The sequence below is a fragment of the Marmota monax genome, unplaced genomic scaffold, assembly GCF_021218885.2.
Source record: "Marmota monax isolate L192 unplaced genomic scaffold, Marmota_monax_Labrador192_F-V1.1 WCK01_AAM20220418_F8-fsc00057, whole genome shotgun sequence".
Lineage (NCBI taxonomy): Eukaryota > Metazoa > Chordata > Mammalia > Rodentia > Sciuridae > Marmota > Marmota monax.
This window is the reverse complement of record NW_026693933.1, coordinates 5,769,897-5,891,792: the sequence shown is the minus strand read 5'-3', so window position 1 is coordinate 5,891,792 and position 121,896 is coordinate 5,769,897. Positions and strand designations below refer to the sequence as shown.

Sequence of the window (121,896 nt, the reverse complement as noted above, 5' to 3'; positions counted from 1 at the left end):
ATGGTGGGCAGACTAAGCCAGTTTGGCTACAACTACAAAGATGATTCCACTGAGGTTTGAGTGTGTTGAAAATCCAAGAAAATACTGGCTATTTAGAGATACAAGCATTTTGAACTAAGAGGAGATAAGAGAAAGGGCCAAGTGATCCAGTTTTAAACTTCCTTTTGTATTATTACAAAAAAAAATAAAGTACTGAGTTATGTTCACTTAAATATACATATATATTTTATTGAGGAACAATTAGGCATATATATATGACAAAATGATTTAGTATTATCATTGTATATATCATATATATACCTCAATTCTTAATTCTTAATTGAGGTATATATGATATATATATAATGATAATAATAAATCATTTTGATACCATATTATCTCATTGGTATGGGATATATATGTATGTGTGTATGTGTGTGTATATGTATGTATGTATTAAAGTAGACATATAGATCTTCAAAATGTATATGGAGCACTTCAAAACTTCAAGTGGTTTGAAATAATTTTGTGATTTTTCTTTTCCTTGTTTTTTACTACATTGGCTATTCAGTCCAGTGCACATGGTGATCATCAGTTTTTGTTTATAACTAAAGCTTAGATTCTGTAAATCAGAGCATGATGATCATAATTATGAAAAGTAATCATTTAAAATCTGAGGGTTTCTCAAAAACTAACTCTACAATAATGAGTACAGTGGTCTTTTTGTCAGTGTCCTTTGTTACATTAAAACAGGATGTGTATTAATCAGCTTCCTGTTACTATAAGAATATATGTGAAATAATATATTTGAAAGAAAGAAAGGTTTATTTGGGCTCACAATTTTACGTATTCCAATTCATGACTGGTTGGCCCTATCACTTTTGAACCTGTGGTAAGCCAACAGTACATCATGGCAGGAACCACATGGGGGAAAAAGATTCTCAACTCATGGCAGCCAGAAATCAAGGAGAAAGAAGAGGGATGGAGTCCTCCTCAAAAGCTTGTCCTCCCAGTGATCCAATTACCTTACACTTGGCCCCACCTCTTAAAGGTCTACAATCTTTGAATAGCATTACAGGTTGTCGAGCAAACTTTTAATATACCTGCCTTCAGTGGACTCTTCTTCAGATCATAGCAGGGGATATTTGTTTTCTAATTCCTAGATATTTCTTTATACAAATAAATATCTATTAACATAATTTATGTAAATGTGTATATGAATACCTCAAAAATCTTGAATACTTACTAGCAAAACTTGGTTCATTAAAGAAAACAACAATGGAGAATTTTTTATTAGAGATGGAGCTTTATAAGAATTAATTTGCGGCTACTCACATCTACTTGTGTCACATTCAAGCCAGCAGGTGGCAAGCTTGAGATTTTTGTTGTTGTTGTTTTTATGTTGTTGTTTTTATTGAAGAGGTAGAAATATTGAACCAAGTTTCAATGGATCTCATGAGTAACACTTTTGATACACCATGACATAAGAAAACTAAATTTTCAAATTGTGGAGGCACTAGAGTTTGAATAGCAATGTAGTTTGTGTAGTTTTTTCTCTATTTAAGGTTAAATTCTATAATTTTTTTCTAACAAATAATTTTTAGGGATAATGATAATAATAAATCATTTTGTCAGTTTTAACCCATTTTTTGTTCTTAGTTTCTGCAATTATGAAGTTTTAGATGCATTTGTGTTTATTTTGGGAGAATATTTAACACCAATTTATCAGGTATGCAAAATATATTCTGTGCCAGAAAAAGTAATGTAAGAATCTATTGAAAATTCTTACATTGACAGACATGATTTTAAACACATAATAACATGTAATTTCATTTGTGGATAGTGATTGTTTTAACTTTAGTCCTGAGAATAATTCTCGTGTATTGTGACTTATTGGTAGTTACTCAAAAGTAAAGAGAAGATTAATTTGTTCTATGTAAATTTTCATTTTCAAAGTTCTGGATTCTGTACCAGTGTCCCAGAATCAATCAAGATTGGTTATATTTGGACATCTGATTAGGTTTTAAAGTATTTAAGTAAGCTTATTTCTTGCCATCACATTTGTCAGTGATAGAAATTCAGCCATAAGACAATATTTGTTCATTTCTCTTTGAAATTCATTTATTGCTTATGCCAACGATATGTTCTCTACAAATATTAAGTTCTCTTCTAATAAACTATTCTCTTTTCTCCATGTCTGCATTAATTACTTTATTTTAATAAATACTAATTAAACAACTAATTATTCTTTTATGAAAGAGGAAGAAGAAAATACAAAAAGAACCATGATGACTAAATTCAAACCAAAGATTAGACAACACAGATCCTTCATTATTTCTATGTATAGATTGGATCATTTAGATGACATTTACAATATTTAAATACAGTAAACTATGGTTCACTAGGCAAAAATTGTTTGAGGGATTTTAGCAAATGGCTATGTGATGGGCCAAGTTTAAGAAGTAGCAAGTGAACTCACTAATTATCATTCAATATAAATGTTTAAGTTGTTCTCTAACTTTACAATAACTGACAACTCTTTGAGACCAAATAACATGTAATTGTTTTCTTTTTATTTTTAAGGAAAGACTCAAGTTTTAAAATTGCAGAATAAATATGCCATAAAGAAATAAGTTATTCTGTAGAATTAAATTTAAACTGTGAAACAAGCCCCAAATCAAATTTAAGAACACTGGCAGTAACACTTAGGCTACAGAATTTAGGCAATGGGTCACTCAGATTTTGTGTTCTCAATATTGTGGCTTTAAAAAGAGAAGCCTCCAGTAACCGAGGTGCCTGCACTGTGCACAAACTTGTCTGCACGTATTTAGAGGTCAGGATGCCTTAACCTTATGTTATTGTACCCCTACTCAATTCTCCTTTACTCTGTTTTCCTTCAGTCCATCTCTACCTGCAGAATCCAGTTTTTGAGAAAGATGATCCACAGCTGAAAACCTTTTCTCCCATTCCCCTACTCTCTGGATATCCTTAATAACATACCTTGAGATTTTTCATGGGGTAAGACCAGAGAAATGGAAACAAGATTCAAATATAGCGATTCCCACACTTCTGGAGATCCATATGCGTCAAAGATGACAAAACAAAAATACCCAGGCCAAGCTTGGTCTGTGCCCTGATGTTTCTGGCTAAGGTTGACAGTCAAAAACGGTTGTGCTTTGAACCCCACAATTTTTTTTTTAAATGTCTGTTTCAATGTAGTCCTTGAATTTCAGTGGTAACACAGGGTTACCAGCTGGGCCAAGTCTGGCTACACATCCCAGGACTCGCAGTGCGCCTAGGGGAAAGCAGAGATCTGTGGGCTAGAGAGAATTGTTGCCACATCTTCACGGAAGTGAGGCTCCAGCCAACTGCTGCTTCTCCCTCGGATATGGAACTTGACAGGTCCTGATACCCTGGAGTGGACGTTCTTTATAAGCAGGCTTGAGTCTAGCCCATCTGGACAGAGGAGTTCCTCCGTGAAGGTCCTTCGGAGTCTAGTGAAATTAGTGTTTGGCTTTTCTCCAGCCCCTGCTCTCTCTGCCTTTCCTGGCTCACTGCTCCCCCGCCCCTTCCCCCGCCACCACCACCCCGCGTATACGCAGAAGAAGAAAGTTTTACACAGAATGAGCCCCGCGTTGACGTAGGCATCGCCTCTTCTCCCTGCTGGATGGAAGCCCAGAAGGGAGTAAATGGGGGAGATGCGGAGGTCGGCATCTCTTGGATTCCTGCGGTCAGGGTCCCCGGGCGGGGCAGATCAAGGGCTAGCCAAGAGAACTGGTCCTAGACCCACAAATACATCAGGCTTTTCCCTCCTCCGTCAACCTCCTAAATTCCAATGAGGTCATAGCAATGAGAGAGAATCGGATCAAGAGAGAGGGGGAGGAAGAGGACGACGACGAGGGAGAAGAAACCCAGATGGAAAGAGGCCATCAGACAAGGTCGCATTTTCTGGCGACACGGAGACTGCGAGGAGCGTGGTGCTGAATACCATTCGCCGACTCCGCCAGGGGACCTAGAGACTTGCAGAAGCACTTTGCATTACCACGAAAACAAAGGAGAGGAGGCAAGAGGAAGAGGCAGAGAGAAGCTCTGAGCAGTCCCCCTAGGCTCTCCGGGAAGCTAAGCTCATTCTCCTCCTCAAGGAAAGAAAAGGGACCCTGAAAGGTCCCGGAGGCTGAGAAAGGAATAGGGTTTCCCTGCGGAGATTGGGACACGGCAGAACTCTGGACAGCGCCTCTTGAGCACGGCTCTGGCTCCCAGATCTCCCCCGGTCTCAGGCTCTTTGAAAGCCCTGCTACCGCTGTGATCTCTTCCGGACTCTTATCAAGCCCAGGAAGATCTGTCCACGATCCCTGTCTGAGCGTGCCAGTGGGTGGAGCAGCTCTTTGCCTCTGACCGGGCCAGGGAGGAGGGTCTCCAGTCTGGAAATCCAGTCCTTGTGGATAATGTTTCGCTGCTGAAGAAAGAAAAGTTGTAGGATCTGGTAGGGGGTGGAAGGGGTGAGGAGGATCGTGGAAGAAAGAAGGTGGATGGTTGGTTTTCCTCTGTGATCTGAAAGGAATGATGACCCAGGAAGGATGTGCACCAGCGGCCAGATTATTGGGAGCCTCTTGGTGCTTTCCGTGCTGGAGATAGGGTTGGGGGTATCCAGCGTGGCCGTGGGGGCGGTCAGCTTCAGCCTGGCCCTCCGAGAGCACAAGCCGCAGCTCGGAGACTCGTCCCCGGTATGGAGCGGGGTGTGTGTACGTTGAGCCATTTCACTCTCTCTTTACCTCTTTACGGTGATGGTCAGTGTGTGTGCGTTAGTCACCCCCTCCCCGGAAAACAAAATCATAAATCTCCTCTGGCTTGCATGTAGGTTTGAATCGGCAAACTATGCTTCTTTATGTTGTCCTTTTATTTATTTGGGCTTTTTTTTTTCTTTTACCAAGACCAAATTAAATGGCTTTGTTTAAAGTTGGGGGGACTGTGTTCAATTCCACTGGCTGATTCTACAAAAGGGCTGGCCAGTGTTAATGATTTGGGAGTCACATCTGTCAAGGGTAGACTCAGTCTTTTGTTCCTTTTATAAGGAAGATAAAAATGAGAGTGTTACATCATTTTCTTGTGTCAGAAACAAGCAGGGATAGTTATGCATTTATCTCTGGGCAACAATGCCCAGGGTATACAAAAGTCAACAACAATATGACAATGACAAAAAGAAAGAAAGAAAAAACAATTGTGGTGTGCTTGTGAAAGGAGCATATGAGTGCATTTCGTCCCAGAAAACACCACTCTTAATTTTTCTTTGCTATCTTTCTAATACTTTACCTTTGAAAACTCTTTTGTAAGTTGGAGGCAATAAGTTTAGTAAGAATGGTAAGTTTATCAATAATGGTAAGGAATGCAACAGAGTTCAAATTGGAGAATAACCCATCTCTCATAGAAAAATGTCATAATTTTTCTAGGTAAGGTGGCAGACCCTACAAGCTTCTTGGTTAGTTACTTGAGTGAATCTTAAAGAAAGCTTTAGAGGCCCATTTCTTCCAACAAGAATAAATAAAATAATTTAGCACTATTCTTAGTGTGAACCTAATTGTTAAAAAAAAAAAAAAAAAAAAAAAACCCTCTCCTTTAAATTATATGGCTGTCAGGCCCTCTGAGTCTCCAGCTTGTTCCCACTATTCTATATAATCTATTAAATAAGTATTCTGTCACTGATAATCCATAATGTATTTAACAACCATGGCTTCATTATTTAAGCTTTAAGACACTAGGAGAAAATGACCATTTAGGAGTCCATGAAAAATCATTCCAAAGTAATTCATTTTTAAAAAATGCTCTGGCATGCTTAAAACTGATAAAATTGTGCTTTGGGTAATTAGTTTTTGTATTTAATTTTTTCCAGGTGAGATAAATATACTTATATTACAGAACTTGAAAGAAAAATGGTATTGAAATCTCCTAAGAATACTTGTTCTGAAATCAATTATTATCTACTATTAACCTCCAAATAGCTATCTTGTTCTTAATTATGTAATTTTTGTGAAGGTATATATTAAATTTGAGTTTGAACAGATAAAAGGCACATCTTAAATCTGATAATTCTACATCTTATATGTGGTTATAAATATTTTTGAGAGTTGTGGTTATTGTTGTTATTATATAAACAGAAATAAGACTTTGAAACTTCTGTTGTACAACTGTCAAAGTGTAATGCCAATATGTAGAGAAAGGGGGAGAAAATGCCATCTTTTTATGGCTTAAGAATGATAAGACTCAAATACTCTTCAAGTCATTTCCTACTCCCCTAAAATTCAAGAAATTGAATGAATAAGCATAAGTGTCTCTAAATATTAACATATCCACTTTATATTCAAAAATTTTAAATGACTACATTAGCTTGGTATTGTGTAAAATATAACACTCATATCCATAAAGTCACTATTACAAAGAATTTCTTCCATTTTTAATTTGTTGTTCAGAGTGAGCCAAATTCACCTAGATTCCGGGAACAATAATTTTTAATTATATAGTCTAGTTCAGTAAAATCAAATAATACATTTGACTGAATGAATGTGTTTGAAACTAAAGAACCCAATACCATTGCTCACTGACATAAACCCAACTTAGAAAATTCAAATTTGTGAAGAAGTAAATACTCAATTAGGATCTTTATGCTTATCATTTTATTGGCTGGCTATGCAGACTATTTAAATTATTTGTGGTAAGTCATTTGTGAAACAATCTGAACTGCCTCTTAATTCCTTCACTGGTGAATTCATATAACAAGTAAGAATACAAAGTTGAGCATGTGAAAACCACTTTACTATTTACTACAGAAGGTAGCAAAATGAATCAGAGCATCATCCTCAAAAGGCTACTGCTGGCAAAGAAAACAATATGTTCACATCACTAACTTGGTTAGTGGTAAAAAGTTAGTGTGACCTCAGAGGGATACAAGGACAAAAAGGAAGAGAAAGGTTGGCATGGTCAATGAAATATCCATGGAAGAAATATTATTTTATTCTTGAACTTGAAAATTTATTGAGACATGGAATCAAGTTATCACAGTGTTCATGTATCACTGTGTAAGGATCTGCAGTCAGACTACTTGGTTAAAAAATCTCAGATCTGTCACTTCTAGATGGGTGATGAGGCAAAGTTTCCTCATGTGTAAAACAGGACTGGTACAAGGCACAGATTAAATAATGCTCTAAGTAAAGAGCCTGGCATGCAGTGAGCATTGAATTAATAGAAACAGCAAACACTGGACACACAAACTTGCAGTATAGGGGGTGAGAAGTGAGATCCTTTCAGGCAGCATGGATGAAGGCAAAGAACAGGGATAGGGAAGGTTGTGTTCCAGGAATTGGCTCTTCATATTTTTCTAGGGTTTAGTTGTGGGAGAGGAAGATAAGGATAGACAGAGGGTTTGTGGCCAGATCATAAGAGGCTGTGTGCCCATTTGAGGCAATAGATTTATTCCCTTATACTTTTAATAATATTAACACCAATTCTTAATTCCCAAAGAGATTTGAGGAAGGTGCAAAGGGAAACTAGATTTAAAAACTATTCATCTCTTTGGTAATTTATGAATTAAAAACTGTATCATTTATGAATATCAAATGAGATCTTTCAATAATTAACCTGTCAGAATATACACAGTATAAAGCTGACTGTGTTTTGATTGATGTCATGGAGCTTTTTTCAAAACATTAACATCATTATTACAAGGTTTTTGAATTAAATTTAAAGTTAGTGGAAATAAAAGCTACACTATAAAGGATTACTGAAATCATAATCTTTAGTCTAGGACAAGGTTATTAAGATTTTAGGCAGTTAGTTTGGTTATTTGACCCCAAACGTGAATTATTTTTAAAAATGGCTTAAAAATAAAGTAGTATCTAGATTAAGGATCTAAAATAAATGAGAGGGATGCTTACAAAGACAGTTACAGTCACTGTTTCACAATCAGACAAGGTACTTCCTGTGATTAGCCTAAAAAAAATGTGGGTAGTTAGAAGGAAAACAAATCATCTAACTATAATTTTATAGATGCCTTTATAGCATTTTTGTTTTTTCTTGATTCTTTGTTATGGTCACTTAAAATGAAACTACAAAATCAGAAAGTATATCCTTTAAGTGACAGTGAATGGACCATTGAGTTGACTGCTTTGGAAAAGCATCCCTAATCAACTCTAGTTTGACTCTTTCTTCTTGTTGTTATTCAAGAAGAATATGTATTTAGCTAGCTTTTGGTTTAATTCAGGCATATAGACTTTAGCAACTTTGAAAATGTACCAAATATCTGCAATTTAGAGATCATGAAAATATTTACCCTATAACCGAATGAGGAAATAGTGATATCTACAAAGCACCTCACCCTTTGTTTTCCTTTTTGTTGTTGTTGTTGGTGGTGGTGGTGGTGATGCTTCCTTTATGGAGATAGATTCTCATTATTGTTTCCAAGCCTGGACTCAAATTCTCATGCTCAAGTGAATCCTCCTGCCTCAGCTTCCTGAGTACCTGAAACTATACTATAGGCACACACCACCATTGCCAGGCTCCTTTGTTTTCCTGTTGGAGTGAGAGATGGCAGCAAATCTTTATCATAAGATATTAATTAAACAATTATATAAATTAGGCTACACATGGGGAGAGATGGTGACTCCTATTTATGCTATAAAACAGCACTCAAATATACATTTAGAACTATTTCAAGTATTTCTCAGAAAGTCAAAAGAAAAGTACTAGTTATTATCTCTGACAAAAAATACTTAATATTTTGGACAATTATAGTTTTCCTTGGACTGCCCAAGTAGCTCTTGAAGCAATGCTTATTACTCTTTGTATAATTCACAGAAGCATCAATTAAATATCTAGATTTTAAATATAACCATTATAATCTTAATTAATGCCCCTGATGTTTTAGCACCAGCATTAAGACTCCTGAGAAGCTGAGAAGCAGTTCTAAGTTCCATTAGTTTATGATCCATTGTTAAATAATAGACAAAATTTTGTGGCCCATGCAAAAGAAAAATATTAACGGTTAAATAAATAACCTTAGCAGTCACAGTGCCTTGATCTTTTCATCTTGTAGAAATAATACTATTATTGATTTATTGTTATTAATTATCAACTAATTCCAAGATGCCATCATGTACTTTATTATTTCTAATATTAATAGCTTTGTAAAGAATGTGTTATTTTATAAAGTTTAAGTGAAAATGTAACTTACCTAGAGTCTGCAGTTATTTAATCAGAGAGGCAGTAGATGAGTTAGGCAGTATTTAAAGCCAGAGCAGTCAGTCTTATTTCAAAATCTGTACTTTTTCCATCACATTGTGTGGAACATTGGAAATTTTCATTAAAAATGTTATTGAGGCTTGACCTCATTATTTGCTCCTCAGCACCTGAATATATATGAGTCAGGGAGGATGGCTTAAGGCCAGGTTCTGATCTTTCTCTCTTTCTAACTTTCCAGAAGATACTGGCAGAGTCAGTCAATCAACAAGCACAACCCACATGTTATCAGAATTGATATTGACTTATGTTTTTCCTGCTCTTAAAGCTTAAACCTTAGCTTTGAATAAAAGCTAAACCAAATTATTCATTTCAAATGATTCTTAAATATTATGAGGGAAAGTCAGAAAAATGAAAGACCACAAATTTAAAGTGTTCAAAATAAGAAACAACAGTTAAGGGTCAAAATGGTTTTCTCATGCAAGAGGAACTTCATCTGGGTTTGGAAGTGAAGCAGATTTCCCATGGGCTAAGGAGAGAAGATTTGCTAAGCAAAGCTGTGCATGTTTAAATTCATGGAGGTGTGGAACACAATGGAGTGTTCTGGGGGTATTGAGGAGACTAGTCTAGCGTGTTCATGGTCTGAACTGCTAAATGAAGATCTACCTCATCTAATTAAGATGGGAGTAGCTTTAAAAAGAGTTCTGAAAGAACGACAAGACTACTTGGCAGTAGTCTTGGTTCCCAGCTAGGCTTGAGGAGCTAGAACTTGATTATCACAAGACCAAGTTGGTGTGTTCAGGAATTACTGCCTACTTTCAAGTCAAACAAGAAACCCAGGTCCCAAGATGTGCATCTTGGTTTGAAGGAAAATTTGAGGGAAGTGTAAATTCATCTCCACAAATCTAATCACATATTTTAGTATATTTCTTTTAATGGTGGATTTGTAAGCACATAAGTTCCTTGTGTTCAATATTCTCATAGCTGCCTGGCATACAAAAATAGGAATTTGTACATTTGAGGATATCAGTATAATACTAAGAAAGGATAAAAGACCTGGAAGCTATTAAGTTTGAGTTCAAATTCTAGCTTATCATTTTCTGATTAAACTTTAAGTGAGTTATATTATCTTGCTGGTCAATCAGCTAACTGATCTCAAAAATAGCAATACAGCTTATTGCAAACTTATCCTGAAAATTGAATGTAATATTTATATAAAAGCATTCCATATACCTGTTGGCTATTCAATAACCAATGCAAACCCACAACAATGACTGCTTGTTTTGCCATTTTTCTGCAAAAATACATATTCTCTATGGGTTTCTGTGTATTATAGAGACATTTTATCATTTTACATTTCTGAAAAGGATCTTATTGTAAGACCATTGATGAAGTTGATCTTGGTTGGACTTTAGGTTTTCTAACATTTAAGTTGCATATCCCCTCTTAGATAAATGTGTTATCTTTATAACCAATTTTAGACATCGGTAAAAATTAGTTGTGATTTAGTGAGCATATTCCAGGTTCCCAGAAATAATTATGTTAGGTAAATATTGTGCAAAGTAGGCATGCATTTACTTATTTTACCAAATAGTGATGTTTTTATTTTCTCATTATTTTTGACTAGGTTGTTGGAATTCGTTTTATTCTCAACTTGTTTTTTGCCAATTATTTTCCTATGTGGATTATTCTGAGGCATTAAAATAAAGATGACATTAATGACATTTTCAATGGCAGTCTATGCTTGTAATACATTACATTGTCTAAGAATTCCAATGGCTTCATTATGCTTTTTTAAAAAAATATTTTTAGTTGAAATTGTCAATCAACCTTTATTTTGTTTATTTATTTTTTAATGCAGTGCTGAGGATTGAACCCAGTATCTCACACATGCTAGACAAGTGCTTTACCACTGAACTATATCTCTGACCCTTCATTATCTTTTGTCTCAACAAATTCTTTAACTTAAGGGATGAGAAATTAAAGGATTTAGAATTTAGTGATTAATACCAAAAAGTGAAATCAGTAACAAGAGTAAGATATAATCTAAAATTTAAGTCACATAAAGAAAAAAAAAAACAATGTGTAGATGTAGATGTGCACACTCTGGTACAGGGCAGGTGGAAAGATGAATGATTATAGGAAAAATTGATAACTCTCACTGATATGCAGTATATTCTGCTTTTAGGCCTTTAATGCCTCTGATTTGGGGACAAATTCATAATGTTGGGACCCTCTTTGAAGCTGCAGTTAATTTCTATAACTAACTGGCTTTCAGAAACTGCCACACATATTGCATGGCTGTTGTGTTGAAGATTCTTGGGAAGAGCAAAATTTCAATGCTTTAATCCCCTAGAGTCCCTGGCTATTTTCAACTGTAAGAACAGATCATAAATCAGACTCAAAGCTGGCACATCCCCAGGGGAGTAATTTTTATTCTCTCTCCATCAATACATCTATCATTTTAACATTTTAAGCTGTTATAGTTTCCATATGTATCAAGTTGTGAGCATTATATATGTATGTTCTTCTACTATATTAAAAAAAAATCTAAGCTCATCTTATATTCAATAAAATAAATCTTAAATATAGAAATATAGGCCAAAATCATCCAAATTAGGATAGCCTACATGACTAATTAAATTACATGTAAATATAATTATTAAAGTATTATGAATTACATAATACAAGTTTATGTAATTACATATACAAGTTCTATATAATATATATCTAAATTTTAAATTACCTTAGTAAAAAGAATGTTATTGGTAACAATACCTATACCCAATATTTAATATTGACCATTTTCCCCTTTAATTCCCTCCAGAAATATTCATTATCTTAAATATTTATGTAGATTTAATTTTAAAGTCTATATTATATTTGACTAACATAAAAAAATTTGAATTCAGGAGATAAATTCCTCTGGTTTTGTTATTGCTATCTATAAGATTGTTGTTTTTTTTTTTGTTTTGTTTTGTTTTTTTAATTTTTTTTATTGGTTGTTCAAAACATTATAAAGCTCTTGACATATCATATTTCATACATTAGATTCAAGTTGGTTATGAACTCCCAATTTTACCCCAAATACAGATTGCAGAATCACATCGGTTACACATCCACATTTTTACATAATGCCCTATTAGTAACTGTTGTATTCTGCTACCTTTCCTATCCTCTACCATCCCCCCTCCCTCCCCTCCCATCTTCTCTCTCTACCCCATCCACTGTAATTCATATCTCTCCTTGTTTATTTTCCCATTCCCCTCACAGCCTCTTATATGTAATTTTGTATAACAATGAGGGTCTCCCTCCATTACCATGCAATTTCCCTTTTCTCTCCCTTTCCATCCCACCTCATGTATCTGTTTAATGTTAATAAGATTGGTTTTGTATTGTTCTGTTATCAGGACTAATGTGAATAGTGACCATAAAGATTTATTTGAACAATTGATATTTAAGATACTGCAAAATTTAAATTCCCTCTCACACAAAATTAATAAATTTATAACTAAGTTTCTGAATTTAGTTATAATTTTCCTTGCTACAGCTACAGAAGAAACAGCTCTAAGATCAAAAACCTCATTTATTTAGAATGATCAAAATATTTAATAGATTATTTTTTAAATGAGAAAAGCTACCCCAAAACAGTTAGAACATAACAATGCATAGTGCATTAAAATCAAGAAAGATCACATTACGTGAGCACTGAGGGGGAGATATGGAAAATGACATTCTGAGAATCAAGCCTGATTTGTTCTTTGCACTGAAAAAATTTTTAAAACATATTTTTTAGATGTTGATGGACCTTTAGTTTATTCATTTATTTATATGTGGTGCTGAGAATCGAACCTATTGCCTCTCACATGCCAGGCAAGTGTCCCACCACTGAGCCACAACTCCCTGCACTGAAAGATTTGAATCCCAGGCCAGTGGGAAGTTTCTGAGATAGTTTTTGGACTTGGATTTATTTAGAAGTGTTTGGCATGCCTATTAGCTATATGCTATGTCTGATAATTTCTTTGGAAATTCATTCTTGTGTTCGCTATTCACTCAGTTACTCTGTAGTCTCTGAAGAGGTTTTCCCCACTACCTGCTGTGCATCTTCATGTAACGCTGAGAGGTCATTCTTTCCATTTCTCCCTTGAGTGGTTTGTGTTTTCTTTTTCTTTTTAAAATTTCTCCATTTGCTATAATTGCCTCCTATCTCACCTGGTCTGCCAAATCACCAAGATGGCTTGGCAGTACTTGAAGACAGCTTATCACATGAATATATTTGTTGTACATTTTGTCCTCTAGGTATTTTATTATTCTGCATAGTTAATTATATTTATGAGAGGTCATGTCTTTGTTGATAAAGATGTTCATTCACCTTTTTCTGGTAAAACTGATTGTGCATGTCAGTGGTTAGCAGAAGAAAACTGATATATGCAACTGTCAGCACATCATTCAGTGATGGAAAATACGAAATTAGTTTAAGCTTTAGGGGGAGAAAGAACACTGCATAATTAGCAAGGTTTTCCATGGACTAAGAAAAGAAAGGAATATAAATAGGAAAGCAGAAAAGTGGCTTCTTTTGAAGATGAACAATATGTTTAAAATGTTGAAGAACTGGAAGAGGGGAAGGCCAAGGCCATCTAAGACAGGCAGAGAAACCCCAGAAAACTGGATTGTGAGATAGCATGACTCAGGGACTGGAACCTTCCAGGGTTAGGTTTAAAGAGATGGGGCCAAATCAGTGCTGAGTTTGGTGGCAAGGAGACTCAGTGGGCCTGCACTCCATAGTCTGCACTGGGTTGGAATGAATCATGGAGAGAAATAACAGTGGTGTGTGGAGGAAGAGCTCTGTTGGGAGCCAGGAAGGGTGGGCTACTGTTCTGACTCTCACAATACAGCTGCTCACTCTATCAGTTCTTTCTCCTATTAGATTTAGTCAACAAATATTGATGCCAGAGCTACCAAATTCAATATTTTGAATTAGGTCATCAGGATCTAGTAGTGAATAAAATAAGCATGATCCCTGAACTTCTGAAGAATAATTTAAAAATGAAGGTAGACAATGAATAAATAATGCATAAATTAAAATTATAGATTGTGCTTTGTGGACAGGAAAGGATACAGCTTTCTGGAAAATACAAATGAATTTTCTTAGCAATGGAGGAACCAGTAAAACCATCTCTAAAGAATCAGTATTTTCTGTGTGTGTGTGTGTGTGTGTATGTGTGTGTGTGAATGACTCTATTCATGTTTTTTCTAATTCTGAAATCTGCTGTCTAGAATGTAACTACTATAACTTTCTATTGATTAGTTTTACCATAATGTAACTTTCTTCTGAAGGATAATAAGGCATTACTCAGAGAAGATGGTGATTAACATTTTTTTAAGTTGACAACAGTGTGGGTAAAGACCCTGACATAGAAAAACGTTGATCTCTTTCAGAAATTGAATAAAGACCTGGGTGACTGGGCTGTGGAAATTGAGAATGAGGAGGTAGAAGGCACTGAGTGAGGTATAGAGGCAAACAGAGGTGATAATCATTTAAGGTTTCATTTATTCATTTATTCATGTGTGTGTGGTGGTGGGAATTGAACCCAGGGCCTCCTGCATGCTGTGCTCTACCACTGAGCCACATCCCCAGCCCATTTTTGAAACTTTGTCAAAATGATACAGATTTGATTTCCTACTAATTTTTACGAGGAACCAACAAAAAACTTTTAAGCAGAAAAAGGGCAAATTTATACTTGTATTGAAAGAAGCTCATTCTGGGCTATAGTTTAGAAAACATTATTGGAATCAGATAAATACTAGGATGTATGATATGATTCCTAGGATCATAGTGGAGGTGGTAAAGATAGAGGAAACATATTTAAAATATAGAATGACAAGATGTGTTTAATTATATACCATCATAGAGAAAAATATTAAGAATGATTCCCAGATGTTGAGATCAAACAACTAATTGGATAGAGTTTCCATTTACTGTTCTGAGAAGTAGATGATTAGAAGAGGGAAATACTCTGTGTCGGAGGTAAGTGGGGAGAGATCAAGAATCTATTTGAAGAAAGGAGATAATAGAGCAAGTGGATTGGGAGAGAGAGGAAGGTAGGGAAAGGGAAGGTTCTGGGAAATGAAATTGATCCAATTATGTGCATATATGAATATGGCATAATGAATTCAACTATTAGGTATAATTATAATGCACAAATTAAAAAAAAGAATTTATTTACCGCCTGTTACATTAGAGTTATATGTGACATACCAAAATGAAGAGAGCCTGTAAATTGTTAAATGGGGAATTAATCTGAAAATACAAGGTATTCAAAGCCATGTAATTTGTTGCAAGCCCTTAAACAAAGTCTTCTATTACTATAAAATTCAGCAGTGTGATAGTTGCGAGGAGCAAGGAAAAAGAGACTGAGAGTCGTGGCCAGACAATACGCTGAAGACCAGAACAGTGTGGTGTCATAAAATCCCCAAAGGAGAGGCCTTCCTTGGGAAAGGAGGACTGAGATGTGGTGATCATTGTTACTTAGCAAAAGTAGTTGAAGTAAAGTAATAGGAATATAAGTCAGTGCAAAGTGTGCAGAAGGGAGAATATGGAAATAGTAAGTATAGAACCCTAGGAAGGGAGATGGGCCGTGTGTAGAGAGGGAAAGAAATAGTTATAAAGGATCTGGAGTCAAGGACTTTTTTATTTTTTATTTATTTTTAAAGGAGATTTTGGAAGACCTTTGCATGCCAATGTGAATAATGAAATAGAAAAGAAAATATAAGTATATAGAAAAAGTATTTGAGTAAGTAAAGGATGATTGGGTTTAGAGCTGAAGTGCGAAGGTTTTTATTAAGTTTTATTTTTGTATATTACAAAAACAGAGAAAACAACGTGAGTCTGAGTGAAGACACAGAGAGTTTGGTACATTTAATGGCCAATAGTGAAGGAAGTCTTAGATGCCTTCTGTTGTGTTGTTGTTGTTTTAATCTAGTCTGAGACATAAACATTTAATAACTGAGGGTAAAGAAAGGATAGGATTATAGTTTGAAGTAGACTAAAAATATCATGAATGTTTTCTATCCCTCATGGTGAGATTTATAATTAAGTCACACAATGTAAACTGCATAGAGACTTAGAAATAAATTATTCTAAATTCATCATATTACACATAAGTAAACTAGTGCCCAGAAAATTAGTTTAGCTGGCTAGCTACAGAACTTGGAAAAGAATGCAAGACACCTAATTCTTAGTCTAACATTATTTCCACAGTTGCCTCAGTATATTAAGAATCCTTAAAATATGTTCTCTACCAAAAGGAAAATGTTGGCTGAACAGGAATGATCTCAAATTATTGCAACAGCTAAACTATCATGAAAATATAATAAGTATTTCAACAGATTTCAGGGATTTCCATCCACTTCAGGCTCCAAAGAAACAGCTTTCTGCAGAATCTTTGGCAAGTACTCCATGGTGGTTTTCCACACCAACTGGAATGGAAGCTAATTTTTAGAACTTAGCTAATAATTTCAAACCCACAAGAGCTATAGATCAGTTTAGATAAGTAAAATGAATTGCTTTCAAGAGGCTTTAAAAGCAGATTCTAAAGTTCATTTATCAAACCCTGGACATTCAAAGAAGTTGGACTGGAAGTCAAAGTCCTATAGCTATGAATACTGGAAGTCAAAGTATAGCAATGAATATTTGCTGTGTGTTTTCTTTTTAATTCAAATATATAGAAATCAAGAAGAAAAAATCTATATGATTCACTTGAGGTGTTTAGGGGCAAATATGTATATGAATATTATGTCTTTACATAGTTTTAAAAATATTTTATACAAACAAACGTCTTACTTTTAATAGTAACACATTGAGAAAGGTGTCCTTTTAATTAAATTTATTTTTCATAGCTTTTTTTCTGGTACTAGGGGTAAAACCCAAGGGTACTCTATCATCCATTGACTAAACCCCAGTCTCCTTCTTTTTTATTTTATTTTATTTTTTTGAGACAGGTCTCTTGCTAAGTTGCTGAGGCTGGTGTTGAACTTGTGATCCTTCTGCCTCAGCCTCCCAAGTAGCTTACATTACTAATTTGCAAGCAGTCTGTATGGCTTAATTAAATTTATTTTTGATCATGGCCATAGTAGTATAGTAGCATACTTACTATTGACAGGGTCAGCTGAGTTTTCTTGTATAAAGCTAAGAAATTAAAATATCATTATGAAAAGCATTTTACACCAACTTGACATGGAAATTACTTATAATTAGAGCAAAAAATAATTTCTCCAAGAAATAGTTACATTGTAGAAAGAATGATCTTCTGAAGTCTAGACAAAATCCATCAACCATCTTGGGTTCTCAGACCTTCAGAACGTTTATTAAATAGTAAGATGAAAGTATCTTCTCTGTTAAAATATGCAAGTTTGGAGACATTATATTAACAAGATGTCAGGAAACTTGGCAGAAAGAGAGCATGGCCTCTAAAACTCTCACATAAAAGTTAAATTAGGGAAAGCACTATATCTCCTTGGGTGATAAGATATTTGGAGAAAACATGTTCTCCTTTGACTTGTGATCATTAATAGAAGTTGATGTCATCCATATTTTCATAGTCGAAGAGAGCTGCCACTAGCCACATGTGGCTATTAAGCACTTTAAATGTGGCTAGTCTAAATTAAGATGTGCTATAAATATAAATAATACACACTGGATTTCAAAGATTAAGTATTAAAAAAAGTAAAATGTCCCATGTTTTTATGTTGATTTCATAAATTTTCTATGTTATTTTATATTATTATATATTATATTATATATTATATGTATTCTATATTATTAGAATTAATTCCACCTTTTTCTTTTAATGTGAGTATGAGAAAATATATGTCATTTGTATTTGTGGGTTATATTCTATTTCTATTGCACAGCTCTTGTCTGGATACATTTTTGATGAAAAGAAGTGATTATCTTGTCAGAAAACTTTTCTGTATTGCTTTGCTAAGATATGAACAAAGATGAGGAAATCCTTGAAGACAATTTGAGGTATTAATTAGTTCACTGGGAAAGCAAAATTAGTTGGTTGGTATAGACACCAGAGACAGCTGAGTGTTACAGCATACAATTCCCCCAAATGGGCATCTAAGTTGCTTACTCCCATGATGCAGGCCTTTCAACCTTTACTTTGATGTTGCAATCAAAGTTTCTGTGTGTCATTTTATTAAAGGGATTTCAAATATTATCTGGCAAGTATCAAAAGTGTGAGGTAAGAAGAGGTTATTTTCCACTTCTCCCACAAACCTGAAATCCATTTACTTACCATTTACCAACAAATATTCATTGAAATTTTTGTGTGTGCCAAATCTTATGATAATGTTAAAGTTTTAAAGATTAAAAAAATTACCTGATTATAAAGCATTTCAAACCTTTTAGAATGACATATATAATAAATAATTTCCATAAAATATGATCTGCACATCAGTGTTATCATAGGCATCAATATAATACATTTTATTAGGTTTTGATTAGGACTGTCTACAGGGTTTGAAGAAGACTTGACAAATACATTTAATATTTATACTGATTCTGATATTTAAGAAGGAATTTCCCATATAGAGAAAATAAACCTTTATTGACATCTGCCGTGTCCCATAGACAAGGTTAAGTACTCTCACAAGAATTTTCCTTTTAAATTCCATAATCATATGTTATTATAACAGCAGTCTCCTCATTCTTATTAAAAGAATGGAGAATATAATTTCATTATAAATAATATGTTTAATTTCAGAGAGCTATGACTTATGTCATGGTGAATACTAGACAAATATCTGCTAAAAATAAGGCAACATAGATGACACATATACTGGCCCCTGGATTCAAGTTGGTGGGAGAAATAAACCTGAAAACACTAAGATATTGAGTAGTTGAATTCTTCTAAGTGATTTAGATTCATGATTTTATTTAATATTTTCAGTTTTCCATGAGGTATGCATGATTACACATCTAGCTAAAGAAGAAACTCAAAAAAAAATAATTTAAGTAGTTTTTGCAATGCCACATTACTGGAAAATGGCAGAGCCAGGATTCAACACATTGAATTTTACTCAAAAGCATTCACTCTTAATCACTAAGCTTGATTGCCTTCTATTAAATCCAATAACTATACTTCAGTAAAGAATGAGGTGCATGCAATTCCTGTGGATGCACAAAGGAAGGTGAAGAAGGAGACATATAACTTCATGAAGGATATGCCTTTGGTGGCAAGTAGGGAGAGGTGGAGGAGAAGGAAGAGAGGACACATCAGGCTGGTGAGGCCTGGCCTGTGAAAGCTTAAAAATTGCTTAAGAAATGGTTGATTTCAGAGCACAGAAAGGAGAGGTCCCCAAAGAAGTAGGCTTGGCCTAGCTGTAAGAAACTACAGTACTATACAATGGGATTTTAATTATATATTTTGTTGGAAATGATCATGTACCAAAAGTGTTTTAAAGGTCTTGAGATTAAGAATGACAGTAGTCAGTCAGAATAATCATCCAGGAAACAATGTGAAGAATTAAAGTCAAAGAGATTATGCACATCTTTAACATTAAAATTGTCAGAAAAAAGGGCTTTCCAGTGGAAAGTGTAAAACAACAACAACAAAGTTCATGTGAGAAACCTTATGGAGGCAGATTCAATAAGAAGTAAAGGGACACAGGCTATGAAAAATGCAGCTAACAAAAATAGAGCCATGTTGGGGGGAGCAAAAAAATGAATTAATTTTAAACAACTTGTGCCTCTTTTTTTTCCCATAAAATATCCATGCATTAGCCGGGTGCTGTGGTGCATACCTGTAATCCCAGCAGCTCAGGAGGCTGAGATGATAGGATCACAAGTTCAAAGCTAGACTCAGCAAAAGTGAGGTGCTAAGCAATTCAGTGAGACCCTGTCTCTAAATAAAATACAAAACAGGACTGAGTACGTGGCTCAGTAGCCGAGTGCCCCTGAGTTCAATCCCTGGTATCTACCACAAAAAATATCCTACATTATATGAGTATCTGACACTCTGACATGCCTTATTGGTCTAGGGATGCAATAAAGAACAAGAATATAAAGTCCCTACCTTTTCCTGACATTCATATTCTATGGAGAGCAGAACATTAAACAAATAATTGTGCAAATAACTATTAAGTTACAACATCTCAAAGGAAAAATCTAGGGCGCCATAAAAATTTAACCTGGGGACTCAATTCAGAAAGTTAACAAGGTCTTCCAGGAAGAAACAACACTTAGGCAAAGAGTTTAATCCTGAATAGGAATTAGCCAGGTAGAAAAGGATAGAAACATTTCAAGAAAAAGAAATAGCATAGGCCAAGTCCTTGAGGTAGAAAGAATTTAATGAGCTTCAAGAAGTTAAGGGAGAAGTCAGGGAAGGCTGAGTCTAGAGAAGAAGACACATCATGGAACACTTCATAGGTCAGGTAAACATTTGGGATAATACTGGGAAAGATTTTTAAACATGGAAGAAACAAATTCAGAAGAAAGTGGCTTTCAAAAAGGCAACGGTGGAAAGAACAACTTGAAAGCTTTTGCTGTGAAACTGAGGAGACATGATAGTGGCAGGGAATAAGCTGAAGTAGTGGAAGCAAAGAGATACAGATATGTTTCAGAAACATTCTGGAGACCAAAAGAACAATAGCGTGTGGTTCACTGAATCTAGTATGCGAGGGTATGAAGGGGATGTCAATGTGTCCAAGATGTCAAGCATGAGAGCAGAATGGATAGTTGTTCTATTTCCAGAAATGAGAAATATTGGAGGAGGAAACTGTTTTCAGGAGAAGATAACAGTGATTAGTACACCCTGAGTATAAAAGATCTTTTTGAGGCATCTTGGTGCCTGATTCTTGTGGTTGGCTTTGTTCTTAGTCTTCTCGCTGTTCCCTTACCATCTTGTCATGTCATCGCCATACCTACAACCAGCAGAAGAGAGAAGCTGCTTCCCTGACTGATAAAACAAAATTTCTATAATTTGTTCTCTTTTCCTCAGACCTTATTTTGTCATGCTGAAGCAATTACTGAGATCTGTGGTTGAAAGATTCTAATGCATTTGACCTCATCTAGATAAGAAGCCTACAACTGAGAGTGAAGGATAGACTGTTTCCTCAGCAGAAAAATGAAGCCGAAGTGCAAAGAGATGGATAAATAAATTCTGAGAAGCAAAATTACAGCTTTCTACAACCACACATAGTAATTGATATAATCAAAGTAGTTTTTCAAAATGAGAAATGTATCATTTGAAGCATAGGCATTGTTGTAGAAAAGACGGTTAGAAGGCTGAGTTCAGATTGAGGTCCATACTCAATGTGTGGATGCGAAAAGTCGTTGGGAGAGAAGTAACAGCTAAAGACATAAAGTGCATGAGTGAGAAGAGGAAAACTTAAATTTTATGAATACCTGCTTAAAGGATAAGTAAGGGGAAAGAATCCATAACAGAGAAGGGGAGTGATGGGAAGAAATTCAGAGTTTAGTCAGGAGAGCACCATTGAAGCTAGCAAGGAGAATATTTGAAAAATAAGGGAATGTTATTGATAATTTTTTAAATTAAATTTTATTTTTTTAGTTGTAGCTGGATGCGATACCTTGATTTTATTTACTTATTTTTATGTGGTACTGAGGATCAAACCCAGGGCCTTGCACGTTCTAGGTGAGCGCTCCAACACTGAACCACAACCCCAGCCCTCACTGATAATTTTTGAAAGGATGATTTAGTGGAATGTGGGAATTAAAACTACTATTTTATTTATTCAACGTGTATTGTGAATCCATTGATTGTTAAGCACTATAACCACAGAGCTTACCTTTCCATTACAGCATTTTAGCAAGTGCCTGTTCAAAGCCAGGGACCCTGCTAAGTATTTCTAGTGGGAATAGTGTGAAGCAATTACTGAGATAAGTGGTAGTTATAAAGATGAATAAAGAATGCTTTCCTTCTTTAAAGAGCTTAACTTCTACTGATATAAGTAATAAGAACATAAATAATAATAGTAAAAAATGTAAGATGACCCATAAAGAGTACTATGAGGATTAAGAAAAATAGATGGCATCATATCTGATCAGAGAATTTGAAATGGACACTGGAGAATAGGTAATAATAAGAATAAAACTTTTTAAGTGGAGAAGTAGGATGAGAAAAAATGATAAATTTAGGGTACATGGAATTACATAAATCACTCTGGCCATAGAAGATTAGCAGGGGACCAGTTGTCAAGCTGGGTTGGAACTGTCCATATGGGTTCTGATGCCAGGCCAAGAAGTTTGGAGAGGGTTGAAAAAAGATTGGACAAAGAGATTAGGTGCTAAAAAATCATGCTTAGGTAAACTTAAATGCTATTATAGAAACACAAGGGAGGAAGATTTTCTTGAAGGCTCTTAGATAATTGTGGGGAGGGTTGGTGAGCCCTTGAATGAAGTAAGAAGATCATTGTTGGCATACAGTAATTGATTTGATGGAAATTATGAGAAGAGGAGGAAAAACTCATTAGGGTCTCTTAATTTGGGGAGAATGGTAGAAAGATTGATAGGCACAAAAGGGATGGAATAGAAACAGGATTAAGATTCATTTTGTGAGTTTTTGAAGCTGTGAACATCCCTGATGGATTGCTTTCATTGACTGTTTTACATCTGGATGCACACACACTGAATTGCAAAATGATTGCAAACTGAGCTAAAAATAGGCAAAGCTGTCAAGATGACCAGCATCCTGTGCTATTCTCTGGTCTCCTGGAGCATAGACACACTTTAGACCTGGCATTTACTTTGAAATATCACATTCAGAGGCAGGTATTCTTGGCTACTTTTAGAAAAATACTCTTGCATTAAACAGAAATTAATAATTTGATAATTATTTTCTAGAAGGTAGTCTACTTACAAGGCACAAAGTCTTCCTAATTGCAGCTCATCATATTAGAGTCAGAGGTTGGAGAAAATGATGGTGCTTAGATCCCAAGTCCACATGATGTGATATAGGAAAACTTATCTTCAAAGAGGAAAGAAAAAGAATACTTTGAAGCAAATTTACACACATGTTTGATATTAGGCAAGACTGTACAAATAAGAAAAAAAAGGAGTGTATAAATTATATCAGGAATTCAAGCACTGGTCTGACTTATCAGATATTCAAAAATATTATACAATTTTAATGATTATTATTAAATAACTCCATTATTTTGTGATTTATTATAAACTAGAAATATACCCAAAACATAATAAACATTATCTCAGTAATTCTTTTAGTGGAGATGTAAGATGAATGTTTGCATACTTGTATTCATTTTAATGATAGAGAAATTGGGATTGTGAGAGTTTAGGTAGCTTCTCTAAGTCCTACTGCTATGTGGTACAGTCAAATTTAAGACCCATGTCTCCTTGACTTCAAAGAATGTTCTCTTAAGCTCTCCAATTAATTTTTTAAAGTTCTTTCTCTAAGAGCAGTGTTAATTCTACATCCCTGACCTTTCTGAATACCACCCCAAAATTAACATTTTCTCAGAATGAAAAGTGTTCTGAAGCATCAATATAGCTCCTCTAGTGCTTCAGAAACCAGCAGCTCTACCTGAAAAGTCTTTATAGACACCTTCCTTTCACCTGTGAGCCCTTCCTTCTAGCCAATGCACAGCCAACACACCACTTATCTTGTCAAGGGAATGGGATTATTTTCCTTTCCAAACTTTTTATTTCTTCTTCGAATGGTCTAGCAGAAAAACCATGCCAGCCCACGTCTTCTTAGTTCTATCCTAAAAAATAATAATAACTATAATATCATTTTCCTCAAATCAGATACTCTCCCTGCTTTCTCCCTTGGAGACAAGAAGAAAACTTCAAATTGCATTAAATCTTTATCCATTCCTCTTACCTTGATTTAAGTATTACAATTAGTCTTCTCAGACACCTTTGGAAACAAAACACTGTTCAAGGAAATGAGCATTGGGAAATTGAAAACTTTAAAGCAGATACTTAAAAGGCATGTGATTGTCCTCCAGTTCAGAGATTTTGAAGCTGTATTTTTGGTGTAAATTGAATACAATTCTGTTTATAGGAGGATGATACTATTTTGATTGAGTTGTGTAAAGTATAGGAGTTCCTCTAGAGGAAAAGAATTGGATAGTGTTTGCTTATACAATTCTAAACAATGGAAATCCATATATTTTAACCTCCATGGTTCTGTTTAAGGAGTAGAAAATGGCCTGGAATAGACAAAGAACACCAGAGATCCACTGCTTTAAAGTAATCACAGCCCTAAAGCAATTTTCTAACAGTTTAAAACTGATACATATTAGGAGGTGTTTCTGAGATACAGAGCTGTCAGGAGAATGTGGACCAGACAAAAGGATGATTAGAGACACCAGCTATTCGAAAATTTGCTAGAAAAAAAAATCCTGTCCTAACTAAAAGAAGAAACTTTGTCAGTGTATTGATTTGCTTTCCAAGCAATTTCATGGCTGACACTTTTTAATTTTTCTTTTATTTTTGACTGACAAATAATAATTGTGTTTATTTATAGAGTTCAATATGGTGTTTATATATATTTATATTCTGAAGTGATTAAATCAAGCTAAATAACATTGATCACCTCACAGTCTTATGTTTTTGTGGTGTAAACATTTAAATCTGTACTTTTTGGAGCATGGAAAGAGGCTGCTGATAAGTTTCTTAAAGAGAGAGAAATAAAAACAACTCAGGAAAGAGTGATTGCAAAAATGGCCAGGAAACTAGAGTGTGTTTCTTCTAGAGAAGATACAGGATTAATGGTGGACTCACCTTAACTTGTGGCGAAGGATAAATGTTTTAGGCTTAATGAAAGGAAGCTTATTGACAATCAGAGTTACGCAGGGATTTTTTATAAATGCTTTTGTTCATGGAGGTGGTTGATCTTAAACTGTAAAAACTTGTCAAGCGAGGCATCCCAGAAATATAGTGATGTTGGAAAAGTAGCAGGTCTGATTCACTAACACCCTAGTTTCCACTGCATCAGATTGAGCCGAGTCCAAGTAAGTAGGAGAATTGTTGATTGTTGCTTATGCAGAGGTAGCAAGAGAAGTAGGGAAAAGGAAGGAAGACAAATAGAAGAGAAAAATCTAGAGGAACTCTTAATCAGTACAAGACTAACTCAAAGACTTGACCTTCCTTTCATTGAAAGATGGTGAATACATTAACTTGCTTTGCTGAAGTAACTATTTATCTATCTATCTATCTATCTATCTATGTTATATAATATCATATTATATACTTTAAATATGTAAAATAAAATTCATTTAAAAAAGAAAACAAAACTCTCCCAGACATTTAGCACAATTCTCGATTATTACGAAGGGTTGCTGACACAGTAATAAACAAGATGGTGTTTTTACCATGTGGTTTCTAATTTTGCATGTGCAAATCTAACCCAAGTTATGGATCAGATTTTAAATAGATATCCTTTGAGGATTGTGATATATTACCTTAGCTTCATAAGTATGAAAATAATAACAATTTTCATATTATAAGAACAAAGTCGCATAAATTTCATGTCCTTACATTGACAATAGTCTTAAATTTTTCTGATATATAAAACATAAAAATTATATATGCGTATTACCTTGTGATATTTACATACCTTTATGTGTTGCATAATATTTAAATCAGGATAAATATATCTGTCTCATTTATCCTTTCTTTATGGAAAAACATTAAGAAGTAATTTCTTCTAGTTTTTTTGAAATACACAATTGCTATATATAGTCACCTCACTGAGCAATAGCACACCAGAACTTCTTTTTTCCTGCCTAACTGTAATTTAATAACATTGATTAGCATCTCTGGAGCCACTGGTAACCAAAAACTTTCAACTTCTATAAGATCAACCTTTTCATATTCCACATGAGCATGCCTGGTTTATTTCACTTAACAAAACAATCTGCAGTTCCAGGATGTTGTCACAAATGACAGGATTTCATTCTTTGTGTGGCTGAATAATATTCCATTGTTATGTTTAGCACATTTTCTTCATTCATTGGTTAATGGATACTTAGGTTGTTTTCCCTTCTTGGCCTTTGTGAATAGTGCTGAAATGAAAGTGGGACTGAAGATGTCTCTTCAAATGCTGATTTTATTTCCTTTGGCTATTTAGCCAAGAGTGAGATTGTTGTATTATTTGATGGTTCTTGTGATTAAGGGATTTGTTCTAATAGTGTTTTGATGCCTTGCTTATGTTTTTTGGTTTGTCTATTATTGATTTTTCCTTTTTGATTATCATAAAACTTACAAAAAACATCTTTTGACTGTAAGCTATTTGGGAATGATAACAATATAACATGTTCATAAAGGAAAATAGAAAATGTACTAATAAAAACTCCAACTTGTACTCAATTCCTCCCCACATTTGAATTTTTATGTCCCATTTTACATCTTTCTATGTTGCCTATCTCTTAATATATTATTGGAATCTTTTTATTTTCAGTTGTTTTTAATCCTCCATAATAGCAATATGAATGGTTTCCATACCATGCTTACAATATTACAGCATACTTGAATTTGTATAATTATACTTACCAGTGGATTTTATATGTTCCCATATTTTCCTTATTCATTTTTTTTGTATTTCTTTCACTTTGAAGAAATCACTTTAGCATTTCTTGTAGGACAGGTGTGGTGGAAATATATTCTTTTAGCTCTGGTTTGGGACTGTTTAACTCTCCTTCATTTCTGAGTACTACATTGACAATAGGCTGCTGAGTAGAATATCCTCGGTTGACAAGGTTTTTTTTTTTTTTTTTTCCTTCAGTACAATGAAAAATTCATGCCACTATCTCCTGGCCTGTAAGCTTTCTGCTGTCAGATTAATTGGAATAGCCTTATATGTTATTTTTTTCTTTTCTCTTGAAGCCTTGAGAAAATCCACTTTACTGTTCTCCTTGGAGAGCTTGATTATATATGTGTGTGTGTTGAAGAAGACTTAGTTGATTCAAATCTTAATGATGACTATTATGATTTGGATATGAGACATGCCCCCAAACTCCTGTTAATATAATCAGAGGTAAAGTGATTAAATTAAGAGAGATTTACCTAATAGGTCCATCCTAGCTTGTATGGACTGACTGGGTGGTAACTTTAGGCAGGTGGAGCATGGTTGGAGGAGGTGGGTCACTGGGAGCGTGCCCTGGAAGGGTGCTTCTGTCCTGTGGTCCTTTCCCCCCACCCTTCTCCTTCCTGGGCCCACCATGTGCTGAGCTGCTTTGCTGTGCTGGACCCTTTCCCCCATGATGGGCTGCCTCACCTTGCACTCACAGTAGTGGATTTGTACACCTATGGACTGAGACCTCTGAAACCATGAATTCAAATAAACAATCCCTCCTTTAAATTGTTCTTGTTGGGTATTTTGGACATAGCAACATTTAATCTTCCTGTACCTGAATATTTGTATCCTTCTCAAGCTGTGGGAACATTTTGTTATTATCTCTTTGCATAAGCTTTCTAAATCTTTGTCACTATCAAGTTCCTCTTGGACCCAAATAACCTGATTGTTTTCTCTTTTAATGCTGTCCCAAAGTTCCCCAAAGCTTTCTTCATTCCTCTTCATTATTTTTTTTTCTTTTTCTCCTCCATCTATGTATTTTCCAGCAGCCTGTTTTCTACCTGCTAATTCTTTCATCTGTTTGATCTACTCTGCTATTGATTTCTTCTATCATGTTTTTTAAATTCACTTACTGTATTTTCACTCAAAAATCTGTTCAATTTTCTAATAATCTTCCATCTAAGAGTTCATCCATATTGTTTATTCTGTGTTTAATTTCTAGTACCTTATTTGGACTGTTACAGAGGTCATGGCTCCTCCCAGATTCTTGATACTTGTTGATATGCAATGTCATCTGAGCATCAAAGAAATAGTTCTTTATTTCAGTTTTTGTGATCTAGGTTCATGACTATCTTTTTAGAAATTATAAGCAACCTGTTTAGTTTCCCGGAGTATGTAGTCACTAGCATTATTTGAGCACTAGATGGGGCCTTAAGTGCAGGTTTGCCACAAGTGTGCTTTTAGGATGTTGTCACTCTCTCAGCACTAGAAAATGAACCAAGCAAGGCCAGGTCTGTCCCACATCTACATTTAGTGTGTTGTTAAGTTTGAACTGAGAGAGTACCTAAAAAGAGCAGTCTGACCCTGTGAGTCTGTCCCTGGGGCTAAGGTAGGTCCAGTTGCCTCATCCACAGTTACCAACATGTGTTTGTGCACAACAGGATTTTGCCTGACTGTGGGAAGAGTCATCACAGAGGGAGATGCCCCAGGTTCCTATGCCACACTTGTGGCCACCAATGCTATAGTGCTATGTTACATCCTGAGCTCATAGCCTACTGAAATCAGCATAGCACTGTGACGGGAACAAAGCCCACACTGCCATGAGCTTCCTACTACAGAGGGATTTGTTCCTTGGGGCCCAAGACTGCTGCAGCCAGTCAGAGATGATGCTGGCAGGAATAGGAGTTCAATCAATATACTGTGGCTCCATGTGTCCACCTTGCACTGGGATTTTACCAGTTTCAGAGGTTCTATCTATGGTCACAGGTCTGGGAATGGGGGCCATTAGGATATTCCCAGTGCTGAGTTTCATTGGGTTCTACAGCAATGTCCTATTCTCACCATCTTGTCCTAACCTTAGCAAATAGAGTCTTACTCCATACTGAATGTTGGAATAGTAGGGAAGTTAGTCTTAGCTACCAAAGCTGACAACCAGATGGGTAACATCTGAAGCTGATGGTCTCAAAAACCTGCACAGTCTTAGGGTTACACTCAGAACCACTGCAGCTCCACCAGGGCAGATGTCTCTGTATGGACCCAGAGAAGATCTAAAGAATCTTTCTGTGAGCTCTGGCCTGAGTATAAGGATGTTTGGTTTCTTCCTGGTGCTGGATCTTACCATAATGGGACTGTCATTGAGCTTTCAGGCAAAGTTCTGTGCTAGCTTTCATTCTCTATTGCCCTCTTCCTCTGGCTGCCCAAAGTAGGGGAAAGGGTGGTGGAGGCAGTCACTTAGCTACCAATACAGTTCTTGTACCTCAGTCTGCTGGTGCCAGTCTGGAGGCATGGTTTTAGAGCTCTTCCCAACATTGAGTTTCACCATGGAGGGCCTGGTAACTGGGTTTCATGTCTAAGGCCTGAAATTAATATCTTTGCCCTCGACCAAGTAGGAGGCATCTCTCTATGCTGCTTGGAGTTGAGAGAGGGATATGTGGGAATCTCCTTTCCACCTTCTTCAATACATCTTTTATTAATATGATACTATAACCAAACACTGTGTTTTCTCACCTGGTTTCCTTAGCTATAGTGAAGGTAGTTTGATGCATGGGTAACTGTTCAAGTTGGTGTATATATGAGGAGACAATCATCGGAGACTCTTACTCAACTGTCATCTTTAAATTGTCTCTGGGTATTAAATTTTGACCTAACAGAGTTCGAGAAAGCCTCATTGTTAGGACCAAATTTTAGTGATTCAATAGTCTTCTACTTTCAGATAGTTCCACATAATTATTTAAGATAGATTATTTATAGCTCCCCCAAAATATTTTTACTTAGCTAATTTTAGTAGACCACTCCAAAATTCCATCTATCTTTAAAGCTAACCAAAATATAGTCTTTCTATACTCTTTATAAATGTATTTCTACTACCTCTCTCTACATTGGAGAATTTAGATCCTTGACAATTTTATATCCCTGTTTGAAATTGAAAATTAGAAGTCTTGCTTAATTGTGTCTTTCCTTAGGCATGGCAATACCATCATCACAGAGACAGCATGGAGATGTTGGAGAGGGTACATGCTTTAAGTCATACAGTTGTGGATGACTATTTACTAGCTATTTACTAGCTGTGTACATTGTCCAAGTATATCTTAGACAAAAATCCCTGAAGTTGTTCTGAATTTTTTCCTCTTCTGTAAAATGGACTGGTCACATGGATTGAGACAATGTGCTTGAAGTTCCTTGATTAGGTGAAAACCCATAATAATAATAAGTTATTTCTTATTATTATAAGTTGTTTTCCAGTTCTGATTTCATAAGCCCTCATTCTTCCAAGCTACGTCATCACTCTATTTTGGTCAGCTTATACCTCTGAAGATATAAGATTGAGTGAAGGAAACTATTCTGTTGTCATTGTTTATGGCTTTTATTATAAAGCGAAACACAGAATCTTAACTTAGGAAAGGCAGGAAGACATTGCTGAATGATGTCCAAGATAATCATCATGATCATCATCATTATCATTATCATCATCATGGGAGAAACCCATGGAAATAAATTGATCACATTGAAAGTTTAATTAATTGAGAGGATAGATTTTTATTTTTTAAAAAAAATACTTCATCCACTTTACCTAGAGATAAAGACAATATTTTTAGCTATAAATTGGAAAACAGACCTGTTAATGAATTGGTAGCTGCTGCCACCAAGTGGTGGTAAAATACTTCCTTGGAAAAGAGAATGCAGTAACTTTTAGGAGCAAAAGCCCCCATTATACTTGGACCCAAATACCGGTTCTTTTGCATCAATAACCATGCAGGATTTGGTCTTCATAAAATGGTAAGATGGATTTGCTTTCTATATGCACACTATCAAATATTATCCTGTCCAGGAGCCAGGGCTGTGGCTGGTAGAGTGGTAGAGCACTTGCCTAGCATGCGTGAGGCACTGGGTTTGATCCCTGGCACCACATACAATAAACAAATAAAATAAAGGTACTGTGTCCATCTACAACTACAAAAATATTTTTAAAAAAATATTATCCTGTCCAAATATAAAATTTATGGGTTTATTTTAACCTCTTCCTCCGGAGCTTCTTCAAATAACAGAAAATTGTACCAAAACTGAGATGAATGCTAAAAGAGTTAATTTAAAATCATTCTCAGGAAATTATAAACTAGTTCAGCCTCTAGAGATAGAAATTCTGGTGTTCAGATACCAGTTCTACCACTTATCTGCTCTAGAATGTGAACAAAATGTTATCTAGGATATTTTCTCTGCTGAGATATGGGGACAAATTTAGGTGATATGTGCAAGAGGTTTAGCCCAGAGTCTGGTGCTTGCTCTGTAAATGTTACACAGTCTTTTTTATTATGATGACTATTTTCCCTTCCCCAAACCTAAATATTTCATGTCATTACAATTATTACTGATATATCAACTCAACCCTAAAAATGTGCAAGCTAAGAAGGTGAAACCACCATAACAATACATGGATAACCATTATAGGATGTTTTGTGATTTCCTTGGTTCTGAAGAGAGTGTAAAGATAGAAATGAAGAAACCCTCTAAGCTCTTCATATAGATCAGGCACTCATGGCTTCTCCTTGCTAAGGTGCTGGGCAAGGCAATTAAGCTTATTTTTAGTTCTCCCAACTCCCACAGTATTATAAAGAATATGAATCAATGAGTGCTTATGATAAGTGGCCTAAAATGTAAAATTTATATGTGGATGCCAGTTATAATTTCATACAATAATAAATATAAAAAGTCATCTATTATTAATCTTAAGTAAAAGTAAGGGTAAAAATAGTGTGATGATTTCTTCAGTTACACTGAACTATTATCTGATATCCTATAGTCAGTAGTCTCAATGAACCAGCACATTTTTACATTTGTAAACTGACTAATATATTTTCACAATAATAAATAGCTCAGGACACTGAAGGAGCCTAAAATGTCTTTTTTTCTCATCAGATAAATCCACAATATCACATGTATGTCACTAAAATTTAATTCTTTGAGCATTTAGCCATGTGTTATATTGCTGTCAAATAGAATATCAGTATATTTCATAGGAAATATTCTTCTGCCCCTTGTTAGAATTATTTCAACTCCATCCTATGCACTCCTAACAGGTAGCTATTCATCTACTCCCCAAACATTTCCAGTTAAAGGATCCTCATTGATGTTATGAGGAGGATCAAGCTACTTTATGGACAAATCTATTTGTTATAAAATTTTTCCTAGTAATGAGTTGAAATCTTCTTCCTCGTAACTCCTTTCCATTCTTGTTGAAAGTGAGAAAATAGTTGACTATATTTTAGACACCTCAGTTCTTAGACCAAAGAACTGAATTTTGGATCATAGCAGCTTAAACCTATGAATATGCCCATCCTGCAGCACAAAGATAAATGTACCTGTTCTGCATAGCTTATCTTTAAGCAATCATGTAATTTCATACACAGGTATTTTTATGGCTTCAGCACATAAATAAATAAAACATAGGTCCTCTGAGTTGTTTGATTAAAAAACATCTGAATAGAATCAGAATGAAATACACCAAAAAATCCTCTTTTTTATAAAAATGAACCACAGAATGCACCAAAGGATAATTTCTATTGTAAGCAGATGAACACAGAAGTGGCCTCTGACCCTTCATCTCCTAAGGTTTGTTATCTTTTCTGGACCCTCAGAAGGTCCCTTAGATGGGATGTGAGATGGAGCAGGTCCTGCGAATTAGATGGATTATGTCCCAAGAAGGAGACTCATCTTACAGTTTCTTAGCTCTTTTTCTTTTTGAACTCACTTTGTTTTCCAGTTACATTGAAAATATCAGCTTATTTTGTTTATGTTATGGGATAAATGGAAAGGGATTTATTTTTTATGTTAAGTTTTACTCTTAACTGGGCAAGAGATACAGCAGAAACCTAAGGTTAAATATGATTGTGAGTATGGAGGAAAAAAATAAAAACTCAATGGGAAGGTCAACACTGAGGTGACAGGCTACTTCCATAGCTGCCTTTCTGGAGAAAGAGAGATTTCCCTCAAAAAAAAGGATATCAATGAACAGATCAGTGTTTGGTATTTTCCTCAAAGCCCATAACTCAAGTGTTTTTTCTTTTAATGACCCCAAAGTTTTTTTTTTTTTTGTACCACATTGCTATTTTCTTCTATAACTTTTGTGGGCTTCTCAGTAAACACACACCTTAACTCTAGGAAATAGAAAATCTGTCAGGCTTAATGTTCTTGCTTGTCTATGAGCCAGAACCATTGTCTGGCTCTGTGGGATTGCAAGTTAGTTTTGCTTCACTGTACCATCAAGTTATAATATGATAAGTGTAAAGTCGTCTGCTCATCTTTGCTGGAGTAGTAGATTGCTGAGTCATGAAGAAATGAACTAGTGAAAGTCTAGAAGAAGGGTTTAAAATGATTTTATGACATTCTTCTTTATCCAGAGGAAGCTGGAAGCTATAAGATTAATAACATAAATCAATGAGGCACAGAAACCACCATTCAGAGCTATTCTTAAACAGCTCAGAAATTCAGCGTCTTCTCTGGGTCCTTAAGTTCATAAATCATTTGCACTGTTTTTACACTTCAATTACAATGCTTCCTTCCAAAAATCCAGTTCTTAAAAACGTCACCCTCCAGATTCACTTCCCAGAATCTGATAGTTTTAACAGCCTAATTCATGTTCCTGTAAAGTCTTATTTTAGATTATTTGAGGCAATGAGAAATGTATAATCTCTTTCCAATTGTGTAATTCTCTAACGACTCCTTTTGAGATTAGATTTTCAAGTCTCCTTATTAACCTTATGAGGGTTTTGGATCTTTCTGGAAGACAAATTGAACTAAGTACTGGAAAGATGCCACACATGTTTGCTGCCCTTTAAAACCAGTTTGAAATTAACTGGATAGTTGTGTGGAGAGAGGAGATGCTCTCCTCTCAGGGAATTTCAAGTGAATTGTAAATAGTTCTCTTCAACTCATTGGTTTTTAATGGAGTTTGGAAATACTTCATTCTAGTTTACTTTTTCCAATCCCTTAATTTTCACAGTCCGAGTATGTTTACCGATGAGCTCTGGCATAAATAAATTCAAGAAGAAAATCATAATTTTATGCCTGACACAAAATATGCATTATAGAATTGTAGCAGAGTGATAATAAAAATTCTTCTCTGTGTTTCTTTCACAGACCTCTGATCAACTGCTCCAGACTCCTTTAAAAGAGAGAGGGAGGCAGAGAAAGATAGGGACATAAGTAGTGTAAGAAAACTTTCACTTTGTTAATGCCCCTTAAAAAGGCAATTCCAAGCCAGGCACAAGTGGTTCACTCCTGTAATGCCAGCTACTTGGGAGGGTGAGGTAGGAGGTTCACAAGTTCAAGACCATTCTTGTCAATTTAGATACCTTGTCTCAAAAATAAGATTAAAAATTGCTGTGGATGTAGTTCAGTAGTAGGGCACTTGCCTAGCATGCACCAGGTTGTGGGTTCAATTCCCAGTATAGGAGGAAGAACAAAGCAATTCTCTCATTCCTTCAAGGCACAGTGTGGAATATTGATAGCCCCACCTTCCTTTCAATATAGGTGTTCTGATTTCCAGAAATGATTCCTCATTATGGGAAACAGAGAAGCAAGTAAAGCTTAAAAGAACTTCAAATTTCAACCATATCACCAATTCCCTCTCCCTAGAATTGGGGATTGAACCAAGGGTAGTTTATTACTGAGATACTTTCCCAACTTTTTTGCTAAGGCAGGCCTCAGAGTTGCAATCCTCCTGCCTCAGCCTCTGAAATCTCTGGGATTACTGGTATGCACCACCACACCCAACCCAACAATTCTTTGATGGTGTATCAGCCAATAAAAAATAAACCACATAAAACTTGAATCATTTAGAAAACTGCTTAACGCCTAGGAATGGAGAGATGAAGTTTCTACAAAAAGTATAGACCCTTAAAAAAGGACTCATTGGTTCATGATATAAGCCTAGGGAGTCTTTGTGACTTAATATTTGATTACCATTGCTACTCCCTTCCGTGCTGCAGGCTGGTTATCTTCTTTGTAAAGAACATTTCTCAAACAGGTATTCCTTCACTTTGAATGAGATCTTATACAAAAGTTCAAGTTGGGTATGTAAAGTCAAAAGTGTTATTAATATAACAGAAGCCCTAAGATTTGATGAAGTTGTTCTTAGCCCTAAACACTCTGTAAAGGAATTGTCTTTTTTTTCCCAGAAATATACCCAATAAAGATGGCAAAGGCTTAGATTTAGTCATAGTGCTTTTAAGATGAGCCATTGATCATAATCAGAAAATGTGGTGTACCTCTTTCTGCCTTTAAAAGTCTGCTTTTAGACAGGCATGGCTTGCCAGGAATAATATCTGATGGATTAAAAGAACCACAAAGTGGCAAAAGAGTTGAACCTATTTTTTTTTATTCTGACATTTTCATGTACTGAAGCTTTTTCTGATATCTTTTGATTGCTTTTAAATTATTTGATCTCAAGTAAATGAAAAGTATCTGATTTCTTCCTGAAGCAAATTTTGCAATGGAATTGGGATTGCTTGTGTATTAAGGTTAGAGGAGGGAGTACAGAGGGAGTTGAACTCACAGAAGTGTGCCAGATTATAGTAGATGATAGCAGTCAGATGAGAGTGCTGTGATATTGCCCAGCATTTTAGTTTCATCAGAGGAGAAAACATATCCTATGTCAAACTTATTCCAAGAGAAAGTGAATCAACAACACTGGGACATATGCTCGTAGGTAGCTTTCCTGAATCATTTTCTGTCTTATGAGAATACAATCTTTTCCAGTTTGGGAAGTCATTTGCACCACTAAATAAGAATCTTCTTCAATCATCACTCAGTGCCAAGGTAGAATTCTTTCCATTGACTTTGACCTGGAAATGTCTTTGTGTTGACATCTTAACAGCATCTGAGGATTGAGAGGGAACCTTCTGGAACCCATAAAACAAAACCAGGATACTTAAAAAGTCAATACCATCCAAATTATTTTCAACTACTTTCATCGCGAAGAGAATAAATCAATCTAATTGTGGATATTTCAAAAAAATGAGTTTAATTAAATTTTATTCCACGAAAAAAGGATTGCACCCATTTATAGGTTTTAGAATTGGCTGAAATTGATTAAATTTTGCCTGTCCCCCTGCATACTATAAATACAATCATCCAGTCATGTGCTGTTTCATCCATTCAGTCTAAAGTTACATTATGCCACCTAGAAATTTTATTCCAATATTACACCTTCATAGGAGAAGCTGTGGCAGAGCTAGGTATTACAAATAAAACCTGTCATCTGAACAATACCAGCAATGGCAAATGAAATGATACACTGAATTCCATTTTTATATATGAGGTTCCTATAACTTCAAGACTGTTTCTTTGCTCCCTAATTTATTTTTATCAACTTACCCATGATGGAGCAAAACTGCCTTTTCAACCCAATTTTTTCCCTAGAGGATTGAGAGACAATCAGAATATTTTTCAAAATAAAAACTATTTCAACTTCTATTGTGAGTAGGTAGAACTAAAAAAAAACCTTTCTAAATAAAGATGAAATACAGTGGTCATTGAAGGTGAAGTCAGTCCTACTATAATATGTAGTCATTTATGTTTCACTAACTAAAGAAGAAAACCTCACTCAGCCTTCCACCTCTGTTCTCCATGATAGGCTTCATTTTATTTTAAGGACTGTGCTCACTTCTTGTAACTACTCTGTGGCACTTTTGGGTTTGTGCCTGAAAGGTCTTACCCTAGGAAATTCTTACCTCAGTTTAATTCAACATGGAAAATCAGCCTTGCAAATAGGAAGGCAAAACGGTGACCTTCAAGTTATGACTGAAGACACAATAGCAGAGCTCTTTGACCCTCAATATTTCTGGCAATTCCTCTTCCTAAATATACATTCTGATAATGTACAGATTGGGAGGGTTTTATTGGTTTTTTCTAAATACCCAGAGGAAGCATGAATCTCAGGTGAGTCATTCACTTGTAAGGATGAATCTTAATGGGCTATTTTTTTTTCTGATAGCAACATAATAATTTTGACTTGAGCAAATAGGAGGTTACTTATATAACTTTCCAAATAGGCAACACCTACAAATGGCTCAGTAATAAATAAAACCAAAAATATTCAATGAAAAATCCATCCCCCTTTGCAAGTTTCCCATCACTCCTCTCCCCTCACCCCTGCTGGTAACCACAGCCATTTGTTTTTTCTGTGTTTTTGATAGAATTACTTTATATATGTATGTGAAAATTGTATCCATAGTAGTATGGATTTCTTGCCTATCTACACAAAAAGTAATGTATTATATAATACATGATCCTGAGCTCTGCTTTTTTCATTATATTTAGGAGAACTTTCCATATCAATGTGTAGTGTTTTCTCATATTTTTTAATAGTCGCAGAGAACTCCATTGAATTTAGCCAATTCCCTACTGACTGACATTTGGGATTGCCCTTCTTGTGGCACATAAATCACTTTGTATACTTACAGTTACATGATGTTGGCTAAATTCTCAAAACTGGGACTGGTGAGTGTAAATACATGTATTATATAACTTTGCTAATTACTGCCAAATTCCTCTTGGTAGGGATTGTATCAATTAATTTTTCTAAAAACTATATATGGCTATCTGGTTATCTTTGCCAAGACTGGCAAACTTCTTATTAAACTTTAAGGCTTCTGCCAATCAGATAGTTGGAAAAAGCATCACCAAGTTAATTTGAAATTGCATTTCTCTCATTACGAATGAAGTTAAGCTTATTCGTGTTTGAAAGTCATTTGTATTTCAAAGAAGTATCTGTTCATATCTTTTGTCTATATTTTTATTGGATTGTTAGTCTTTATTGACTCCTAGGAGTTCATTTTACATTGGGAAGATTAGACTTTTTAATAATTGCAAATACTGTCACCAGTATGTTATTTTAAACTTACTCATAGTTGTTGTTGTTTTGGGCCAGTTTTTGTTTAATTTTTTAGCTCTTAGTTTTTTAATATGCCTGTCTTTTTTTGATTATTAGTCATAGATGGAAAGATTCTTGCCACTTCAAAGTAATAAAGAACTTCTATTTTCTTCCAGTACTTTCATGGTTTTGTTTGCAAGTGAAATCTTTAGTCCATTGGGCTATTACCTTGAGATGATATAAATTATAGATGTAATTTCATTTTATCCTCCAGATGGATACAGAGATGCTCAAATATCATTTGTGAAAGCTATCTTTTTATAACTGCTTAAAAATACCATTTTATTATAAGATGAATTTCATATACATTTGGCTATTTCTAGACTTTATAATTCTATTACTTCGTTCAATTTTCTTTTCATTTTCAAATGCCATCTTTTTAAATTACTGAGGTTTTACAATATGTTTTGATATCTGATATTAACATGTAACAACTTCATAGCTCATCTTTACCAGTTTTCCTCTGGTATTTCTCCTGAAAGATATTTATGCTTTCATATTAATTTTAAAATCAGCCTTCTAATTTAAAAGAATAAATCTTTTTGGTGTTTTATTGAATTGTGTTAAATTAGCAAATTAAATTGAAACTATTAGCATTCTTTACTATTAAACCTTTCTATCTAAGATCACTGTATTAGTCATTTTAGGTTGCTATAACAGAATGCCTTAGACTGAATAATTGATAAAAAGCATAAATGTATTGCCCACAGCTCTGGAGGCTGGGAAGTACAAGATAGGTCACCATTGGAGTTAGCATCTGGGGAGAACTCACTCTCCTTTAAAGATTGCACCTTCTAGTGTACCACACAGCTAAAGGGATGGACAAGTTTCCTCAAGTCTCATTTAGAGCACTAATCCCATTCAGAAACTTAACATAGATAGCCATCATGTTATATATTTTTCGATTGTACAAATCTATGATTATTTTGGTCATTCATGTTTTCAAGTTTTCTACTTATTGATTTACACATAAATTATAAAATAAATTTTTAGTAAATCCATCCTTTTGTGTTAAAAATGGTATTTCTCCCATTGCACTTTCTAAGAGAATGCTTTATACATAAATATTATTAATCTCCATATATTAATTTGTGCCTTGCTACCTTACTAAATTACTTTACTTTTTGTAGCAAATTCTGGAGTTTATTCTTTTGGGAATTTCACGAATTAATCTTTTGTCTGCAAACAATGATAGTTTGCCTCTACCTTTCCAATTTTAATGTATCAATTTCTTTCTGTTGTCTAATTCAAACGTTAAGCACTTCCATTTCAATGTTTAACATAATTGATTATAGTAGACATCCTTACCGTTTTTGTCATATCATATCAAGTACATGTAAGATCAACATGTCATCACTCTTGGTATTGACCTTTGTCCCCTGACTTGAGGTAGCTTTTGTTCCATTTCTCTACCTTAAGTTTATTCTTTTTCCCCTTTATACATGATACTTTTAGAAGTAAATCATTATGTGTGACCAACACTTAGGGAGAAGGATTTATGCTTTGTCAACTTAAGAGCAAAGTATCTACATAAGTTATTCAGAATTTTTTGCAAAGGATATTTTTTTCTTTTTCCCATTTATTGATTTTTTTGGTCATTTGTTTTTATTTTTATGATCTCATGGATATTTATTCTGTATAGAGGGTCACAATCCAATTTATATTGCTCAAGTTGTTCCACTTTTGGTCATTGGAAGCTTTTTCAATTGGTTCCTTTTTCCTTTTGACAAACTTCATCACTGTGTTCTGTTTGTTTATTTGTTTTTTAGGTATCTAATTACTTTCTGGTACTATAATATACTCTAAGCTCACCTTGTGTATTTCCTGCCCTAATCTAGAATCAGCCATTTCTTCAGGGAGACACAGCTCCTTTTATGGAGAATGATATTAAAAACCAAGATCTGGGTGACAGGTATGCTCAATGCTACTGAGATTTTGTTGTATATAGGCCTTATCAGCTGACAAAGCAATGGAATATGAATGAATACTAATGTGAATATGGTCATATCTATAAATTTTTCTATATTTAACCATCTGTATCTATGTTAATTATACAATTAGTTAATACTGATATCTTTCATTCTAATTACTTACCATATAGATTATTCTAACCTCTTCCCCTTGATTATCTATAAATTCATATTCCAACAGTAAGAAATCTGGCTTCCCCCACCACCATATATTAACTGAATTGTTCAGTTCCAAGGTACATCTATATTTCTATCAGAACTGCTAACCAATTACCCTGCAGGAAACGATTTTGTCAAATACAGTGCATAGGTACAGATTTTCTTTTTTTTTCCTTTAATTTTCTGTTCTACTGTTTCCAAAATTACCTATGTCAGAGTCTTTCTTTGGCCACTTTCAGTAAAATCATCTTACACATTTGTAATAGTTATATTATTTGGTAACATTCTGTATTCTATTCTTTTGAGTCCTGGCTGATTTTTCATTTTTTTTTAAATTCTGCATACACTGAGGTTTTTTGTGCTGTAAAGTTTTAACAAATTCTGGGCTGTGGTTGTGGCTCATTGGTAGAGTGCTTGCCTAGCATGCATGAAGATCTGGGTTCAATCTTCAGCACCATATAAAAATAAAGATATTATGTCCACCTAAAACTAAAAAATAAATATTAGGAAAAAAAACTCCCCAGGTAATTCTGTGGTTAAAAAATTTTTAACAAATTCAAATAGCATATATCCACTATTACAATATCACACCGAGTAATTTTACTGCTTTGAAAATATCTGTTTCACATAATCTACCCCCTCTCTCTCACCTAAATGCCAACTACTCATTTTATTGTTGTTGTTGGCTATCTCTTTTGTTCACTTTTTTCAAAATGCCCTATAATCAGACTTGTACTGTACACAAACTAGCTTTTTCCATTTGTCAACATGCATTTAAATTCTATCTGTGTCTTTGAGTTATTTGACATCACATTTTTTAATCATTGAATTATATTGTTTTGCAAGGTTGTACCACACTTTATCCATTACCTAGTAAAGAACAACTTCACTTCTTCCAATTTTTTGTCAATGATAAATAAAGCCATAACATTTTAGATTTGTTGGACAGATACCTAAAGCACAATCAGGGCATAAGGGAAGACTACATTTAGCGTTATAAGAAACTGCCACACTGTTTCCAAAACAGCTGTTTCCTTTTCCATTTATATAAGCAATGAATGAAAATTCCTGTTGCTCCACATCACAATAATTAGTATCATCAGGCTTGTGTTTTGCATTTTACCCATTTTAATAGATGTGTATTGGTGTTTAGTTGTAGTTTAAATATAAATTTCTTAATGACAAATAATGTTGACTATCTTTTCAAATGCTTAGTTGCCAAGTATGTCTTTTTTTGTTCAGGTGTCTGTTCAAATATTTTGCCCGTATTTTAATTCAATTGCTTGTTTTATTACTGTTTCTCTCACTTAATTTTAATCTATTCCTTTTCAATACTTTTCTTACAATGATGATTATTTGTATAGTTTTTTTTTTCTTATACCCATTTTCTCAACAAACATACTGTGATTCTTCCTGATAATAGTGTACCATAGTTAGCTCTAGATCTAGTAAAGGAAAGCAAAATAGAAAACTTGAAGAAAGTTTAGAAAAGATCAGAAGGTCGGGGGGAAAAACATATTAGCAATGATGAAAGGCACTAGGTAGAATAAAACTAAACACTGATGATATAACGTCTCAATTTCTAAGAACCATTAGGACTAAACAGCTCTGACTCTCTGACCTTATATTATAAACATAGACTTGGTGCTTCTCCCTAAAGTACACTTTTCGGGTCTTCATGTTTGTCCATAATTCACTAAGGGAATTAAGAACAGTATCAGTGCTTCTGTGGAAAACCCTGAACTGAGAGTCTGCAGGTAAGATAATGTTGAGCATGTGTGTGATTCTTATGGTCTGTGGCTCTTGGACCCTGATTACACAATGTAATCACCTGGGAAGATTTAAATTTACAGACACTTTCTTGGAGATTCTAACTGCTTCAAGGCATCAGGAATTTTAAACTGATAAGCAGCCAAATTTGAGACCCAAAGCCTACAGGCAAATTTTCCAAATTGATAAACTTTCCCATCTTACAAAAATAATTTTTACAGGAATCACTAGGGAAATGGAATCAGAAATGAAAGGAAGCCCATGAAAGTGGTGGCATACTTTGAGTCCCCCCCCCCAGTGTTGATGTAAAATAGTCATAATTACATCAGCGCAATATCAAGAAAAATGTGAATTGCTTTTTATATGCATTTTTCATGCTACACTCCAAAATAATTCATTTGAGAGATTCCATAGTTGTCATTTTTAACTAAGAAGTGATTGAAGCAGAATAAAAAATATTCAAGAACTTCTAGTAGCAAAACAAATTATACAACTTTTAATCCAACTACAGAATATATTATTTAAGTTAAATAGATAATATTAGATCAATTTTACATGTAATGTTTGTGTGTTTTCCTGATAATTTTTCAATACATTTTAAAACTAACTAATTTTCATAAAAGTATGTAAATCGTGAGTGGTCTTAAAGTATTTTATTCCATTTGTGGTTCAGCTCATGATCTTAAGGGGAAAACAACTAGCACTGTTTCTATCTCTAATGAATGCATCTTCTGTAACAGTTACAGAATTTCTGAGAAAAGCATTTCATCTGAAGTAGTTAAATGTAAGGTGGGAAAAAATGTTACTATGCTGTCTTGAAACAAGATTGACTCATCATCTTTCATAGTCCCATCATTCCAGTCTCACATGCTCTAGGCTGGTTGAAGAACCACTGCTTTTATCTGCTTCCACAGTAATCATCATTCCAGATCCTTTATTACACAACACAAACCGGGAAATTCCACAATAGCCTGTCTTAGTATGTTTTATTCTTAGAGATAGACAGAAGAGGGAGAACCCACAAGAAAAGGACAGGTTTTCATTCATGTTAACAAAATCCTTTGTTAGGAAAATTGAACACATTCATAGTTAGTCCAATTGCTTTCATTATGAGAATTATTCATGTGCATACTTGTCTTATAGTTTCACTTTCTTTTCACTGTTTTTTTTTAACTTTCCTGAAATCCATTGATTTTTTTTTTTGACTTTCCTGAAATCTTTGTGATGATTACTTTGTTTTTCCTTTTTATTTTTCTGGTTCTCTATAATTAAATGCACAAATTTAAAGTTCTTCTTTGCTATCAATATTTACAATGAGTTAGGATCTCTATTATTCTGCTAAATGATACAAGAACAAACAAAACTTTGCTTACAGCTTATCTCATGCCACTATCACCTGGGATATCTATTCTAAATATGTACTAACTTTTTGAATCAATATTTTCCTACTTAAAAGATTTGCTATTTTGTTTTATTCTGTGCTTCCCCACCCCATATATATATGACAGCAGAAAGCATTACAATTCATATTACACATATAGAGTGCCATTTTTCATAATCTCTGGTTATATACAAAATATATTCACAGCAATTTGTATCTTCATACATGTACTTTGGATAATGATGTCTATCACATTCCATCATCATTTCTAACCACCTGCCCCCTCCCCTCCCCTCCCACCCCTCTGCCCTATCTAGACTTCCTCTATTCCTCCCATATTCCCTCTCCCAACCCCACTATGAATCAGTCTCCTTATATCAAAGAAAGCATTCAGCATTTGTTTTTGTTTTGTTGTTGTTGTCTTGTTTTGTTTTGGCTAACTTCACTTAGCATTTTCTTCTCCAACTCCATCCATTTACCTGAAAATGCCATGATTTTATTCTCTTTTATTGCTGAGTAATATTCCATTGTATATATATATATATATATATATATATATATATATATATATATATATATATATATATATATGCCACATTGTTTTTTATCCATGTATCTACTGAAGGGCATCTAGGTTGGTTCCACGGTTTAGCTATTGTGAATTGTGTTGCCATAAACGTTGATTTGGCTGTGTCCCTGTAGTATACTGTTTTTAAGTCCTTTGGGTATAAACCAAGGAGAGGGATAGCTGAGTCAAATGGTGGCTCCATTCCCAGTTTCCCAAGGAATCTCCATACTTCTTTCCATATGGGCTGTACCAATTTGCAGTCTCACCAGGAATGTATGAGTGTACATTTTCCCCCCGCATCCTCACCAACACTTATTGTTGTTTATCTTCATAATAGCTGCCATTCTGACGGGAGTGAGATGAAATCTTACAGAAGTTTTGATTTGCATTCTTTCTAATTGCTAGAGATGATGAACATTTTTTTTCATATATTTGTTGATTGATTGTATATCCTCTTCTGAGAAGTATCTGTTCAAGTCCTTGGCCCATTTATTGATTGGATTATTTGTTTTTTGTGGTGTTTAGCTTTTTGAGTTCTTTATATACCCTAGAGATTATTGTTGAGATATGTTTCTGTTATCCCTAATTTTTCTAGTATTTTGAACATGAAGAGGTGCTGTATTTTGTCAAATGCTTTCTCTGCATCTATTAAGATGATCATATGATTCTTATCTTTGAGTTTATTGACATGATAAATTATTTTATTAATTTTCATATGTTGAACCAACCTTGCATCCCTGGGATGAATCCCACTTGATCAAGGTGCACTATCTTTTTGATATGTTTTTTTAATTCAATTTGCCAGAATTTTATTGAGAATTTTTGCATCTATGTTCATTAGAGACATTGGTCTGAAGTTTTCTTTCTTTGAGTGTCTTTGCCTGGTTTTGGAATCAGGGTGATACTGGCCTCATAGAATGAGTTTGGAAGTGCTCTTTTTCTATTTCCTGAAATAAATTGAAGAGTATTGGTATTAGTTCTTCTTTAAATGTCTTGTAGAACTTGGCTGTGGATCCATCTGGTCCTGGGCTTTTCTTGGTTGGTAGGCTTCTGATGGCATCTTCTATTTCATAGCTTGATATTGGTCTGTTTAAATTGTGTATATCATCCTGACTCAATTTGGGTAAGTCATATGACTTAAGAAATTTGTCAGTTTCAGTATCTTCTATTTTATTGGAGTGCAAGTTTTCAAAATAATTTCTAATTATCCTCTGTATTTCTGTACTGTCTGTTGTGATATTACCTTTTTCATCACGTATGTTAGTAATTTGAGTTTTCTGTCTCCTTCTCTTTGTTAGAATAGCTAAGGATCTGTCAATTTTATTTATTTTTTCAAAGAACCAACTTTTTGTTTTGTCAATTTTTTCAATTCTTTCTTTTGTTTCAATTTTATTGATTTCACCTCAAATTTTAATTATTTCCTGCCTTTTACTACTTTTGGTGTTGATTTGTTCTTCTTTTTCTAGGGGTTTGAGATGTAATGTTAGGTCATTTATTTGCTGACTTTTTCTTCTTTGAAGGAATGAACTCCATGCAATGAACTTTCCTCTTAGTACTGCTTTGGTAGTGTCCCAGAGATTTCGAAATTTTTTGTGGATGTTCTCATTTACCTCTAAGAATGTCCTCATTGATGTCTTTTGCAACTCGTTGTTCATTCAGTAGCATATTGTTTAGTCTCCAGGTGTTGGAGTAATTTTTATTTTTTATTTTGTCATTGATTTCTAATTTCATTCCATTATGATCTGATAAAATATGGGGTAGTATCTCTTTTGTATTTGCTAAGAGTTGCTTTGTGGCATATTATATGGTCTATTTTAGAGAAGGATCCATGTGCTGCTGAGAAAAAAGTTATTTGCTTGTTAAAGAATGAAATATTCTATATATATATATATATCAGTTAAGTCTAAGTTATTGATTATATTATTGAGTTCTATAGTTTTTTTATTCAACTTTTGTTTGGGAGATCTATCCAGTGGAGAAAGAGGTGTGTTAAAGTCACCCAAGATTATTGTGCTGTTGTCAATTTGACTCTTGAACTTGAGGAGGATTTGTTTGATGAACACTGATGCTCCATTGTTTGGGGTATATGTATTTATAGTTGTTATGTCTTGTTGGTGTATCATTCTCTTGAGCAGTAGGAAATGACCTTCTTTATCCCTTTTGATTAACTTTAGTTTGAAGTCTACTTTATTTGATACAAGGATGGAAACCCCTGCTTGCTTCCACAGTCCATGAGAGTGGTATGATTTTTTTCAACCTTTCACCTTCAGTCTGTGTATGTCTTTTCCTATCAGATGAGTCTCCTGGAGGCAGCATATTGTTGGGTCATTTTTTTAAAAAAAAAAATCTAATCTGCTAGCCTATGTCTTTCAATTGCTGAGTTTAGGCCATTAACATTCAGGGTTATTATTGAGACATGATTTGTATTCCCAGCAATATTTGTTTATTTTTGTTATTTAAATTGACTTGTTTTCTCCTTTGATTAGTTTTTCCTTTAGGGTAATACCTCCCTCTGCTCATTTTCATTGCTTTTTTGTTTTGTTTTGTTTTGTTTCCTCTTCATGGAAACAAAAACATATTTTGCCGAAGATGTTTTGTAGTGCCAATTTTTTAGCTGTAAATTTTTTTAACTTTTGTTTATCATGGAAGGTTTTTATTTCATCATTGAATCTAAAGCTGAATTTTGCTGGATGCAAGATTCCTGCTTGGCATCCATTTTCTTTCAGAGCTTGATGTATGTTGTTCCAGGATCTTCTAGCTGTCTGTGTTGAAAAGTCTGCCATTATCCTAATTGGTTTCCCCCTATATGTAATCTGATTCCTTTCTCTCGTGGCTTTTAATATTGTCTCCTTATTCTGTATGTTGGGCATTTTCATTATAATGTGCCTAGGTGTGGATCTATTGTGATTTTGAACATTTGGCATCCAATTCATTCTTCATGTCTGGAAAATTTTCTGATATTATTTCACTGAATAGATTATTCATTCCTTTGGTTTGGAACTCTATTCCTTCCTCTATCCCCGAAACTCTTAAATTTGGTCTTTGCATGCTATCTCTTATTTCTTGAATGTTCTGCTCATGGTTTATTACCATTTTCACTGTGTGGTCTACATTCTTTTCAATATTATATATATATATATATATATATATATATATATATATATATATATATATGTCTTCATTGTGTGATGTCCATAGTTCCAATGGTCTACTCTGTTGGTGATGCTTTCAATTGAACTTTTAATTTGGTTTATTGTTTCTTTCATTTCAAGGATTTCTGGGGTTTTTTTTTTAGAACCACTATCTATCTCCCTATTGAAGTAATCTTTTGTAATCTTTTGCTTCCTGTATTTGTTTATGTAGCTCTTTGTTGAAATGATCTTTTGCTGCCTGTATTTGCTCTCTTATATCATCCTTTAATTCACAGAACATTTTAATCATGTATATTCTGAACTCCTTCTCTGTCATTTCTTCTGCTGTGCTGGCCATGGAGTCTAATAATGTGGTATCTTGATTTGTTTGGGGCACTTTTCTCCCTTGTCTTTTCATGTTTTTTGTGTGTCTTCCCTTCTAGCATTATGGGTCCAAGGTGTTATTGTTTTTACCCTGTAGGCTTATAGTGCTCCTGTAGTGTTCAAATACCTCTCCTTTGGGAGGAAGGACAATGTTAACAGATCCCAATATCAACAATATAACACCTATAAACAATTCATTATTATTAAGACATTTACAGTTTGGTCACAATGTATACAAATGTTGAATTCAATTATTATCTATAATGAATCATTAGGTTTATAAAAGGGTTTACAGTTTCTGATGGTGGACGATGAACAAGGGGTGAGGCATAGGATGATATGCTGAAGAGGCAGGATGTGAGGATATAGAGTTAATATATCTTAGGAAGAGTGAAAGAGAAATCTAATGAAGAAGGCTATTAGCAGGAGAATAATCAGGAAGTAATTTTGGGTAGACAAGTACGTGGGAAGACAGTAGAGTATATAAAACAATCATACATGTGTGTTCAGAAAAATAAAGGATATTAAAATAGTAAAAATTGGTGGTGAAAAAGAAAAAAAATAAAATAATATACAACACACCTCTAATATATTATTCAGACATCCCAGTCATCAAAATCCTAATTCATTAAAAGTACTTGATTTCACATATGTTGGGGAGGTAAGGGTGGGAGGATAGAGGGGGAGAAGAAAAAGAGAAAAAAGAAAAACAAATTCTCAAAGGAAGAAACCAGAATTGTTGATTGTTTTGGAGATCAGTTTACTTTTTGCTTCCCTTCTCATCCAATAGGTGGGGTTGCCTGTTGTTAGCTGGTACCTCCACCCTCAGGATAATGAAGGTAACCAGGATGGGAAGGCTGGTCCTGGTGCAGGGTGCTTGGAAGTAATGTGTGGCACCCACCAGTCCCTGCAGATTGACTGCACCTCAAAGGTCTCTTTTTGGGTCTGCTCGTATGACTTGAGCACCTGGTCCTGTCTCGGTATCTTGCCTGAAGATTTCCCAGTTCCTGGTCTTTCTGTTAGTCTCCAAACTTTTTCATCGTCTCCCTCTCCCTTAGCTGTTCCCAGTTAAGGGACCTCTCTCCGCAGGGCTCCCATGGGCAGCACCCTGGCCTGCGCACCCCATCCCATTGAAAGATATTTTGTGTTGGGCAGCTACTGTGCCTGGTTACCGCTGCTGGGGAGGGAGGGGGGTTGGAAACCAAGCATCTGGCCAGCTGGAGTTCCAATCTGGGAGCTGCCACCACCAAATATGGTGAGGAAGATGACCCAAGATGGAGGCGGTCTGCTTCCACCACTGGGGTGTCAGGTGGGGTGGGGGGAGTCGGCTGACGGTGTTGTGATGTTCAGTACTGCAGCTTTTTTCTGACTTCAGAACCTGTGAGAAGTCCCCTGGTGTGGGCAGGTTACCATGTAGGGGATTATGGCTGTAGCTGCTAAGTCGAATCACAAGATGGAGGTGACCAGGGGAGCCTCTGTTAGTAGATGGGGGTCCACAGGGGAGTGGTGGCTGGAGTTCCTGTGGGTAGGTAGCAACTCAGTATTCTGCATGGGAGCAGAGCAGCGTCTGGGAGTTCTGCAACAGTGCTGATGCAGTAATTCCGCTGAGGCTCTTGGGAGCCCTGTGTGAGCTTGTAGTCAGGAGTTGCATGACAGGAGTCAGGAGTCTTGCTCTAACGCTGAGGCCCAGAGCCCTGAGTAGGGGCACAGCCATGGTGATTTATGCATGAGAGCAGCTGTGTAGGGGTCCTCTCTCACTCTCAGAGAAACAGTATTCCCACTAGTTGAGACGAAGTCACAGAGATACACAGAATTCTGCCTCCCTCTGGCCACCATCTTGGATTCCTCCTTCTGTTCCTTTTGATGTTGCTCCCCCCATTAATAGACCCCTGTGGTTATATTTTTAAGGTATCTCTGGAAAATCTACAATAATCTCCCCATATCAAGACCCTTAATTTAATCATATATGCCCCCCTTTTTTTTAAACAAATAAGGTGACATTCAAAGGTCTTGGGATTAGAATATGTGGGGCCATAATTCGTTCTACCACCATGTCCTTAGCCACATGTGCATGGCTTTCTTATAATTTCTTCTTTAAGTAAGAGTTTAGATGGATGGTATAGCTCCAATTTCAAAGTCTTTTTTTTTTCAGAATATTGTAGTTTATCTCTCTATCTTCTTTTAGACTATCAGTGTTAGAGATAGTGTCATTCTAAGGAAGAATTAAATTTTGTTGTTACTATAATTATCTTTGGTGAACAATAGTCTTCAAATTCTTCTAGTGGTGCGCTATGGTCATCTTGTGCCCCAGGAAGGAACTTGAGTGCAAAAACATATTCTCCAGTATTAATGTCCCACCCTCAGCTTAAGTCCCTGCTCACCTCTACCAGAGGGGTCTTCTCCTATGCTCTTGCCTCCCCTTAGTGGAAACCTCCTGTTACTTGTTATTTCCATGTGCTATGCTCACAGTAAAGGGCAAGTGGGATCCAGGAGAAGGTTCTTTGTTGTTTTAAGCCCATCTCAGCTTGGAAAGGTCCTGTGTACCTGGCCTAGGGGTGGTACTTTCTTGGCATTTGGTACCGTGCTCTTTGTGACAAGCCTAATTCTGCCTTGTATCTGTGATTGGTCTTAAGTAGTGGGCTCCCACCTCTTCTTCAGGGGTTGATGATGCTCGTTAAGTATAGGCATAGGATATTAGATCCCCAATGAATTCCTGCCTCTCTTCCTATGTAAACAAATTTTCTTCTACTTTTCCTCTAATTATAATGGCCATCTAAACTTGCATATGCCCTGGAAATAAAAGGCTTTTCTCCTGCCTGCTGAAGTCTTAAGGCTATTATTTGTTAAAAAGGGAAAAACTAAGGAAGGAGCAGGGTTTCACATACATCTCTTCTCTCTCTCTCTCTCTCTCTCTCTCTCTCTTTCTCTCTCTCTCTTTCACACATACACACACACACACACACACACACACGACAAGCCATAAGTTTCAGCTAGTTTATTTTATAATTGCTTAATAATTTCCACAATGTGGATAAGTTCTTTCCATCCTGCATAAAGTCATGTTGAGAAAAATAAGAACCTTTAAATTATTATAGCAGGTTCCCCTATAAAATAAGGTACAAGTAATTTTAGACCATAACGCCATGACACATTTCCTAATTATTTTCATTTTTTATTTGTTTTAATTAATTATGTATGACAGTAGAATGCATTTATGCACTTTGATATATCATACATAGATGGGATATTTTTCTGAGTGTACATGTTGCAGAATCATATTGATCATTCAATCATATATATATATATATATATATATATATATATATATATATATAAATGATTATAATGTTTGTTTCATTCTACTATCTTTCCTATCCCTACATCCCCCCATCACTTCCCTCTACTTAATCTAAGATAACGCTATTCCCTAGTGCCCCCCCTCCACCTTATTGTGAATTAGCATCTGCATATTAGAGAAAACATTTGGCCTTTGATTTTGTGGGATTGGCTTATTTCACTTAGCATGATATTCTCCAACTCCAACCATTTACTAGCAAATGCCATAATTTTACTCTTCTTTAAAGTTGAGTAATAGTCCATTGAGCATATATACCACATTTTCTTTACCCATTCATCTGTTGAGGGTCATCTAGGTTGGTTCCATAGTCTAGCTATTGTGAATTGAGCTTCTATAAACACTGATGTGGCTGTGTCACAATAATATGCTGATTTTAAGTCATTTGGGTATAAACCAAGAAGTGGGATAGCTGGGTCAAATGGTGGTTCCATTCCAAATTTTCTGAGGAATCTCCATACTGCTTTCCATAGTGGTTGCACTAATTTGCAGTCCCACCAGCAATGTATGAATGTACCTTTTTCCCCACATCCTCGCCAACATTTATTGTTGCCTATATTCTTGATGGTTGCCATTCTGACAGGATTGAGATGAAATCTTAGAGTAATTCCCATCTAATTATTTTAATTACAATGAAAATCAACTATGGCAAGAGCAGAGACAAAAGTCATAGGTGGATAGGTGTTCACTAAACACTTCCATTGGATTTACTAGTTTAACATACACTGTACTCACATTAAAAAATCATTTTCAAAAGCATTTCCATTATATTAGTGGAAACAAATTAATTTAGACACTTAGTAAAACATTAAATTATATGTGTGACCTTTAGAAAGACACTAAACCTGCCTGGACATCTAGTTTCCCAGGTCCCCATGTATAAATTATGAGGGCTACTTAAATCATAACTCAAGCTCTCTTCCAGTGGTATTACTTGGGTTAAAGACAGCCACTGGAATAAAAGGTCAATTTACAGCTTGGTAGGTGTGTTGGGGGCAGGAGCTTTTTCTCTTCTCTGTAAATTAAAATGGCTAAACTTAAGTCAAGATCTCCCATTTCCTTCTCAAAAATTCCATAATTTTATATACTTCCCACTGCATGCATCTATATTTTCTTCTAGGATTACAGGTTTCCTCTAAGGAATGTGGATTTTGGATACAGAAGTAACTATTAGAGACTATTTACACTGCAGAGATGAGAGAGAATGTAAAAACATTGCTTAATTTCCCTCCTCTACCTTCCCCCTCCCCAGCCCTGAACTCCCATTTCTTAGCTCCATTCAAGTGAACTGGGACAAATTGCTACCTAGATGTAGCAATTTCACTTCCAACTAGATGTTCCAACAAAGTGGCTGGGGTAGTGACCTCCGCTTATGCTCCTGAGGTCCCATGAGTCTACAGTAAATAAATAATAATGATATTTATAGATTTCAAAACAGATCCAAAGGACATAAAACTACACAGCTTTCAAATTATTTCAAGAATAAATTCCGGGTGAACGGATTTTTAGGTCGAGTTAGAATTAGTTAAGGAGAAAGATGTGCTTGGCTTTGAGGTTTAAAGCATGAAGAGGTACAGGATTGGTCCAAACTGAAATTGCTTCAGCACAGCCTTAAAATATGCTAGATAGAATCAGTTAGAAGGACTCCACACAAGGACAGGAGGTCTAAATTAGGGCACAGAGGGCTTAAGAAGCAGTTACTCAGAAATCACTTTTTAAGATTTTTGAAAATTACGTAAGTATTCAAGTCTTGTAAGGTTCTGAGTTTCTATCTTCTCCTGATTTTATTAGTATTATAAATATTTTGTGAGATATATAGAGAGTGTTTTAACCCTTTGCCCATAATATATTTTGTGAATATGATCCTAAAGTTATTTTTTACCTTTGAGTTTCAATATTTTTGATTCATAAAATCATAATTTTTCTCCTCAACTTATAAGTGTTTCCTACCTTGATCTATGGACTTCAGTGTTATATTTAGATAATCTTCCCCACTTCTGTAAAATTACACATTTTTAACTTTATCATATCGTAACACATTTATAAATTTTTATGCCTCTAAAACTCAAAGCACTTTATATTAATTATGGTATATGATGTTAGGGGAAGGTCAACAAATAATGTAATTTCATTTATTGAACAAATAATCCTGATCCTTTCCTCATTAGTTTGAAATGTCATCTAAATAATGTACCCTCATGTCCCCAGATCTGTCCTCCTGTACCGCTGCCTGCTATAAAGCAGGTGATTATAAAATCATTCTGCTCCATTATGTAGGAAGTTCCCTGGCAACAATTTCCTTTACCCATTATTTTCCAACAAGTTTATTTGTACTTCTTATATGCATACTATTTCAAATAATCCTTAGGATATTTTGATACATATTTTTAAAATCTATCCAGGTGTGAGATACATAGTTTAAATCAGTTGTGTTTTAGTTTTCATTTGAGAAAGCAAAATTTTAAAAAGTAAAATGGAAACGAGTTTCTTTTTGCAAATCTGAAAGCCTTTAGTGGGCTTGTTCACTTGTTCATGAGTTAATCTATTTATATAATAGTTCCAGTCTGAAGTATTTGCCAATTCGGATTCAAATGACCTTAAATGTTTATATCCAAACTTAACTATTTACCATTTCCTGATAATCAAAATGTCTAATAATGTGTTGTTGATAGATGATTTAATGTAATTGCTTTTGCAAAGCAATTATGTCACCAGTGTTCTTATTTACATGAAATTATATGCCTCTAGTCACTTCATTCTCTTGTGTTCTTTGATGTTTCCACAAGGGCAGCATTCTCAATTCTGATGGAATGAGGTAGTCATTGTACCAATTCGACAGGTACAAATAATGTCTTTATAGAGAAATATGCCCTATCTGATGCCTTATCTTTTCCTTTGTATTAAACCCCTACCTGTAGTAAAAACCTATTGCTAGTTGTTTAGTATGAAAGAATGTATCACACCACTTTTCTTCCTAGAAAGTAGACAGGGATAAGAAGTAACAGGAAAATAGAGGAACAAAACTCTAAATTCATTTACTTCATAATTTTGCCTGGTGTTAACCTGGTTAATTTGGGCTTAAACCTCACTATTACTCTTATCAACTTTGCAAAAAATAAATTTTAATTAGAGTGTACATTTTTAGCCTTCACTATTCTATAATTAGATATTTTCTTTCTAGATTTTGATGGGAATTTAAAACTTTTACACTTCCCTGGAGCAAGTGTCGTGAGTGAATTATAATAAGCTAAAATCTAGGTGTTCTCCTGTCTTTGAAAATGGAATAATTTTACTTCTTTTCCTTTGCAGTTTCTTCTCTGTGGCATATGTGGGATATTGTGCGCCAAAAAAAAATCAGGACTCGTCGTAAGTTATTTCCTTGTTTGTACAATGCATTGAAGTGTTTAAAATATAAGAATTCAAAACCAGAAAAGATGACTAGCCAACTTCCATGTACTAAATGTTACTAGCTAGGATAAAAATGAGACTGACAAATCTGACAAATATATCCTGTGACTTTCTTGTTTCAAAGAAAATCATCCAGAGTAGTAGAGACAATGACAAAACACCAGCACAAAAAAAGCTTTGATATGCTCTCCTAATACATAAATATGCAAGCATTAATGTCTGCTAGGGATGACAGCCTCCAGTTTTACACTTAGAGACTCCTGGGCAATCACCTGAAACCTTCCATGAGCTAAAAACAATAAAGCTTGAGTCTTTGGGAAATCTAACTGGTTGAATATGGATCTGGGCCTAAGAATTACTGGCTTTATGAAACTAATTTTACAAAGCAGCAAGACAGCTGTGTTGTTATGGTTACAGACAATTCTTAAAGATTTATTTTATTTTATTACTATAAATGCACATGTAAGTGTTTTCAGATGTTTAATGGTTCTATCTTAGGTTCTGGGGTAGGGAACATGCTCCTGGTTGACTCTGACATTGGACTGGAGGAGAACACCACATGCTGAAATGTGAATCCTCCTCTTGCCTTCCATGTCATTTTATGAAAGTTTGAAGAGAAAGAAAAAGCATGTCTTATTTTATTTAATACAAAAGGAAAAATAACAAACCTTTGCCAAATGGCAAAATCAATGCTGCACAACAACTCTAGGAAGTGGCCTTTGAGCCTGAAGTTCTACAAGGAGAGGCCAGGTATCTGAGCAGGACCAGAAATGTGTAGAATTGCAGCTATCTTCATTTTGCCCCTTATTCTAATTGTGCCTTTCTCTGTGATAACTTCCATTGTGACAAAAACGATTACATACTCACTGCTGTAGATATGTGAGCTGTAATATTTGAAAATTATATAAAGGGGGAAAAAGAAATCTTTGGGAGGAAAAAAGTGTTTTCTTGGGTACATGGAATTGGCACCTATGATTCTCCCATCATTCTTTAGACATGGCCTTCATTCTTCTACACCTTTCCTCTACCAAGGCTCTCTATGGCTGTGTAAGAACAACTTATTGGGAGAAAAAAGCAAGGAAGGACAGAAAGGAAATACGGATGGAGGGAGGAAGGGAGGAAGAACTTTTTAAAAAGACACTAGTGTCTGTTTTCTGTCTTTCTAAGTCTCTTATAAAGTAAAGTATAAAAGAAAAAAATCATAAGATCTGAACATTTTTTTCATTGTGCTTGACCCACTCATGGCTGGGCCTTCTGTTGGCACCTAGATGCACTTAGCTAAGATGGCATGTTATCCTGGAAGCTTCCAACAACCCTCACTGGCTAAACTCTAACCTCCCCTTTTTCCTATGCCTAGGGCAACAATTCATCTTTTCCTCTTAATATTTATCACACCACCTTGAGGAATTGAGTCTTCTCTTTCACGAGATCTCAAGGAGAATAATTATGAGCTATTCTTGGTAGTGCCAGCTGCCTCACTTGGGATCTCACAGGTGCTAGGTACTCCTCAATGCTGCTAAACTTCTACCTATGGAAAGCAAATAATACCTGTTCATGTGAAACTAAATGCTAAAGTAAGTTATAAAGCTGCTTGCTCTGGAGAATTATAGCAAAGGAGGGGGTCAATAAATCCAGGAAGGCATTCTGAAAAGTTAAGACTTGATTTGTGCCTTTCATTGAGGAACACAAGGAATAAGCAAAAACATTTCCAGGAAACTAAAAATATCCTTGAGATGTAAATGAGCAAGCTCCGTTAATGGAAAATCTGGGCTGGGGTGTAGATCAGTGCTGGACTTGGAGCTTGAGAGGTTGGGTTCCATCCCTAGCCCAGTGGGCGTGGGGGTAGAGTGATTGAATACTATGTTCCAGAGAAGAATGGAAATAAGTTTGGATAATTAAATTAGTATCATATTATCAAATACCAGGAAAGCCCACAGGATAATTTATACCAGATGCAAAAACAAAGTAAAATTATTAAATTTCTTGAAATAGTAAATTAAGTTTCTTAAACATTCAGAAAACATTGCTACAGAAGGCATTGCACTTCATCTTCTGGGATGCTATTTAGATATGAGTAGAGACCCAGATCAAACCAATAATAAGTTTGAAAGCTAAGCCATAATCAAACAGTATTTTTGGAACACCTATTATTTATATTTCATTGTAGTGCCACCAGAGTAAACAAAAGATTTGTAAGGTAGAAGGGCCAGTTCATGGGAATTCCTTAATCTACCTGTTGAGGAAAAAGATACACAAGCAATAAACGACTTACTGAAAGTAAAAAGGATTTAACTAAATTCCCTAAGTTCATATACATAGGAGGCACAAATATTTGAAGTTAAGTGGAAGTAATGAAAATTCAATAGATATTTTGACACTTTGAGAGGACTGACATAGTGAAACTGGATTTAAGCTAGAAAATCTAAGTACCTAAATTTGAGTTTATTCTAATCACCATTCATTTTTCCAAAATGTGCATTAGTATGTCTTTCAATGAACTGCTGGCAAGGCTAATTGAGATGACATCTATTGCTATTCCTAGCATAGTGGCCCACAATAGGTATTAAATAAATGTTGTTTAAATCTGTATCTAGCTGAAAGACAATGCTTACTTCAGAATTCTCATCAGATATATCCTTGATTTCTATTTCTGAGACACTGTGGTGTACTTCCTCTCCAATAAGTCAGACCAAGTAGAATCCCTACTGAAAGGCTAGCTTCTGTCCTCTATTAGTACCTTCCAAAGTCAGCCATCCTGGACATGCAACAGCCTGTGTTCCAGGCAGTTTTGTGTCTTCAAGTTTAACCCCTCTTTCTTTTCCTTATTAGATGATCCTCTTCTCAGCCTGCTGTATCTGTGGGCTCATTGGGGGCATCCTGAATTTTCAGTTCCTTCGGGCAGTCACAAAGAAGACCTCTTCCCTGTATCCTCTGCATCTTGCCTCCATGTCCCTGGCGTGCATTGGGATTGGGGGCTGCACCCTGTCTTCCTGGCTCACTTGCCGACTAGCCAGCTATGAGCAGAGAAGGATGTTCTCAGAAAGGGAGCATTCCCTGCATCACTCTCATGAAATGGCTGAGAAAGTGAGTTTTGTACCTTTGCCTCCTACTGCTGTCATGTGATGAAGACTGCAGTCTGCTCTGGGTGAATCAACTTGCAACCCTAGATGACAATATGAGGGGTCATATTTTATAAGTTTGGCCCTATTGGATTAAGTATGGGAATTTTAAAATTATTTTCTCTCTGCAATTTATGGTTACACCTATTTTCAACATAATTTTGTAGCCTGTGTATTCAAAACACATTTCCTAAAATAGCACTTCATAAAATATTGAATACCTTATAAATATAAATTTTTATGTATTATACTGAGGAAAAACACTTAAACTCAAAACAGTCTCTATTCAATAGTGCCAGTTTTAGAAATCGCATGAATTCCCTTTTCTATCTAGCTCATCCCTTGTTCTTGTAAGTAGATGCATTTGATTATGTAAATTAGATCATCAAGCATAAAGGGGCTTTTTAAGAAGGCGACAAAATGCTTCATCTATCAGTGCATATTTTACAATCCATATAAAGCTTCATTTAATTCTCATCTTAATTTGATGCATATTTGGATAGCTTTGCCTGTATTTTAAACAATGGTCCTTGCACAATTGTTTCATGAAACCTATTCAAACAGAAAGTTATATTAATTGCATAAAAGAAGAATTAATATAGAGAGCTGTCTGTGTTTCTGCTACATTTTGCACACATTTCTTAATTCAGTTCCTGCTACTGGATCTATTAAGATAAACATCTGTAAAATAAACTCACTAAGATAATGGCCAAATCATATTTTGCTTTGTGTCATGGAAATGAAATTGTACAACCACAGAAAAAAAGAAATAGTGGCAAGAGTTACTGCATTTTTCTTAATAATGTTCCCTTGAAGTTAAATATTTATTTTACAGTTGATATGTTTTCATTTTGTATATGATCCATACAAACAGAAAGAAGATGCTCTTAAATTGTCCCAAGAAAGCAATTTTAGACAGATTTCTGCATATCCTTCAAAAAATAATTAATAGTATAAGTAGCAGGACTGATAATTTAAAGAAATATTCGGTCATTAAAAATAGATCATTATATACTTGGATAGTGAATTTTTTGTGCTCTATTTCTATTCTAGTGTGCTTTCACCTTTTTTGTATGTTTGTGCAATATTTATTGTATAATTGTTATATTTACATTAGAGATTGAGGGCTATTGAAATAACCGACTTGCCCAGCTGCCCGGTGGTGCCCCCGACACCAGAGTTACCTCCAAGGTACGCTGATTTCCAGGGAGTTGCCATGTTGTAACGTTGCTGCAGGAAGCACTGCTTCTTTCAGGAAGCCATGATGTCAGCAGATCAGTTTGGACTGATGCTGTAATGTTGTTCCTCAAAGTATCACTTTCATAAGGGCTGCTTCGAGGAGTTGACATAAACCTACATGGCAGTGTCTTGCAGCTTGAAAGTTGGTTGAATATTTAAAATATTCAGCCTGCCTTTAAGCATCCAAACACGTTTCTGCTTGGATGATTCATAATTCCTTTTATTCTCTGCTACATCATGATTCTGACTCAATATCATCATTCACAGACCAGTTTTGCTTTCAATAATAGATGAGTCTACAAACTGTATCTCCAGCTTGCCAAAATTGCATGAACGGAGAGCCAAAGTTTGACACTAATATAGCACAAATTCTGAAAAAAAGGTTTTCTGGCAAAATTATCCAATACAACATTTTTCCAATTTATTTTCCATATTTCCAATTGCTGAAAATAAAGTTCTTGATTTATTTTAACAGTATAATTGGAAATACAGAAAATTATATAGTGACCCATTTGCAGAAAGTATGTCCATTTGCAAATATCCACATTTGGCCCTACCCAAATTTCTAATAGAAACATCTTGTTTAACTGGACATTCCTATTTGCAAATAAGTTGATAAGACTCATCCATTTCAAAACTAATTTTTACTGTTATTTCCTATGAATAATTTAACTGTGTCCTTATGGGGTGAATTTAATTAAAACAATTATCTTATTTCATAAAATTTTTAGAAACAACTTTCTTTAAATTTGCAATAAAAGACTGATACTTTAGTTTTTTTATTATTTTAAAGCAGTTTTAGTAATGCAAATACTTTTCTGAAAAGGAAAGACAAATAAGATTCTTATTTCTATAAATCCATTAATAAAATTCTTCTACTTCTGGCAGGATGAATAAGAAAAAATTTTTGAATAAATTTTGTTGATTATCATTTGGGGGCATGCTTTCTATTAATCTTGCCATTAATAGTGAATTATTAAATGAAGCCTCAAATCAGATTAATACTAGTACAACAACATGAGTATATTTTCAGACAACTTTCACAATGTGAATCTCTAGCAGATTCTCCAAAGAAATCAAGCACTTTCTCAAAACAGAAACTAGATAGAAATTAGATAATTGATAAAATAATTTCACTTGAAGGTCTTTTTTATTCCTGCTCTTTTGCAAATAGGCTTGTTTGAATATGGATGTCATCAATCTATCTTTAGATAATTTTGCTGATATATTATTTATAATATGGTGCACTAACCATAATAAAAGTAAGTGGGCCTCACATTTCATCATCTTTTCTTTTGTAAGGAAAGGCTTAATATTTAATAAGATATATGAATTCAAAACAACTACATTTTTTCTTAAATTAATAAATTCTATAATTACAAATGGAACTTTTTGTGTGATTCTTTACATCTATATTTTCATTGCTTAACTTCTTAGTAATTGGGCCCTTAAAGACATGTTCAGTGATTTCATTGTTCTGCTTTTTGCTGTAAAAGGTGACAGTATCATTTAAAAAAAAAATCTTTCCTCCTATAATTTTTGTAGTGATCCATAGTTACGAGTGAATGACTGCTTTGTGGACCTTTTCAGTTTGTAGTCAAAAGGCTGCATTTTTCTATAGAATGAAGGTAATCCAGGCAGTGTGCTAGTATAACAAAGCAGCCTGTGGGAAAACTTGGGCCCTTGATCATTTTCTTTCTAGGTGAAGTCCTTCCAAAATAAAGTTGAGGGAAAACAAGGAAAGTAGGGAGAGTGAACTGATTTTGTGGGTAGAAGACTTTGGTCTACAAGACTGTCCCTTTAGCATTTTTATGTGCTCCAAAATCCCATAAAATTTTATTTCCTCAAATGGAACAACAATATCAATTCTTGTCCTTCCCCCCAAAAGTTTTTCAATGGCTTGAAATTTCTGTTTTCTACCCTGTTAACCAGATCAATGTCTTACTCTGTAAGTGAATTTTAATTAATTCATGTTATTTTCCTAACAGGAAGTGACAGACAACATGAGCAATGGAGGACCACCACTGATATTTAATGGAAGAGTATAATCAATGTTTTTAGGATGTTCATGAGGCAAGGAGATATCAAGGGACTAGGAGATAAGATTAAAACCGTTCTTGCATTTGCTTTTCTTTCTCCTGAGCATCCACTAAAATTATTCTTCATCAATTTTGTCTCACTTACTCTCCAGCCTTTTTTATGCTCAAGTTTGGTCATTTCAACAAACTTTACAGATTGTTTTGAAGAAGAATTTTCAGGAGAAATAAATAAATAAAACAGAAATAAAATTCATATTCTACACAAACATTTGACTAGCATGAGTATTAGATTTGTAATTACATGTTTCATATTGAGCAATTAAAAAGTGCAAATAACAAAAAATAACAATAACTTATTGATGTCTTTGTTTTGAAAGACCATGGCTTCAAGAATGCCACAAATCAAAACCTCAGAAATGCCTTGTTATAAAAACATTGTAATTCTTTTCGATTTGTGAATGAACTATGTTTCATAATTTATTTGTAAATTATAAAAACCCAAAAACATAAAGAAGAGAATTTTTTAGAAAGACAATATTAATCTGTATGATATTTTTGCATTTTTGCACAAGACTGAAAAGTTGTAAGTGAATACCATCTAAGAAAAATAAATGTTTTGATCATACTGTGCAGATTAATCTACATGTTCACAAATGAGTTAATAAAGTATGTGTGTGTATATACTGTAAATACAGAACATATATACAGCATATATTTATAGCTACATGAATGTAAATAGATAGTAGAAAAGAAATTGTGATGCTGTGGGGTATTTCAACAGAAATGGCAAGGCAATTGCTCAAGGTTTTTCTATGCCCACAAAAATCACAAATTTAATTTCTACTAAAATTTTCCATTTTTATTCTTCATCTGTTATATATACATATCTTTGTGACTGATATTGATGGAGCTGAGTGATCTAAATAGAGTATTATAAAGATAGATTACTTAGTTTTATTGGCTATTTTACTATGATTATAGTATTTATGTAATAATAATCATGGAGATTGATTTATAAATATAACTTTGAATCATATACTTCCATATTATAAATAAAGACATTCTGACTTATGATTATTTTGTGATAGATTTTAGACACACTCCAGCCCAATTAAATTATACCAAAAACAGATGATGTACCCTATCCCAATCTTCCCTTTAAAAACAAAATCACAATTAGCTTTGCTATACTTCATTAAGGTGTTTGCTTTTTCATTTATTTGTTTGTTTGTTCGTTCGTTTGTTTGTTTGTTTTGCAGTACTGGGGATGGAACCCAGGGTTTCATGTGTACCAAACAAATGTTCTACCACTGACCTACACGCCCGGCCCTTTTCTCTTTTCCTTTACAATTAACATGAAATAATATGGACAGACCATGTTTGGGAAGGCATATATCCAAAGGCACTGAAATAGTTATTGTAGAAGGAAATAAAAATATGAATGACATTCATATAGCTACATTCAATACTCTCTTCCATAATGGAATGGTAAAATAGCAACCAATATTGTATATGGACAAGAAAATATCATGGTCTTTGAGAATATAACCTCTGACAGAAAATGAAGAAATCTAATGTTTTTAAATAATAACACACTGTATTGTAGCTTTTTATTACTTCCCAACATGAGTCAATTTTCAAGTCATTTTTTATGAGTTACTTACTAAATCATAGGTAAAATCAAAACCTTTACTATCCATTATGAGAACATGCCATAATTTATAAGGAAGATATGGGTTTTAATTGTGCTAAAAAAAACAATAATTTTAATTGATAGAAACCTGAAGGCTTTTAGTTTTATAGCAACATGATTATCATTTAACTTGTTTAAATTAGTTCCTTTAAAAATTCTGATTATCAATTCAACAGTAATAACTGGACTCTTGTTCAATATAGTTTATAAAGTTTCCCAACTCATTCAGGTAATCTCAATATCTAGTAGATCATACACATCATCCATAAATGCAACCTCAAATAGTGAACCAACATCATCACAGTTCATTTGATGCCACAAACAGTCATGATTTTGTCGCTGAAAATCTAAACTATAAAATGCAGAAATTTTGTGTGTATGCAGTTCTACTGAATTTATGCAAAGATATAGTTTTGTACTGAAAGAAATAAACCACCAACTGTAATTTTGGTGGCATTTCTCTGTAGACACATTTGTACAATACAGAATTATAATACATAAGTAAGATATTTTAACACCTTTAAACTATTTCATAAAACCACACATTAAAAGACAAAAGCATACCACTGCTTTGACATAGTTAAAAAATTGCAGTCATCACAATTATCCAAATAGTACAGTGTTATGTTTAACCAAGTATAGCTATATCTTTAAATACAATTATTTCAACCCAATGTTTTCAAGGCTCATTGTAGAGTATTTACTATGGATGTATAATGATTCCTAGGATAAGTGGGGAAGGTTAAAAAGACATTGTTCTAATAATTGAAGACTTACTGTTGACAATACACTGACTATGAACTAGTTTTTTAAGTGAATATAGTTTTAGTATGAGCCCATTCTTGGGGGAAAGTAATGTGATCCTAAATTAGAAAAAATATGTAAAAATGGGGTGAAGCTGTGGTTTGGAGACAAACTACAAGCTGGTGGAGTTATTATTAGCCTAAAAGAATAAAAGTGGACTCTCTTTAGAAATTTTAAAACATATTTGTATGCATATATGTGTGTGGATGTATGTGTGTGTGTGCTCACACACAATGGTTTTGAAGTGGAAAGTGGTATAATGATTCCACTGATATGTATATGTAATAAAATGGTGTTCTTTGAAACATTGTATGGTTTCAGCTTTGTTTTCATTGTAATACAAAAAAAATAGTTACCCCCAAAGCCAAATAAATAAATGTGTTATTCTGATTGGCAAGGTAAACACTGTTGTGAATAAGGAGAAAGAAACAGCCACAGTGGATATGGAATTTTAAAAGTACACTGCTTAATATAGGAAAAACTAGAATGCATTCAAATGAAGAGAGAGAGAGAGAGGGTTGAGGACACAAAATACAATGATTATAAGAAAATAAAATCCCTGGGGAAGCAGGGGACATGAGATACAGATCATAGAGGACAGAACTAATTATAGGTAGAACTAAGATTGCAAATCTCACAAGTAAAACAACAACATTTAGAGAATTCTGATGTTCTGCTTATGTTTTTCAAATTGGGTGCCAATGACTTATTGTGGAGACTTTTTTATGCATTTCAGGCTATTTTCCATTTCTGGTCCCTACTCATTAAATGCTAGAAGTACATACCCAGTCACCCTAGCAACCAAAGATGCCCTAACAAATTTTCATCTGTTTGTATGGTAGGGAAGTATTGCCCAATTTAGAACCACTGAAGAAAACCACTGAACATGATTCAGGGCAGCCACTTTTAATGCTACCCAAAAGTGTAGACCTGAATTGCTCAAGGTCATAAACTTACAGTCCAAAACTGTTATGATGTAGATTTTAAATATCCCTCAAATCTTCATGTGGTGAAGACTTGGTCCCAACCTGATAGTGCTGTAGTAGGTAGTAGAAGCTTTTAGAAGAGGGGCCTAGTGAAAAGAAGTTGGGTCATTGGGGACATACTCTTGGTGGAGATATTGGGAACCCAGCCCATTCGTCTCTCTGCTTCCTGGCTTCCATGATGTGATAGCCTCATCTATCACACACTCCTCACCATGATGTTCTGCCTCATCGCAGGCCCAGAACAACAGAGCCAGCTGACCATGGACTGAAAATTGAAAATGTGAGTCAAAATAAAGTTTTCCTTATATTTTTCAAGTATTTTGTCAGAGTAACAGGAACAGACTAACATAAAAAATAGGTACCAAGAAGTAGGATCATTGCTTTGATTATACCTGATGATGGTAATGAGAACCTTCAGAATTAGTTTGTGGGAGGAGTTTGAAAAAGTGTGGACAAGAGGGTTAATAAAAGCCTAAAATAATAAAAGTGGAGGTTAACAAGAGATTTTGGTAGGGGGCTCAGAAGACCAGAATATTAATAGGAATACAGAGAGTAAAGTTGCAGGTGGAGATGAGATCTATTTTGGGAACTGTAATGAAGGCCATTCATGTTGCATTCTGGCAAACTGTCTACATTTTGTCCATTCTCTGAGACTTTGTATGAAGCTGAGTTTAAAGGTAACAGGATAATTAAAGTGGTGAAGGAAATTTTAAGGCAGCACAGCATTCACAAAATGTCATGGCTATTGCTTGTTGTTTTCAGCTAGATTTACTGTGAGAATAAGGAGCAAAAAGCAGAGCAGAAAAAAATTTAAAACCTGCTGTTTGGTCAGAAAAGAAGCATGTTTGAAGTTGCAGCCAAGTGGGTACATGCAGTTGCTGAAAAGTTGGTGCCATTATAAGGAAACCAAGTATTTTGCACAAGAAAAATAGGCAAGATACCTTCAGAGCATTCCAAGAGTCAGCAAGGCTCAAAGATTTTTGTTTGAAAGGGAGTCCCAGAATGTAGTGCTGGCACAAGGCCTAATAGGGAATTGTTTCCCCAGGATTCACCTCACCCCATTCCAGGTACTCAGAGACCACTACAACCTCGGTTTTACTGGGCCTAGCTGCTCCTCAAGCCAGTGGAAGACCTTGGCATTGTTCTCCTGGTGCTGGTTTTGTATGCACAAAGAATGCAAAAGGTGTAGAGTCATAAAGGCTTCCACCAAGATTTCAAAGGACTGGGAAGCCAGGCAGTATGTGGCAGGGTTAAAATTCTGCAAGCAGTCCCTGAGAGGGTGAGAATACAGCTGAAGCTGCATGGAGAAAGCTAGAGAAGTTGGAGATGCCAAAGATGTGAAACATCTACCAAGGGAAATGAGAGGCAGTTAGGGTTAGAGCAGACCCATCCCGAAAAAGAGGCCATGTGTACTGCAACTGGCAAGGTCACAGAGGTTGTTTTGCCCAAGCCTTTTGGAAGTCACATCAAACCACTGTATGGCAGACATGAAGAATTAATGTCGGCCTTCAAGGTTTTGGTCTTGCTTTGTTCCAATTCCTCCCTGCTATTTTCCTATTCTTTCCTTTGGGAATAGGAATTATTACCTCATGCCTACATCTTGGAAGTATGTCATTTGTGTTTTGATTTTTACAGGGGCTCACAGAAAAAAGAGTTTTCACTGAGCCTCACAAGACTTTGGACTTGCATTTTTGAGCATTGCTGGAACATTTAATGCTTTGGGGACTATTGACATGTACTGAATGCATTTTGCATTGTGAGATGGACATGAGACTTTGGGGGCCAGGGACAGAATGTTATGACTGGGATTTGAAATGTCTCCAAAATGCTTATGTATTGAAGATTTGGCCTCTAGCTGATGGTGCTATTAAAGGTGGTGGAACCCTTAGGAGGTGGGACTTAGTGGAAGGAAGTTCTGTTTTGAGTGTGTGCCTTTGAAGGGGATATTGAGAACCCAGTCCCTTCCTCTTTCTCTCTTTGCTTCTCAGCAACCATCATATAAGTAGCCTTAGCCACCACACATTTCCTACTATGATGCTCTGCCTTGCCACAGGCCCAAAGCAATAGAGCCAGTTGACCATGCACTGAAATGTCTAAATCTGTGAGCCAAAATAAATCTATCCTTCCTATAAGTTGATTGCCTCAGGTATTTTGTTTCTAATGCATAAAGTCTCCCTGTATTATTCAATATGATAGACACTAGTCACCTGTGACTATTTAAAGTTAAATGAACCTTAATTAAAACAAAATTCCATATTCCATCTCCATCAAACTAATCATATTCCAAGAGCTGAAAAACCATGTATGGTTTTTAGGTCCAGAATATTTCTATCAATAGAAATATTCTGTAATATTCTACAATAGGACAGAATATTTCTATCACCTCAGAAAGTCCTATTGGACAGTATAGGTCAAAAGCACATAAAGAACTACCTGCCTTTCTTTCAATCCTTGTGAATGTTCTTCTACAGTCGACCAATCATTAAAATAGGAAGTGTGACAAGAGTTTGTAAACACTCTGTGGAACTTGAAAATATATGGACTAGAAATTCCACAGACTGTGCAAAACTAGTAAAAAGTACAAAAAGTAGGTGATTGTAGTTTGCAGTAGGTCAATACATAGTAATGTTGAGAAATGGTTTTAGAAATTTCATGTTAAAAAATCTGCTCACAGAAAGATTCCACTAAATCATCAAATATTCTGTGCTTGACAGGCAAAATGAAATGTTGGGTAACTTCTATTTTGGGAGAAATTTACTCCACATATTGCCATGTTTCAATACACAAACTGCATTTCCTGTGCTTGGGAAGGTGATAATAACAATATGCTGCCTTCTACTTTATTCTTTGATTTAGCTCAAAAAATGGCATGTTGTAAAACCTTATGTCCCAAACTACATTTTCAAAAATTATTTAGCAAACATGTTTCAGAAACTTAGAGGGAGCATCTTAAGTACCGTTTGGTTAGAACACTGTTTCCAAATAAAATTTTGAAACTTGGCATCACTTCACTCTTTTCTTCTTTAAGCCACTTTTTTTTCTGGAAACATATGTAATACTTCTTACTCAAAGTGTATGACAGCCAAGAAATTCAATTATTCTAAATCCATAAATCACAAGTTGTCAGTTACTCAGAGCAGAGGAAACCAATTCTGATGAGATGCCTAGTAAAACTATATGGAGGGAGATTTTTCTCCCTTTGCCAGGAAAACTATGTATTGAATACCAGAGTCTTTACTAGGAATGCGTAGTCCAAGAAATATATTGTTAAAATATCAAGCTATAGAGCTAAAGCTTTGTTTCAATGGTGTAACAGTTTAATGTTATCTATTATCAACTAATTATAAGGAAGACACTCCTTCATTTTAGGCAGATAGCTTTCATATATTTGGAATTCTTGAAGGTCTATGAACCATCTTTACTTTCCTTCACATCAGCTAAAATCTACTGATTTGGAAGGTTTTTCTTCATTAACAAACAAAGGCTATACTCCTTTAGCTGCGAAAATACATTACAGCCTTTCTCCAAAGCCAACATCTATTATGTTACTAAAAATTGCCAAGAAGGCTCTGGAACTTGGCTGAAACATCACAGAAAAATCTATAATCGTGTCAAAGCAGAACCATGTCCATTATTAACCATGAGGAATCAGGACTTAGGACCAAACCTTGCTATTTATCAGTCAGGGTACCAGTGTTTGCCTAATCATTAGGACAGTGGTTCTCAAACATTATTCCATAACACCCTAAGGGAGAATTAAAAGGAAATCCCTTGGGTTTGCCAAGGTCACTGCCCAATAAAGAAAAGCTCTTCCACTGACAAACTTCCCCTCACCCTGGACCATTGATCAGTCAGAATAAGGAAACTGAAATCTTCTCTAAAACATGTACTCCAAGGCCCCTGTTTAGATAGCTGCCTATATACCCACTGCCCTCATTCCTATCCCCAAAGTCTATTGAGATCCAGTCTTTCTGTCTTCAAAATATGTTCATATTTATTCTTAACTAAATCTGTAAGAAAATAAAACAAAGTTTCCATCCTCTATAATAAAATGAAAATCCAGAGAAAGTGTCAAGTTTTCAAGTTACAGAATGAAGTACTAGTAATTTTTTTAAAAAATTTTTTGTAGTTGTAGATGAACAGAATGCCTTGATTTTATTTGCTTGTTTTTATTTGCTTCCAAATCAGTATGATCAAACTCAGTGCCTTACATGTGTCACCGAACTACAGCCTGAGCCCTAGTAATTTTAATCTATTGCTATGTCAGCAAAAAAGATAGTCATACAGCAGGTGAAAGGAAATCATTCACCAAGTACTCCTCAATATTTCCCCTTGAAAGGTGAGATTATGTCCAGCGATACTTCCAAATCTTCAGCCATTCACACAAGTCATGTAGCATATATATATTCTTAGGTCCATAAAACAAGCCACACAACTAACTAACTCTCTCTCTCTCTCTCTCTCTCTCTCTCTCTCTCTCTCTCTCTCTCCCTCTCCCTCTCCCTCTCTCTCCTTCATTTTATCTGCTCTTCTGACTTCATATTCAAATTCCTGCTTCATTTGATCTGCTCTTATGATTGCATGTCGAAATTTCTGCTTCTGTAGTGCTGCCTTGATTTCAGTTTCTGTCCACTCCATTTGGACCTCATCTTCCTGTCTCCAATTGTCAAGCTTTACAGCTACCCCTTCACTTTAGGCACTCAAGATTGTTTAACAAATCTACCAACTCCTGAAACAGCCAGTGAATACCAACCTGGGTCATTGAGCCAGCACCAGCTCGTGACAGAAGCCATTTGGACAATATTCATGACCTGGCCATCAGGCATTTGTTTGACCTAGAAAAAGGAATTCAAAAGAAGGATCTCTGGCTGGGATTGTGGCTCAGTGGTAGAGCGCGTGCCTAGCACGGGCGGGACCCAGGTTCCATCTTCAGCACCACATAAAAACAAAGGCATTGTGTTGTGTCCATCTACACCTAAAAAAATAAATATTAAAAAAAATCTCAGTAAATTGAAAGAAAACATGAAATCTGTACTCCTTAGATATAAAGAAGTTGGAAAATCTGGAAGGTCAGTAGAGATAGGCAGAGAACTATAAGTTAGAAATGAAAGACGATCATTTTTCCTCCTAGGCTTTGTAGATAATGGGATTACACCTATAAGCTATAGAGAAAACTGATTTTGTTTTAGGAAAAAATGCTTCCCTCATATGTCAGATATATTCATTTCTCTGGGTGTTTTTTCCGGCTTTGTAAAATCTCTAGTTTAGCCTCCTCAGAATATTACAACTGGTTTTATTCAAAGTGGAGCTAAGACTGTCCATATCACCCTTGTCAATATGGTATAAGACAGCAGGAATCACCAGAAAAAAATATCAAGAGAAAGTGAGAAACAAAGCGATGAATTGTTTTCATTTAGTCACTGGTCTACTTCACTCAGAAATACACCTATCAGTGCAGATCTTGAAGTTCCAAATATATTATTAGCAAATGGGCCCCTTAGGTAACACCTTCCCTTGTAAATTTTTGAAGGCCATTCTTCTGCTACTGGAAAAGTCCACTTTGCTAGTGGAGAAAGAAAGTATATTACTGTAATCATTTCCAAATTAGAAGTATTAATATGGTGGCCATAATGTTAGGTAGGAGATCAGGGATGCCAAGATGGTAGAGGCAGAGTATAAGAAAGATGCCACTAGAGGATAAAACAGGGAGACAAAGTCATGTTCGTGTTTATGCTAAGTCCCATTATCACGACACCACTGAGGACTTATCACCATGACAACTTCACCACTGGTTCAGTATTTTTAAATGACTAATAGGGGTAAAGTGGGAAGTTTTCTAACTAGAATTCTCCTCCTCCTTCTCCTCCTCCTCCTCCTCCTCCTCCTCCTTCTAATTTGTTCTAATTAGATATATATGATTATAGAATGCATTTTGACATATCCTACATAAATGGAGTATAACTTCTCATTTTTCTGGTTGCACATGATGTACAATTATACCAGTCACGTAATAATTTATGCACGTAGGGTAATAATGTCTGATTTGTTCCACTGTCCTTCCAAACCTCATATGCCCTCCACTCCCTTCATTCCCCTCTATCTAATCCAAATTACCTCTCATTCAGTCTTTGGTTGTTTGACATTGGCTTATTTCACTTAGCATGATATTCTTCAGCTCTATCCATTTACCAGCAAATGCCATAATTTCATACTTCTTTAAGGCTGAATAATATTCCATTATGTGTATATGCCACAGTTTCTTTATCCATTCATCTGTTTAAGGGCACCTAGTTTTATTCCCAATAGCTAAGCTATTGGGAATTTACCTGCTCAGAACATTCATGTGGCTATGTCACTGATTTTAAGTCCTTTGGGTATATGCCAAGGAGTGGGATAACTGGGTCAAATAGTGGTTCCATTCCAAGTTTTCTGAGGAATCTCCATACAACTTTCCATAGTGGTTATACTAATTCGCAGCCTCACCAGCAATGTAGGAGTGTACCTTTTTCCCCTACATCCTCGCCAACATTTATTGTTGCTTGTATACTTGATAATTGCCATTCTTACTGGAGTGAGATGAAATCTCAGTGTAGTTTTGATTTGCATTTCTTTAATTGCTAGAGATGTTGAACATTTTTTCATGTATTTGTTAATTGATTGTATTTCTTTTTCTGTGAAGTGTCTGTTCAGATCCTTATTGATTGGGTTATTCGTTTTTTTGGTGTTAAATTTTTTAAGTTCTTTATATATCCTGGACATTAATACTCTTTCTGAGGCACATATGGTAAAGATATTCTCCCACTCTGTAGGCTCTCTTTTCATGGTATAATTAGGTTTTCTAAAGTAACCAAAGGGGGAAAATTAGACAATATTCTAATCAGGTATCATAAGTAACCAATGGGAGCAAATGGGGTGTGGTCTCAATCTAATCCTTATTAGAAAAAGAACAACTCACAGCTCATCATGTAAGACACTAATTTTCAGACACTGGGGCCTTGAGCCTCTCTTTCTCACTTGGCCCACTCTGCCCTACCTTGCAGAATGCTACTCTCATCTCTACTTTCAAAAAAAAAAAATCAATACTTTGCCTATAACTTGTGTGTGTCTTGCTTAATTCTTTGTACAGGGCACCAAAGACCTAGACCCCAACTAGACAGCCCAACAATAACAATAAAGGGGGTATAGGATATGCTACAGTAATAGGGGGTTTGTCTATATGTCAGAGTAAATTATATATATGTAAAAGAATACCATGTCTAAGTTTCATTTTTAATCTACTTTCCACCCTCAAGCTTTCCATATCTCCTTCTTTTGAAATATTTAATATTCAGGATCTTTGAATTGTTGAGTTCACACCCACATAAACTGCAGCCAGCAGGTGGCTTATTAAACTACAGCTTTAAGGTAATCTTAAAAAAAAAAAAAAAAGTGCAGTTTCGTATTTTGTTTCTGCAATGAGCTGAAGACAGACGGAAGTAAATGAGATTTCCACAGGCACCCTTACAAGAACCATAGCTAATTTTATTAGCCAGATTCCTTGGATTGGAAAACATTAGAGAAGTGTGTTGAAACATAGTTGTAAGGGTCAACTAAAGAGGACACAGGGCCTTAGTAGAAATACTAACCTTAGTTTTCATAAAAGAATAACGAATTATACAAAGATGGCATCCTGTCTTTCTAAAGCAGCCCCACCCCATTGAGGTACCATCTTTAACCCTTCCAAACCCCTGCAGATAATCATCTATATTCATAGTTGAATGTGTGTGCATTTAACGTGCGTGTGTGCACACATACACACACCCACTCACAGACCTTAAATTAATTTTATTATTTTAATCAATACTTTTAAGCTATCATCTCTCATCCAAAGGGCTTATTACCTAGTAATGATTGCTAGACACCTACATACATACTTACAACCTCAGGTAAATGAAGCTAAAAAAATTAGCATGATTTTATTTAGGCCTATATTTTTAAATTCAGGTTTAATCCAGGTATCTCTCTCACCTTCCCCATGTGGAGAATTTTGCTTATTATTACCCTCAGAAGTACCTGATATGATTTACATATCATCGCTATTAAAACTGTAAACCTGTAAAAACTGTATTTATACATTACAGACAAGGATACAGCATGCCTCTAGACTAAGGGAGTGGAATACACACTGCCTCTTCATAAGAATTGGACCTTAGGTGCTCTTTCAGAAATTCTGAACTAATAAAGTAAAATTCAACAGACATTCAGATAATTGAAGCAAAGTAGTACTTAGGATAAAATTATCACCATATAATTTTTGTTTGCCTTTCATTATTTACAAATGAAAATAAAACTTGAGTGTATTTGTTGTTCATTTAAAATGCTTATATCTATTTCAGTGATTGGAAGAATTGTAGGAGATTTGACTATCCCTAGGAGAAAATAGAATATACATGTGTTAATAGAAATAAGAAAAGCATATGTTTTATGCAGAATTATTTTTTCTTCCTATAAAACATTCTATATGCTTTGGATATAATCAGGTTTTGAGTTAATTATAATTTGTTTCATTACTTATAATTACAAAAATTATGACGATGTTATCTTTTGCACTATAATCCAGGGAGAACATATAACTAAAATTCTTCATTATGTAAGAAACAGATGGAAATTTAGTAATGGTATTTTACCTGTATGAATCTATGTATAGTGTATACTTGTTTATGTATATTATTTTATATTATGTATATTATGTATATTATTTATTATTTTTCTGTGTTTACACTGAATCAAATGAAGCAATCTACCAGGATCTACCAGCAATCTACCAACAATCTCTCAGACTTCAACAGATATTATACTCACCTGGAGAGCTTATTAAAACAGATGCTGGGATCCAGCCCCAGATGGAGTGAGCCTGAGGAGGGCCTGAAAATTTTGATTTCTAAGCAGTTTCCAGATGATACTGAAGCTATGTGTTCAGAACCTTGATTTGAGGACCCATACAACACTCTTATTAAAGAAATTGGATCTTAACTTAGATTCACCAAAGTCATTCATGTATATGGTTTTATAGCATTAACCATATCTTGTGAAGTAAAATCTGTTATATTCAATAAAATGTAATATGCTATTATTTTCCCCTCATCTTCTGTAGACATATTATCTGTCTATCTCAGATAGTAACAACAGCATAACAAGCAAATAGGAGATTTCCAAGTCAAAAATTGATCCTAAGTCCCTTTTGGAAAAAGGTTTTATGTAAAAAAGAAATCATCAATTAAAAACTGCCATGATTTTTGCCATTGCTAGTGTATTAGAACAAATTTAAAGCTCATGTTTGCCATCTGCTGATATATTTGTGAATTACAAAGGGTCTCTATCAATCAATAGTTGATGTATATGATGTTCAGATTTGTTGTTGTTTCTTTATTTCCACAACTCATTAGGCAAATTTTAAATATGTATTTTCCCTAAAAGCACCATGTTACGATTTTGTTAACTACTCAAATAAAACTATTTCTTTAGCATTGATTTCAAATGATTGATTTGTATTGAAGCTGTTTTAATTTTTTAATTCTTTCTTTCTTTCTTCCTTTCTCTCTCTCTCTCTTTTTTTTTTTTTTTTTTTTTTTTGGTGCTAGGGATTGAACCCAAGGCTTTGTGCATGCAAGGCAAGCAAGCACTCTACCAACTGAGCTATATCCCTAGCCCCTGTTTCAATTCTTACACTTGAAACTACTGATACTGTCATTTATTGGTGACCAGTCCTGCTTCCCCATATGTTGAAGTTTGAACATTAGAGAAGCACACCAAGGCAAGCATATAAAGCAGGGTTTATTTAAAAAGGGGTAACATAGACTTCTCCAGGGAGGGAGCAGGGGGCCATAGCTGGTATCATGGTATCCCAAGAAACGAGGTGTTCTATCTTTTATATGTCCCAGGCTTCCTTTTTTCTCCTGTCCTCTTCCCCTTATCTTTCTCCTTCCTGCGTATGTGACTAGGCCCAGGAAGGCTTGGTGGGATGGCCCAAAGGTGAGAAACAGGTGGGCTGAACAGGGAAGGGCAGGAAGGAGTAGACAGGGACACATTAACAACCCTGTAAGGAGGGGCAATTCCTGGGACAGGGTACCTTGGCAACAGGTAAACCTGTTCTTGATAAGGGTGGAGGAAGGGCTCTGAAGGAATTAACATTTCAATCCCTCAGGGAATAGTCTCCATCTTCCCAGAGTCACTCAAAATTGGCCTCCTTGATCTAACCTGACTCGATTTACCTATCTACACTGACTACCTGTCTAATTCTGGCTTCACTACAAATTTACATTTATATATATATATATATATATATATATATATATATATATATATATATATATACAAATTTACATCTCTCTCTCTCTCTCTCTCTCTCTCTATATATATATATATATATATATATATACACATACATATATATGTGATATTTAGAGTAAATTTCATCAATAAAATATTTTAAAGGGATACTATATCCAAAGTTGTTTAAGCTGAATCAAATATTCATGTATTAATTTGCTTATAATTACAGTATAGTGAGAAGGATCTGAAATTACTCATGTTAATATCACTAAAGCAAGAAAATAAAAATCATTTTTGGAGAACAGGAGCCAAAATATCCTCCAGTTTTTATTCATACTCTTGTCTCCATTATTCTCTTACATTATGGTGACCTTATTATTCAAGAAGGTCATTTTCTCCTGGTCCCAAGTTTAACTGTACAGCCTTCATCATGAGCATATCATAGACAAGTTATGATCATGGATTCACAGAAACATATTTTCAGGTCTTGTGGGGTAGTCACTGGATTTAGTATTGCACCTTGTTATTTTGTTAAATCCTCAAGACCTGACCATATCATCACACCTTTACAGGAAAGTTTAGGAAGTTGAAGTTAAAAACACTAAGCAAGTTGTCCAAGTTGACACCTGGGATTTGTGCCTCTATGACCTGAGTTTAGTATCTTGCTCCTACAGGACAGATTGTTTGAATTATTTGTCACAAGACCACCCAGTACTCATGATTTGGCTGAAACCAATGCTTGTCTCACACCTTCCCAAGCCTGTTTAAAATGGCAATATTTACTATTTTGGTCTGATTTTCATTTTTAGGCAGAGGCTAAATAAATACAGATTCTGAGTTGGTTATTTATACAAGGCACTTAGCACTGGACCTGGCAGGTTTGTAATAAAATTTGACCCTGATTATGATGATGATTATTATGTTGCTCTTTGTGACAATGATTGTTATAGTTTGTATCTAAAATGTTTTCCCCAAAGTCATGTGCTCAGGGCTTGGTCACCAGCCAGTTGTGCTATTAGGAGGTGGTAGAACTGAAGCCAGAATTAGACAGCAGTCAGTGTAGATAGGTAAATCCAGTCAGGTCGGATCAAGAAGGCCAATTTAAGTGAATAGGGTAAGTTGGAAACTGCCCCCTGAGGGACTAAAATGCCTTCAGAGCTCTTCTTCCGCCCTTATCAAGAACCTGCCTCTGCTCCAACCTGTTGCTAAGGTAACCTGACCCAGGAATTGCCCCTCCCTACACTGAGTTGTAAAAGTTGTTAATGAATGTGTGCTGGGCTGCTCCATCTCGCCTTTCCCCCTTCAGCCCACCTGTTGGCCATCCCACCAAGCCTTTCCTGGGCCAAGTCACCTACTAGTCTCCTAGGAAGGAGAAAGATAAGGGGAAGAGGGCAGGAGAACAAAGGAAGCCTAAGACATATAAAAAGGTAGAACACCTCGTTTCTTGGAATACCAGGATACTAGCTAAGGCCCCCTTCTCCCTCCCAGGAGAAGTCTATGTTACCCCTTTTTAAATAAACCCTACTTTACATGCTTGCCTCAGCGTGCTTCTCTAATGTTGTATTTCAACATGGGAGGGAGCAGGATTCCTCACTGGTAACTGGTGCTATCAGAGCCTTTACAAGGTAGGGAAATTAGGTCATTGGAGGTCTTCTCTTGAAGCAGATGTTGGCCCCTGCCCCTTTCTTTCTCTATTTCTCAGCTGCCCTGAGGTGAGCAGTTGTTTCACCACAGGCTCCCCACTGCGATGTTCTGCCTAACCACAGGACCTAACCAAGGGAGCCAACTGACCACGGACTAAAAACCCTAAAACTATTAAGCCAAATAAATCTTTCCTCCTTCTACATTGATTATCTCAGGTATTTTGTTGCAGGAAGGGAATGCTAGTAAACAAAATGATTATTACTCATTCAACCAACTTGATAAAATCAGCCTAAAGCAGTGATGACAACCTTCCTGTCTCGACTGGTTTGGCTCTTTATGGGCAGACATATTTAGGGACTTGTAATGCATACCTGATGTAGGACTTCTAATGCATACCTGAAGTCATGCCCCATCCTTGCAAACCTTCACAGCGTTACAGGAAAGCAAGCTGTTCTAGTCTGGTGGTCACATGAAGTCATATCTGCCCACAGGTGCCATTAGTGAGCCCAACTGAACCCAGCCCATATCTAAGAGATAAATTAATACTTGTGACTGTTGTATAAAGCCACTAAATTGAGAAACAGTTTATTATGAAGCAAAAGTCAATGGTATCTTTGGGATACCCTTTATACGAAACCCTTTTATGTAAAGTGTTACACATAGCTTAAGGAAATCCTGTCCAATTCCATTTCTTCATAAAATTCCATTCTAATAATTTTCAGAGTTAAAGAAATAATTATGGATACATAAAGGGTTTCAAAACTGTTCCATGATGCACCACATTTAATATTGTTCAAAATCATAGCTAGAATACTTGATTTCAGGTAAAGTGTGTAGATATTTGGCTGAATTGTTCAGATTCTTTTTTACTAAAAAAATTTTCACTTTTTGGACAAATCGTTTTTAGTTTAAAAATAACTGCAGACAATCCAGATGCATGTTAATGGCAAACTATAATCAATTACTTGGAGAAGTTTTATTTAAATGACCTAGGATGCTGTTGTAATGGGCCAAAGGTGCGACTTATGCAGTCCAGGGGGAGAAACGAAGAATGTGTAAGCGCTTCTGCCCTTTTCAATGCTTTATTCATTCAAATCACTCAATAATACAATTTCACTCTATAGGTTCTTAATCAAGAAAATGTCAATCCTTAATGCTAGGCCTGCAATAGACATAATTCACAGCAAACAATTCTAGATTAATTCTAAGCACTGCAAACACATTTAATCATGACAGGCTAATGACAGACATTCCCTCTGCATGCTAAGTTCAAGTGTCAGTTCAAAAGTTTCAAGCCTTAGGCTTTAAGTCCAGTAGATGCACACTCACTCAGACTGCAGTGATGAGGTCAGAACTAAGGCATGCTTCTCCTGGGGTGGAGCTGACAGCCAGTGGAGGAGAGGGTTGTAGGGAGAAGTTATGGCTCTCACTAGGGTTAAGATGTGGCTGTAGAGTTTGAGAACGGTGAGGAAGATGCAGAGGATCAGCAAAAGATGCAAAGTATTGAGAAACTGATGTGACTCCATTTTTGAGAAACCAGCCTCTACCTCAGAGCAAAGCCTGTCCAAGGAAAGGGGTGTGACCCTTGTCCTTGGAAAAACCCACAGAGCACTCCTAGGCACATACCTACCCTGCTGAGTTGTTTGTTTGCAAATAACAAGAGAGATCTGTGACACAAGGTGTCCCTGACTTAGTTAGACTAGGTGAGGACCCATAGGGACCCCCTAGCAACCACCAATCAGCATGAGATAGGAAATACCTGGGATGCCAGATGACCCCTCAGTAATTTAAGTTGGTTGATAACATGTTGGGAAACCATGTAGTTTAGCACTACACCCCTCACAGCCTAAAGCTATCAGTTCAAAGGAATCCCCCTCTTGTACTAACCAATCACCCCTACCCAACTTGTTCCCACCAGTGAATTTGCTAATCAACGTTGAGTTGTTTGACTTTCCGGCGGAGGTATGGAATGATTTGCTGTGTGATGTTGTGATGCATAGAGTATCCCCCCAAAACTATAAAATCTCACTGAACAAAGGACCAGGATTCACTCCCTGGGACCGCTGCATCTGAAAGGGTTGTGAGTCCAGGCTAGAGCTTGCAATAAAGACTCTTGTGTGATTGCATCAGATTCGGCTCCTGGAGAGGAATCTCATTCGTGGCTCCTATTGGGGTCCCACGAATCTGGCATTACAGTCCAGGTCCTCATCAGGCTCTCAGCGCGAGGGCATCAGTAATGGCTGGCTGAATGTATGCTCATTTGCTCTATTATTTATACTAAATTTGGGGGTTGGGGGCTTTTGACTCCTCTTTTAATCCTTATCAGTTGCCGGGATTTCTCAGTTATGTCATTTACCCTGGGGTTAAAACATCTGGTCTGGTGGTCCTCACCCTGATCTTTTCACCTTTTCCTCTTATTGGGTGAGGACAGCCTGTTAGAAGCTTCACTCTGAGTTTATCAGAGTGGGGAGAAGTGACTAGTTTGTGCCTGAGAGTCATACTGGAGGGCTCTGTTAGGCATGCTTGGTGAGACTGCAGGTTTCAAACTGGAGTTTTTAAAACTGGAGTTGCTTAGACTCAGGCCTAAGGCCATCCTCACAGATGCCTCTTCAGCATTAGGAGTTTTTAAACATTTGGTGATTTCAATGTTCAGCCAAAATTGAGAACACTGAACAAAAGGGTCCTGTACAAAGGTGTTACAGAACTTTTTAATAGAAGGTAAAGGTTGCTGGATGTTGAGAGAAATTTCATTCCATGTTGAATTTGTACTAAGTTAAAGAAGAATAAAAGAAAATCATTTTTTTGTATTTCTCTTATTTGAACCTACTATCAATTCTCAAAGGTAGGCAGGATACACATTATTATCCCTATTCAGCAAGTGAAACAACAGGGTTTTAAGGATTTTGCAGTATTGGGGGATGCATTCAAACCACTCCTTGCTGTACTTTTCTCTTGGAACTTATAAACTATAACCTATGCTAAATGTTTGTTTAATCCCTGTCATGCAGGGGTTCTGACCCAGGAAACAGATTTGCAGTCAGCAAGTGGAAGAAGATGCAAGACTCAGTTAGGATAGTAGACATGCTTTATTCAGAGGTGGTAACAGCCTCCAGCCTCCAGTTTCAGCTTAACCCCCCAGCCAGTTCCATTTTAGCTCTCATTTTGCCCCCATCAGCACCTGAGTCTTTTTCATAGACCCTTTTTATATGGAGGCCAAACAAATAAGACACACTACCAACAGGTTACATAAGGGGGCGTATGCTCACAAATTAATGTTTATGACCTTGAGTATATGCACTGAATCACACTGTTTCTGGCCTTGACTAACCATAACATATTTGATTTTCAGCCCTGGCTACACATTAACAATAACATAGCCCACAGAAGTTTCTTTGAGGGAGTCTATCTACAGCCATTTGGGGCCTGCCCCAACAATCCCATTTTCATTTGGGCTCTGAACCCTTTATCAGTAGTTATATAATTTATTAATTCATTCATACATTACTCATTTAGGATGCATTGGTTATTTTTGGGGTGAAGGAAGGGTTGGTTTTGGGGGGCTTCTCTGGAGAACAAGACTAACCTCATGGTGTTTCCCCCAGTGAAACAGGAATCTAGTGATGCATCAGGCAAGTAGCTAGTTATAACAAATTCAAAATAAAAACAAGCTCATGGTGGTGGTGGTGACAAACAGATGGGGAACTACTTAATCCTTAAGGAGAAAAGAGGGAGATAAGGAGGTAGAGAACTATTTGCAGAGGAAGAGAATGTAAAATCCAAACTAAAAATTGACAGAAACAGAATTTACCCACGTGAGAGAAACTACTTGGTGGAAGAAATGGCTGAAGAATGGAAGGAGGGAGGGCATGGGGAGAGGGAGAGAGATGAAAGTGGCTCAATAAGCAGGGATGGCAAGCAGATATTGTTAACATAGGGAGAGCAATGAATGATGGTGAGGAAAGCAGCTAGGGACAAATAATAAAATGGCCTAGTAATTTATTAGCTCTATTAAGGAAGTCTTCATTAGCTTAGGGAAAACCAGGAGCCTACCTAGGGCTTTAAAAAGGACACATCATCACCATAGTTGTTTCACAGACCAGGCTGTTTCTGGGTATGCTTTTGATCATCAAGTTGACCTTCCATAGGCAAGAAAGGAGTTTTGTAGTTTTGACAGCGTGAACACAGAGCTGTAAAAATACAGCTGTGGTTTTTACTTTGGGCTGATTTGATGTGCGGGCACAAAAATCATAGATCATAGCTGGGCTTGGAGACCTGGAAAAGTGGGAGGATTTTCTGATTAAGTGATTTGCTGAATGAGAGGTAAAGTTGGATTGGAGAGAGAACGTGAGTTCTTGTTCAGATACTGCGTTTGAGGCCTGAGAGCTGCTGTGTAAGACTGGGTTCACTGCATAAAATCTACTCCATTATATTTTTTGATATTGAATAGTTCAAGCTTGAAACATTCTACCCAAACATGTTACTACTGAAAATGATCAAAGTGGGCAGTCCCATTAACCTATATACTAAATCCATCGAGGAGTTTGTGGAAACACGTTTGCCTGCCTTAGGGAAAATTCTTGACACATGCTGTATTCAGACAACCACAGGCTCCAGGCTTCGTCCTCCAAGTGAGAGGATTTGGGAAAAACAAAAAAGGTTTCCCCCTGCTGGTCAGACCTGCATAGTGCAGCGAACCGAGATAAAAGTTGTAGGGGCGTGGTCGCTGGTGGATGACGCAGAAACCCGGAGTCGGAGGAAAGGCGGTTGTGCTAGCGTCAGTGGTGCGCGCCGGGAGAGACCTAACCTGCCGCATGGCTGCTGGTTGCTCAGAGTCTCCGCGGCCGAAGGCGGCCTCCGAGGCGCCGGTGGTAGGAACAGTCGGCGTCCTGCCTTGCTTAGAGCTGCCCACCTATGCAGCTGCTTGTGCTCTGGTGAACAGCCGCTACTCCTGTCTGGTGGCCGCGCCGCACCGACGGCACATCGCCCTGTCGCCCCGCTACCTTAACCGGAAACGCACCGGTATCCGAGAGCAGCTGGATGGGGAGCTCCTGCGCTATTCCGAGAGGTACGAGTCTGTGTGTCTTGTCCTTCTCCCAGCTAGCAACGCCGTAACGTAGATGTCAGCCTCTTCTTTTGGGCGTGGGGAGGGCCTGCTACCGAAAGGGGGAGAAGTGGGAAAGGTCTCACCGGCCATCCCAACCGGAGCGTAGTCCGGAGGTGTTCTAGAGTTGTGGTCCGCCCAGCGAGGCCTCTACCGACCAGGTCGGGATCTCTGCCAGGTCCTTTCGTGAGCAGTAAAGAAAACTTACAGGTGAACTGTCAACCGAGGGAGTGGAGATGAGTGGAACTGCTCCAGGTGTCTGGAGACCCAGTATACGGAGTTTTCTTTGACGTTGAACGTTTCATTTCCCACCTCCGGGGGTAATGTTTTCTCATTTGACAATGAACAGTTCGTATTAGTACTTGAGTAGATTCTCTCTCTTTCCATGTAAGATCACATAAACGTTTGTACAAACAACAGTTTCTCTGTAAAACACGATGGTCAGTTTTTGTTTGTTTTGGATTTGGTGCTTTCCCGCGATTCTCTTCTTTACCTGATTGGGAATGAGGGAAATACCATTTGTTTATTATTCCATTCCTAGAAATTTAACATATATTGAAACCATGCAAAGATGTTGATACATTTATTTTTAAAGTTAGATTATGTGCCCAGCTATTTATAAACAAGTTCATCTCTTTACTCAAAAGTAATGCAGAGCTAAGGATATTTAATCATTGTATAGGGCTGCCATGTGCATAACAGACTTTCTCCCTGCCCTCTTTTTTTTTTTTTTTTTTCCAGTGTTTGTAACAAACATGAATAGTACCAGAAATTCCCAAGTTCCTTTTAGGGAACAGCAGTACTGTCTCCACTTGAACATCATTCTATAGTAGAGAGAGGAGGCTTTGATTAAAGGAAACAAGGTTCTAATTTTTTTTTTTTCCCCTGTCAGTTTTGGCAATTTTTCTTTCCTTCCTGCTATTTTCAGTGTCTGTAAGATAGTCTGAGTTGATAATAGTTGGTTCCTTCTGAGGAAAGATACATACATAAAGTAATAACTAAAAAGAGCATTCCTGAGGAAATCTCTAAGTTTGATTTTGCTAACTTGGTAGTTACTATAGTTCCTTTCTTGGGAGTTGTGGCTATTTTACTAAAATAAAATCTATTAGGGATAAATTCTTTTCTCTTATTCTATGTGAATCATGCTGGAATTTGTCTCCCACCCAAAAAAAAAAAAATAGCTTTCTGCTGTCTATGGCTTGTGTGTGTGAAATCCAAACATGTACAGATAGATTCAATAAAATTAGAACAGTGATAAATTTGTACATGGAATAGAAGAATGATTTCAGGTTTGCCTTGGAAAGTTAGGGAAGTTTCCTCCAAGTAGTGGGTATGGTTAAAAGCTGCCAGGTTTTTATCCTTCGTAGGTTAGAAATGATATTTTGAAATAATAGTTGCCAACTAATCCGGATTCTAAAATGTGCAGAGTGTCAAAAGTCAATTCTTAATAAATGATGTAGTTGTATGTCTTAAAATTTCCTTTTACTAGCAACAGTTGCAGTTTTGAGATTTTTTTTTTTTTTTTTTTTTTTTTGTATTAAGTTACTGGCTGTAGTATTCAGGGGCTTCAGCTTTAACCCTTAGGTTTCCTTGTATTCCATCAAGTGCAGATGGAGAGTATCAATATCAATATTACCTGTACTCAATAATAAAAAATGCATACACATTTTTCTTGTCAGTTTCCATTATTAATCATTTTAACTTAGCCAGCACATTGGAACCTTTTGGTGAAGTGGAACTGCTAAAAAGTTGTTACAGACTAAGCATACATTGTTACATTTTTGACATGGGTTATATATTTGGGAGATGAATACTTTTTGGATTCTTAGACTATCTAAACAGTATCATAATGACCTAGTTTAAAAACAGGATAAAAGGTATCATCTTCTTCTCTTTTTTAAACAGTCTTTTAGGTGTCCCTATTGCATATGATAACATCAAAGTTGTGGGTGAACTGGGAGATATATATGATGATCAAGGACACATTCATCTTAACATTGAAGCTGATTTTGTTATTTTCAGCCCTGAACCTGGGCAAAAGCTTATGGTATGTATATCATTTTTTCTTAGCTTTCTTGAAATAATTTTATACTTTGGGAAACTTTAAAGAGACTTAATAATTCGAATAAATAAAAAGTATTTTAAAAGTAAAATATTTTCTATCATTTCAATCGAGGTAAGTTTGTAGACTCCATCCTTTTGAAACACATGGGTGCAAAGTATGTGACCTATCCAGTTGATTTTTTTTTTTTTTTGCAAAGTCCTTATGATAATCTTGAGGAAGGAAAAAGCAGTACTTTAAAATTCCTCAGTTCTACCCCTATATCTTGTTTTTATAAAGGATTCAAGCAGTATACTTTCATAAGAAACAGACATTCATATGGCTGTGGGGTCAGGCAAGTAATGAAAATGAATGAATAACAGGACAGGGCAGCCAGTCCATGCCAAGAAAGTGAAGGCTTTGTGTAGAAGATCTTCCAGTTTTCTAGAAGGTAGAAATGGAGAAATGGATGTAAAATCTATTGAAATGTATCTTTTATCCCTTTTACTTGCTCTTCCACCATCAGATCTGTTTGTGTATATGTGTTGGTTTATGTATATTTATATTCGTAAATCTATATATCTAGTAGATAAGAATTGTTAACTAACCATCAGTACTATTAATAAAAATACAGATTAGATTTCATTATGACAGAATTCACAAGGACTTTGAATTTTTTAATTTTTTTTTTTTTAGTAGCAATTAAAACATTAGAAATCGTACCCCGGACTTTATACTTGTAAAGTTGGCAGTAGATTTGTACATGTTAATTCTAAGCTTCCATCTGCTTTGTGTAAATAATCATAAATATGAACATGTATATGGAAGTAACATTTAAAATGTACAGAAAGTGTAAAGTGAAAGTATCCCTTTTATTTATTCTATACAGATAAGATCCAGTCTTCAAATACTGTTGACCATTTGTTTTTAATTTTTTATTTGTAGTTCGGTATAATTTACATATAATAATCACATGCACAAATCATAGTGGGCAGTTCAGTGAATTTTGATCAGTTCACATATTCCATCTCCTTGAAAGGACCCTTATGTTCCTGAGTTGCATAGCACCTTGCCATTGCTAAAGCTGGCTTTTAACTTGTTATCATCCTGTCTCAGCCTCCCGAGCTGCTGGGGTTACAGGCATGCTCCACTGTGCCTGGCTATCCTCTGGAACTGTTTGATGGCTCTGTTACCCTTATAAGGGTCTCTGGCACTGGCTGCACCAGTACTGTTAAGGGCCTGAAGCACTTGCCCTCCTACTAGACAGTGGTGCAGGCCCACATACTTAAGAGGGAAGTAGAGAAATCACAGCACCCCCTGTGCCACTCATACATAGTCCTGTTTACAGTATGTGAGCAGACAAGGTGCAGGGACAGCCTATGGTGAGGATCCATGTAGGTGTTTTGGTACAAGGAGTTATGATGTTCCTCTCTGCTGCTACTGTGGGTTTGCCCAGCCACTTGCAAAACTTCTAACCCTTCCCCCAAGCTTTACAGTCCTAGGTACAGAGAAAAGGTCAGGGTTCTTTTTATCCCCCATTTCCTTCAACTATATGCCTGCTAGAGATTAAGCAGACTAGAGCTGGGCAAAACACCTGTCAGCTGGTGTGTTTGCAAGGGAATAGAGTGCATCCAGCATCAGGCAGACCTTGTTAGGCCATGCATCCTGGGGGCAAAGTGACAGGAATGGAGGCATTGCTCAGGACTTCTCTAACAGGCCTCTTTGGGCAGGGGAGTAGTGGAACCAGAGTTCTTTCCTAACCTTGTTAGTTATAGGCACTGCTCTACAGAAACAGGGGTTTGGAACTGCATGGGTGACTACCTTTAGATCTGGCACCATTAGGAAACTGTACACACCTGGTCACACCTGTGGTCTTTGAGGACAGGCTCCCTGATACCCCAGTTCTTCATGATTGCACCCTTTGTTCCCTGTATGTTGTGTCACAACAGCCCATTCCTCTATGGTTTAGAACTCCTAGCAGGTTTGTCAGTGTCCCTGTACTAAGCCAGGTTTGGCTCATGAAGCACCTACCTACTGAGCCACATAAGTGGAATATCTGTGAGGTTCCAGAGATGGTGTTATGCAAGGATTTCTTACTCCTAGAGCACTGCAAATTCAGATAATAGGCCCCTTCTCAAGATGACTTCTAGCTACTGTACTTTAGGGATTCACTGGGAGATGTGAATTTTTTTCTCAAAGCCAGACTGCGGTGTAGATATATCAACATTTTTATCTAGTAAACTGAAAACCTCTCAGGGTTGTGAAATTTTCCAGTAACTAGGATTACCCTTATCCTTGCTAATAGAATACTGGGACTCTTTCACTTTTACCTTTCCAGAGCAGAGAAACCCCTCCCCAGCTATAGAGCAGGGATGTCTTGTTCCAAGATATCTTTTTTCTCTTACTGTGCTGTTATTGGTTTCTGGATCTTACCATGTATGTTTTTCCTCTATTCATTTCCACTGCTGTCACAATTAGTCACCTCAATATGTAGCTATACACCTGTTGCTTTGGTTCCTTTTTGGAAGAGCAGGTGGGTGCTAGGTACCTCTGTTGGGCCATCTTGAAGAGCCCTTCACTTTTACCATTTCTATTCAGCATTGTACTGGAGGTTTTTGTAGGGATGAGATGTTGGGGAAGAATAGAGAATCGCAAAGAATAGGAAACCTCCTATTCCTCAGTTATACACATAGAGCAACTTTCTTGTTGTAACTCTGTTCCTCCCCTCTTTGTTTTGGGATTCTGGTGGGTGCTTTGGACACTGCTATTTTGGGATAGCAGAGCCTAGTATGGAAGACCAGAGAAGGGAACTGTGAGAAGAGAAAATGCCTTTGCCTATTTTTAACTGGATTTTTCTGTTTTTATTGAGTTGTAGCTCTTTTTAGTATTGATAGAATTTTTTTTTCAGACCTTTGTTCTCTGTTGACGTGCCTATGTATTCATTTTAATGGTACCATTTGATGAACAGAAGCACTTAATTTTGATGAGGTCCATTTTATACTTTTGTGATTATTGCTTCTGGGTCTTATCAAAGAAACCTACCCATTTCTAATTTGTGAAGATATTCTTTTAAAAACTTCTGGAAACTTTGTAATTTTAGCTTTGATAGCTAACTCTGTGATCAGTTTTTTATGCTTTTCTTTCTATGTAGTGTGAAATAAGTCTTGAAATCTATTTTCTTCCTCCTGTGGCTGTTCAGTTGTTCCAGACTCATTTAAAATGTTTCCTTTTTTAAATTGATAGAATATATTTTTTCAGCCTTACAGAGCAATTGAGTGGATGCAGAATTTCCATATATTCCCTGCCTCTCAAGCAGGCAGTTTCCCCTATTATTGAAATCATCTTGCAGTAGTGAAATGTGTTTGTTATAGTTGTTTATTAGCCAGTATTGACACACTATTACTAACTGAAGTTCCCAGACTTTGTATTATTTTAAACTTATAAAAAACATAAAAGTCACATATTAATGGTGCCATTATGGCACCATTATGAAACTGTACACACCTGGTCACACCTGTGGTCTTTGAGGACAGGCAACATTCGATGCTTGAATACATTGCATGATGTAAATGCATAAATCGGGTTAAACATACTTATCTCCTCATTTATTATCTTTGCAGTAAAAACTTTCAAAATCCTTTCTCACCAAATGAAATACACAAAACATTGTTCTCTATAATCAAAATACTATGCAGTCTTACCCCAGAGCATCTTGCTCCTATCTAACTGTATCTAAATACCCATTTGATTAACCTCTGATAACGGCATTCTACTCTCAACTTCCATGAGATCACCTTTTTTAGATTTCATTTGATGTCTCTGTACTTTTATTTAACATGTTGATTTCCAATTCCATCCATATTGTCCTAAATGACAGGATGTCATTGTTTTGCCTGAATAGTATTCCATTGTGTACACATTGTGTTTCTTTGTCCATTCCTTCACCGATGGACACTTGTTTTCCATTTCTTGTCTGTTGTGAATAGTGCTGCAATGAACATAAGTGTGCATTTGTCTCTTCTGCATACAGATTTTATTCTCTTTGGGTTTATACCCAGCAATGAGATTGTTGTATCATGTGGTAGTTGTTCTGCTTACTGTTTTTGAGGACACTTCATACTGTTTTCCATAGTGGATATACTAATTTACATTTGCACCAATATTATGCAAGGCATCTTTCTCCACATCCTCTCCATCACTAATTAGTATTTGATACTAAGGCTTCATATTAGGGTGAGGTGATATCTCAGTGTTGTTTTGGTTTGAACTATTTAATGATTGGTAATGTTGAACTTTTTTTTTTTTTTTTTATGTACCCATTGGTACATAAAACTTTGAGAAATGTTTTTAGATTATTGCCCATTTTTAAAGTGAGCTATTTGGTTTCTTGCTATTGAGGTTTTGGATTTACTTATATAGTCTGGGAGATGTATACAGTGCAAATATTTTCTCCCACTTTGTAGGACTCTTGAGTGCTGTGCAGAAGTCTTTTAGTTTTATGTAATCCCATTTGCCTCTTTTAACTTTTATTTTCTGTTCTTTGGAAGGTCTTCATGATCCAATGTCCTGAAGCATTTCCTCTTTTCTAGTAGTTTCAATAATTTTGTCTTACGTTTAAGTCTTTAATCTATTTTGACTTGATCTTTTTAACCAATGATAGATGTCTAGCTTCATTTTTTTTTTTACCCAATTTTCCCAATATCATTTATTGAAAAGCCTGTCCTTTCTCCAGTGCATGTTCTTAGCACTTTTGTTTAAAAATCAATTGGCTGTATGTTCATGGGTTTACTTCTAGGGTACATTCTGTTCCATTAGTCTATTTTTATGCCAATACCATAACATTTTGATTTATAGATTTGTAGTAAGTTTTGAAATCAGGTAGTGTAATGTTTCCTGTTTTGTTCTTTTTACTCAGGATGTCTTTGACGATTTGAGGAAATTTGTGGTTCCATATAAATTTTAGAGTTGTTTGTTCTAGTTCTGTGATGAGTGCCATTGTTATTTGATACATAATACATTGAGTCTGTTAATCACTTTGGGTACTGGACATTTGTTAAAATTATTAATTCTTCTGTGAACAAAGGATGTCTTTCTACTTCTTAAATTTCATTCATTAGTATTTTATAATTTTCATTTTTTTTCATATTGTACAGGTCTATCAACTCTTTAGTTGTTTTATTTACCTCTTGGTAACTATTGCAAATGGCATTGCTTACTTGATTTCTGTTTAGATAATTCGATATGAGCATATAACAATGTTACTGCTTTTTTGTATGTTGATTTTCTGCCCTGCATTTTTGCTGAATTCGTTTAAAAAATTCTAGAGGGTTTTTTTGTGTTGTGTGCAGTTTTTGGGAGTTTTTATATGAGTATGTCATCTGCAGTTACAATTTGAATTACTTCATTTTCAAATTGGATGCCCTGTTTTTTTTTTTGTTTGTTTGTTTTGTTTTTTCTTTCTTATGGCCTAATCAGATTGCTAGGACTTCCAGCACTGTATTGAATAAAAGTGGTGAAAGTGAGCATTCTTACCTTGTTCCAGATTTTAGGGAGAAAATTTTCAGTTTCTATCACATTAAGGATGTTAGCTGTTGACCTATTATAAATGGTATGGTGATATTCCTTATCTTTCTCATTTTTTCAGCATTTTTATTATGAAGAGATATGGAATTTTGTTGAATGTCTTCTATCAAGTGAGATGACCATGTGGTTTTTGTCCTTCATTTTGTTATGATATATCACATTTATCAATTTGCATACATTGAGCCATTCTTGCATCCCTAATAAATCCCATTTGATCATAGTAACTAATCTTTTTAATGTTGCTTGTAATGGTTTGCTATTATTAAGCTGAAAATTTTTGCATCTGTGTCCATCAAGGACATTGGCCCTTAGATTTTGTGTGGCCCCTCATCCAGTTTTGGTATCAGCATTAAACCTCATTTAATGTTCTTAGAAGAATTCCTTTCTCTTCTATATTTTGGAGTAACTTATTCAGCAGTGAAGCCATGTGATCTTGGGCTTTTCTTTGATGGGAAGTTTTTTACTGATTAAATCTCATTGCTTGCTACTGATCCATTTAGGTTTCCTGTTTATTTTATATTATTTTTCATAATTCAGTCTTAGAAATGTGTATGTGTCTAGGAATTTATCCATTTCTTCTTAATTTATGAAATTTGTTGACATAGTTGTTCATAATAATCCCTAATATTTTGTATTTCTTTGGTATAAATTATAATGGGTCCCTTTTCATCTGATTTTTTTTTTTTTTAGAGAGAGAGAGAGAGAATTTTAATATTTATGTTTTAGTTTTCGTCAGACACAACATCTTTGTTTGTATGTGGTGCTGAGGATCGAACCCGGGCCGCACACTTGAGCCACATCCCCAGCCCTCATCTGATTTTATTTATATGCATTTTCTTTACTTTTTCTATTTCTGGGTTTGTGTATTTTGGTTCTCTTTTCAAAGAACTAGCTCTGTTTCCTTTATCTTTTGGTTTTTTTGTTTTGTTTTGTTTTGGTCTCTTACATTTATTTCTATTCTATTATTTCTTTTCTTCTAATTTTGGGTTTAGTTATTTTTCCTCTTCCTTTTTAATGCAATAGACTGTCTTGAGATTTTTATGCCTTTTTGATGTGGGTGATGGTTGCTATAAACTTCTCTCTCAAAACTGGTTCTGCTTATTTCCATAGGTTTTGGTCTGTTTGTCTATTTTCTTTTCGTTTCAAGAAATTTTAAAATTTACTGGATTTCTTACTTGATCCATTGGTTATTTTATATCTATGCATTTTTATATTTTCTAAAGCTTATTGTTAATTTCTAGTTTTATTGCTTTCTGGTAAGAAAAGATACTCAGATGTTTCAATTTTTTAAAAATTGAGTCTTGCTTTGTGATCTATTGTAATCTATCCTGGAGAAAGTTTGATGAGAAAAACTTATTCAGCAGCTGTTAGATGGATGTGTTCTATAGATGTCTGTTAGATCCATTTAGTCTAGGATACAGTGTAATTGATGTTTATTTTTCTGTAAGGATTGTCTGTTCATTACTGAAAGTGTGGTATTAAAAGTCCCCAACAATTCTTGGAGTATACTTTTGCCTTTAGGTATATTAATACTTGCATCATATATTTGGGTGTTCTGATGTTGGGTGTGTATTTAGAATTATTATTCTGTTTGAATTGACCCCTTAAAAATCATATACAGTGACTTTCCTTGTCTTTATTGTTTTTGATTTAAAGTCATTTTATTGGATATTAGTATGGCTACTTTTGGGGGGCTCCATTTGTATGGGTATCTTCCATCTTTTCACTTTTTGTGTGTCCTTAGAATTGAAGTGAATGTGTTATAAATAGCATACAATTGGCAATTTTATTTTTTAACCTCCTCACTCTTTTAATTGGGGAATGGAATTCATTTACATTCAAGGTAATTTTTGGTAGGTAATGTCTTACTAAAGGCTATTATATGCCTTATTTTCTACTTTTGTCATAGTTTCTTATAGTCTTGCTTGGTGGTTAAGTGAATTAGTTTAGTAGTGTGTTTGGATTCCTTGCTTTGTTAAATTTTTGTTTTGTGTTACCATGAGGCTGATTAAAAAAAAATCTTGCTTATACCAAGCTATTTTGAAATGATAGCAACTTAATGTGATAGTAAGGATGAGAAACAAAAGATAGAAGAACACAGGCAGTTGAATTCTATCCAATCTTTCTGTATTGCCTGTTACTTAAACTAGTTATTTTTTTAATCTGTGTACTAAAGAATGGTTTATACATTATTCTTATTCTATATTTATTTATTGTATATTATTGTATTTTTATTCTCATAAAAAACTGTTTTTTCAATAATTCTTTCAATTTGAAGAACTTGAACATTTATTTTAGAACAGTTCTGGTGGAGATATTTTGTCTCAAATTTTGTTTGGAAAAGTGAGTCCTTCACTTCTGAAGGGTACCTTTGCTGGGTATACACTATTCTTGGTTGACAGTTTTTTTGTTCTTTTTGTTCTCCTTCAGTTTAGTGAAAATCATGGGCCAGTCTCCTAGCCTGTAAGATTTCTGCTTAGAAGTGTGCTGTCAAATTGCCATACCCCCGTGATGGGCATTTTTTCTTGCAGCCTTGAGAATCTTTCTGTTTCTTATCTATGATAGTTGGGTTGATTATAATATATTTGGGGGTAGACTTATTCAGTTAGACTTAATGAGTTAAATCTGAATAATAACCTTTGACCTTCCTATACCTGGATATTGTTTATCCTTTTCTAGGTTTGGGAAGTTTTTAATGAAAGATGGGTAGACTAGACAGCAAGGTTGGTGCTAAGCTCTGTCACCAGAGTCTCACAGCCATGGGATTCTTCAGTCTTTAGAGGTGGGTAGGTATTCTCAAAGTCCACTATGAGGCTGAAGTGGCTGAAATTTGGGTCTGTCCCACTGGCACACAGATCTCTGCCTGATGTGAGGGCTGGCTTAGGGGCTTTATGAGCTTTGCCTTGTGAACAGAGTCTTCAGTTGCTACTTCAGTGGACCAGTGGTGATGCTTGCTAGAAGTTTGATAAATGGGGACCACATGTCTTCCCCTGGCACTGGACCTCTTACGGAACTGGGTCTTGCACTGGACTCTGAGAGAAAGCCTTGTGCCAGCTTTTCTGCCCAGCTTCCCACTGTGCTATCCAAGTTTGGATGTTAGGGGTAAGGCAGTCTCTTTGCCACCAGCCTAAGGCACTTCCAGTAGCTCAGTCCACAGGTGTTGGCCTGGCTGTAGGGGTCATGGGGCTTTGCCAGCACTGGGTTTCAACTAAGGCGTGAACTTAATTCTCTCCCCTTCCCCCACTGGGAGGCTTCTCTCATACAACTCTTAACTTTCTACCTTCTTCAATACATCTTTTGTTATACTAAAAGCAGGCACTATGGTTGCCTGATTTCCCTAGCTCTTGTGAACTTAGTTTGATTCAGGAACAGCTTTTCAGCTTGGTTCATCTATGGAGAGAAATTGCCAGAGTATCTTACTCTACTCTCCAATAAAGTTTGTAGAGTTCACTTTTTATGTTGTACAAACCATAAGTTTTGCCAAATGTATTTTGGTATATATTTGGTATCATACAGGGTAGTTTCGCTGCCCTTGAAATCCTGGGCTTCACTTGTTTACCTCTCCCATCCTCCCTACTATTCCCCAGAAACCACTGTCTCATTGCCTTTCCAAGAGTATCATATATTTGGAATCACAATTTTCAAAATGACTTCTTTATTTAGCAACATGCATGTAAGTTTCCTCTCCATTTTTTCACTTGATAGCTCATTGCTTTTTATTGCTGAATAATATTCTAAGGGGTGATGGCCAGTATCTCAATGAGGGGGGGTGTTGTTCTTCTTGCTGAGGAGAGTATAAGCCACCTCAGAAATTAAAGTCTAGAATAATTAGTGAAGAACAAAAGACAAAGAGTCAGAAATTTATTTTCATAAATGGAGCCCCTGATAGGTTTAGTCCACATGGGGGGGAGCTGGAACTCAACGAAAAGTAGATAGCTCCAGTGGTTTATTTAAGGGGGTACACCAAAAGCAGGGATAAGGTTTAAGGGTGGAGTCCTGCTGACTGCAAGACAACACAAAGCAAGTCACTCCTATCTCAGAGGGGCTGTGTGGGACCTGTGGCAGAGCTTGAATAGGGATCACAGTGAGGGCAGTCAATCAGAGGAAATGTCCATTGGTCATTCCCAGACACCAGATTCTCCTATTCAGTATGCTTTGGCGCAGAGCAGCTCACACACAGCCCATGGATGGCATGCGACTATATTCCATTCTATGGATGTACCATAGTTTGATGCTAAATGGTGTTGAATATATAGCCATATTATTTACAGTTCTGTATTTCAGGGATTGTGAATTTTGGGGGGGTTGTACCACAGATTGAACTCAGGGGCACTTGACCACATCCCCAGCCCTATTTTGTATTTTATTTAGAAACAGAGTCTCATTAAGTTGCTTAGCACCTCGCTTTTGCTGAGGCTTTGAACTTGTGATCACCCTGTCTCTACCTCCCTAGCTGCTGGGATTACAGACATGTGCTACAGCGCCCAGCTTAGAAAATGTGAATTTTTAAAAAATATTTTTAGGGTTTTCATTCATAGTCTTTGTATATATTGATTCCTGGGGGAAAGTAGAAAATGTTTTATGAGGGACTGGGGTTGTGGCTCAGTGATAGAGCCCTTGCCTGGCATGTGTGAGGCCCTGGGTTCGATCCTTACCACCACATATAAATAAAGAAATAAAGTAAAAAATCCACTGGCAACTAAAAAAATTAAAAAAAAAAAAAAGAAAATGTTTTATTGCCGCAGTCTGGCTGGGCACACAATCACGAGCCACCACACAGCTTGTAGATTCAAACAGCAACTCTTTATTCCCGAACTCACACCAGCCGTCTACAACCACGTTCTGGGGAAATCCACGTTCTCTGCCCAAATCCACACCCACTGGGCTTCTATCTCCAAAATATATTGTCTGAATCCCGTGAGAACTCAAGGGGAACTCAGGCAGCAGGATACGCCCTATTCCCAGCAGGAATAATCTTAAACCTTAAACCTGGAACCTAAACTGGGAACGCCCTAAACAAGATTATCTTAAAACCGGGAACACCCTAATCTGCCTTGGTCCTTGAGCAAGGTCACTTACATTCAATGTCACTGCAACATGTCAGCAACATGGGGTACGCTGGCAAGGAAATTGTCATACCTACTTGGCTAATGGCTCCCAGCATTTTATGAAGTTTCATTTTAAGCTCAAAAATCATATAACACAAGTTAAACATTTTTGTGATTTAGCCAATAAAACCATACCCAAGATCTACATATAGAGAGAAAATTTTTTTCTAATAGAACTGCTTATATCATGCTAAATTGAATCATTAAAGAGTGCACTTTGAAATTTAGTCTGTTCACAGAAATATAATGTCGATCCTAGTTTTAAAAAACATGATTCCTGCCTTGAGGTCTTTTCATAAATACATCATCATATCGGAGTATTTTCTGCTTGGTTTCCATGTGGTTATAGAAAAATCTACTCTGTAGAGAATCCTGCAGTGGAGGCTGGGTGGGTTAGTTGATTAGTTGTTTATTCTTTTAGACAATTGACATGTAATTTTTGCTTTCTAAAACCTCTAATATTGTTTGGGTATGGCATATGGTAAGTTGTAATTGAGGTAAACTTCCCATATTAAATTATACTATTAATTTGATATTTTTTCTTTGAAGTGAGTTTAAAGCCTAGAAATTTTGATTCACCTTTTAACTCTTTGGATGTCTTCTTGATATTATGTCCTTTCTTCCTTCTTCCCAGGGTACAGTTAATAAAGTGTCTTCTAGCCACATTGGCTGTTTGGTACATGGGTGTTTTAATGCTTCAATCCCTAAACCTGAACAGATGTCAGTTGAGCAGTGGCAAACCCTGGAGATAAACGTGGGTGATGAATTAGAATTTGAAGTATTTCGTTTAGACTCAGATGCTGCTGGAGTATTTTGCATTCGAGGAAAAATAAATATTGCCTGGTAAGTTCATATTTGAAACACAGTATGGGAAACTCTATTGCTTTGATATATATTGAAAGTATTTTTTTATTTTATTGTCCTTGATTTGACAATTCTGGGTTTAATGTTCAATGGCCTAATTTTTCTGAACTGAACCAAACCAAAATTTGAAAGCCAGTTTTTGACTTCTGGAGTAATATAGAAACAAAGAATTAAACAATTAATAATGAAATTTATAAAGTTATAGTACGGTATTATTGCTATCAGCATGGAATTTAAGTTTTAACAGGCTACAGGATAAAAAAAGAGAATATATGAAATTTACACCATAGTTATGTATCCTATGCTGCTTTCATTTAGGAAATTTTTACATACTGAGCTATCCTTGATATCATTTTGTTCCTTTATTTTTGCTTAGTGCTATTTATTGTTTTAATGTTTATTTATAGTTTGCAGTCCAAGCACCCTAATGTTTCTGAAGAAGTAACAGAAACTCTAACTGAAGAATCTGTTGAAAAAATTCCAAAGAAAAAGAAAAAGAAAAAGAAAGATCCAGAAATTTATGAAGTAAATGATGGTGTCACAGAGCCAGCAGATTTTACAGGTATCACTCCAAAGGAAGAGGAAGAGCTACAGGTTAGTAATGACATGAATGGCCTCTGTGAGGAAGAGCCAAAGAAAAAGAAGAAGAAGAAGAAGAAGCACCAGGAAGATCAGGATCCTATTTTTCAGTGCAGTGACTCCAGTGGTTACCAAAGTGACCATAAAAAGAAAAAAAAGAAAAGAAAACATAGTGAAGAGGCTGAACTTACACCAGTTCTGGAATGCTCACCTAAGAAGAAACAAAAAAGTAATTAGTGCATTTTAAATAGGATAGTTGATAAAGGAGTTTTGAAAAATGTTTATGTTGTGCTGGGTGTGGTGTTACACATTTGTAATCCCAACTACCCAGGAAGCTGAGAGGTCAGTCTGGGCAACTTAGTGAGACTTTGTCTCAAAAAGAGCTGGGGATGTAGCTCAGTGCTAGATAGTGCTCCTGGGTTTAATCCCCAGCACTATAAAATAAAAAGGCATATGGATACCAGTAATTTATAAAACAGGGAACACTTGATTAGGAATTGGAGGGTTTTTGTGCTAACTGGCTAATTTGGATAGGACCCATGTTATTAAATTGCCATTTTATTGTAGACAGAATAAAATGGTAAGAGCTACTCTCATTCTCAAATCTTGCATTCTTCCAGATGTTAACTTTCCACATAAAATTTTCTTTGCATGCTGAAGATTAGCAGACATACTCTATAGTACAATGTTATTGCTATCATTAAGGAACAAGTTTGGGATTTCCCCCTGCTCTGATAATAGGTGTCACCTTTAGTCATTTTATGCTGTTTTGCTTATTTTGTTTTCTTTAATCACAGCGGTTAGTGTTTCTGTTGTTTAACTTAAAAAAATTATTTGCCAAAGGAGCTTCTGAAATGTCTAGAACCCTTGAGTACCATGCCACTGTCGACTGGTACATAACAGTATTTACTATACTCTCCTTTGAGGTGTGTGTGTGTTTTAAATTCTGAAAATTGATGGAAAGTGCTCTTACCTTGTACTTGTTTATTTGTGCCTCACTTGTGTTGAAGGAAGAAAGTAGATGAAGATAGGATAAATACAATACTGACCAGTGGCAAATTTCTTGATTACTTTTTATTTGTTGAAGTAGGCCATAAGAATTGTTTTAAAGAGGAGATTAAGAAGATGTTGATGTTTTGTGACTTACTGGAAAACAGTAATGAAATGAGAACTGTTTGAGGCTGATAATCAGTATGTGTCTGTGCATTTATTTTACCAGTGCTGTAATGGAAAACAAGGTAAATAAATGTAGTTCCTTCCCTCATGGAATGTCATAGGAGAAACAGACGCACACAAACAGTATTAGTAAGGAAATACAGAACATTACTAATTGTGTCAAATGCTATGAAGCAAAAACTTGACCACTCCTATTACTTGTGTTAGTATCTGCAAACAGTCAAATGGTTCAGTTGACTCCTCCATGTCAGTCATTTTGTTGCCATTCTTCTAGTACCGGACATAATGCTAGGCTCACAATTATCAATTTAATATCTGATAATGAGTAAATTCTGCTACTGAACTGTCTAATCTATAAGAATAAGATGGAGTTTGGCAAGTAACAGACAGCTCACAATATGTTGTCTACAAGTAGATGTGCCAGACAATGGAAAGGTGCAAGACAATGTTGAGATGCATTAGCCCTTGAAATGTGACTAATCCAAATTGAAATACATTGTCAGTATCAAATATATATCATCAAAATTGGGATATAAACTATATCTATTTTTATATTAGTAAAATTAAAATATTTTTGGTTTAATGGGTTAAATAAAATGTTAACTTCAGCCTGTTTGCATTTTATTTTTCTACAAAGATTGCTCATGAGGCTCACATTGGTTTTGGACAATACTGTTTAAAAGGAAATATTGGTTGAATGACATGATTCTATACCTAGAAGATCCAAAAATTCCACTAGAAAACTTCTAGAATAAATGAATTCAGCAAAGTAGCAGGATATAAAATCAACACCCATAAATCAAATGCATTCCTATACAATCAGTGATGAATCCACTGAAGAGAAATTAGGAAAACTACTCCATTCACAATCACAATAGCCTCAAGTAAATAAATAATTAAATAATGGGAATCAATGTAACAAAAGAGGTGAAAGACCTCTACAATGAAAACTACAGAACATTAGAGAAATAAATATTACTGATGACACGATTCTATACCTGGTAGATCCAAAAATTCCACTAGAAAACTTCTAGAACTAATAAACGAATTCAGCAAAGTTGAATAAGCTATGTTGTTGGGATTTAATGTAGTAACATACTCAAACTTCAATATATAGTTGGAATTGTTTGACAGTATGGAAAATTGTTAACAAAAGTTTTAATATCCTTCCACACACTCCAAGAAAAAGTTTATGTTGTTCATGGAAAAATATATTGTGGCTTAGCAAAATGAGCAAATTCCCATATTATAAAAGAATTTGTATCTTTGAGAAAAGAAGGATGGCCCCTGAGATTTACTATCCTAATCTTCATGATTAAAGATAAATTTTCCCCTCCATGATTTGGTTGCATTACATGTCACAATGGCTTAGGCCTAGACTAATCACATGAGCCCTTAAAATCAAAGTTTGTGAGATTAGAAACACAGAAGAATTTAATGGAAGGGAGAATCGTCTCTTTTACTGAACATGGAGAGGGCCATATGGCAAAGGCCTGAAGAGCTGAGAGCTACCCCTGGCCAACAGCAAGCAGGAAAACAGGGCACTATGTCTCTAAGGAATTGAATTCTGCTAATGATAAGAATGTGCCAGGAAACCGATTTTTTTCAGAACTCTCAGGTAAGAATTTACCTAGCTAACACATTGATGTCAGTCTTAATGTCCTGAGTACCTACGTTGTTGGACATCTGATGGACAGAACTCTGAACTGCTAAATAGGTGAGTAGTGATTTGTCAGATAGCCATAAAAAACAAATATATAGTCATGCATTGCATAAGAATGTTTCAGTCAACAACAGATTACATATCTGATCATGACTATACCATATAGCTTGACTGTATATAGTATGCTAAACCATTCTCTAAGTACACTCTGATGTCTGCACAAGTATGAAATTGCCTTAACATATTTTTCGGTTCATATCTGTCATTAAGCAATACATGACTGTGCATAGTTTTATTGGTACTGTCTGATATATGGTTAAAATATTCTTTATGCATTTTCAAAACTATTGATTCATCTTTGCATATCTTCTAGATATACTTTAAAATGGATATTTGTCAAGCTAGAAAAAGCTCTTTGGGATTTTGATTGGAACTGCCCTAAATTGAGAGCTTAGTTAAGGGACAGTTAAATTCTGTAAAATACTTAATTTTCCTAACCAATAAACACACAAAGTCTCTTCATTCAGTCTAGTCTATTACATCCTTAAGTAGCACTAAATTTTTGCCAGTGCCTTTCTATATCTTATTTCCAGCAATTTTATAGCATTTCTTGCTTTTGTCAGTGGGATTTTTTTTAAAACATAACATTTCCTAACTAGGTCTTACTGAAATATTACAGATTAATTGATTTCATATTAACTTCAATATATAGTTGGATGTCAAAATTCTATTTTATTGACCCTCTCAAATCACCACTGGTTTTACTTACTATCTATTTTGGTTTATTTAAACTAAAAAAAAAAAAATATTTTTCTTGTTTTTGTTAATTCCTACCTTTTATTAAATCCTATATTTTGTTTGTCCCCTTGCCACATTAGCTGAATTCTTAGTTCTCATTTAATTTCAATCTTTCTTATTTTAGTAATAGAAGGATTTGACTTTAAAATGTTTCTAAATGATACTGTAGTACTCTTATTGTTTCTAAATGTCTAGATACTCTGAAATTTCACCTGAGAATTATTATATCATGGAAGATTAATTTTGAAGGGTACATTGTTAAAGCTTGTAAGAAGTCCTGCTATTTTTATTGCTATCTTTTGTTTCTAGTTTCTTGTGCAATGTAGCCTTCAAAGGTAAGCTCTTATTTCTTTTAGAAATTAAGATTTTTTCTTTAGGGCCAGTACATGGTTTCTTTTTCTTCATTCTTTTATGTTTTAAGTGCTTAAAACGAATCTTTTAAAAATATACAAAGCACTGTTTAAAAATAGATTTTATATACCATGCAGTAGGAGTAGCAACAAAAATGAAAAATACATGATTCTGCATCTAAATGATTCATAGAAAGTTAAACAGATGTTTAACTCAGTATATCATAGACTCCCTTTATGTAAAACAAAGATGGTAAAGTGTTTGGTCTATACTATTTTCTTTCCCAAACCTTTGCCTTGGCAGTAATATATAACTTCATGGTATTGTTTTGTCTTCTACTTCTTTCAAATAAATATTTGATACACTGGATTATCTTAAAGCCAGTTGCCTTTTCTCAGATGCTAAATCTGTTCCCACTTATTCACATTCATTTGATTATTTGAATGTATTTGAACATTTTTAGTAAGGCAAAAATGTAATAAGTTATAAAATTAGAGTAATTAAGAATAGAAGCAGAATCAACAAACATAAATATGCAACCAGGATTTCAATAGCAAATAAGCTACAGTCAGTATAGTTGTACGTAATTAGTTCCACATTCATTGAATATAATTAGAAAATGCTCCAGTACTTACTGATTCAAGGAAAAAGTGGGACAGATGAACTACCTTACAATTTTTTGTCTTAGTAAACAGCTGTAAATAGAAGGTAAAGGATCCATCAGAGATCATAATTTAGAATTTAAAATGAAAATGTAACAGTAAATATAAAATGACATAGAAATTTATGAGATTATGAGTAAGAAAAGAAAGATTTAAATAAATGTGCCTAGTACATAAAAGAAGTTCCTGTTAATTCTACATCCCACCATATTTTGTTACAGTCTAATGTCTTTCAGATTTGGTTGTCTGTAGACCAGGCCACCAGTAAAACATAAGGTATCGAAAGCACCATATTTGGTATAAGTTTATTTATGAATATGTGTAAAGGAGCCTGAAAGAATACTAACTATAATTAAACAAAAATATTTCAGTGCTCAGTGTTCTAAGATACTCATAGCCACATTTTTTCATACCCAGATTTTTATTCATTACGTTTAAACTTTACATGTTAAATGACATTGATTTAGCCTCCCCCTCATGAAGTAGATTTAATTTGAGCAATTTTACTTACCTCTCTAGGCTCTGTTTATTTACTTGTGAAAATGAACACTGAATTAGGATCTAGATGATCTAAAAGTTTCTTTGAGTTACAAAATCCTGAGTGTCACTGATACTGTTGACTATTGTAGGCATTATTTTATGTACTTGAAATTTCATTTCACTTACTGTGCATGTATTAAAAACTGAAGAATGAGATTATTTACCATACTTATAAGCAAACAGGTTAGTCTCCTAGGTACAGGCAACTTGGATTATCTTTACATCAAGCATCATGTGCTTCTTGTTTTTGCTAGTAGTTCTTGACTCTCAAGTCTTATAGGGATAGTGTAGAGGCCCCAAGGTAGATGCCATGCATGAAGGGAGATTTTGTCACAGCAGGGAAGCCAGTGCTTAAGGAGGCTTTCTCTTAGGCTTGGAGGTTTTAGACCATGGTTGGTCAGTCCGTTACTTTTGGGCTTATTGTGAGCCAATACATCATGGTGGAGTGCAGAGAGGAGGAAGCTGCTCACTTTGTGGCAGCTGGGAAGTGAAAGAGGAAGAAGCCGTGGTCCCACTATCCCCCTCAAGGGCATGAACCTCTGTGACCTAATTTTTTTCCACTAGGATCCACCTCTCGATCTAGTTAAAGGCTGGTATATAGGTCTTTGGGGTACACGTATCCAAACCCCAATCATTTTTAACAGACTGCTACCATACCTACCCAAACTTTGCCCCAGAGAAACAATGTTACTCATTACACTGGACAATAAACAAACCTGGTTTGTATGCCTCTACTTTGCAGGGAGGGGACTATTTTTATTTTCCAAGACTATCTTTGAAAGATTAGTAAGAACTAAAGTTGTGATTTGCCTCTGTTCACAAGATGTGCAGAAATGCAAGAGACTTAGACTGTTGTCTTCCTACATCATCACCTCATCTCAAAAGTTATTATCCTCTAATTCATACATATACCTCTATAGATTATTACTTTAGTGTATACTAATATAGAACTGTTTTCAACTTTAATATTAAATTTCATTAATTTTTGTTTTATGGGCTTATTGTACAGCTTCAAGTTGCTTAGTTTTTTTTCTTATTTTAAAATATGTGTACATTGAAATAAACTTGTACTACATATAAACATACAAGCATTTATATGTTTGTACACAAACTAGTGGATATATGCTAATTTTTCTAACACTTTTTTTTAGAAATTAACTCTCTTCTACTACATACATTCCATATGAGACTGAAATACTTGGGCCCCTTGGAGCTCCATGTGATCCCCCCCATCCCTTGAAATCATGAATATTGAAATAACCCAGTCATTAAATAGCTAGCAGGAAAACAGTAATAATGTTGACACTGTAAGTAGATTATATACTTATGAATCATTCAACTGCCATGAGAATGGACCTCATAGAATTTCAAAACAAGAAGCTTAATCAGCTTTGGACGCTAGCTGCTACACTCAGACATCCATCCTGCATTTGCATCAGCACTATGCCTCCTACTGTTGCTCTAGCCAATGTTAGCATGTAACACAGACATCAGGCATACCCATTCCTGGGAGTCACAGGACTCTGATGACCAGCTTGAATTGAGGAATGCCCATGGCCCTGCCCCAAACCTGTATATTACACAGCAACCTAGAATGCTTCCTCCTAACCTTTTCCTTTTGTATTTCCTTGTGGATCACACCTAGACTATGGCCTGAAAACTTACCTTCCAGGTCCCTTCAAATTTTCTGTCATAGATATTTTGGCTAATAAAATCCTTGCATGTTTAATTATGCTTCTTAGAGGACCTTACAGACTAGTAAGACTAGTAACTGCTAGTAGGATCTAGATGTGATGGTAATAACTGTTTTGGCTTTCATATGGAATAAGCCTATTAAGAACCAGGAAAATAGAGGACAAAAGAGCCAGAAAAAAAAATTGAAGTTAACTGGTAATAATAGTATTTATTGAATTTTTGTGATCAATCTGAAGCCTGAACCATCTTGATTTCAGTGGGTCAAAAACCAAAAAAATCCTTTCCTCACCTTTATGAGAGAAGAAACCATGTAACTCCCTCCATGAGAACAGAAGAGGTATTAATAATGCCTCTGAATCCCAGAACTGGGAGACTGCTGGTAATATAGTAAGCACTGAATACCTATTGAATAAGTGAAAGTATAAATGCACCAATTCTTCTTGTAGCCACTTTAAGGCTGAATTATTACAAAGGACATCGTAGGACTATGTATACTCCTTTAGTCCAAGAGTTAAGTGGACAGACTATTTGCCCTGTTCCCTTTGAAATGAAGGCAAAGGGTCTGAGTAAACCACCCTTAGATTCCATGATTAGAAAAGAGCTCTAATCATACTCTTAAGATACTTGCCAATAATATATAACATTTTGTTTTGTGTTTTTTTTTTCAGAGCCAAATTTGCTTGTTCCATCAAATTAACATTTCTACCTGGACAGTCTCTGTTGGAGCAAACAAGAATTTCACACACATACACAAAACATACAGTTAGCCCTTTCTCCATAATCTCACATTTTGATTTAGAATTTTTCACAACAAATAAAACCTATTGGAACTTAAACAAGCATTCAAGGAAGCATGGACATGAGAGTTGTTATAAAAATTTTGGTGTGTCATAGAAATTCTGGGACAAGATTGTGACTTCTAAGATTATAATTTCTAAGATGATAAGTTACTGGAAAGCAGTAAGAGCTTCTCAATCACCCATAGGCATTCCTTGCAGTGATTCTACAGGCCCAGCTCCATGGAGACCGATTCTTTGGTTCTCCATCTCAATTGAAAATTCTCAGAAAATCTGGGATAGTTTAAGAATAGTATCTACCCATGGTATTACTAACATGACTGCCTAACACCAGGATTTTTGAAGGAGGAGTTAAGAGAAATGTTCAACAAAAGGAGGGATCCTTTATTACCTAATATACTTAAAAAGGTGACTTGTACTCCAGGTACCTGACGAACATAATATTGTCATTCTAGTAAACTTTTTGTTTTCTTTGAATTTTTCCTCATAAAATTCTTACCAAGTTACATCCTTTAGTGTAAAAAATGGGAGTATCTACATTGTTGTGAATGGAGGATTATTCTGAGGTGTATATTAGTGTCTGAATCTATTAGCAAATTGCAAGAGATTGCTAATGTTTTGGTCAGGTGGGGAACATGAACTTGGAGAAGATGTATGCTGTGTTTTTTATAACCCAGAGGTAATATGCCTGGGTTTCCACAAGGGGTCCTAGGTGGTAGGGATTTGGAGAAGCATTTATAAAATTATCTACTAGTTCTGATACTAGAAATTTTTATTTTATTGTCTGAAATGTTTGGCTAATCAATTTTCTCCTTTCAAAAATCAATTTTTAAAAACTGGGAAGGAAACTATTTAGTTTTTACATCATTCATTAGCCCTGGGGCAGCAGAATTTCAGTCCTCCTATTCAATTGTTTGAATTAACCCAAAGACTATAGCTTCCCTGGCTAGTGCAGTGTGTGTTATTCCATGCAAGAAAAATAAGCTATGCTGCCAAAATGCCAGCAGATTAAGGAAAAGCCAAGAGAGGCATTGTTTTCACCCAGCCAAATATTGGAGCACCTATATGTATATTTTACCAATCCACGTATGACAGAGACATATTATGTGCTCATAGCGTCCATGTGGCCTCTGTTAATTGCTTCTGAATTTGAATTTAACTTATTTCAAAATATGAATAAACTTGTACTGGCAACACATTCAAATTGTGAAAACGTCTTGGTTTCTAACATGAATACTTCAGAGGCTAATTAGGGCTACAGATGACAGGAGGAGGGAGGGGCAAAGGAAGGAAAGGCTATTCCCATTTTTGACTCCATCCCCTTAAAAGTGATTATATAATGAGATGTAACATTTTAACATGTATTTTCTATGTACATATTTTCAATATATCCTAATAGTTGTAAGAACATCACTCAGGATTTACAGAAAAAAACCTGAAGTACTACATTCCAAAGTGGAGTCTGATTTTTTTTTTTTTTTTTACAAATAGAGTTTATATACCAAAACAAATCATACAAGTGACTTCTACAAATCAGGTTTCTAACAATTTTTCTTTTAGACATCTTTATAATACCAATAAAATTGAAAGACTTGCATTTAATTTACCATGTCATGAATTTTTTTTATCTAGAATTCTTTTAATTTTGTATTTAGTCTATATAACCTATTGATATCACATGATTTAAAATAAGACCCAAATTTAGCTGTCTCTGGTGGCCCTAAGTAATTTTGTAAGTAGTATGTGAATGTACTCTCACATTAAAAAGCACTTTGCTTTGTTGTCCTTAGAATTTTATTTTTTCTCTAGAGACCTTCATTCATGAGACTATTATTTATTGGTTTATGTATTATTGTCAAACTATAAATTGGGTACTAAATTTTATAGAGGAAAAATCAAAACAAAATTACCTATCAGCAGAGGGTATATTTTAGTGACAGGAAAAATAAATTAAAAAATAGTATGCTAGATGATGATAAATGTTATGGAGAAAAATAAGAGTGAGTGGATGTCAGTATGACAAGGTAACTCACTATTGCAATTTTTAAAAGGGCAATGAAAAAAGTTCTCCCTAGAAAATGAAATTAGAGGAAACCCTTGAAAGATGGACGCTAAAGGGCGGGAATTTCAGGGTGAGGGTGGGAGGAGGAGTCTGGATTTCAGAATGTTGTCTGCAAGGATAATTTTGTAGCTGGAGCTAACTGATAAAGATGGGACACAATGACTTTAGAGAAAGTTACTATCATTTTATGTCTAACTTTAAAATGGTTTTACCAATAATCTGAAGAAATTACTTCCATGGAATTAATGGGTTTGCTTAGTAATTTGACTTATGCCAATTATATCAAGGATAACTGACAACTTCAAAAAACATTAAATTTTTTTTTTTTTAGTTTGCATGTGAAATGTTTCTTACTTTACCTTTTTTTCCTTGTGAACACATACTGTATAATATAGGAATGCAAATGAAGTTCTGAAAAAAGCATTAAGCAAAAGTTAGGCTTTTAAAATTGTGTAGACACATTAACTAACACCTTACTGAAGATGGGACTGCAGGATGCGTGGTTTAACCTCATGACCTTGGCTTGCCCATGAAAACCAAATGGTGGGCTGGTGGAACTTACTCTGAAGATAGAAAATATCAATTTGTGATCCAGCAGTTCTGTCTTATAAGTTTTTATAAAGTATATTTATGGATTTTTGACTGTGTATGCCATAATTAGATCAAATAACATTCATGTTTGACAGATGATATAGTAGCTTCCAGATGTTAATTTTAGGTTATTTTATCTTCAAGTACATTTAAATTATTGATTCCAGGTGTGCTTTCTTCGTATATTTAGACATATAATACTCAAATTTATAAAGATAACTAGTTTGATACTTTACTAATACATATGGTTATCTGACTTAATTGCACATGGTAGTAAGTATGTGATTTAAAGTCTACATAGATAAGTGGTAAGAAAAATACACTTCAGTTATAACTAGAAATGATAGGCCTCTCTTCTCGTTTATATCATCTGTCTCAGTCAGTTTTTCATTGCTATAATATACCTGAGGCAGGCTAGTCTGAGGAAAGAGGTTTACTTAGCTCACAGTTTTGGAGACTGAGAGTCCTGAATCAGGTAGCCTCATTGCTTCAGCCTCTGACAGGATCTAATGGTGGATGGCATTACAGTGGAAGTGCGTGCAAGAGGAAGAAATCATACTGCTAACCAGAAGCCAGAGAGCAATCAGGGTTTAGACTCATTCTTAACAAAAACTATTTTTTTTATAAGAACTTACTCCAGGTGACCAGCATTCTCTTTCAAGGCAGCAACCCCCTTTCAGGATGTTTCACTAGGCCCTACCTCTTAAAGATTCTATCACTTCTCACATTGCCATACTGGAGATCAACTCTCCAACACATTAACCTTTATGAAGAGAAACCACATCCAAACCATAGCACCTTTAACCTGGCTCACAGTCTAGTAAGGGCAACTCTTGTATCATACAACTACATTTTTTAGCCATTGGTTTGGTCAGAATGGACAATGACCCAAACTGTAATAATCATAATCTCTTTTCAAGAAACTTGAAATCTGTAAAAAATCCTAAAATAGCTTATTATATTGGAAACTAGCTCTAAATTCACAGTAGAAATAATGTCAGAAAAATAGCAAGCCAGATTCTGGTATAAGTTAAAATTATTACCAAGTAAAACTAGGACTTTGTAAAGAGAGAGTCTTCTGTGAGTAGATAACTGATGATATAGCTCCAGAAAGATAGAGTTTGAGAGACTAGCTGCTAGCCAGATATCTACTACATGTAAAGCCTGTCCTGTCATTGACAGAATACTTGGGACAATAAAGGGAAGTATACCTTATTTTGGCTCCATTGTTTTGTGGTCTGTATGGATGCTGGACATCATAGTAGAGAGCATAATAGAGCAAAGCTACTTACCTATGGTAGCCAGAAAGTGAGAAAAAAGGAATGATCTGGGATACCAGTAGCCTTAGGTATGCCCCTAATGACCCCACTTCTACTAGGCTCCACCTCCTAAATGGTCCACCACTTCTAATAGAACCATCAGCTATAGACCAAGACTTCAACAGATGAACCTTTGGGTGACATTTTAAGATCCAAAACATTCCACACATGGTTCCCAATTATTATTCTCCATCTCTAAAATTCCCTAATGTCTTAGCAATTCAAACATTTGCTCAAAAGTCCAAAGTCTCCTCTGAGAGTTTTCAAGGTAAACTCAATGGTAAGCCCCTCTTAAAAAAAAAAAATCAAAACACTTCCAAGATAAAATGGTACACAGTAACCATTCTCATTCTAAATGGGGAAGAACAGAGCTAGAGAAAAGAATGATAAGGTCATCCCAAGATAGAAACTAAGCACAGCAAATGTTAAATTCTAAAGTTCCACGTCCAGCATCTGGAGCATACAGTGGACTGATGTGGGCTCCAAAGAGCTTGGGAAGCCCTGCTCCTATGGCCTTCCAAGCTACAGCCCACAAGGCGTCTCAGCATGGCTCTGTTCACTGCCTGAAGCATCCCTCAACAAGTGCTCCACCCATTCTTGGCTTCTCCTAACTTCCTGGGACCTCCATCACAGCTTCAGCATCACAAGTGACCCTGTCAGGGGATGCTTGCAAGGATTCTGATTCTGCCACAAACTTCCTGGCCTCTCCAAGATTTCTTTGGTCAAAACCTCCATTGCCCAAACATGTTGAATTCTACATGTTTGCAAAAGTAGTATCAAGTGGATGATGCCAAAGTTTGCTGCTGACCTGAACTATATCTGTACTACTTGAATCATGGCTCTAGAGACCTGAGTTGCTTGATAATTGAAAACTGGAAACGAATCACAGGGAAACAATTATCTAGGTGGCCCTGTGTAAACAGGCCATCCTGGGACTCTTCTCAAGTAAATTTCTGTATGGAGTATACTCTTGAATCTTGAAGATTCCAAACATGCCCTGAAGGTATATTTCCTATTGTTCTTGTACTAAATATTTGGCTTCTTTTTAAAGGTATTAATAATCTTATCCTCCTTGGCTGCAATTTTATTTATTTATTTATTTATTTTAAACTGTTGAGTTTCTTTTTTTTAATATTTATTTATTTTAGGTGTAGATGGACACAACACAGTGTCTTTTATTTTTATGCGGTGCTGAGGATCAAACCAGGGTCCCGCCTGTGCTAGGCCAGCGCTCTACCGCTTAGCCATAATCCCAGCCCTTGGCTGCAATTTTAAACAAGCTTCTTTTCTGCCCACTAAAAAGTGTTTTAAATCTTTCCACTCTGCCTTTTGCTCCTGGTTCTCACTGTATACCTAGCTAAATGTAGCTTGCACTACTCATGTAACTGCCTAAATGCTATGCTGCCTTAAAATTTCCTCCACAAGATAAACTAGTCTGTTCCTTTCAATTCAACTTCTCATGAAGTCACAGAACATGGACAAAATGTAGTTTTGTTTTTTTTTTTTTTTTTTTTTTTGCCAGAATGTACATGTCTGACCACTAGTCCAAATCCCAATCGAGTTTTCATTTCCTCCTAAAAATACTTCAGCATAGCCTTTCCTGTCTACATTCCTAGCTGCATTCTGGTCTTCAGAGCCCTCACCAGAGTCACCCATTAATCTCTGTTTACTAGATCACATTTCCAGGTATAGACTCTTCAAGAACTCTAGTACTTTGTACCAATATTCTATTAGCCAGCTGTCCACTGCTTGAACAAAAATATTCAAGATAATCAAAGGAAAGATATTTACTTTGGCTCACAGTTTCAGAAGTTTCCATCCATGTTTGTTGGCTCCATCCTTTGAGGGTCTCTGGTACAGCACAACATCATGGGTGTGTATGATGGCAGAGGTCTGTTCTGTTCACCTTACCTTTTGGGGTGGGGTGGGAATAAAGAACTAGAAACAATCAGGAGGGTGGCTTCAAGGGGATAGCCCCAGTGACCTCATTTCCTCCAAGAAGGCCTCTATTCTTAAAGGTTCTATTACCTCCTAGTAATGCCTCAGGCTAGCAACCAAGCCTTTAGCATGTGAACTTTTAGGGGCATTTAAGATCCAAACCATAACACGCATAAGAGATGATCCCTTGAAATCCCTTCCAGTTCCTACATCCAGAGTTTAATCTTCTTTATTCGTAATAGTCTGCTATTCATTTAGCCTGTTCTCACAAATCTATTTAAATTATGAAAAAAATAACCAAAAGAACTTTTAATATCAATAAATACTAATGTCAATATAGTTGATGAGAGTTCCCTACCCTGTGGTTTTTGAGGGACTTAAAATATAAACCATTTTCATTTATTCACTTATTTGATGCTAGTTTGGTTAGATTAATCTTTCCTATTTTAAGTTATAGTTCAATGAACTTACCATTATTTTGTTGTCATTGTAATGTTATTAATACATATAAAATTCAGTGTAACTTTGCTGAAAAATTATCACCCCCACCTAATGTCCATCTTATTTCCTTTTAGATTTAGAATTATCTGGCAGCAAAAGGAACACTCGAAGTCTTCAGTAATATATCTTAACCAAATGCTACCATGTTAATAATAATATTTCAAGGCTTTAAACTATTATGTAATTAAATATAATCACTTTTGTTATTGTTAGCGAATGACTTTGGGGAAAAAAATGGAAAGTAATATACTGTGAAACAAAGAGCAAGTTTTCCATTTCTCCTCTAGTATCTCCTGACCCAGACTTAAAAACAGACTAAAACTAAGACATGTACACCAGGCACAGAAAGGAAGTGTTCCAAACAAAGGAAGCTACTATTTAATTGAGAATTTGAGAGGATGAGAGGTATTGGTTTGAACTTTTTTTTTTAATCCTGTACTATCTGTATCTGGTTTGAAATTAGGAATACTAGCCTCATATAGTAAATTAGAAAGTGTTCTCTCTGCCCCACCCCCTGAAGAGATTGTGGAGAATTAAGAATTACTATTACTTCTTACTTAAATATTTGTTTAAAAGAATCACAAGTGAAACCAACTAGGCCTTATGTTTTTAGATCATTATTAATTTTCTTTTAATATATTTAGAGCTGTTATTGTCTCTAACTCCTTGAGTGCATTTTCTGTTCAAGAAGTTTATTGACTTAAGCTACCAAATTTATGGACATAGAGTATTCATAGGATGTCATTTTTAATGTCCATGAGATTTGCAGTGATGACTCCTCTTTCATCTCTGATAGTCATCATTTTTCTGTTTTGCTTGGTAGAGGTTTATTGATTTATTGTTGCTTTAAAAAAAACAGCTTTTGGCTGTACTGATTTTTCTTTTCTGTTTCTTTTAAATATATCAATTCCATTAGTTTTTTTCTGTGTAATCAAATTTAAATTGTTCTTTAGTTTCCTAATTTAGAAGCTTATGATACTGATTTTAGATCTTTCCTCTTTTGTAAATATAAGTAATATAGGCTATAAATTTCTCTCTAAGCACTGCATTCTATCCAATCAATTTTGAAAGTTGTATTTTCCATTTAAATCAACTCATTTTTTTTCTATTTTTGGTTTTTAAACATTGGGTATTTAGAAGTGTATTGTTTTATGGCTCATTATGTAGGTTCTTTTTACCACTTTTTTAAATCAAATGATCTCATGTGAGTTTGAGAAGAATATTTGTTCTCCTTGATGTGTATTCTATAACTATCAATTACATCAAATTGATTACTAGTACTCTTTAGGTCTTTTATATATGTGCTGATTTTCTGCCTTTTTGGTCTAAGAGTAAATGACAGGAGTGTTTCAACCCTCCAATCACAGTAAGGGATTTGTCTTAATTCTTCCTTTGCTTTTATCAGTTTTGCCTCATTTGTTTTGAGGGTCTTTTGCTTGGTATGTACATGTTTAGGACTGTTAAATCTCTGAAAATTGATTTCATTACAATTATGTAGTGCTTCTCTACTTCTGAGAGACATCCTTGTTCTAAAATAAGATTTGCCTAAGATTGGCACAGCTACTTTATTGTTTAGTGGTAGAATGTTATATATTTCTGTATTCCTTTCCTTTTAATATCTGCATCTTTCTATCTAAAGTGGTTTCTTTAATTGGGAATGGTTGTGCACATGCCTATAGTCCTAGGTACTTTGGAGATTGAGGCAGGAGGAATACAAGTTTGATGCTAACCTTGTCAACTAAGCAAGACCCTCATAATTTACAAAATAAAATAAAAAGTAATGGGATGTAGCTCAGCAGTATCTCCACTGGATTCAATTCTCAGTAATGCAAAAAAAAAAAAAAGTGGTATTCTTGTAGAGAGCATACAGAACTTAGAGTTGAGCCTTATTATTATTATTTTTTTACTTGCCTTGACAATATCTGTTTTATAATTGGGAGCCTATTCATCCATTGGAGTTATTACTTTTTTCTTCCTATTTTTCTTCTCTGGTTTAAATTGTGTATTTTATATGATTACATATTATGTTTCCTTAGTGTATAAATTATACTTTAAAAAATGGTGATATCTCTAGTGTTTCTAATATAGATTTTAAACTAAGCTATTTCTACTTTCAAATACAGGAGGCTCCATTTTACCTACAGTTTCACATTCCAATTATCCAAAGTGAACCTTGGTCTAAAAATATTAAAATTCCAGAATTAAGTGTTTTAAATATAACTTATTATAGTAAATTGCATAATTTTATTAGTAGTTATTATTAATATCTTACTGTACCTAACTTATAAACTGAACTATCATAGGTATGTATGTATGTAGGAAAACATTATATCTAGATTTCAGTACTATCCAAATTTCAGGCATACACTAGGGGTCTTGAAATGTGTTTTCATGCATATGGGTGAACTTCTGTAACAATGCTATAAGGTAATAGAGGTAACTTTTACAGAGTGTTGTCAATTCAGGATTCTCATATTCTAACCTTTGTTGTCAATCATTTTATATATGCTCTAATCTTCTAATACATTGATAATATTCTCATTTAAGTAATTATCTTTCAGGCAAATTAAGAATAAAAATATTTTATGTTTTCTTTTCTTTAAAATACCTTCTTCCTTTGTGTAAATCCAACTTACCTATTTCTGACTTACATATTTTTTTCTACTGCCTAAGTAAAGAACATATTTCTTGCAGAATGTTTTGTATTTGATAATTCCTCAATTTTTGTTTGCAGCACTTTTGAAAATATTTTTGCTGGCTATAGAGTTCCAAGTTAATATTTTGTTTCTGTTTTTTTCTTCACACTTTAAATATTCCAGTGCACTTTCTTCTTGTTTGGTTTCTGGTAAGAATTTACTGAAATTATTATTATTTCTCTAGGTAAAGTTTCACTTTAGATGTTTTAGATGTTTAGATGTTTTTAGAATTTTGCCTTTGTCGTTGGTTTTCTGCAATTTGAAAATGATGTATCTCTATAGGGACTTTTCGTTATTCTGTTTGGTGTTCTCGGAACATTCTGGATTTGTTATTTGGCATGTCTCAATAATTTTGGAAAATTCTTAGGCATTTTTATTTCAAACGTGGCCATGTGTCACTTAACAAGAGGAATAAATTATGAGAAATGCATATCTTCTCTTATATTTGCACAATGATGAAATTATATTTACACAAATAAAGATAGCTATGATCCCACTAGTCAATATAATCTTAAGGGACTCTGTTTTATATGTGGTCCATCATTGACTAAAATGTCCTTATGTTGTGTATGACTATATTTCTCTTCTTATTTTTTCTTTCTTCTTTCTCCAGCCCTCCAATTATACCTATTTTTTATATTGACTCACAGCTTTTGGGTTTTGTGATCTGTTGATTTGTGTGTTTTTGTTCCTCTTTTCCTTTTTCATTTTATATTCTGCGGTTTCTGTTGACCTATCTGTAAGCTCACTTATTCTCTCCTTGGGTATGTTGAATCTGCCCATGATTGCATTGAAAGCATTCTAATTTCTGACAGTTGTTTGTTTTTAGCATTTCATTTTGATTTTCTTAAGTTCTCTTCTCTTTAATTACATTTTCTCCCTAAGGTACTTCACAATCTTTTTGTACTTAGAATCACAATCAGCACATCAGCACTATGCTCATGTCCATTGTAGATCATTGTTATACCAACAAAAATGGACAACATAAGAAATATGGCACTAAGGAGATTGTAAAATGAACCCTGTACAGTATGAGAGCTGAAATAAGAAAGCAGAGTGTTCCCTTGTTAAACCTCATTTGGAAACATGAATGGTTGGCAATACAAATACTTATCCATTGTATGCATGTCTATGAATTTTTGCAAAAAGATAGAGCTTGGTTACAACTAAATGTTTAGTGAGCAGGTAAGTGTACAATAAGGAATGTGCAAATAATGATCAGTTAGACTTTCTAATCACATATCCAACAAAGTACTGATATTCTGAATAGACAAGGAATACTGAAGCTCAACATCAAAAATCCAAAAATCTAATAAGAAAAAATAAAAAGGAGCCGAACTTTTTCTATAGACACTTTGTAGAAAGAGATGCAGGAATGGTAAATACACATGTGAAAAGATGCCCCAGATTATATTAGCTTTAGGATTCTGCCAATTAAAAGCACAATGAGATCCTATAAGTTACAACTAGAATAGCTAGAACAAACAAAATAAAATAAACTGAGAATACCAAGTGTTATCAAGGTTTCAGAATAACTGGATAGCTCACAAACTGCTCGTGGAAATGAAAAATGTATAACCCCTCTAAAAATACAGATCATACAGATCAGCAGCTTGTTTGACAGTATAATTTAAACTAGAAAAATATCAAAACTTAGGTTGAAGAAAAACCTAGACATAAATATTTATTAGTGCTCTATCCCTAATCATCAGAAAATGAAATATTTCAACAGGTAAATGTTTCAAACCAACCATGACATAGCCATTCAGTGGAATACTACTCAGCCACATAGAAGAATAAATCACTAATACATTCAACAATATGGATGACTCTCTGAGGCAGTATGTTGTATGAAAGGAACCAGTTAAACTCTTACAGATACCATATGATCTCATTTATATGGCAATCTTGATAAGGTAAAATTATAAATACAGGAACAAGTTCACCAGGGGAGAGCTAGTGAGGGATGGTTTCACTACAAAAAGGTAGCCAGAGCAATTTTTGGAGATTATGGAACTTTTATGTATTTTGGTGTAGGTATTAGTTACATAAATCTGTATGTGTTAAAAGTCACAACTATGCATCAAAAAAGTCAGTTTCACAGTATTTTAAAATATTAGGGTCATAAAAATTCTGTTGGTAGAAACACTAAATTTAATACAGTCATTCACTGCATACTTTGTTAAGATCATATTTCTAGTGACGCTGTAATCATCTGGGTTTCTGTAAGTATATTCTATGATGTTAACACAAATCAATTGCCTAATGATTCATGGAATGTATCTCTGTCCTTAAGCCTTACATGACTGTTTATCTTATAAATCTTAGTTTTTTCCCCTTTTCTCATGTACTAAGAATGTTTGAACACATCCAAATTCTCTATTAGTGAAAAAAATCAATCTATGTTGTTTATATATGTAAAGTAAGTAAAATTTTGATAACTTCTTTCAGTTTTGGGGACGTTTTTCTGCAACATTGTATACACAAAGAAATGTGGTTTAGGTCTACTGCCTAATTTCATGGTTCAAGCAATCAATACTTGATTAAAGTTTTGAAATTCTCCTTAAATAGTATAAAATAGTCTTAAATGTATCCCGAGTATGAGAATTCCTTTTCCTGAGTTACAGTTTTTAAAAACAATTCATTCTATATTTCTTTCTTACAAAATGACTCTCTTTTCCTTCATCTTGAATTTTAAGTGTATGAATGGTTTTCTTAATACATTGTACTATGTGAATGTATTGTTAATAATGAGAGGGCTTAGGATTCCAAATAGGGTTTAGGATACCAGCTCTTTGAGTGCAGACCCAAAGGACCCCCAAACTGCTAATTGTAGATTTCCTTTTTTAATAGGATGTTTTTTTTTACAGGACTCTACCTGCCTAGAAAAGCTTTATTGAAGCAGGGATGGCAAGTAAATGTCAATGGCTTTTTTAAAACAATTACCAAAACAATTACCTCCAACACAATTACCTTTCAGTTTTTCCAAGAGTAACTTTGGGGAAATCAAGGAATCATAATGCTTTCCTCAAAGGAGAAATCCTTCACCCTTATCATATTTTTTATATGTTTGAAATTTTTGATACGTATTTTCTTTGCCTACACCTTTAATAAAATTATTTTCCCTCCGACTTTTCCTCTTAGGTGTTTTAAAGATAGTCCATTTAGATTAACCAAGTACTATGTACAACAAGTATTTTTTCAGCCCATGTGGCTCCTGTTTTGTCTTCATTTTATTGTTCTTGCTTTCCATCTTATATATAGTCACAACATTTTCAAAAAGGCTAATTTATCCTGACCTAAGACAAAGTTTACTAAGTCTTGCATTTTTAGATTCAGACATGTCTAATAATACATTTGTATATTTACATTTATTTTTCAAGTGTTATAAAACTTCTCTGACAACAGCAACAATTGCTTCATCACTCTTTTTACATAAATTTCTTATTTGTTGTAAAAATGCATTAATTCTCCTCTATAATTTGTGAAATTTCCTTTGTTTCATTAATAAGCCACTTTGCCTTTGCCATGAAAACAGAAAAACTGTACAAGGAAGTAAATGGGTGAACTTTAGCAGAATTAAGATCAGATATTTGGGTAGATTCATTAACTATGAGCCTATTTTCTCATCTCTCAAGTACGAAAAATAAGCTTTGTCTTGTAAGATATTAAAGATTTAGAAACAACAAAAGGAATAAGAAAAGGAATAAGAGAAGGATCAGTCAGTGGCTGGCAATGGTAGGCTCAAAATGGTTATGATTTGAAATACTAATAACTTCTGCAATCCACAGAATTTTTTTTTCCTGAAAGAGAACTGAGCTTTCAACATTTTTTTTTCCTAGCATCCAAGAAAACCTTGTTCATGCAATATATATTTATATACTGCTATTCTTTGGGTCTGGAATGTCCCCCAAAGGCCAATGTATTAAAAACATAGTTCCAAGGTGGTACTACTGGGAGGACATCTCCCTGAAATGCCATGTACTCCCACCATGATGTGCCACCACAGGCCCAGAACAATGGAGCTAATGGGTTCCATTCTGTGACTCCAAAACTGTGAGCCTAAGTGCACTTTTTCTCTTTAGATGATTTACCTCAGTCACTTGTTACAGTAATAGAAAGTTAACATACATACTTTAAAGATTTTCATCCTTAAAAGTCATATAATTGCCATATTGAAAAAAAATCCCCAGAAAAACTGACTATTAAGCCTGTAATCCCAGCTGCTCAAGAGGCTGAGACAGGAGGATCACAAGTACAAAGCCAGCCTCAGCAAAAGCTAGGTGCTAAGCAACTCAGTGAGACCTATCTCTAAGTTTAAAAAATAATAATAATAAATAAAAAATAGGGCTGGGGCTAGGGATGTGACTCAGTGGTTGAGTGCTCCTTAGTTCAATCCATGATACAAAAACAACAACAAAAAACTATTAAATTTCAAAGTGATCAGTATTAGATTTTAATTAAAAACTAATGGTTTTAGACATTTCAGGGTTATAAACTTTTATTGACATTTTTATTTTAAACCTTGGATTTCTTTCTATCATAAACATAATGCTTTTGTTCTTAAGCAGGTTTTCCCTTATGGCACGTAAAATAACTTACATTATAAATTTTAAATTATTTAAAATTATAAAATTAATTTTAAATTTTATTTTGACTTTTCTCAAATATTTCAGTCAGTCTTGTTTTTCCTTAGAGAAAACAAACCCAAGACTTCTATTTTAAATTTAAATTTTTTTTCAAAATAAGCATGTTCAAATTAGTCACTAACATCACCAAGAGAGAGTTTTATTCTCAAAGTTTTCTTTTCTGTGAAGTAGAAATTTTGCTTTTGATTATTAAAAAAAAGTCAATACATTTTTTGGCATTTTCTTCAAACAGAAAAGGTCAAGGGAAAATAAGACTATTTCAGAGTCAATGGATTTGTAAGTATTGGTTGCCAAAGGAATCTCTATGCAGTTTTCATGCTCTACCACAGGGTGGAGTATTGCTTTAAATATGGACCCGATTTTACCTTTCATTCCTAACTAGATTAACTGTATTTTTTAGGTAATTGTGAAATAAAGTTTTGGTAAATGTTGGGAGGATTTTGAACACTAAAATTTTAATAAATATAGGAACTTATCTGAATTACTATTTGGGTATGATTAAGAACCAATATTAAGCAAATATTTCATTCAATTGCACCCAATAGAAAAAAACAAAGGAATTTATTCTAATCATGTGAAGATTTTATGACATAGGGCCATTAAATGGTATTTAACTTTCATGTGATTGCATATTTTTTCCCTCAAAGACAGGAGTCATGCCACAGCCTCCTGTTTGACAACTATTTTTGCATATGTGTATTGTGTGATCATGTACAATCTGTGTTAAAAAGATTTTGAATGCTATTGAGCCAATTTGAAAATATATCTGCTCTCATGAACTGCTTTAGAATCATCAGGTTGAGAACTGAACTTACAACTAAACAAAGTTCATTTAATGACATTAAATAGTTCCTATCTGAGGTAAAAGCAAATTTTTGAAAAATTTTCAATTTTTCAGTACTTATTTTAATTCAGCTGCCCCAAAGTTCTCTTCAGAAGCTAAGGCTACTTGAGGGAATTTTTATGGACTTCATAGTCATGAAATTACATCTCCATTACCTATCTCTACCTGAATACCATTGTTTCTCAACATGATAGTGGCAGGAGCTATGACTGGGCAGTAGCACAAATACTAATGCCAGTCATATGTGAAAATGAAATATAAGCCTATATAGTATCTTGGGGTTCACATCTCAGACTTCTAAGAGAGGGTATTGAAGTGTCTGAAGTACTGTGCATGACTTAAACACAAAATGTTTCAGATCCCCTCTCTTGATTTATCTATTCTTTCAAAACATTTCAAGTTTTGAGCATTTGATGAAGTTAAGTAAATATCACATAGCTCCCTACCTCATCCTTCACATGGATGTTCTTTGATTTTGTTTTTATAATTGTTAAGTACCAAAAAACTAAATGTTTAGTTTCAACATGTAAACAACTTTTTTATTGAGGTGTAATACACATAACATGTAATTGACTTAAAGTGTATAATGTGAGGTATTACATTTATTTTTTTCCATATGTTGACCAATTTTGCATTGATGGGATGAATCCCACTTGATTGTGGTGCACTATCTTTTTAATATGTTTTTGTTTGAGATTGGCCAGGATTTTATAGAGAATTTTTGCAACTATGTTCATGGGTGATATTGGTCTGAAGTTTTCTTCCTTGATATGTCTGTCTGGTTTTGGTATCAGGGTGATGCTAGCCTGACAAAATGAATTTGGAAGAGTTCCCTCCTTTTCTATTTCATGGAATAATTTGAGGAATATTGATATTAGTTCTTCTTGGAAGGTCTTGCAGAATTCGGCTGAGAATCCTGGTCCTGGACTTTTCTTAGTTGATAGGCTTTTGATGGCATCTTCTATTTCCTTGCTTGAAATTGATCTGTTTAAATTGTGTATGTCCTCCTGATTCAGTTTGGGTAGATTATATGTTTCTAGAAGTTTGTTGATGTCATTGAGATTTTCTATTTTATTGGAGTATAATTTTTCAAAATAATTTCTGAGTATCTTTTGTATTTCAATAGTTTCAGTCATGATGTTTCCTTTTTCATCATGAATTTTAGTAATATGAATATTCTCTCTCCTTTTTTAGCATGGCTAAAAGTTCATCAATTTTATTTATTTTTTCAAAGAACCAACTTTTCTTTTTGTCAATTTTTAAAATTGTTTCTTTTGTTTAAATTTCATTGATTTCAGCTGATTTTAATTACTTTCCTGTCTTCTACTACTTTTGGTGTTGATTTATTCTTTTTCTAGGGCTTTGAGATGTAATGTTAAGTCATTTGTTGACTTTTTATTCTTTTAATGAATGAGCTCAATGCAATGAACTTTCCTCTTAGTGCTGCCTTCATACTGTCCCAGAGATTTTGATATGTTATATGGGTGTTCTTATTTACCTCTAAGAATTTGTTTATCTCCTCCCTGATGTCTTCTGCTACCCATTTCTCATTCAATATCATATTATTTAGTCTCTAGGTGTTGGAGTAGCTTCGATTTTTAATTTTATCATTGATTTCTAGTTTCATTCCATTATGATCATAGAATACAGGGTAGTATCTCAAATTTTTTTTTGTATTTTCTAAGAGTTGCTTTGTGGCTTAATATATGGTCTATTTTAGAGAAGGATCCGTGTGCTGCTGAGAAGAAGGTATATTCGCTCGATGATGGATGAAATACTCTATATATGTCTGTCTAAATTATTGTTTGTATTATTGAGATCTATAGTTTCTTTGTTTACTTTTTGTTTGGAAGATCTATCCAGTGGTGAAAAGAGGTATGCTAAAGTCACCCAGTATTATTGCATTGTGATCTATTTTCAACATCTTTAGAAATTAGAGAAATACAGATCTAAAGTACTCTAAGATTTCATCACTCCAGTCAGAATGGCAGTAAGAATACAAGCAATAATAAGTGTTGGAGAGGATGTGGGGAAAAAGGTACACTCATACATTGCTGGTGGGACTGTAAATTGGTGCAACCAATTTGGAAAGCAGTATGGAATTCCTCAGAAAACTTGGAATAGAACCACCATTTGACCCAGCTATCTCACTCCTTGTTTTATACCTGAAGGACTTAAAATCAGCATACTATAGTGACATAGCCACATCACTATTTATAGCAGGTAAATTCACATTAGCTGAACTGTGGAACCAACCTAGATGCCCATCAACAGATGAATGGATAAAGAAATTGTGGTATATACATACAATGGAATATTACTCAGCATTAAAAGAGAATAAAATCCTGACATTTGCAGGTAAATGGTTGGAATTTGAGGATATTATGCTAAGTGGAGTAAGCCCATTCAAAAAAAAAACAAAACTAAAGGCTGAATGTTTCCTCTGATTAGTGGATGCTGATCTATGAGGGGGGCATGGGAAGAATGGAGGATCTTTGGATTGGGCAAAGGAGAGGGTAAGGAAGAGTTATGAGGATAGAAAAGATGGTGGAATGAAATGGACATCGTTACCCTAGTTACATGTATGATTGCATGAATCATGAATGGTGTCTCTACACGGTGTACAAAGAATTGAAATATTGTGCTCCATTTGTGTATGGTGAATTGAAATCCATTCTGCTGTCATGTACAACTAAGTAGAATAATATATATATATATATATATATATATATATATATATATATATATATATTTATGAATAATGCAGTAGCATTTAGTGCATTCACAGTACTGTTCACCACCCATCTTAGTTTCACAATGTTTTTTAAGTCACCCCAATGGAACACTTTGCAGTCATTAAGTAATACCAACTATACATTCTCTACTCTTCTCCTCTGCCTATACTCCCCAAACACTAATTTGTCTCTATGGGTTTGCCTATTCTGAATATTTCATTAAAAAGACAACAAATGATATGTGACCTTTGGTGTCTGACTTCATTTAGTCTATTTTCAGGGCCCATGCATGTTGAAGGATGTACCAGAATTTTATTCCCTTTGAAGGCTGAATGATATTCCATTATATATATATATGCCACTTTTTGTTAATCTGCCAATGAATCTGCCAATGGATACTTGGATTGCTTCTACCTTTTGGCTATTGTGAATAATGCTGTGATGAACACTGACATAGAAGAACCTTTATGACTCTTTGTTTTTAATTATTTTAGTTATACACCTAAAGGTAGAATTGCTGGTTGTATGGTGATACTATGTTAGATTTTTCAAGACCTGACAAACTGTTTTTTCCCCCTGATGTATCATTTTAAATTCCACTAGCAATGTACAAAGGCTCCAATCTTTCCACATTCTCAATACTTCCTTTAAAAAAAACACTATATTTATCCTAATAATTATAAAATTATATCTCAATATAGCTTAGATTTGTGTTTCTTTAATAATTAATGATGTTGAACATCTTTTCATGTATTAACAGTCATTGGTATATCATCTTTGGGGAAAGATCTGTTCAAAATCTTTGACCATTTTTAATTAGATTGTCTATTGTTGATTATTAGGAGTTCTTTCTATATCTGGATATAGAAAGCCTTATTGAATATATATAGCTTTATTGAATTTATGACTTGCAGATATTGTCTCCAATTCCATAGATTATCTTTTCACTTTCTAAATAATGTCCTTTGAAACAAAAAGTTTTCTTAATCTTTATAAAGTCCATTTTATCTTTTTCTTTTGTTGCTTGGGGTTTTGATGTCAAACCTAAGAATTTATTGCCAATAGTAAGGTCATTGATAATTAATAGTGGTAATATTTTCTTCTAATAATTGTAGTTTTAGGCTTTAGCTGTTGTTTCATTCTAAGTTAATTTTTGTAAATAAAGATAGAATATTCTGGCTGGGTGTGGTGGCACACGCCTGTATTCTCAGCAGCTCGGGAGGCTGAGGCAGGAAGATCATGAGTTCAAAGCTAGCCTCAGCAAAAGTGAGTGCTAAGAAACTCAGTGAGACCCTGTCTCTAAATAAAATACAAAATAGGAATGGGGATATAACTCAGTGGTCGGGTGCCCCCGAGTTCAATCCCTGGTATCCTTCCCCAAGCCAAAAAAATAGATAGGATATTCTTTTGCTTCTGGTTATCCTGTTGTCTTGCCAACTAGATGATCTTGGCACTTTTGTTGAAAATCAATTGTCCATCAAAGTTTGTACTTCTATCTGGACTCTCAGTTCTATTCCATTGGTCTGTTTTTTATCCTTATGCCAAGTAGTAATACCACATTATTTTGAATAATGTATCTTTGCAGTAAGTTTTGAAGTATGAGCCCTTTAGGTTTGGTTTTCTCTTTCAATACTCTTGTCTCTTTAGACTCCTTGAAATTTTACAAATGTTAGAATTGTCTTTTCCATTTCTGTAGAAAAAGGGTACTTGGAATTTTGATAG

General features: G+C 35.2%; 2 protein-coding genes across 5 annotated transcripts; both read left to right on the top strand.

Annotated features, from left to right (window-relative positions):
- Positions 1 to 3,351: 3,351 nt before the first annotated feature.
- On the top strand, positions 3,352 to 63,225 carry Tmem196 (transmembrane protein 196). 4 transcript variants are annotated; one of them, XM_058585336.1, is made up of 5 exons: positions 3,353 to 4,703; positions 53,948 to 54,004; positions 56,876 to 57,130; positions 58,283 to 58,356; positions 60,393 to 63,225. In XM_058585336.1, the coding sequence occupies exons 1-5, from the start codon at positions 4,557 to 4,559 to the stop codon at positions 60,397 to 60,399; spliced, it is 540 nt and encodes a 179-aa protein (XP_058441319.1). In that variant the 5' UTR covers positions 3,353 to 4,556; the 3' UTR covers positions 60,400 to 63,225. The 4 variants fall into 4 exon arrangements, with proteins under 4 accessions (XP_046319448.1, XP_046319447.1, XP_058441319.1 ...); XM_058585335.1 differs by having other exon boundaries at positions 3,353 to 4,721; XM_046463492.2 differs by lacking the exon at positions 58,283 to 58,356 and having other exon boundaries at positions 3,352 to 4,703.
- A 17,442-nt stretch (positions 63,226 to 80,667) lies between these two features.
- On the top strand, positions 80,668 to 96,421 carry Polr1f (RNA polymerase I subunit F). Its single transcript, XM_046463638.2, has 4 exons — positions 80,668 to 80,946; positions 82,888 to 83,029; positions 94,349 to 94,557; positions 94,986 to 96,421. Exons 1-4 carry the CDS (start codon positions 80,693 to 80,695, stop codon positions 95,392 to 95,394), a joined length of 1,014 nt encoding a protein of 337 aa, XP_046319594.1. The 5' UTR covers positions 80,668 to 80,692; the 3' UTR covers positions 95,395 to 96,421.
- The last annotated feature ends 25,475 nt before the right edge of the window (positions 96,422 to 121,896 follow it).

Bases quoted from the DNA above. Each gene is read 5' to 3' on its own strand.
- Tmem196 (XM_058585335.1), top strand. From the start codon at position 4,557: ATGTGCACCAGCGGCCAGATTATTGGGAGCCTCTTGGTGCTTTCCGTG. The intron at 54,005-56,875 runs GTAAGTTATTTC...TTTCCTTATTAG, and splicing joins AAAAAAAATCAGGACTCGTC to ATGATCCTCTTCTCAGCCTG. The intron at 57,131-58,282 runs GTGAGTTTTGTA...TATTTACATTAG, and splicing joins CTCATGAAATGGCTGAGAAA to AGATTGAGGGCTATTGAAAT.
- Polr1f (XM_046463638.2), top strand. From the start codon at position 80,693: ATGGCTGCTGGTTGCTCAGAGTCTCCGCGGCCGAAGGCGGCCTCCGAG. The intron at 80,947-82,887 runs GTACGAGTCTGT...TTTTTTAAACAG, and splicing joins CTCCTGCGCTATTCCGAGAG to TCTTTTAGGTGTCCCTATTG. The intron at 83,030-94,348 runs GTATGTATATCA...CCTTCTTCCCAG, and splicing joins AACCTGGGCAAAAGCTTATG to GGTACAGTTAATAAAGTGTC.